Source organism: Mustela erminea, chromosome 9, assembly GCF_009829155.1.
Source record: "Mustela erminea isolate mMusErm1 chromosome 9, mMusErm1.Pri, whole genome shotgun sequence".
Classification (NCBI taxonomy): domain Eukaryota; kingdom Metazoa; phylum Chordata; class Mammalia; order Carnivora; family Mustelidae; genus Mustela; species Mustela erminea.
Window position 1 is genome coordinate 37379429 of NC_045622.1, and position 144179 is coordinate 37523607.

Here is a 144179-nt window from a genome sequence, read left to right on the forward strand (position 1 = left end):
GACCCCATCTGCCTCCATTTCATCCCAGAAGCAACCACTTTCACCCCAAGAGGGTGAAATTTACAACCATGTAATGAAATGTTTACTTTGATGTTTTATGTTTTTCAGTCTTAGGTATCATATGTTGACTTCCTGCTTTGAAAGAAAAAGATTTAGTGCTCCTTCATTATCCTCACCTCACGTGTACTTACTGCCCCTCTCAAACTCCTAATATAATATAAATATTACTACCACTATGTGAAGTCTAGTCATAGCGGAGCTATGTAATATCCTATGGTCACTTTTCCTGTCTGCATAACCTTTTAACTTTCTGGAGTTAATAACTGTCTGGGTTTTTAATATGCATGTCTTTTAATGTTCTTATCACTAATGAATTCCCGAACGCTTCCTTCTTGCTTATATGTCTCTCTTCCTTATATTCCTGTCTTATATGTCTATTAATACATTAAAAATGGGAGGAATTCTGCCAATTTTATTTTTTTTTAGAAAGTCCTGGGCTGGCGTGCTTGGGTGGCTCAGTTCTGTTGGTTAAGCTTGAGTCTCCTGGTTTCAGCTCATGTCATGATCTCAGGATGGTGAGAATGAGTCCCCCAAGGGGCTCTGCTCATGGCGGAGTCTACTTCAGATTCTCTCTCCCTTTGTCCCTCCAGCTTGTGCATTCTCTCACATGTGCTCTCTCTTAAATAAATTTAAAAAACAAAACAAAACAAAACAAACAAACAACTTGCTGGGCTGGTCGCTCTCTAGACCTGTGATTGTACAGCTGTTGTCTAGTATTATTTCCCTCTGCAACCATGGCTCTCTCATGCATGGGATCCCTAGATTTGTGTATCCATTTTTTTCTCTTTCTTGGTCTACTTACATTTTTGGTGAAGTCTAGCCCCATTGACAAATGATATATGGGAGTGTCTTTATTTTACTCTCTACTAATGTGGAAGTTGGGCTGGGTAAACAATTTTAGATTGGAAATGATTTTTCCTCAGAATTTTAAGATCATTGTACCACTGTCTTTGGGCATCCCGTGTTACCCTAGAGAATTCTGCTGCCATTCTAGTCCTTGCCCCTGGTTCAGGCCTCTTTTTCTTTTTTCCTTTCTAGAAAGGTGGAGGATCATCTCTTTGTCCTTATTGTTCTCAAATTTCCTGAGGATACATCTCAATATGCATAAGTTTTTCATCTATTTTGCTGAACACTCAACAGATCATTTCAATCGAGAATTCATGTCCTTTGGTTTAGAGAACGTGCCTTGAATTATTTTATTGTAATTTCTTTGTTTTCTCTGTTCTTTCTGGAACTCCTGTTATTTGTATGTTAGAGTTTTGATTTGTCCTATAATATTCTGACTTATTTTTCTTATCTTATGTCTATTTTGACACTGTTTTCTAGGAGAATTCCTCAATATTATTTTCTAAATTCTATTTTTCACTTCTGTCACATTTTTAATTTCTCAAAGTTCTCTGAATATTCCTTTCTATAAAACATGTTGGCCTTATATCATGGGTACAATATCTTATGTCCCTGAAGATATTAATGATGTATTTCATTTCCAGCATTCTTTTCTCCTTGTACAACTGCTGCTTCTGCCAAATTACCTATTCCTATTTGTTTTGGTCTCAGTAGCTTTCTTCAATCTTCAGGAGCTCCTTGACAGTCTTGCCTTATGTAGCATGGAAAATATGAATCTGTCCTAGAAATAAAAAAAAAAAAAAAAAAAAAAAAAAAAAAAAAAAACCCTAGAAATAAAAAAAAAAAAAAAAAAAAAGAAAATATGAATCTGTGTATATGGTAGGGGTTATTAACTGGGGGTTTTGCTGATGGGTGATCTGCCATATATTCAGTTATGGAATCCCTGATGTCAGTATTATAAGTTCTTATCTCTTCAACTGCTCTGATTCTCCATGGAGTGAATCTTCTAGTCTCCCTGCTGGAGAGTGTCAGTCTGGTGTCAGTGCCCTGGGAAGTGAGTGGGAGAGGTCAACTCAGGGTTCAACATGGGATGTTGATATTCATGAAATCGGGATGTAAATATTCATGAAATCCCCCTGTTCAGTATGGTGATCCTGCCCTCAGCTGTGCTTTGTACCTTCTGGTCTAGAGGACCTCTTTTTGGCTTCCTCCTAGAGAATTAATCCCAATCTTCCACTGGGGTGGGATTCCGTCATCTAGCTGCTCAGAATGGGGAAATTGGGGGTCTAATTGCTTTTTTAAATTTGTGGTGAAATACACATAAAATTTATCCATTTATAAGCATACAATTCAATGGCATTAAGTATACTCACAGTGCTATACGGCCATTACCACTCTCCATTTCTAGAACGTTTTCATTATCCCAAATAGAAAATCTGTACCCATTAAACAATAATTCCCCATTTCCCCCTCTCCTAATCCCTGATAATAACCTCTATTCTACTTCCTGTCTCTATGAATTTGACTGCTTTAGGTTCCCCATATAAGTGGAATCATATGGTATTTTATGTTTTGTGTCTGGCTTATTTCACTTAGCATAATTTTTTAGGACTTATTTATTTATTTGAGAAAGAGAGAGTGAGTGGGGAAGGGGCAGAGGGAGAGAATCTTTCAAGCAGACTCCCCCCTGAGCACAAAGCTGAACATGGAGCTCGATCTGACAACCCATGAGATCATGATCTGAGCCAAAATCAAGAGCTGATGCCTAACAGACGGAGCCACCCAGGCACTCCATTTAGCACAATGTTTTTAAAGTTCGGCTATGTTATAGCATATAAGAACTGCATTCTTTTTTAAGGTTGAATAGTATTCCATTGTATGGATATACCAAATTTTCTTATTCATCTATTGATGGATGTTTGGGCTGTTTCCACCTTTGCCAGGTTCCAATAATGCCACAATGAGCACTGACATACAAGTTATCTATTTGTGTTTCTGCTTTCAATTCTTTTGAGTTCATATTTTAAAATGGAATTGCTGGATCATATGCCAATTCCATGTTTAACTTCTTAAGGAACCATCAAACTTTTTCAAGTTGTTACACCATTTTATATTCCCAACAGCAATGTACAAGGGTTCCAGTTTCTCTAAATTCCTACCAACACTGGTTACTTTCCTTTTTTAAAAAAAATTAATAATAATTGCCAGCTATCCTAGTTAGTGTGAAGTGGGTGTCTCTTTGTGGTTCTGATTTGCATTTCTCCAATGACCAGTGATGTTGATCATCTTTCCATATGTTTATAAGACATCTGTATATCTTCTTTGAAGAGATATCTATTCAAGATATCTATTCAAGAATGCTTTTTGGGTTCTTTGTTGTTGTTGAGTTGTAGGAGTTCTTTATATATTTTGAATATTAATATCTTATCAGTTGTATGACTTGTAAATATTTTCTCCTATTCCATGGGCTGCCTTTTCATTTTATTGATAATGTCCTTTGATTTTAAAAAGGTTTAATTTTGACATAGTCTCATTTATCTGTTTTTTCATTTAATGCATACCTTTGGTATCACATCCAAGAAACCATTGCCAAATCCAACATTATGAAGATCCCCCCCATATACTACCTTCTTCTTCTAAGAGTTTTATAGTTTTACTCTTATATTTAAGTCTTTGACCATTTTGAGTTTATTTTGAATTAACATTACAGTGTGATGTATGAGTCCAACTTTATTCTTTTGCATGTGGATATTCAGTTTTCCCAGCACCATTTGTTGAAAAGACTATATTTTCCTCCATTAAATTGGGTTGACACCCCTGTTCAGCGAGAAGCCTGCTTCTCCATCTCCCACTTCCCCTGCTCGTGTTCTCTCTCTCACTGTGTCTCTCTCTGTCAAATAAATCTTTTTTTAAAAAGAAATATAATTGATTTCTTGTATATTGATTTTATATCCTGGAGTGTTGCTGAACTCATAAGTCTTAATAGTTTTTTCAGTGAATTCCTTATGATTTTCTATATATAAGAGCATATTGTCTGCATATAGTGATACTTTTAATTATTTTCCAATCTGGATGCCTTTTGTTTTATTTTCTTGCCTATTTGCCCTGGCTAGATCCTCCAGTACAATGTTTAATAGAAGCAGTGAGAACAAACTTATCTTTTTTTTTTTTCTTTTTTAAAGATTTTATTTATTTATTTGACACAGAGAGATCACAAGTAGGCAGAGAGGCAGGCAGAGAGAGAGAGAGGAGGAAGCAGGCTCCCTGCTGAGCACAGAGCCCAATGCGGGACTCGATCCCAGGACCCTGAGATCATGACCTGAGCCGAAGGCAGCAGCTTAACCCACTGAGCCACCCAGGTGCCCCGAGAACAAACTTATCTTAACTTGATCTTAGATGGAAACCATTCAGTCTTCCACCACTATGTATGATGTTAGTTTTGGGGTTTTATAGATGTCATTTATCAGGTTGAAAAAGTTCTCTTCTATTCCTAAACTGTTGAGTGTTTTTATCATGAAGGTTAGCAATAATTCTTTTTTTAAAATTATTTTAGTTGTTGCTTTAGTGTTTACAGTATGTGTCTTCAACTTTTCATGCACTACCTTCAAGAGATATAGCTTAAAAAACATATAGTTTGAGAAACTTCCATTTCTCCCCTCTCAGCCATTATATAATTGTCGACATATATTTTACTTTTAGATGTCATAAATTCTGTAAAAGTTGTTAACATTGTTATTTAAATAGTCAATTATCTTTATTTTAAAATATTTTATTTACTTAATAATTGGAGAGAGACTATGAGTGGGGAGAGGAGCAGAGGGAGAGGAAGAGAGAGAGTCCTAAACAGACTCCCCACTGAGTGCTGAGCCCGTAGCAGGGCTCAGTTGCAGAGCCTGAGATCGTAACCTGAGCAAATCAAGAGTCAGAAACTTAACCAAATAGTCAAGTATCTTTTTTAAATGTTTATTTTATAAATTTGTATTGTAACATTTACTTGTAAAACCAATCTATGAGACCATGTAGGGCATTTGGACAATCACAAACATTTGTAATTTACCACCTTAACCATTTTTCAGTATCTTTACATTGCTATATAACAGATCTCTAGAACTTCTTCATTACACAAAACAGAAGGTCTACACCCATTAAATACCAACTTCCTATTTCTCTTTTCCCCCAGCCCCTGGCAAGAACTATTCTACTTTCTGTTTCTGTGAGTTTGAATACTTTAGATATCTTGTATGAATGGAGTCATATAGTATTGGTCTTTTTGTGACTGGCTCATTTCATTTAGCATAATGTCCTCAAGGTTCATCTCTATTGTAGCATGTGAAGGATTACCTTCTTTATAAAGACTTTGTAATATTATTTTTAAAAAAATATTTATTTATTTATTTGAGGAGGGGAGGTGCCGAGGGAGAGGGACAGAAATCTTGAAGTAGACTCCCTATTGAGTGCAGAATCTGACACGGGGTCTATCCCAGCACCCTGAGATCATGAACCTGCAATCACGACCTGAGCTGAAATCAAAAAGTTGGACATTTACCTGCCCCAGGCTTAATAATATTCTATTTCATGTATATGCTACATTTTACTTTTTAATGTATATACTATATTCATCCGTTGATGGACATTTGGGTTTCTTCTACCTTTTTGCTATTGTGATTATTGATGTGATGAATGTGGATGAGCAACTATCTCTATATATTCTGGATATTAATTCCTTATCAGATACATGATTTGCAAATATTTTGTCCCATTCTATAGGTTTCCCTTCTACTTGAAACTCCTTCGGATTTCTATTATCTATCTTCCGTCTACTGATTTAAATTATTTATTTATCCCTCTACCAGTTGTTCCATTTCTGTTCAAGAACACGTAAAATCCTTCCCTTGATCATACTAAATGTCCCAAGCTTCTATTTTTTTTTACTTCTTTTCCTTTGTGGCCTATTTTCTTGACAAGATAATTCATATCTGGTCTCCAATTGCTTACCTAGTTCACTTTTTTATCTCATATATTCTGTTCCCACTCTCACCACCATTGAATTTAGTCTCTTAAAGGTCACCAAGTACCTCTCCAAATCAAGCCATGCTTTCTCATGTCTCTTGACCTCTCTAATAGCATTTGACAATGTTTTATGGCCCCCCCCTTTTTTAAAGATTTTATTTATTTATTTGACAGAGAGAGATCACAAGTAGGCAGAGAGGCAGGCAGAGAGAGAGGAAGGAAAGCAGGCTCCCACTGAGCAGAGAGACTGATGCGGGGCTCGATCCCAGGAACCTGGGATCACAACCTGACCTGAAGGCAGAGGCTTTAACCCACTGAGCCACCCAGGTGCCCCTTGTGCCCCATTTTTATTGAAAGTCTCCTCTTGATTTCCCAAACTGTCCATTTTCCTGGTTTTCTGGCTACTTCTTTCTCGGGGTCATGTCCCCATTGCTGTTCACCATTCCAACTTCATCAATGCAGACATTCCTTCAAGTTCTCTCTTTGCTCTTTTCTCTCTTTTTGCTATTTTGTTCAATTCCAACACTTTAATTATCACCTTAAAATGCAGGTCCTTTTAAATATCTCCAGATTCAATCTTTATCCTGACTCTAATCCTGCATTTCTTTTTTAAAAAAAAAAGATTTTATTTATTATTTATTTGACAGAGAGAGAGAGAGAGATCACAAGTAGGCAGAGAGGCAGGCAGAGAGGGAGGGGGAAGAAGGCTCCCTGCTGAGCAGAGAGCCGGATGTGGGGCTCCATGCCAGGACCCTGGGATCATGACCTGGGCCAAAGGCAGAGGCTTAACCCACTGAACCATCCAGGTGCCCTGAATCCTGCATTTCTAACTGCTGGTTGAACATCACAGTCATAAAACTTTGGAGCAGTAAGAAGCGTAGAGATCATCTAGTTCAATAGTCTTACACTATTTCACAGGACCCAAGGGATTTCCTGCAAACAGAGCAGGTGCTCCCGTATCTCAGGCAGTTCCACTTCTTTCTGCATTGTTCTTTCACTTCATACATGTTTACTGAATGATTCCTTAACGTCTTGTAGACATTAAAAAAATAGAAGATATTATGAATAATTTGATGCTAGCAAATTTGACAACTTAGATGAAGGAGACAAATTATTTCCAAAACACAACTTGCCAAAACATGCCCAAGAAGAAATATAACCTTTATGTAGAAGTAATTATAGAAACAGAACTATTAAAGATCTTGATCTCAAATTGAAACCAGTCCTACAAAGAAAACATAAAGTCTCCCTATGGAATTCTTCCAAATTTTTAAGAAAGCTTTAACATCAATCCTATCCAACTCTTCCAGGAGTTAGAAAAAAAAATAACAAAATCTGAAAGAACATTATCCAAAAAAGCAAAAATATCAGTCAATCTACCTCATGGAGATTGATTCAAATACTAAATTATATATTAGCAAAGCCACCAACATGTTAACAGAAAAAGGTCAGCACATCATAATAAAGCGATTGTACTAGGAATGCAAGGCTGGTTTAACATTGGAAAATCAAGCAACATAATTTACTGCATTAAGAAAATAAAAGAAAGAAAAAAGAAGAAATTACACTGTTATTTTCTGTCAACATGAGTCACATACAGAAAATTCAAATGAGGGGTGCCTGGGTGGCTCAGCGGGTTAAGCCACTGCCTTCAGCTCAGGTCATGATCTCAGGGTCCTGGGATCGAGTCCCGCATGGGGCTCTCTGCTCAGCAGGGAGCCTGCTTCCTTCTCTCTCTCTCTGCCTGCCTCTCCAACTACTTGTGATTTCTCTCTGTCAAATAAATAAATAAAGTCTTAAAAAAAAAAAAAGAAAATTCAAATGAATGTATAGATATACCATTAAAATTAATAATTCTGTTAAGGTAATTGGACACACAGTCAATAAAGAGAAGTAAATTTAAAAAATAAATTTATATACAGCAACAAATCAATATGCTAAGCAAAATAAGTCAGTCAGAGAAAAAAAAACAAATATGGTTTCACTCATATGTAGAATTTAAGAAACAAAACAGATGAATGTAGGGGAAGGGAAGGATAAATAAATAAATACCAAAAACAGAGAGGGAGGCAAGCTGTAAGAGACTCTTAAAAATACAGAACAAACTGAGACTTGCTGGAGGCGGGGGGGAGGGGGGGATGGGCTCAATGGGAGATGGGCATTAAGGAGAGCACTGGTTAGATGAGCACTGGGTGTTATGTGTAAGTGAGCATCCACTAAATTCTACTCCTGAAACCAATACTACACTATGTATTAACTAATTTGAATTTAAAAATGAGTAAATAAATAAATTATATTCAAGAATTGTATGGGGGGGTTGGCTGAAATACATGGTGGGGATTAAAGAGTACACTTATCATGATGAGCACTGAGTAATACATAGAGTTCTTGAATCACTATATTGTTATACCTGAAACTAACATAATAGTGTGTATTAACTATAGTGGAATTAAAATATTTTTAAAAACTTGATAAAAATAAAAAGACTTATAATACAATATTATAATCATGTTAATTCTCCTCAAACTGATCTATAATATAACTCTAATCTAAATCTCAATTGTGGGACGCCTGGGTGGCTCTGTTGGTTAAGCAGCTGCCTTCGGCTCAGGTTATGATCCCAGCGTACTGGGATCGAGTCCCACATCGGGCTCCTTGCTCGGCAGGGAGCCTGCTTCTCCCTCTGCCTCTGCCTGCCATTCTGTCTGCCTGTGCTCGCTCTCTCCCGCCACCCTGATAAATAAATAAAATCTTAAAATAAATAAATAAATAAATCTCAATTGTTTTAAAATAGAAACTTACAAAGACATTCTCATATTGAAGTGTAGGTGCAAAAGGCCTAGAGGGACAAAAACAACCTTGAAAAAGAAAAACAAAGTTGGAACATTTACACTAACAGGGAGCAAGGCTTACTTTCAAGCTATAGCATTAGAACTGTGGTCCTGAAGGACAGATAGATCAAATGAACAAAATAGAGTCTAGAAACATCTCCAATCATATATGGCCCCCAGATATATGACAAAATACATACAGCTATTTCAACAACAAACAAGGTGACAGTAATAAAGATGGGGAGGATCCGGAGCAACTGGAGCTCGAATTCCTTGCTGCTCAGAGTGTAAATTGGAATTCTTTGGGAGAGAGTTTGGAAAATTGAACTCTTTGGAAAAGAGCTTCGGTACTTTTTATTAAAGCTGAAGATAAGTATACCCCATTGCCTGGCAGTCCTAATTCTGGGATACAACTATACAAAAGCGTATACTGTGTACACCCAAACCATATCCTAGAATGTTTATGCCAGCCCCATTCATAAAAGCTCCAAACCAGAAACAGTTCAAAGACGCTTCAAAAGACAACAATAAATACAATATTTTGTGTTCATATAAATACTCCACAGCAGTGAAAAGGGACAAACCCTTGCTGCATACAAAAATGTGAATTAATCTCGCAGATGTAATGTGGAGTGCATGAAGCAAACACAAAAATATATACAATAAATAATTCTGTTTCCATAGGCAAAATGAAATGACGGTGATGGAAGTTAGGGTGGTGGTTACCTTTGGAGGAGCTCTGAAAGGGAGCACAAAGTGGACTTTGGGGGTGTTGGTGACGTGGGTTTGTTCACTTTGTAGCATTCACCAAGATTTCTGAACTTTCCTCTATTTTCTATCCTGCTACAGAGCTATACAAAAAGGAAGCATATTTTAGGAAAAAAATTAGTCTGGAAATATTTTTATTCTTAAAGGACAATGTAGTGCACTTTGATCACATAATAACAAAGTATGCAATTATTGGTTTCTTTTCTTTTTTTGTTTCCAAATATAAAAAACCTTGGGGATAACTGTCAGTTGTAGTGACCATATTAATTTAGCTGGTTTATTTCTGTCTTCCTCCTAAACGGCTTTTAATTTCATATTTCTTCTTATTATATGTGTGTTTTCAATTATGTGCCGCCTCAGATCTTCTCAGGAATCAATTTCTGATGAAAATGTATGATACATACCATTTTACCTAGGAATTATGGTTACCATTTTGCTTTACTTCCTTTAACTCCAAAAAACTAAAAATGAGCAACCAAACCAGGATGCTTCCACTTTTTTCAATTAAATGTAAAAGACCAAGATGTCCACTAGATGGAGGCAAATCCCAAGGCTAAATTTTTCTTGTAAAAAGTTAAATATATTTAACATAAAAACATACAGTCTATAGTAAAGAAACAAAAACTTAATATATTACCAGAGTTAATATATTGCTTTTTATTACTTAATGGTATATTAGTAAAAACTAGATGGATTAAGTTTCACATTCTGTGTTTAATTTCACAGACTTTAAATATATCTCCAGAAGTCACCTCAGTCTGTCCTCTGCGTGGAACAGGGCAATTGAATAAAGCAATGGGGGGCGCCTGGGTAACTCAGTGGTTTACTCATCTGCCTTTGCCTCAGGTCATGATCCCAGGGTCCTTGGATTGAGTCCTGCACTGGGCTCTTTGCTGTCTAGGGAGCCTGCTTCTCCCTCTGCCTGCCACTCGCCCTGCTTGGGTACTCTCTTGCTCTCTCTCTCTCTGAAAAATAAGATCTTTTAAATAAATGAACAGAACAATGGATGTTTCATGCCATTGTTTTTTTCTTCAGAGAAGCGTATGCTTTAACCATTTTGGTTTCCTATTCTAGATTCTAACAGTCCTCATCTAAATTTTTTAAAAACCCAGTATAGGGACGCCTGGGTGGCTCAGTTGGTTGGACGGCTGCCTTCGGCTCAGGTCATGATCCCGGAGTCCCAGGATCGAGTCCCGCATCGGGCTCCCAGCTCCATGGGGAGTCTGCTTCTCCCTCTGACCTTCTCCTCGCTCATGCTCTCTCTCACTGTCTCTCTCTCTCAAATAAATAAATAAAATCTTTAAAAAAAAAAAAACAGTATTGTCCTGCTTTTAACAACTAAGCCATCTTTTCAAATTTGTTGAGTGCTTTCAAATGGACTAATTTTTTTAGAGAAATTATTTTGTTTCCTACTCTCATTTAATGGAAAAAAATATTCCTTCCTGTTATAAAGGGCTTTTTGTTTGGGATTGCAAAATTCCAATGAATTGATGAAATCTTCTTCTTCTACTTCTTTTGTTGGTGGTGGTGTTAATAACTCACAGGACTCTGCAGTGCCCAGAAAGTTATACCCTCTATTAGAATTCAGCGAAGAGAGTCTCATATGCCCCTGCTTGCTATGGAAAATAACACAGTGATGAAACTAGTCATCCCTGGCTACCCTACTTTAAAAAATCAACTTATTGAAGTATAACTTCTGTACAAAAACCTGCAACCCATTTAAGAATACAACTCAATGACTCGGGCAGTGGTATACAGCTGCAAAACTACCACTACAAACATGATATAGAACATTTCCATCTCTTCCAAAAGATTCTTCCTGCCCTTTTGCAACCCAACTTCTGTCCCTGTTGCCAGGCAACCACTGCCCTGCTGTCTACAAATGAGTTAATTTTCCCCCTAAATGGATATTCAGTTGGAACACAGTACTGTGTCTTTAAGAGAATTCCTATTGCAATCCTTGGCACCTTTGTCAAAAATTAATTGACCATTTCTATCTGGATCAGTTCCTAGAGTCTCTTTTTTTTCCTATCGATCTACATGTCTATCCAATACCACACTGTCATTACACTGCCATTTCATAGTTAGTTTTGAAATCAGGTTGTATAAATCCCTCAGCTTTGTTGTTCTTTTTAAAAATTGCTTTGGCTCTTATGACCTAGGAATTGCTGATTATTTTATGCCATAAAATGCAATCTGCTCCTAATAAGGGTAATTTTCATGTCTCCAAACACTACTGTAAATAAATAATTTGAAAGAAAATGGAATTTTTGTTGTAATTATTTGATAGACTAATTGGTGGTACATGGATATTAAGATTCAAGGACACCGCAGATGAAAAGCTGTATTTGAATGTGAGCTTTCTGAAATGTAGTTCAGTGGGTGGGGTGACAATGGGTCATCTTCTTAACCTCTGTAAACCCTAACAGAGACTTGTACGATGACATCTCAAAAGGTTTTCATGGGGCTCACATGAGAAAATGTTAGTGAGCGCCCACAGAAGAGATGGCACACAGGGATCCCTCAGTTGTTATTAATATTATCATAGTGGTCTGGTGTCAGGTGTTGGCTTTTCTCATCCCCTCTAGGAGTAAAAAGCCTGTGTATTAACGTAAGAGCATTTTATCTAGCAATACAATGAAAAATTTACAGTTGCAATGGTGCAACCTATTAAAAACTCAGGATTTGATTATTATACCCATTAATACCCAGAAGTTAGAATTTCCCTAAAAACAATCTCATCTGGACTAAGGGGTAAGTTTTCTAGAAGCCAAAGCTGGGAGAAGTAAGTAGGCTGTTCTTAAGAATGATACTTGGTATTGAAGAGTTTTCTTTTTCTTGTTGTATGTTTTATCTTAATTTTTTAATGTGTTCGAAGAATCTCATTAATATACTAAAAATTCAAAATAGAATCAATGATGATCTAATTTTTGAATGTATACTGGTGTGGAGCTCCATCCCAGGATTTCATGACCTGAGCCAAAGGCAGACATTTAACTGAGACACCCAGGTGCCCCTTGTTTTTTGATTCCTAAAAATTATCTGTTTGAAAACAATTATCTGTTTGAAATTATCTATCTGAAAACAACTCCAGTGACTGCTTAGGAGACAGTACTACTTATCAACTCAAATTAACTCTCCAGTGAAGTTTGCCTAATCTTTAAAGACTGTACATCTAGTAGAGATGAAAAGCTGAACATATTGTTATGCCCCAATAACGGGTCCGTGATTAAAGGAGCGAGACTGATATAAAGCAAAGGTCAGGGCGCCTGGGTGGCTCAGTGGGTTGGGCCGCTGCCTTCAGCTCAGGTCATGATCTCAGGGTCCTGGGATCGAGTCCCGCATCGGGCTCTCTGCTCAGCAGGGAGCCTGCTTCCTCCTCTCTCTCTCTCTCTCTGCCTCTCTGCCTACTTGTGATCTCTGTCTGTCAAATAAATAAATAAAACCTTTAAAAAAAAAAAGACAGAAGTGTAATGCCTGCAGTGACTGGAGTACAGACTGGTCAGTCATTTCTGCTACAGCAACCTCTTGTAATTGGGGGCAGCGGGTGGGGGGGGGGTCTCCCGAACATGGTTTCAAATGGGGTCACCTTTCAAATGGGGTCGCCCTGAGGAGGGCGAAGGGAAGGAGATCTACCCTCCCACCGCCAGTCTCCAGAATTAACTTTGTCAAGGTCTCTTTAAGAGTCCGGTTCATTCTCTACTTGCCTGGAGCTCCAGGGCCAGTAGGCACATTGTAGTTTCCAATTAGTGCCCACGGCCTTGGCCAATGCCTGTGAGACTGAACTCACAGATGCAGGGCCGTTGTCTGACCCGATCTCGAGAGGCAGCCCAAACCTAGGAATTCTTTCTTCCAGTAGCTTTTTGGCTACCAATCCTGCCATCTCATGTTTGGCGGAAAAAGCTTCCACCCAGCCTGAAAAGGTATCTACAAAAACTAACATATACTTGTGCCCATATTTTCCCGGTTTCATCTCTGTAAAATCTATTTCCCAATAAATTCCTGGTTCTTTACCTCTTTCTCTTTTCCCTCTTCCCATTCTAGTTCCTCCCGCATTGACTGCCTGGCATTGAGCACATCTATCAACCACATCCTGAGCCATACGCCCTAATTAAGAAATCTGGAACCGCTTGCCCATAAGCTCCTTAAGCTTGCTTGTCCCCAGATGAGTGCCCTGATGTATTTGGCTTACTAATTTTCTTCCTAGTCTTCAAGGAAGAATTAACTTTCCTGTTCTAGTCTTAGCTCAATCCCCTTCATAGTCTAATTTAGTCCACTTCTGTAAATATTTTAAATCTTCCTCTGAATAGTTTGGTTTTTCTGGTAGGGCTGGAGCTGGGAGTGTAACCAGCTCTTGTGCTGTTCTTTGAGCTGCTTGCTTCACGGCCCGATCTGCTAATTGGTTTCCTTTTGAAATCAGATCAGTCCCCTTTTGGGCAATGCATAAGGGCCACCTCTCTTGGGTCCTAAATAGCGTGGAGGAGAGCCAATATCTCTCCTCTATTTTTAATTTCTTTTTCTTCTACCGTTAATAGACCCCTTTCTTTATAAATAGCCCCATGTATATGGAGAGTAGCAAAGGCATACCTGCTGTCCATATAGATGCTGGCGGTTTTACCCTTGGCCATCTGCAGTGCCTTGGTGAGTGCAATCATCTCTGCTTTCTGCGCTGTGGTTCCATCTGGCAAGGTTGTTGCCCAGAGTTCCTGCTCAGGGGAAACCACCGCAGCTCCCACGTACCTCTTTCCATCAACCAAGTAACTACTCCCATCCGTGAACAGTCATCTCTGCACTGGGAAGGGCAATGTCTCTGAGGTCCAGCCTTATTCATTCCTGTGACTTGTGTTAGGACCTCCCCGCAGTCGTGTGGGTGGACAGCCAGCTCCTCTGGCAGCAGCGTGGCTGGATTTAGCACTGCCGGGAGCCGGAGGGTCACTTTTGGTTTGTTGAGGAGGAGGGCCTGATATCCTGTCACTCGGGCATTTGTTATTCAGCGGTCTGGTGGGGTCCGGAGAAGGCCGTTGATAGCGTGGTGGTCAGGATGAGATTTTGACCCAGAGTCAATTTACTTGCATCCTTGACCAGGAGGGCTGTGGCAGCAATTATGCGGAGGCAAGGGGGGAAGCCGGCCGCTATTGGATCTTGCTAAGATAGGCTACTGGCCTTTTCCAGGGCCCTAGAGTCTGAGTCAAAACTCCTTTGGCCACCCCTGCCTTTTCATCCACATACAAGGGGAAGGGCTTGGTAACATCTGGGATAGCCAGTGCTGGTGCACTCAGTAAGGCTATTTGTAATTCCTGAAATGCTCTTTCTGCCTCAGCTGTCCGTTCTATCCTGGTGAGCCCTCCCTTAGTCAGTTCGTAGAGAAGTTGGGCAATCTCCGCAAATTGCAGTATCTACAGTTTACGGTAGCCCACCGTCCCAAGAAACTCCCTCACTTGTCGGGGCGTGGTGGGGCGGAGGTATCGGGTGATCACCTGTTTCCTGGACTCAGCGAACACACTCCGTCGTGGAGATCAAAGCCTAAGTAAGTGGCACGGCTCTGACAGAGCTGTGCTTTCTTCACTGACACCCTTTTTTTTCCTGCAGAGTTCGTAAGAGAGCTCTTGTCCCCGGCAAGCATGACTCCTAGTCCTCAGCGGCTATCACCAAATCATAACCTACTGTAACAGAGTGACTCCTGGGTTGGAGGTTCTGTACTCACGCAAATCCTCATGTAGGGCCTCATTGCAGATGATAGGTGAGTTCTTGAATCCTTGGGGAAGTCTTGTCCAGGTGAGCTGGACTTGGAATCCCTCCTGTGGGTTGGACCACTCAAAAGCAAAAAGAGGCTGAGATTCCCTCGCTAAAAGTATGCTGAAAAATGCATCCTTGAGATCTAAAACGGTATAGACCGTTCTTCTGGGGCCCAGAAGGGAGAGTAGGGTATAGGGGTTAGGTCCTGTAGGGTGGATATCTTCAACCCGTTTATTAACTTCCCGCAAGTCCTGAACGGGTCGGTATTCCCCAGTCTCGTCCTTTTTGAGGGGCAGCAAAGGAGTGTTCCATGGAGACTTGCAAGGAACTAGGATCCCGCCTCCCCGGAGGTGGTTAATGTGCTTCCTGGTCCCTTCCTTTGCTTCCCAGGGGAGGGAGTACTGCCAGACTCGAACAGCCGTGGCCATCGCTTTTAACTGTACCACCACTAGAGGCCGCTCCTTGGCTAAGCCAGGGGGTTCCCTTCTGCCCAGACTTGGGGAAACTCAGCCTGTAGAGTTTGGAGAAGGGTCCCCCCGCCCCCGCCCTTCCTCCTCTGGTTTCGAGACAGGCTCATAAAGGAGGTATTCATCTACTGCTGCCATGAACATCTGCACCATGGGATGTCCCAAAGTTACGGTCAGATCTCCTTCGGAGAACTGAATGCCAGCTCGTAATTTGTGGAGGAGATCCCTTCCCATTAAGTTATAAGAGGCATTAGGGAAGACCAAGAATCGATGTTTGACTACTTCTGAGGCCAAATTTAAAGTCCTTTCTGTTGTCCATTTATGTTTTTCCATGCCGTTTGCCCCTTGCACCCAGACTTCCTCTCCAGATAGTTTCCCCATGGGTTTAAGTAAAATTGGGCTCCCGTGTCCACAAAAAAAAAAAAAAAAAAAAAATCAATTGATTTTCCCTCCACTTCAATTTTTACCCTAGGTTCGGGGAGGGGCTCCGAACCACGGCCCCTTCAGTCTCTAGTGGCCAGCATTGCTGTCTTCTTTTTGGGGCACTCCCTGGCCCAATGTCCTTTTTCTTTACAGTAAGCGCACTGATCTGAATCTAAGTCTTCCTGCCTGCTTTCTCTGTGCTTAGACTTTTGCCTCCATTGGCTATCCCCTACCTGCCTTCTCCCTTTCCATTGACCTTTTTTCCCCCCCTGTTTCTTCCCCGCTTCATGCAGTGCCAAAACCTTACCCAGCTTTTTTGTCTGCCTTTCCTCTTCCTGTGCATCCCTGTTGCTAAACACCTTTTCTGCTATTCCCACTAACTCAGTCAGATTCTTTCCTTCAAATCCCTCAATTTTCTGAAGTTTCCTCCTTATATCTGGGGCTGACTGACTAGCAAAAGCAAGATTCACTGCCCTCTGATTTTCGGGCGCCTCAGGGTCGATCGGGCTATACATTTTATAGGCTTCAATAAGCCTTTCTAGGAAAGCTCCCGGAGACTCATTCTTACCTTGAGTCACCGCACTAATTTTAGATAAATGTATGGGTCTCCTTGCAGCTGCACGGAGGCCTCCCAGCAGAGCCTGGCGGTAGAAGCGTAGGCTCTCCTTACCTTCATTGGAGTTTGGATCCCAGTCGGGGGGTTCCCTTGGGCAGTAGTCCTCCATTTGCCGGGGATCAAGGTCCCTGCCAAGTCTCTCATTTATCATCTTACGGGTTTCTCGCACAATGCGATCCCTCTCTTCCGCGCTGAAGAGGGCCATAAGGAGTTGTTGACTATCCATCCAGGTGGTTTGGTGAGTAAGAAAGGCAGTCTCCAAAAGACTGGTTAAATCCTGAGGGTGGACAGAAAAGGATTTATGTTGGGCCTTCCAGTTACAGATGTCAGAAGAGGAGAAAGGGATATAGGTTAGGTGGGGGCGCCCTCTTCCGACCGGTGGAGCAACCTCATGGAGAGGCAGCATGGGAGCTGCCGATGGAGCCGGTGAGGTGAAGGGAGTTAAAGGGGGATAGAGGAAAGGGGGAGATTCAGGGCAGTCTTCCTGCTTGGTGGTCCCAAAAGTGGACCCTGACCGCATATGAGGTGGGCTGGTAAGGGCGTCCTGGGACGGAAAGTCAGGTTTAGGGGTCAGATAAAAGGGGGGAAATTCCACATTCTCCACATCCGACGGAGGTAGGATGGTCTTCTTCCCGGATTCCCCCTCCTCTTTTTGTTCCGGTTTTGGTGATCCAACCTGCCTTAGGGGGAGAGAGATGGTTTGGTTAGTGGGGAGAAGGTGAGACTTGAGCCATGACGGTGGCTCTTCTACCAGATATCGCCAGGCCACGATGTACGGTATTTGGTCTTGATGGAGATTGAAGACCTTGCTCTGAGTAGAGTAGATTTGAGCCAAGACAAACATTCCTTCCGGCGGCCACCCTGTGGAGGAAGCGGGCCACTCTAAGTGGCAGAGTGTTTTTAGTTTTCCCGGATAAACCTTGTCACCTGACTGGATGGCTTTACTTTGAAAATCCTTAAAATGCTGGAGAACAAGACTTAAGGGTGTCATAGGTTCCTTACTCCCCACTTGCCTCATTTCTCCAAACATAATTAACAACACAACAGACAACAAAAAGACAAGACAAATACAACTGCAGGCCCAGCTGTCCTCACCCAGATCTTGCTGCTGGTGGGAATTTTCTCCATCCCCTGCAAACAGAATGAACAACAGAACAGACAACGAAAAGACAAAACAAAGACAACCGCAGGCCCAGCTTTTCAGAATCTGAGGAGACCTCCTAGGGGGACTCGAACCCCCTGACTGTCTAGGGGGACTCGAATCCCCTGGCGATCTACCAGCGGAGGGAAGGGGCGTCCCGGCATCCTCTCCAGCCCTGGGGAGCATGGCCGCGTCCGGTTTCACACCCCGGTGGGCTATACCTGGAGCTCCACCCAGACAGACAGATCTCACAGAGCACCTGGGGATCAGCGGATCCCACAGAATAAAATCTGTGAGATTTTACCTCGAGGCTTTTCCCAGAAATTCTGATGCTGGCTCAGTTCTCGCCGTTTAATCCCGGGCAAAGCCCCCAAATGTTATGCCCCAATAATGGGTGTGTGATTAAAGGAGCGAGACTGATAGAAAGTGAAGGTCAAGCAAAGCTTTATTTCGCGCCAGGCATCAAGAATCTAACCGAACGTTCGGGGCCGCACCTCTTACAAGAGAGGGCAGCCCTTCTCTGTTTCACAGACTAGCTTTTAAGAGCAAAGGCCAAGCGGTCAGGCCTGGCCTCGCACAGGTGGCCAATGAGATTGTAACACACACAGGAAACTCCACAGTGATGCTAGGTGACCAATTGAGTTACAATTTACCCTAGACATTTGAACCAGCCTATTACACCTTGATTGAGATTGGTGCCACAAAGGCTCCCAAAGGGCGGGGCCCAAACTCCTTGGTAACCAGGGAGACAGTATGCATTCCCCCCACCCCCCAACTGATCAGTGTCTCCACCTGACCCACCTTTGTGTCTGGGCTTTGTTACCTGAAGCTGGTTTCCAGGGCTTGTCCCCAAGTAAATCCCCTGGGGGAAGGGGAGCAGGGACAGTTTAATTTTAATGAAAGCCTCTTGCTAAATAAGTCCTTACAATATGAGATAAAGAAAAAAAAAACCAAATTGGGTAGCAGTTTGCTTTTAGAATTTATTATTTCATTAAGCAGATTTTCTAGCCTATAAAGACTGCTTCTCTGAGATCCACTGGCAAATGTGACCATGTCATTAAATTCATAATGATGGCTATTAGACGTACCTGAGCATTGACTGGGTAATCAGTGATGAACCAAATATGAGAGTTTTTGTGTTTTTATTCCACTTGGTCAACATTAATAAGACTCATCCTGAAAGCGGTGAAATTAGGTATGAATTTAAAGAGGAACTCAGGTAATAGGCATTGAGGAGCTGTATAAAGAACAAAAAATAAGCCACTCTCAGCTTCTCAGCCCTGGGTACAGAAAACCCATTTTCTTTCAGAAACTAATTTCCTCTCAGTCCTTTTAATTATTTGCTAACCTCCTTTTGCTTTACCCCAACCTCTTCAGATTTTCCCCTTGGTTGGAGACCTCTGATGCCTGAAAGGGATCTTTGAAAATGGGATATAGTGTTTCCACGAATGGAGGCATTTGGATTTTTGTCATAATAGATGCCAATGAAGAGAAATAAATGAATGCATCCATAGAATAAAGTCTACATCCCATCACCATGGTAGATAGTGGGTCAGAGAGCTCCCTGGAGGAGCATATTTAAGATTTAGAAGAACAGGGATGCCTGGGTGGCTCAGTTGGTTAAGCAGCTGCCTTCGGCTCGGGTCATGATCCCAGCGTCCTGGGATCGAGTCCCACATCGGGCTCCTTGCTCCGCAGGGAGCCTGCTTCTCCCTCTGACTCTGCCTTCTACTCTGTCTGCCTGTGCTCGCTCTCACTCACTCTCTCTCTGACAAATAAATAAATAAAGTCTTTAAAAAAAAAAAAGAAAAAAAGATTTAGAAGAGCAAAGCCAGCTCATTTCATTTGTCAGCCTGTGAATTATGATGTACTCCTTGAACAATGACAGTCACCTTTCCTCAAGCATATAAGCTAAAGCCAGTTATGAAAAACAGTCTTTGGATAAACTCTCCCAGATTAGAGAAAATTTTCTTTGCAAACCGAGTTTTTTTTTTTTTTTTTTTTTTTTTAAGGCTTCTTAAAGCAAAGTGGAAGATACAGGTAAGTAAAAGAGTCAAAAGCATGATTAGTGAATGCCTTCTGTGGATAGGAAACACTTTCCTAAGGAAAAGTATGAAGGAAGCAAACACCACAAATTCTGTGCTCAGAGACGGAAAGGATTTCTTTTATGTGGAGTTTGCTCCTCAGCACTGGTTGAATGTTGAGGCCTGAAACCAAGGGAGTAGTGAGTCACATCTCAGCTCCTTATTGTAAGTAAGGAGGTCTTTTTGGCCCCAGACTTAAGTGGAGAGCTTATGTAAAATCATGGATGCAACTTATTTCCAAAGTAAGAAAGGAGTCACAGACTCTTTCAGGTGAGCAGGTAGCTTGTTTAGCAGTCTGCTAGGGTAGAAGGGGTCCTATTCTATTGTCACTGCCTGTCAGCTGTACCTGTCATCTGGTATCCTCAAATTGGGCCACTTTTTTTTTGAGAGAGTTTGTGCCTATACAGGGACGGGAAAAGGCAGAGGGAGAGGGAGAGAATCTTAAGCAGGCTCCATACCCAGCACAGAGCCCAACACAGGGCTCAATCTCACCTCTCTGAGATTATGACCTGAGCCAAAATCAAGAGTCAGATGCTTCAATGACTCTGCCACCCAGGCACCCTGGGCCCAGTACATTTCATAGACATTGGTACTCTGAAACTGAGGCATCTCCTAGCCAGAGACCACAGAATAATTAAAGCTATCCTAATTCTTGAATGCTGTTTGTCATGATGATTCAGTTGGTAATTAACTTTTCTGAGATGATTCAATTTTTTTTAACCCCAAAACCACCAAACATATTTGATTAAGTAACATTATTAGTCCATAGTGATTGGCTCACATGGACTGGCTCAAAGAGACAAACTTTGGTGAATAAACAACTGAAGAAAAGGCTCATTGGTTTAGTTTCCTTCCCATTAGCATGTCAGTTCTGGTGTTAAGAAGTTAAGAGACAACCCTTCAGGAACAGTCACAGAAAGGGTAGGCGGTCAGTGGGAAACTCCTGCTAGAGAGACTGAGACGGTAGTTAATCAATATATGTTCAATGAATACATAGGTTATGGATCCAAGGAAGATCTGTGCTGATCAAAAAAAAAGAGAGAGAGAGAGAGAGAGAGAGAATTGGCATCATTTTTGTTGTTCAAAACTTTTATTTTTTTCTGAATATTTCTATTTATGCTTGTGTCACTATCCACACTGTGGCTTTTTTAAAACCTGAGCCACTTATAATCTAGCCCCAATATAATCATCATCCTTTCACTCTTCGAATTCCTTTTCCCTCATTTCTTTGCCTTTGTAGGATTCATATAAAAGGAGGACCTTGGAAAACCAAGATTTCCTGTGAACTAGAGAGACCATCTGAGCAGTGCCCCCAAACAACAGGATTAGGCAGGTAAAACCAGTTGGTGAGCACATATAGTACGATCACTTGGACCAAGGTAGAGTAGTGCGCATGTCTGAAAGGTCACACCTACTCAACCAATGGAAGAAGGATCGTGTGGGTTGACCAGGGTGAGGTAGGGCCGTCCACAGGATTGTGTGAACTGTGGTTGTGGAGGCAGTTATGTAACATTCACGGGCTAAACACTTTAGTTAACTACTTTGCTGAAAATGGTCTACACTCTAAAAGATAAAGATCTAAGCTTCTTTAATGTTTTTTTAAACTTGTGACCATTCAAGTCACTAATAAGTGAGTTCTTACCATTTAAAATGAAAGCAAATGGCTATCGTGATGTGGAGAAGATGGCTGAACTGCACCAGTATACTTGAGATTTTTCAATTAAATTCTGAGTTACCTCACCTTATAAAAATACATGTCAATATACTAAATACTGCATGAAGACCCAGGATGGGGCAGGGGGTTGTATTTAAAAATACACTTCTCTTGGATCAGCACCAAAAATATCATTAGTTTTTCTGTGCAACCTGTTACAAGTTGTTAAGTAGAAGCGTGTTAAAATTATTTCTGATAAAAATTACAAAGTCCACATAGATCAGTAAAGGTATATCCAAACAACTTTCAAATACATTTTGACATCAAGGTTAGGCATTTCACTGGGAAGGGCATTCGAATGTGTACCACTGAATTTCTGTCGCAAAACTTTTGATGTCAACTTTGTATCATGGGCATATGTCCTATCTCACACAAAGGAGGCACTGGTACTTGGAAACTTCAGAGGATTATTAGAACTGTTATGGCTGAGGTGAAGAATTTGTGCAGCCTTCCACAATTTCAAAGAGGTAGTGATAGACACTTGTCCGCCTGGCAATATCAAGGGCCGTTTCTTCCAAGTTGTTCTTCAGACCCGGTTTGATGTAGCGGTTCATGAGGAGGAGCTCCAGGGTATCTTTGCTGTCTCTGTTCCCAGCAGCAAGGTGTAAGGGGGTCAGGAGGCCTTTTGTTTGGGCGTTGATATCTGCATCATGCTGGAGTAAGAAAGAAGCGACTCTGGTGTTATTCCACTTACAAGCACTGTGCAGCGGTGTCCAGCCATCCACAGTCACCGCGTGGACATCTGCCCCTTGTGCAATCAGCTCGCGTACCACATCTAAGTGTCCACTGTAGGCTGCTCGATGGAGAGGGGTATATTCGTCTTCGTCTCTAGTGTTGACATGGGTGGCCTTTTCAGACAGTAGTCTCCGCACTGTAGTAAGCTGAGAAGGAAAAGGATCTTTTCAAAACCCAGCGTGACCAAAACAGTACATGAAGCAAACTAAACTGCCCAGTGGTGTTAAATTTATTTGAGCTCCACAAAAACTTGTTAGCAGAGGACTTTTAAGATAAAAATGATTTAAGATTTATTTTGGGGACAGAGGGCTACAGATTTAAGAATGAACACGTTAGTGTTAACCACACTCTTGCTTCTAAGAATGTGACTCTCTCTGAAAACCAAGTATCAGTATCAGATGTATGACAATCACACATTTACTCCTGGTCCAGTTAAGGCCCACTGCATCTAGGCTTTAGTCCTAGAGAAGTAACACAGACCATAATTGTATTCGGTATTTTACACTTCATTAGTGAAAACATTAATAACTGATTTTTCTACAGTAGGATTATGGTACCAATATGCATAGTGCATAAAGCTTTGAAAAATAAACTTATCAGAAGAATACAATGGTAACAAGGAAATCTAGAGATTAAGGAGCTCAATTCCTTCCTACTAAAACAACCTTGGAAACATGTTTTCAGTAAGTTGATTTTCAGTTTGGTCTTGGATCTCTGGTGGATGCAGTGTGCTCCTGGATGAAAAAGTTATCCAAAAATGCAATACTTTTTAGTTATTAATTTGCTACCACCAACATGGAAGAACTTAGTAAAACGAAGAAGTGGCTGAGCAGGAAGAATCCATTTGATGATACTACTTACATAATATCGGGCAAATTAATATTCCTGAATCCCATTTTCTTAAACTGTAAAAGGGAAGAATATTACTTATCTTGTGGGGATAGATGAGGATTAAGTCAAATAATATAATAAAGTACATGGTATAGTTGGTATTCAAAACATGTTAATTCCCATCCTCCCTCTTCTAAATGATAGTTGTCTCTAGGAAGATCTTAACGACTTAATATAAATGTTTTTAAAAATATAGGTGATTTTGGGGCGCCTGGGTGGCTCAGTGGGTTAAGCCGCTGCCTTGGGCTCAGGTCGTGATCTCAGGGTCCTGGGATTGAGTCCTGCATCGCGCTCTCTGCTCAGCAGGGAGCCTGCTTCCCTCTCTCTCGCTCTCTGCCTACTTGTGATCTCCCTCTGTCAAATAAATAAATAAAATCTTCAAAAAAAAATATAGGTGATTTCTTGCTAACTATATAATTATCCCTTAAACTCCCAAATAATACCCAATAGGACGCTTTGTGACTATCTATGTCCTTTCATGGACATTGCCTCATTTGATCCTCAAATCCTGTATAAAAGATAAAGGTATTATCATGGCCATTTTTATAGGTAAGAAAATAGAGGTTCAGGAATGGTAGGATTTGCCCAAAGTCACAAACCAAATAGAGGTTCAGGGACAGGTCTTCTGGCTCTGAATCCAGTACTTCTCTTATTATATTATGGTTTCCTCTTTAATTGTTGTTTGTTTTTTTTACCCGATTTTTTTCTGCGGCCCAAAGAAGCAATTTGCTTGGATCTTTTTCCATCTTTTTTTCTTGCAATTGATACCACTCTTCAGTTTTTTCATCTTGTTCCTCGTCTTCATCAGAATTCCCTACCCAGAGACTTTGGGTACCAGTGGGAATAAGGTGCCCATGTGTTTCCAACAATTCAAGCTGGTTAAAGTGTTCAGAAAAGTCCAGGGAATTTTCTGGGTCTGGTTTTCCATCACTATTTACTTTCCCTTTTTCCATTTTTCCTATGACACTAAATATAAAACATTTCAAATGCCAGGGTATAAATAATCTTTCTAGAGATGAATTATGTCTGCTTTATTTTATCCACCAAGATCTGGAAACACAAACACAAAAATTATTAGCAAAACAGTAATTGTTTGTCAAAAGCATAGATAAGTCTTGCAAACATACACAATAAACCCATCTAGACTTTTTGGTTTTACTGGTAGTCTTTACATTCTCTAAATACCAGTGCTGAAATTTGTTATCTATACTTTTAATGGTTAAAACTTTATTTTTGTTGTTGTTGTTTTCTTCTACTAAGCCAATGGTTATATTATTCTGAATCTATTGGTTTCGATGCTATGGTATTATATGAAGAGTGATAAATGCTTAAGGCTTTTAAATCATAATTTAAAAGACCAACACATTCATGATTTTTATAAACTAGACACATAGATGATATAAAGCAGAAATAAAAACTTTTAGTTTCTAATAAATTACTTCAAAGAATTAGACATTCTTAGGGATGGAATAGCCCCAAGGATACCTGTATAAATCTCTCATGAGTGCAGATATCTTTATTAACACATCTATAATAATTATCCTATTTCTACTTTAATAATTTCGGGGTTGGGAAAATACACTGCTTTAAAAAGGAGTCCCATTCCTTGAAAGACACTATAATTTTTAGTTGGCTTCTTGTCTGGAACTAAATTTCGGCTGTCATTCACTCCCTTCAACAAATATGAATAGAATGCCTGGTCTGTGCCAGTCTTCGGGTATTGGGATTCAATAATGAACGAGATTCATGTCTTAACCTCAGAAAGGTTATTGTCTATTGGAGGTGACTAGAAACAACAGCACGATGTGTGCTATGACAGGACTCCGTCCAGAAACAATGATATACAAGAGGGTTAATCCAATCCTAAAGGATTAGAGAAGGCTTCTTGAAGGAAGGGACATTTATTTAGTGAAGCTGCCACATTAATTTATAAACCAGTTATCAGTTTTAAGAGTTGCACAGCTTTGGGGCGCCTGGGTGGCTCAGTGGGTTAAGCCGCTGCCTTCGGCTCAGGTCATGATCTCAGGGTCCTGGGATTGAGCCCTGCATCAAGTCCTGCATCAGGCTCTCTACTCAGCAGGGAGCCTGCTTCCTCCTCTCTCTCTCTGCCTGCCTCTCTGCCTACTTGTGATCTCTATGTCAAATAAGTAAATAAAATCTTTAAAAAAAAAAAGTTGCACAGCTTATTAAATCTTAACCAATTTTTAAAAACGCAAATAACTAGTAAGTATCTTTTAAAAATACCATTTCTCAGGCTCCCAGTTATATTTGTTGAAATCTTATCAGTCTTTCAAGGCTCTTCTCAGATGTCATCTCTTTCATTAGTCTTTCTTGAACTTCCAAATTAGATTTCTCTCTAGTTGCTTTTTTGGTTCTACCTATTGTCTTATTTCAGCACTAATTATTTCCTTAGAGAATTATAAGCTTAAGGATAGAGTCTGTATTTAACTTAAATTTCTGTCCTAATCAATATTTGTAGAATGAAATTTAATTAAAGTCCTTCACTTGATTTTGTCTGGAATGTATTCTGAGAAGTTCCAGAATTAGTCTTCCCTTAAGATACTAATTTCTTTCTAATTTCACAAGCTTAACAGTATTCAATCCTAATGCAGCATTAGATTTTATCATTAGTGCCAAAAGTACTACCCTTATGTTTAAATTTATCACTTGTGACTAATAATGTCTCTGGGCCTGTTACTTCGCTGTAAAATGTAATGATTGTACGAACTGATTTCCAAGTCGTGCCTGGTTTTTCAGAGTCTATTGATACCCCATCAGAATTACTTTACTTTTTATTAGTTCTCTTGGAATTCTCACTTTTTACTATTGAAGTATTGTTGATACAGTGTTATATTAGTTTCATGTGTACGAACACAATGATTCCACAATTCTGTACATGACTCGACCCTCACCACACTATATTACTGACTACACTTACTGTATTGTTGGCTATATTCTCTATGCTGTACTTTTCATCTCTGTGACTTACTCATTTTATAAATGGAAGTTTGTACCTCCTCAAACCTTTCACTCATTTTGTCTATCTTCCCACCCCTCTTCCCTCTGGTAACCACCAGTTTTTTTTCTCTGTATTTATGATTTTTATGATTTCCTGTAGGTAGGAACTCCCATTGGGACTCTCATTTTTTACTTCACTATCAAACTATTCCCTAAACGTTGCAAAACAAAAATGATCATATATCAGTTCATTAAACACTCTGAACAGATACTGATAAAGTTCATTTAACTAAATCAAAAATAGAAGTAATAAGGCACATTTATCCTCCCCTTTCCTTTCTGTACCCCCCTCCCCAGTTTTTAAAAATAAATTCTGAATTTACTGCTCCAGATACAGTAACTCATACATAAAATTTCTTTTTTAATTTAGGTAGATTTAATTTAAAGAGTCAAACCTAGGTGCATCTCCTTGACTCCGGATTTTTAAAAAATCGATTAAGATTCTGACTTGATGATACTCCACCAGGAAGAAATAGGATATGTTTCTTAAAAGAACACATTTCGACAGAGCTCTAAACTGTCAACGCCTCGGAAATAGCTCAGTGACAGATGCGGGCATAAACCCCGTTTTCCAGGTGAAGGCGCCGAACTTCGTACAGATTAAAACAACCTGCCCTAGATTAGGGACGCTTCAATGGAACTAAAAGGTCAGATTTTTTCATTGAAAAGTTTCATATTTTTTAACTGTACTGTATTTTACTGCTATCAGCACAAAGCAATACAGACGTGCTGAACCCGGGATCCAGGGGTGAAAAGAAGGGGAAGCTGGGAGTAAAAGGGTCCGAATGCTCTAACTCTGGGGAGTGGGAGTGAGGGAGAAAGCCCCTAGTCCCGGCCCTCTGGCACCGATTGGTCATTTCCCAGGCCCGGAGTCGCGCCTGCGGCCTTCCAAACAGCCAAGCGTGGAGAAGCTGCTCCAGCCCCACCCCGGACCCGCGACGCGGCTAGAACAACAGGGCTCAGCCGGGGTCGACAGGTGACCCGCTCCCAAGGGCCCAGGAGTTTTTAGGTGGCGCGAAGGGACCAAGGAGCGCGGTCCGGGACAAGCAAGAGCTACCCACCTTAAAGAAGGGAAACATCGCTGTCGCGAACCTCGCTTCCGGGGTCGTCCCTCGGCTTCTCAGGATTGGCTCCTGCTTAGGGGCGGGGCGTCACCGCCGCTTTCCCGGCTCCCTGACTGCATTCGGCAGCCAATGAGAACCGAAGAAGACCTGAACTCTACGGCATCAATAAGGTATCGCGAGAGAAAGAGTCTCTTTTTTATTTTTTTATTTTTTCTCCCCTCTCCCGCCGAATTCAGGTTTTTGACCCGGCGGCTCCCTGCGTGCAGGCTCAGGAAGTGCTGTTGCTTTACTTCTCACGAATCCCGCTCCTTCTTCCCGGGTAAAAGACAGCCTGGGGGTCCGGTGCGGGGGCTTTGGAGAGTGTAGGTGTGGGGTAATTTAAGGAATTACCGTCTCCTATTTTGTGGGATCCCGGGCGGACGTCCTGAGTGGATTGACTTTCTGGAAAGAGTGGGACGAGTCGGTTAAGGCCTGGAGGTTCTGGTTCTGGCTTCAAAGAGTCCAGTGGCGGCGGGGGCGGGGGGCAGGGTGTGTTGAGGCTCAGCATCTGGAAGGAACCAGGAGTCGGGACGTAGGAGGGGTGGTTTCGCTGTGGCAGCGGCTCTTCCCCAAATGTGTTGCCCTTTCCTGTTGCCTTGCAGGCGTTTCTCCGCGGAGCACGTGTTTCTGTTTACTTACCCTAGTTTTAAAGGTGGGGCCTTCTCTTTTCCTAAACTGGACCATTCCTTTAAACAGTCCTGTGGTTGAGCTTGGGATACGCGATTTTCTCCATGCCCCAGGGTAGCCTGTGCACATCCAGAGTTGTTTTGTGTGCTAAACCAGAATTACTGTCTGTGATCCTTTCTGTCCATTTATCTAATAAACACTAGTTTCTGGTAGTTTGATCAGAGTGGTGAAACTAAAATGGTAAAACTAAACTGGAGATGTGCTGTTTTCTGTTGTTAGCTCTTAAAAAGTAAAAATATAGCCGGCGCTTAGATGAAAATGAGATTCCTAAAATCGGTAGTTTTTAAAATAATGTATTTGACAATAATGTAATTTTGTTTTTAGAATCTGCTAGAATTTGGAATCGAGTCAGTTTCCTGACAGCTTTGATCACAGGACCCAGGAGTACTTGGAGAGAAAACTAGTTGGAGAGGAGCTGGACTGACCATACATCGAAATGAGTCCTGCAGATGCCCTGTAAGAACTTGTCTTCTGGAATCTTTTTTGCTTTGAATTTCTTGAAGCCCATCAACTATAATCACCATGAATAAAAACTTATTTAAAAAATTAGCAGTGGGCGCCTGGGTGGCTCAGTGGGTTAAGCCGCTGCCTTCAGCTCAGGTCATGATCTCAGGGTCATGGGATCAAGTCCCGCATCGGGCTCTCTGCTCGACAGGGAGCCTGCTTCCCTCTCTCTCTGCCTGCCTCTCTGTCTACTTGTGATTTCTCTGTCAAATAAATAAATAAAATCTTTAAAAAAAAATTAGCAGTAAATAACTTGCCTATAAACAGAAATGTCACCAAAAAGAATACATTGTTAAAAAAAATTAGTATAATTTTTTATAATTATAAAAGATTGTACAGCTATAGATTGAGGCCTTGCAATAATTTGATATTTTACTATAGTATATACGTTTATATTCTTAGGTTTTCTCTTAAAATATTGAAGCTATCAATATTCTTGAACTTTTGTGAGGAAGTCTTATTGGCCAATGCAAGCCTATTTAAGCAGAGTTTTAGAGTAGTAAATTGTTCTAGCATTGAATAGATTGGAAATAAATTTGGGTGAAATGAAAATCGGTGAAAGAATCAGAAGACGCTGATTTCAGTTCCTTGGTTATTACTGTATGACCTTGGGGAAGTTAGCAATTCTCTGAACCTTGCCTACATTTCTTCATTATATATATATAATTGGAACAGAATTGCCTTTCTCAGATTAATTTAGATGTTTCAATGAGAGAATTCGTTTGAAGATATTTTGTAAGTTGATATGGAAGCTTAGGGTAATGTGATTTTTTTTTTAAGATTTTATTTATTTGAGGGACAGAGATAACAAGTAGGCAGAGAGGCAGGCAGAGAGAGGAGGAAGCAGGCTCCCCGCTGAGCAGAGAGCTCCTTGTGGAGCTCAATCCCAGGACCCTGAGATCATGACCCAAGTGGAAGCAGAGGCCTTAATCCACTGAGCCACCCAGGCGCCCCATGGGTAATAATATGATCTTGAAAGTATTCTGATCAACTGGTGTATATGTAGCAATTGGAACTATGTGCATATCTCATCTTTGAAGTTTTTGAAGAGAAATCTCTTCTAGAACAATCTCATATGTAAAGATTTTAATTTGGAGATATATGTGAGAGTTTTTTATTTTTTTTATTTATTTTTTTTTTTTTAAGATTTTATTTATTCATTTGACACAGAGAGATCACAAGTAGGCAGAGAGGCAGGCAGAGAGAGAGAGGAGGAAGCAGGCTCCCCGCGGAGCAGAGAACCCGATGCGGGACTCGATCCCAGGACCCTGAGATCATGACCTGAGCCGAAGGCAGCGGCCTAACCCACTGAGCCACCCAGGCGCCCTATGTGAGAGTTTTTTAAATTTCATTATGGTTTAGTGAAAATAGACCGAGTGGTTAAATCCTGTTTCTTCTACATAGTTGTGCGATAACTCATTTAATTTCTCTATAAACAGTTTTCTAATTTTTTAGAGACAGTAATACCTATTTCTTTACATGTGGAAGTTGAGGTGAGATCATAGATACATAAGCATTTTAAAGAAAGTAGTTTTTTTTTTTTTTTTAAGAGTTTATTACTTATTTGAGAAAGAGAGCTTGAGTCTGGGGGAGGGACAGAGGGAGAAGCTGGCTTCGCAGTAACCAGGGATCCCAGGGGCTCAATCCTGATCCTGAGATCATGACCTGAGGGGAAGGCATACACTTAACCAATTGAGCACCCAGGCTCCCTTAGTATTTTAAAGAAGTTAGAAGTTACATTAAAGAAGCTATTAACAACTACTACATTGCTGCTTTACATGAGAGTACCTTTGAATACAACCAAATTCAAATGGAATTGTAAATCTGTTTTGTTACTTGACCATATTCGTTAATGAAACTCTTAACTTTGTGTAGGGACTAGAATCATGCAAGTGTCCTTCAGGGGCTTGAATATAAGTTAATAGTTTATTCGGATAAAATCTACTTATAAAGTAAGAGGGAGGGCTTTTTAAATTAACAGTCGACTCTGATTTTTCTGAACGAGTGCAAAATAGATAAAAAGCAAGTTTAGATATGGGGTCAAATCCTCTTAGGATTTTGGGATGGAACAGAATTGGAAAACAATGACGCTTTTAGGTCCAGGATCCAAAAGAATGTATAAAACTGGAGTTGTAATAAGGGTATACTTTTGGGGCACTTGGGTGGCTCGGTGAGTTAAGCCTCTGCCTTTGGCTTAGGTCGTGATTTCAGGTCCTGGAATCCAGCCCCACTTGGGACTCTCTGCTCAGAGGGGAGCCTGCTCCCCTCCATCCCCACTACCACCTGCCTCTCTGCCTACTTGTGATCTCTGTCTATCAAATAAATAAATAAAATCTTTTAAAAAAAAACAAGGTTATAGTTTTTTGAAAGGAGTCAGAGAACCTTTTAAAGTTTATGTGTGTGTGTTTTGTTTTGAATTAGGTGTAGGCAGACAAACTGAAGAACTGTCAATTGCTTCAAAATTTCAGACTATTTTAAAGCTAGAAAAGTGATTTTACTGTATAACTACTATTATTTATCTTCTAAATTTAGGTTTTAATCTGCTTGAGCATCTTTTAATGAATTATCTTAAAACGTTTTTTCTTTTTTCATATAGTGATGATGAAAATACATTTAAAATCTTAGTTGCAACAGATATTCATCTGGGATTTATGGAGAAAGATGCAGTCAGAGGAAATGATACATTTGTAACACTGGATGAGATTTTAAGACTTGCCCAGGAAAATGAAGTGAGTTTGGTTTACATTTTTTCAGTTTCTGCTATGCTCCCTTAGTCTGTAGTAGACTCTTTTCCTTTCTTAAAGTTGGAGGTTTGTTTTACAGGTTCATATGCTCACATTGCCTGCTTAAATATCAATATACTATAAACACAAAGCAGATTTTAAGTGCTTTGTGACCTCAATTCAGTAGGAGTTGGTTTTGTTAGAAGTTTGTGAAAGTTTACACATATTTATGGGGTGTTTACTGAGTACAGGATCCTGTTGCAGTTTCTGTTTGAAATGGAAAGATGACTCATAGTTTCTGTTTTCCAAGAATATACAGGATATCAGTATGTGAGATAAGACAGATGTCCGTAATGCTCAGATGTAAGTCTTATGTGTTAAGAACCAGAAGAAAGGGGCGTCTGGGTGGCTCAGTGGGTTAAGCCTCTGCCTTCAGCTCAGGTCATGATCTCAGGGTCCTGGGATCGAGCCCCACATCGGGCTCTCTGCTCAGCAGGGAGCCTGCTTCCCCCTCTCTCTCTGCCTCTCTGCCTACTTGTGGTCTCTGTCTGTCAAATAAATAAATAAAATCCTTTTTTTTTTTTTTTTTTTTTTAAATCTTTTTTCTTATTTATTTATTTATTTGACAGAGAGAGATCACAAGTAGGCAAAGGCAGGCAGAGAGAGAGAGAGGAGGAAGCAGGCTCCCTGCTGAGCAGAGAGCCCGATGCGGGACTCGATCCCAGGACCCTGAGATCATGACCTGAGCCGAAGGCAGCGGCTTAACCCACTGAGCCACCCAGGCGCCCAAATAAATAAAATCTTTAAAAAAAAAAAAAAAAAAAAAGAACCAGAAGAAAATCATAAACAGCCTTTCCAGTAGTTTAGAGGTAGAAGAGATCCCATACAAAGATCTCTACTTTATAGAGCCTAGCAACATCAGTTTAAAAGAATGGGGTGGCATTTAACTTAAGCTTTGAAGAACAGGTAGGCTTTTGATGGGTAAAGAGCATAGAAAATGTACATTTCACAGGAAGCAGGAAGAAGGGCACAGAGGTGAGACAGTATGAGGTATGTTAGGGATGCAACAGGTCAGTTTGGCTTATTAGTAGGCCATATGTTAGAAAATGTGCTTAAAAGAATAAAAACACTGTTTGAGCTGTATTAAGGAGGGCTTCAAATGCCAGATTGAGGAGTTTGTACCCGGTTCAGTGGAAAATCTCCTGGTGACAGGATACTGCACAAATTGGTGACCAGACTACTATTTTTAAGTAGTGGCATGGGTTGGAAAAGGGGAAGTGAATGCAAGAAGTATATGGATTTGCATACGTGAGGGATGGAGTTGAGGGAAGGGGAGAGGACACAGTCTGGTGTATGTTTAAGTTTGGGCAAAATGTGATACCAATAATAGAAATAGCTTCTAAATAAGGAAGAGGTACTTTATGTGGGAAGGTGGTGAATTCTGATTTAGACCATTTGAGTTGGAGATTCCAGTATGCCATTCAGTCAACATTCTAGCAAGCCAAAGAAATGTCCTGTTGGACATTTCAGGAGAGAGCTGGGGAGTAAACATATATGCTTGTGACTTACAAATTAGTATCTTCAACCTTGACTTTTCCTCAGAGTTTTGTTCCATTTTTCCGCAAGTCCTTTGGTTTTTCCTTGTAAACATATATGGAAACTCTGTTTTTGTGCCTATATGTTTAGCCTAAAACTTTTATCCTATTTTGCTGGACTACAGTAGCTCCCCATTGGTCTTTCTATTTGCTTTCTTTCCCCTACATTTATTCAGTATAGCGCCAAAGTGAACTTCTAAAATCATAAATCAGATCATATCTCTCTACTGCTTGCAGTCTTCAAGAAGCCTTTCATTGACGCTAAAGTAAAATTCAAACTCCAACGCTCAACTCGATCTGACCTCTGCCAAGAGACTTCTGCAACTCTCTGCATTGTTCATTGTGCTCCATCCACCCTGGCATGTTTTATTCTGGGACCTTTGTACGTCTGGTTCACATTGGAGCACATTGTATTTACCGTTTTCAAGAGGTCTTCCTGGATATCTCCAGACATTTCAGTTACTATGTTTATTTTTTTCATAACACCCTCTGAAATAATATATTGAATTCCCTACTTGTTAACTATTGATCTTTTCCACTAGAAGGTCAACAGGAGAGTGAAAAATCTTTTCTGCTTGTTTACACTGTATCTTAAAATCTAGAAAGGCTCTAGCAAGCAGTAGGGAACTCTTAAAAAAATTTGTTAATGAATAGGGACTATCTAGTACTTTTGCCTTTTTAGAGGGTTTCCTCTTTCCCTGAGGGCAGAGAACTTGGAGCTGAAGGAGGTGTGTTTCCTAATAGAGAAACTTGTGTTCTCTTTTCTCTTTGGTACTAAAATACTGCTTTTCCCGAGCGTAAGCTTCTTTCTTCTGCTCCGTCCTTTGCTTCCCTTCTGTTTCCTTGTTTCCCTTCCTGTGTTCCTTAATTTTAATACTCCCCTCCCCCACAGCCCCATGCTGGTACTTCCAGGTGCATATTTACTGTTTACACTTAATTTTTTTTTTTTTAAAGATTTTATTTATTTATGTGACAGGCAGAGATCACAAGGAGGCTGAGAGGCAGGCAGAGAGAGAGAGGGAAGCAGGCTCCCTGCTGAGCAGAGAACCTGATGTAGGACTCGATCCCAGGACCCTGAGATCATGACCTGAGCCGAAGGCAGAGGCTTAACCCACTGAGCCACCCAGGCGCCCCTACACTTAATTTTTATTTAGTATTTCTTATTACTAAAATCTAAATTTCTCGACTTTAAGTCCCCTATTTTGTTTGTCTGTGCCACTAACTAGCCTTATTTCTACTCCTTGATTTCTTGGGAGTCTTTTGTTTTTTTAACTTTTAATTTTGAAGCAATATCAGTCTCAGAAATGTTGCAGGAATAGTACAAAGAATTCCCTCTCTTTACCCTTCACCCAGATTTTCCTACATTTTACCACTTACCATATTTGTTTTATTCTCTCTCATTACATATACACATGTACACTTTTTTCTGAACCATTTTTTTTTTTTTTAAAGATTTTGTTTATTTATTTGACAGACAGAGATTACAAGTAGTCAGAGAGGCAGGCAGAGAGAGAGGAAGGGAAGCAGGCTCCCCGCTGAGCAGGGAGCCCGATGCGGGGCTCGATCCCAGCACCCTGAGATCATGACCTGAGCCGAAGGCAGAGGCTTAACCCACTGAGCCACCCAGGTGCCCCTGAACCATTTTTTTTTTTAAGATTTTATTTATTTGAGAGCGAGAGAGCGTGAGCTGGGGGAGATTTTCTGAACCATTTGAGAGTACATTGCCTGTATAGCACTGTGCAATTATCAAAACCAGGAAACTAATGTTGATTCAGTACTGTTACATAATTTAAAGATGCTGCTAATTGTCTCAGTAATGGCTGTACTGCAATTTGGGGGCAGGTTGGTAAGAGTCTAGGTCCTAAAGTAGGATTACATTTTGTGTGAAATTGTCATGCCCCCTTAGTTTCTTGTAATCTGCTTTCCTTCGGGCTGCCTTTGTCTTTTTTTTTTTTTTTTTTTTTAAAGATTTTATTTATTTATTTGACAGAGAGATCACAAGTAGACGGAGAGGCAGGTAGAGAGAGAGAGAGAGAGAGGGAAGCAGGCTTCCCGCTGAGCAGAGAGCCCGATGCAGGACTCGATCCCATGACCCTGAGATCATGACCTGAGCCGAAGGCAGCTGCTCAACCCACTGAGCCATCCAGGCGCCGTGCCTTTGTCTTTTTAAGACCCTAGCATTTTTGAAGAGTTCAGGTTCATCATTTTGTAGAATATTCTTCAGTTGGATTTGTCTGGTATTTCCTCATGATTAGATGAATTTTTGCATGAATACCATGGAAGCAAGTTATGTCCTTTTCAATGTTCCCTGGAGTCACAAATTAGCTTCTAAAAATTAAAAAAAAAATTAATGTTTGGTAAAATACAATAAGAAAATTTACCATCTTAACATTTTTAAGTGTACACTTCATCAGCAGTAAGCACATTCACACTGCTGCATAGCCAACCTCCAGAACGCTTCATCTTGCAGAAGTGAAACTATATCATTTTGATTGCTGCTGCTTCTTCCCCTTGAAATGTTTTATTTTCTTTGATGGTTTTTTTCCTGTGCTTTTGTATCATTTTCTTCCTTAAATCTTGTTCATTTTTGAAGACCTAGCTTAAGTCCTACACTTTTATTAAAGCTTCTCTGACTATTGTAGGATGGAGAACTTTTCCCTTCTTTCTTTTAGGTTATTGGGCTGATCTAATAATTAAATCGACATAAGACATGAACAGGAGCAAAACAAATTTTGTATGTACAGGAGCCTCATAGAAATATTAGACTCCCTGACAGGTAATTGAGGCTTATATTGCCATCCTGAGCTAAGGAGAAAGGGGGTAGAGGTCTAGGGCTTCAAAGGGGAAGGAAGATAATTTATAGGAAGATGGGAAGAGCAAATGTTTGCCATGCCATGTAGAGACATATCTTTGTCATAAAAGTTATCTCTGATAATAGCTCTTCCTGGTATAGATCCTCTGTCTAAATTCTTTCAGGCAGTTAAGGGGGGATTAAAAAAAAAAAAAAAAGCTTTTCCTGAGTCTGCCAAGTCTTAACTGCCTTTAGCTCAAAACAATCCATGTGCCAAAGTGACACTTTTGGGAGTGCTGCGTTCCACTCCCCCTCACTTCTGTAGCTCAAGTCATCTGGACTGCTGGGTTCCTTTTTGTAATTAAGAATTTAATCTAGTTTCTTTAAGTAGATTATACACTTCTTGAAAACGTGTTGGACTCTTTTTTTTCTGTATAATTTCTTGCTTCTCTCTTGTTTTTAGAATGCTCTTCCCTAAAGTCTCATTTGTTCTTCGTAGTGCAACTCATATGCCATCGTGTTTACATACTCTTCTGGACTCCTTGTCCTCAGATGAGTTTCTTCCCTTCAGTTAGAATTGATTGTGATGGGGCACCTGAGTGGCTCAGTGGTTTAAAGCCCCTGCCTTCGGCTCAGGTCATGATCCCAGGGACCGGGGATTGAGTCCCGCATCCAGCTCTCTGCTGAGCAGAGAGCCTGCTTCCTCCTCTCTCTCTCTCTGCCTGCCTCTCTGCCTACTTGTGATCTCTGTCTGTCAAATAAATAAATAAATAATCTTAAAAAAAAAAAAAAGAATTGATTGTGATGTTATTGCTGCTCCTGGTTTATTTACATATCCATTGTAGTGCATGTCTGAGTTTGAGTTCTGTTCAGATGTGTAACACTTTGTCTCTTCCATTAGACTCTGAACCATTTAGGGAAGAGATTGTATTTTATCCATCACTTGTATCTGGAGTGCCTGGTACAGGGATTTGCATGTTGTCAGTGTTCAGTGAGTGCATGGCCATCATCTGTTTTGTAGATAGCTATTTCCTTAGGTTTCTGTGCCTGTTGGAGCCCTAAATAATGATTGAATAAATTGAAATCATGACCTGAATTGAACTGGCTATCTTGTCCAGAGGTGCGTTAAAGTGCTAAGTTTATGTTTGATTTGAATAACAACAACAAAAATAATGATCACTTTGGGTAGCATGAGTTAGGGGTTTGGTATAATAATTTGAAGGTGGCTTTTTGAAAGGTAGCCTAGGAACCTGAGTTGGAGTCAAATTAATCAACAGACTGGGAGGCCCCTTGGATAAAAATAAAATATAAATCTTTAAATCTCCATACACAGTAGTATCTTTATGGGTTTTTTCCTACCTCTTTATAGTTTTAACATTCTTACCCACAAAACATACTAATTTTCACACTATTTTCTGTTGATTAGGTGGATTTTATTTTGTTAGGTGGTGATCTTTTTCATGAAAATAAGCCCTCAAGGAAAACATTACATACCTGTCTCGAGTTACTGAGAAAATATTGCATGGGTGACCGTCCTGTATCATTTGAAATTCTCAGCGATCAGTCAGTCAACTTTGGTTTTAGTAAGTAAGTATATTTAAATGCTTAAGTGAATGTTTCCTTGTGTATAGTATTTTTTGTAAAAGACAAACACCTTAACAATTAGTGATTTCACTTTCACTAAAAGCTGTTTTCATAGTGAGTGTAATTCTTTGAATTTTCTGTATATTATGTTAATTTGTATTTCCCTAATTATTTATATCTCTGTGTATCTTCTCAAATTTTTATTGTACATCTTGGTATCTTCTCCTATTCATCTCGTTTGCCCATCTTAAAAATTGGGATTTTTGTCTTTTCCTGTTGAATTCATAGAGGTTGTTTATATATTCTAGAAACTAAATATTTGTTAGGCATGTATTTTTTTTTTCCAGTTAGTGGATTATCTTTTGACTTTTTTTATGGATACTTTTGTTGACAGATTCTTATTTAGTGAGATATATCATTTTTTCCTCCTTAAGATTTGTGCTTGGGGGGCGCCTGGGTGGCTCAGTGGGTTGGGCTGCTGCCTTCGGGTCGTGATCCCAGGGTCCTGGGATCGAGTCCCGCATTGGGCTCTCTGCTCAGCGGGGAGCCTGCTTCCTCCTCTCTCTCTCTGCCTGCCTCTCTGCCTACTTGTAATCTCTCTCTGTCAAATAAATAAATAAAATCTTAAAAAAAAAAAAAAGATTTGTGCTTGGGACTGACTGTTGATATCCTCCTAGAACGCCATGTTGTAAAGATAGTCTCATCTGTTTGTACAGGATACCACATTGCACATAGTTGAAATGTTCTCTCAGACTCCTCAGACTATGCTAGTTTCTCTGTCTTTTCTTATCTTTCATCTAGTCAGCTATTTCATAAACTGTCCCTCAGTTTGGGTTTTTCTCATGATTACACCAGGATTGTGGGTTTTCAGGAAAGAATATTCCAAAGGTGAAGTGCCCTTCTCGTAGCATATCCAGAGTGCAAGCTGTCAACATGGCTTATTACTGGTGAGGATAACCTTGATCTCTTGGTTAAGGTGGTGTCTGCCAGGGTTCCCTGCTGTTAAGTTAGGATTTTTCCCTTTTCATATGCCGTTCATTAGAAGTGATTTGCTAAGTCCAGCCCACACTCAGAGGGATTTAAGTTCCACCTCCTAGAGAGAGGAAGGAGTGTCACAGGATATGGGCGTATTGAAGCTGTCGTAGTCAATAAAAATTTTGAGGGAGTTATTTTGAGTCTCTGCACCTATTCTGTATTTCCTTAAAGTTTGTCCACTAATTTTAGCATTCATCAGTGGTTCTTGCCTGTAGCAGTTATAACTGTGGTGTTTTAATGGTGATTTTCTATTTCCATATTTTTCTACATTTATTAATAAAATTCTTCTGTAAGGAAGATATGTCCATCGTCCCGCATTTGTTAACTTACTTACTCAGCTGTCTATCAGTAGGAACTTATTTGCTTGTTTATATCAGTTGAACCCATTTTTTTCCTTTGGATTATAATTTAATACTATTATAATCTACTTTGTGGCTCAAATGATTTGTTCTAGGGTTAGTCATTGGGTGCTTTTTCAGATTGGTTCCTATCTGCTTTTGACATACCCTTATCCTCCTCCTACCCCCTTACTTTTTGGTGCTAGAAGATGCTCCAAGCTGATTTTTTATTTTCCCTTCCTTAGCTTTAGACTCATCCATTTCTTCAAAGAGCCCTGGTTACTTTGGTGAATGGTATTTGAAAGCCCAAATCTAGATGCTGGACTTGCGCATTGCTATTATCTTTTGCCAGCTTCTAGGCTGTCTGTGCTCACAGCTATGAAATACATGTATATGTACTACCCATGAAAACAGACCTATTTGTATTTATTTCTTATTTATTTATTTATCTATATATATATATTTTAAAGATTTTATTTATTTGACAGACAGAGATCACAAGTAGGCAGAGAGGCAGGCAGAGAGAGAGAGAGGAGGAAGCAGGCTCTCCGCGGAGCAGACAGCCCGATGCGGGGCTCGATCCCAGGACCCTGGGATCATGACCTGAGCCGAAGGCAGAGGCTTTAACCCACTGAGCCACCCAGGCGCCCCTATTTATCTATATTTTTAAAATAAGTTCATGTTGGGAGGTAAATTTTTAGATTTTTGTATGTAAGAAATGGTTGTATTTAACTTTACTCTGGATTGATAATTTGGCTAAGTATAGAATTGGATTTTAAACGATTCCTATAATTTTTAACATATAGCCTTGTTTTCAGGAATTCTGATCAGTATCTTTACCTGTATTCTATTCAGCTCTAGAACTTTAGTGTTTTCTTCTTTCTTTCATCTTCTTTTTAAACTGCTCCACCCACCTTTGCAAACCTGTTCACATATTTCTTTGCTCACTATTGTTGCTTCTTGTATTTCATTTTTTTCTCTGGATTCTGTTTTCTTTCTAAAGTACAGTTTTCAGTAGTTTTTTCATTGAGTGTCAGTTGAGTGGTAAACTCTCATCTTTTGTTGCTGTTGAGAAGTCTGCTATCATGTTAGTTGCTGGAAGAGCAGTATAACATTGTGATTAAAAGCGTGGATTCTGGGGGCGCCTGGGTGGCTCAGTGGGTTAAGCCTCTGCCTTCAGCTCAGGTCATGATCTTGAGGTCCTGGGATCGAGCCCCGCATCGCATTGGGCTCTCTGCTCAGCGGGGAGCCTACTTTCCCTCTCTGCCCGCTTCTCTGACTACTTGTGATCTCTGTCAAATAAATAAATAAGATCTTTAAAAAAAAAAAAAAAGGCGTGGATTCTGGTATAAGACTATCCGATTTCTTGTCCTGGCTTTGCTCTACCTTACTTTTATAATTATAAAATGAAAAAACAATAGTGGTGATCTTACAGAGTTGTTGTGAGAAGTAGTTGAATTAATAAAATTGCTTAGAATAGTAACGACAGAAAGAAAACACTCAGGTAACTATTATGCTTTTCTCATTGTTCTTAGCATTTTGCAGTCTTACTATGACATACTTAGCTGTGGATTTAGTTCTAATTGTTCTGCTTGCGTATCATGCATTTCAGTCTGACGATTTTTTTTTTTCCTCAGCAACTTATCCATTACTTTTTCAAATGTTTCGTATTCTTTCTCTTTTTGAATATTATGTCTCTTAATCTTTTTGTTATATTGTTATTACTTACTTTATCTCTTTGTGCTGTATTCTGAATAATTTTCCTTTCTTGTTTACTAGTTCATGTAGGAAAAACAGAGAAAACAAAAAATAGAGAAACTGACAGAAAAGACTGCTAAATAAAGATTAGCCCCATTAGATGTGAAAGTATATTATACCACATTAACAAAACAAAGGATAAAAATTATACCAATCATCTCTAGATGTAGAAAAAGCATTTGACAAAATTCAACATCCTTTTATAATAAAAACTTCCCCAATAAATTGGGCATAGAAGGAACATACCTCAACATAATAAAAGCCATGCATGACAAGCCCACAGCTGACCTCATACCCAGTGGTGAATTTTCTTCTAAGATTGGGAAGAGAACAAGATTCCTACTCTCCCCCCTCCTATTCAACATCATATTAGAAGTCTTAGCCTGAGTCATTAGACAACAAAAAGAAATAAAAGGCATCCAGATCGGAAAGGAAGAAGTAAAATTGTCTCTATTTGTGGATGACAATATTATATTTAGAAAACCTGGGAGAATTCATCAAAAAACTGTTAGAACTAATAAATGAATTCAGTAAAGCTGCAGGATACAAAATCAGTACACAAAAACCAATTGCATTTTTATATACTAACAGTGAATGAGCAGAAAGAGAAATTAAGGAAAAAATAGAATAAAAAAAGAATAAAATACTTAAGAATACACTTAATCAAGGAGGTGAAAGATCTGTATACTGAAGCTATGACATTGGTGAAATAAAGTGAAGACAAAAAGTGGAAAGATGGTTGTGCTTACACACTGGAAGAATTAATATTGTTAACCTATCCTTTTTACCCAAAGTGATCTACAGATTCAGTGCAATCTCTATCAAAATTGTAGTGGTATTTTTCATAGTAAGAGAACAAACAATCCTAAAATTTGTGTGGAACCACAAAAGGCCCCAAATAGCCAAAGCAGTCTTAAGAAAGATAAATGTGGAGACATTAGCCTTGCTAATTTCAAGCTGTATTACAAAGATATAGTAATCAAAACAGTGTGGTATTGGCATAAAAACAGACATATAGGTCATGACAACAGATTAGAGCACAGAAATAAACCCATGCTTATTTGGTCAATTAATTGATGACAGAGGAGCCAAGACTAGACAATGAAGAAAGAACAGTCTCTTCAATAAGGTACTGGGAGCATTGGACAGCCACATACAGAAGAGTGAGGCTGCCCCCTCTTTTACACCATATACGAAAATCAACTCAAAATGGATTAGAGTCTTGAATGTTAGACCTGAAACCATAAAACTCCTAGGAGAAAGCATGGGAAGTAAACTTCTTGACATCATTCTTGGCAGTGATTCTTTTGGATTTGACACCAAAAGCAAAAATAAACAAGTGGGACTACCTCGGATTTAAAAGCTGCTGCGCAGTAAAGGAAATCATCAACAGAATAAAAAAGCAACCTATGGAGTAGAAGAAAATACAGTCATCTATCTGATAAGGGGTTAACACTCAAAATATGTAAAGAACTTACATAACTCAATAGTGTGTCCCCCCCCCCCCCCCCCCCGCCAAAAGAGCAAAATCCAATCTAATTAAAAATGAGCAAAGGAACTGCATAGACTTTTTTTTAAAGAAGATCTACAAATGACCAACAGGTATATGAAAAGGTACACAAAATCACTAGTTATCAGAGAAATGCAAATCAAAACCACAATGAAATATCACCTCACACCTGTTAGAATGGCTATCATCAAAAAGATAAGAGAACCAATGTACAAAAGGATGTGGAGAAAAGGGAACTCTTATGTACTGTTGGTGGGAATGTAAATTGACTAAGCTACAATGGAAAGCAGTATAGTGGCTCCTTCAAAAATAAAAATAGAACTACCGTATGATCAAGCAGTCCTCTTCTGGGTATGTATCCAAAAGAAAATGCCAACAGGGTCTTGAGGAGATCATCTGCATTTCTGTGTTCATTGTAGCATTATCCATTGTATCCAGATATGGAAAGAACATAAGGGCCTGTCAGTTGGATGAATGGATAAAGATGGATTAAGATGATGTGCCATGTATATATGAACATGAAATATTAATTCAGCTCTGAGAAAGAAGGACATCTTGCCATTTGTAACATGGATGGACCTTGAGGGCATTACACTGTGAAATAAGTCAGACAAAGAAAAATACTGTGTCGATTCCTTAGCATATGGAATCTGATAAAGCTGAACTCAAACAGACTAGAATGGTGCTTAACCAGGGCCAGGACTTGAGGGAAAAGGGAAGATGTTGGTCAAAGAGTATAAACTTCAAGTTATAAAGTGAGTAAGTTCTGAGACTCCAATGTGCAACATAGTGATGGTAGTTGGTAATATTTTATACTTGAAAGTTGCTAAGAGTAGATTTCAGATGTTCTTGTCACAAAAAAATGTGAGATGATGCAAGTGTTAGCTGTAGTGGTGATTTTGGAGTATATGTGTTTTAAACAATATATTGTACTCCTTAAAGTTATACATTGTTATATGTCAATTATTTCATGATAAAACTGGAAAAAGTACAGTGCTTCAGTAATTAAAAATGTGATATGCCTCATGACTTGATAGGCAGATAAGTGAAAGAGTGTAGAGCTCCATAAGTAGCCTCAGTACATGTAGGAATTTTGTATTTGGTGAAGGGGGTATCTTGTATCTGTAGGAAAAATATGGATTATTCAACAAAAGTATTAGAAGAAACTATTGGACGTTGTTTTAAAATTTAGATTCAGAAAAGGGTTTTCTGTGTACAATACAAACTGAGAAGCCATAAAAGTGAAATTGATGTTTGTCTTTGTAAAAGTAAATTTGTGCAGGACAGAAACTTTCTGAGACAAAATGAAAAGTCAAGAGTTCAACTACGAAGAATTTTTGCAGCTCATTGCAAATTAAGGTCTCATTTCCCCAGTAGGTAAATAGCTATTTCAAATCGATTTAAAAAATTCAAGAGTTGATAAAAACATAGGTAAAGAATACAGATTGAGTTCACAAAAGAGGTGGCATTTAAACATAAGAATATGAAAAATACAAAATGGAATTCATTCATAATAAAGATATAAAATTAAGCTCTACTGAGATGTTTTTCTCCTGTCAGTATGGCATAGATCAGTGATTTTGCAGTTCTGGGTGTACATTGTAGTTGCATAGAAATATTAAAAAAGATACTGATGACAGTCTCCAGGTCAATTACTGTCTGAATGTGTCATCAGCATTGTTAGATCTTAAAAGATTCCTAGGTGATTGTAACATGCCGCTAGGGTTTAGAATCATGGTCATCCATTTAAAAGCTGATAGAATAAAGGGAAAAATTTGTCTCTCATGCATCGCTGTTATACTATGTGTAAATTTGTGCAACTTCTATGGAGGGAAATTGGCAGAATTTCCAAATGTACAAATGCTTGCTCATCCTTTGACCTAACTCCTTTCTAGATGTTTTCTTATACTTGCACAAGGGCAACTTTGTACAAGATTACCCAGTATAGTATTATTTGTAAAGTAAAAAAAATGGAAATACTCTAAATGTCCATTGGTTAAGTAACTACTTAAACACATTATGATAGCCCATTCAATTGAAGTACTGTCCCCCCAAAGAAAGCACAAGGAAGCTCTTTATGTACTAATACAGAATGGTTTCTAAAACATTAAATGAAAAAGCAGGGTACAGAAACCTATATTGTGCTACCATTTGTGTAAGAAGAAGTACATTTATTTGCTAATGAAGATGTAAGATACTATAGCATAGATACACTAGAAGTTGTTAATTGTATTTGCCTCTGAGAAGAGGAGCTGGATGACTGGGCAGAAGTGGGTGGGAGGTTTGTAAATTGCACAGATAGTAAGTGGGATAGGCCTGGAGTTTTATTTTATTTTATTTTTTTAAAGATTTTATTTATTTATTTTACAGATAGAGGTCACAAGTAGGCAGAGAGAGAGAGAGGAGTTAGCAGGCTCCCCACAGAGCAGAGAGCCCCATGCGGGGCTCGATCCCAGGACCCTGGGATCATGACCTGAGCCAAAGGCAGAGGCTTTAACCCACTGAACCACCCAGGCACTCCAGGCCTGGAGTTTTAAATCTTGGTTTCCGAAGTGCATGTGTTTCCTTTCCTCCCCCTTCCACAAATAACCTACAAAGGCTTTCAAAATTCTTCAGGTCTCTTCACTTTCCAGTAGTTAGGTATACCTGCCTATCTTTCATATAACTCACAAATACCATATATTGCAGTGTTTTCTTTATAGTGTAGTACTTTGAGCTCTCTGCTCAGCGAGAAGCCTGCTTCCTTCCTCTCTCTCTCTGCCTGCCTCTCTGCCTACTTGTGATCTGTCTGTCAAATAAATAAATAAAACTTTTTTTTTAAAAAAAGTGTAGTACTTTGAGATGCTTCAAACTTGAATTGACATGAATTCTTGCCTGTCATTTTATTTCTTTAAAGTGCCAAACCAGTGGCACTTATATGGCCAACTTCTATCATCCAATTTGCCCATAATTACATTAATTTTTTAGAGGGGAAAATAGCTTTTGTGTTCATAGAAACATTAACTTTTCTTTTTTTTAAAGGTTTCCATGGGTGAACTACCAAGATGACAATCTCAACATTTCGATTCCAGTGTTTAGTATTCATGGCAATCATGATGATCCCACAGGGGTAATTATTGGGTTCTTAGAATTTGTCACTTTAGTTTGTGGAAAGCATTCTTGTCCTTCCCAGAAATTTTTAGTCAAATTGGGTCAGAAAGTCAAATTGACTTTGTATCATTCATATAAGCTTTTATACTGCTTTTTAGATAATTTTTTAAGATCTGGAGTAATAATTGGTGTGTGTGGTATGCTTTTATTTCATTAGTGCTGAGGTTGACAATAAGTAACCAGGAGCAGGAATAAATACCTAACATTTGTATAAAGCTTCATAGTTTACCTGGTGTTTTTATGTCCCTTATCTCAAAATCTTACCTGTAGGAAATGAGTTCTCAACAGTTTTAAATCTAAATTAGTTCATTTTATTGTCTGTTTGATAGGGAAGCAGTAATAGAGGTCCTACACTAAAAATATTTTTGTTTCATCTGATCATTAATATCATAGATTATTAGTTAATCTAGTTTTTTCCTCCATTGCTTAAGAGGTCTGCTTTTATTATAAAATGCTTATTTCAGGGCTGGCTTTTATTAATTGATTTATTTTTTAATGAGGGACTTGAACTCAGCCTCTGAGATCGAGACCTGAGCTGAGATCAAGAGTGGAACATTTAACCAGCTGAGCTACCCAGGCGCCCCTGGTTTTTATTTTTGGTGGCCAAGACATCCTAAGTTTTTTTTTTTTTTCCTTAAGATTTTATTTATTTATTTATTTGAGAGAGAGCAAGTGAGCAGGAACAGGAGGAGGGGCAGAGGGAGAAGCAGACTGCCCGCTGGGCAGGGAGCCTGATGTGGGGCTCCATCCCCGGACACTGGAATCATGACCTGAGCTAAAGACAGATACTTCACTGACTGAGCCACCCAGGTGCCCCACATCATAAGTTGTTTCCCCACCCCCCATATCATAAGTTTTGATGAAATGCTAACTTTGTATTTAGCATGTGGTTCCAGTCACAGTAGGTCATTTGTAAATGAAGAAAGGTAGTAAATACTTCTACTGTTATAATTTTGTTTTGGCACTATCCTAATCTATGTTTTAGTTAGTATATGGAATGTACTTTAATAGGTAATAATATGATTTGTAGATTATTTGTTTTTGGATACACATTCATATTCTTTGAAAATATTTTGCATAGGCAGATGCACTCTGCGCCCTGGATATTTTAAGTTGTGCTGGATTTGTAAATCACTTTGGACGTTCAGTGTCTGTGGAGAAGATTGACATTAGTCCAGTTTTGCTCCAAAAAGGAAGCACAAAAATTGCTCTTTATGGCTTAGGTAAGATGGTTTTATTTTATCATTTATGTCAATAAATAGTTACTTAAACAGCAACTGAAATCAAATTCTGGAATTAACTTTATTGCTGTTTGGGAAAAAAAGTAAGGCAGATCTATTCCTGATGAGTGACTATAAAAAATGATAGAAGGTTTTGGTTGAAATTTTTTAGTATTTAATAAGGACCATTAGCCCTTGATAATACTTCTAAGAGCCGTTTTGGCAAAAAAAAAAAAAAAAAAAAATTCCTTTAATTTCTGTTGATTTTTTTCCTTTCTTTTAGACTCAGATATAGAATCCTGAATGTTAGACTTACACAGTAATTAGAAACACTGCATTTTGGTATCTTGGACTTCTTTGAAATGTCTAAAGCTTCACTGTCTAGTATAGTAACTACCAGCCTCATGTAGATATTGAGCACTTGAAATGCAGCTGGTCTGAATAGAGTTATGCTGTAAATATAAAATCACAGCTGATTTCAAAGATGTGGAAAAAAACGTAAAATGCCTTATTAATCTCTTGGATTAAGTAAAATAAATTAAAATTCATTTCACCTGTTTCATTTTATTTGTTTTAATGTAGTTAGTAGAAAATTTAGAATTACATAATTGGCCTGTGTTAGTGGCTAGTGTGTTATATTTTTGTTACAACATTGCTAGTCCAGAGCTATCATCTGTAATGCTGAATATGTGCTTTTATCAGCTTGGCTATCTTCAATTTATTTAGTGTCCAGTAGGTAAAAATCTATTTGCTAGGCTTGATTCCATATGAACAAAGAAATCGAATATTTTTAGAGTACATTCCAAGTCTATTTGTTGAGTCCTCCTTGGACTAAGTTCAGCTTGATACTTGATAATGTAATAGCTTTACTATTTTTATTGTATATAATTTTAAAAATTACATTCCATGTTAAATCAACTGTAAAGTACCCTGAGAGAAATTAGGAAAAAATTTCACACTGTAGCCCTAACATAGTCTTTTTTTTTTTTTAAAGATTTTATTTATTTATTTGACAGACGGAGATCACAGGTAGGCAGAGAGGCAGGCAGAGAGGCAGGGGGAAAGCAGGATCCCTGCCAAGCAGAGAGCCCGACGTGGGGCTCGATCCCAGGACCCTGGGATCATGACCCGAGCTGAAGGCAGAGGCTTTCCCACTGAGCCATCCAGGCACCCAGTCTTTTTTTTTTTTAAAGAGATTTTATTTATATTTTTGACAGAGAACATACAAGCAGGGGAGCAGTAGAGGGAAAGGGAGAAATAGGCTCTCTGAAAAGCAGGGAGCCCATATGGGGCTGGATCCCAGCAGCCTGGGATCACAACCCGAGCTGAAAGCAAAAGCTTAACCAACTAAGCCACCCAGGTACCCCCTTAACATAGTTTTTTTATCTTTGAGTGATTTTAGTATAATAGCCTTAGAAGACCTTATTTACTTCATTCAAGTCTCTTTATGTGCATATATATCTATATCTATAGATATAGATGTATATCTTTTAAGATTTTATTTGACAGAGAGAGAACACAGCCAGGGGGAGCAGGAGAGGAAGAAGCAGGCTCCCCACTGAGCAGGGAGCCCAACACAGGGCTCCATCCCAGGACCCTGGGATCATGACCTGAGGTGAAGGCAGATGCTTAACCCACTGAGCCACCCAGGTGTCCCTCTTTCTATGTTTTTTTTTTTTTTTTTAAGATTTTTATTTATTTATTTGACAGACAGAGATCACAAGTAGGCAGAGATACAGGCAGAGAGTGAGGAGGAAGCTGGCTCCCTGCTGAGCCGAGAGCCCAATGTGGGGCTCAATCCCAGGACCCTGGGATCATGACCTGAGGCGAAGGCAGAGGCTTTATTTAACCCACTGAGCCACCCAGGCGTCCCCCTTCTTTGTATGTTTTTAAAAGAATAATTACAATGGGGGTTTATTTAAATTCTTACCCTAGGGAGTCTACAATCTTTGTCCAGTTTTCATAATTTCTAAAAAGTAGAAAAATACCACGGTTATCTATATTTTAGAGATAAGGAAAATGAGATCAAAGTCTGATTTCCTAAGTGGTAGAGCAAGGAGTGAAATACACGTTTTTTTTTTGTTTTGTTTTGTTTTGTTTTAGATTTTTTCTTTATTTATCTGACAGAGATCACAAGTAGGCAGAGAGGCAGGCAGAGAGAGAGGAGGAAGCAGGCTCCCTTCAGCGCAGAGAGCCCGATGTGGGGCTCGATCCCAGGACCCCGGGATCATGACCTGAGCCGAAGGCAGAGGCTTAACCCACTGAGCCACCCAGGTGCCCCTGAAATACACGTTTTAAAATGATGCTAAGAGAGGGTGGCGGAGTTATGGACATTTAGGAGGGTATGTGATTTGGTGAGTGCTGTGAAGTGTGTAAACCTGTACCCCTGGGGCTAATAATACATTATATGTTTATAAAAAATTTTAAAAATTAAAAAAAAATGATGCTAACAGGTATTTTAATCACTGCAGTGCTAGGGATTGTATCTGCAGAAAATGGGTGATACTCCCACATTCAGACTGAGACGGATCCCATTATGCCTCAGGACCACCTGTTGCATTGCTCAGGTCATCCATTTTTTCCCAGACTCTCATTTCATCCTGTTCTGTTTTCCTTAACTGGACTCTGTCCCTATGCCACTTTCTCACCCTAGCCCTTCTCTCTACAGTTAATGAAGTCCCTCATATCATGTTTCTTCTCTGCATGGTATCTCTACTTCCCAACCTGCAGGGAAACTGGTCCCTAAGGTTCTGTGTCCCCCATGCTTCTCTTTCTCTCTCAGTTTTCTTACAGAGTTTAGGGCAGGAGCAGTGGGGAATGGGTGGGGTGGGAATTCCCCTTCTCCCTGCTTGCCCTGTCCTTTACTGTCTGCAAACATCTTGCCCCCTTAAGGCTAATTGGCTAACCTGCCTGGCGCTTCCTTCTCAAATTTTTCACCTACCTATCTTCAAGTTTTATCAGCATTCTCAAGACTTTAACACCTAAGTAGATAACCTAATGCCCTGGACTTTGTATGCCTTGACTTTTTTGTTTCCAGTTTATATGTTCTGTATTCCAGTATCCATTTCATTGGTCACACTCTAGAAAATTTCTTTTAAAGAAGTTAGATATTTTCAGGTTCTTAGCTTCTGTGTTATTGGCTTTTTTCCCCCCAAGGCCTTCCCTAATGAGTGCACAAAGTAGCAACTGTCCCCTCACTGATATTTGCCCTCTTAGTATCCTTTTTCCCTTTTATAATATTTAAAAGTATAATTTGTTTGTTTAGTTGTTTTTGTTGGCCTTCTCCACTAGTCTAAGGTGATCCTTTGGGGTATAGGAAGAATTATTTAAAAGTCATTATGTTATTAAAAAGCAGAGTATCTTTATTTAAAAACAATATATAAGAATATTATTTTGGGGGCACCTGGGTGGCTCAGTGGGTTAAAGCCTCTTCCTTCGGCTCAGGTCATGATCTCAAGGTCCTGGGATCGAGCCCCACATCAGGCGCTCTGCTCAGCAGGGAGCCTGCTTCCTCTTCTCTCTCTTCTCTCTCTCTATCTGCCTACTTCTCTGCCCTCTTGTGATATTGGTCAAATAAATAAAATCTTAAAAAAAATATATTTTTTTAGGTACATTTATTTTTTTACCTCGTCCTTTTTAACATATCTATTACAATGTGTATACTAGAGGGAAAGTATGTATAATAAAGGGGTAGTGAAAAACAACATTATTGGAAATTTTAATAAGAATCTAAGAAAACTTGGGGCGCCTGGGTGGCTCAGTGGTTAAGGCCTCTGCTTTCAGCTCAGGTCATGATCTCTGGGTCCTGGGATTGAGCCCCACATTGTGCTCTCTGCTTAGCGGGGAGCCTGCTTCCTCCTCTTTCTCTGCCTACTTGTGATCTCTGTCTGTCAAATAAATAAAATCTTAAAAAAAAAAAAAAAGAATTTAAGAAAACTTCAAATAGAAATAGTTTTCATAGAAAATTTCAGATTTTCATTCCATGTTTTCCAGATTTTGAAGGTATGTATGCCTGACTTGGAAAACATTTTTAAAATGCAAGTATCTTCTCAACAGCTGTCATGCAAGAACCCAGAACCTACTCGTGTGTAAATGATTCCAGATTTCAAATATATCTCTGATAAGAAAATGAAATACTTAGAGAAGCACATAAGTTAGAAGCAAAACATTCATTTTTCAACCAAGTAAAAAACCGGTTTTAAAATAATGTCTGTTTCAGGGTCCATTCCAGATGAAAGACTCTATCGAATGTTCGTCAATAAAAAAGTAACAATGTTGAGACCAAAAGAAGATGAAAACTCTTGGTTTAACTTATTTGTGATTCATCAGAACAGGTGAAAGTATTCGTTTTTTGTTTTTTTGTTTTTTAATTTTTGAGTCCAGTATTGAGATTCCTCAAATCTCTATTTCCAGGCTTTCATGTTTCTGTAAAATGTTCCTTATTCTTTGAAAGTTGACAGTGCAGGATCATGCAAAACTTACATGTGCTTTGTGTGACTGCATTTTGAAATTGTTTCCAATACATTCTTATCTGTAAAGAATGTTTATGACATATGAATAAGGTGCAGGAATAACTATAAAATTGGATACTTTTGAATTCAGCAGAGAAGTAGAGCATTCACAATGTGTTATCCCATGCACTTCCCTAACCCCTTCTTTCTGCTTACCCCAGAGGGAAGCACTGTTTTTAATTTCTGTTTAATCAGTCTGTTGCTTTTCTTTATTAATCACATAATTATCTGTCAAGAGTATTTTATTTAGTTTTGATACAACTGGAACAACTGGAACCCTTCTGTGTATTTTGTGTAGCTGGCTTATTATGTTCCACATTACATTACTAAGATTCATACATTCTGTTGCTTAAAAGCATAATTAATTTCCACTTATCTGTACAGTTATAGTTTTTCTTGTGTTGGTAAATGTTTTATATTATTTCCAGAGTCTTGCTTTTTTCAGCCTTTTTGTTATGAATACTCTTACATGCATCTCCTGGTACATATAGGCAGGTATTTTTCTAGAATACATTAGATATAGCTAGAGCGGTTGTCTTTTGTTAGTATTTTTGAAGATGTTCGATCTGTTGTTAGGGTTCAGGATCAACTGAAAGGAAGACTTGATGCAAGATGTACCGTGATAACCGTAGTTAAAATGTGAAATGATGGCATTGAAAGTGATGTGGAAAGGACAGACCTGAGAAGTTACCTGATTTGGGATTTGGGCCCGTTATATAATTTATTACTTATTGAACAGACACTTACTGAATATAAAATACTGGTACTTAAACCCACTAAGCACTCAGTGAAAGGAAGGCCTGAGAAGGCAGCCTTCTGTTTTATATATTCTCTCAAACAGTGAGTTTTGAAGGAGGAGCAGGCCAGAGTTTTAATAAGTGCAGTCTCCCTATAATTTTGCACCACTGGGAGTTTGTTCTTTCTCTTGCTTCGGGCTTCCCAATTCTGCTACCCTTTCTACTTTCCCCAAGTAGGGAAAAGTCAGAAGGAAAAATCGTAAGTGATTCCAGGAACTTCATTCAGAATGAGAGGTGGAATGGCAGCATCAGGAATGGGAATGGGTGAGATGATGACAATGGCTAGTTGCTGGTGATGTTAACACTCATAGTTTGATGAAGGTGGTGTGTGCTAAGTTGCACCAGGGTCAAGGTCCCATTTTCCCATTTTGTAATTAATATTTTGGGAAATATTTGGTGGGGGATCTCATTTCCAGCAATGAACACTATGGTGTTGCAGTTGTTATTTTTTTATTTCCCCTCATTCTTTCTGCATTTATTAATTGAAATTCTTCTATAAGGAAGATTTGTCCCTTCTCTCTCATTTATTTATTCATTTATTTATGTTGGTATGGACTTAAGGATATTTATTTTATCTTTTGAGTTATAATCCAAAACTATCAGGGTTTTTTTTTGGTTGTTGTTGCTCAAATTATTCCAGTTTTGACCACTGAGAGTTCTTTTATTTTAGCTTCTTTGTCCTCTCAGCATGCCCTCTTCCATTTTATTTATTTTTGATCATGTCCTTCACTTTTCTGGTACCACAAGGTGCACCAGGCACATATTGTATTTTTGGCTCTAGTCCTGGAATCAACCACTTTGCCAAGGATCCCTGATTGTCTTTATTGGAGAACAGTGTTTAGAGACCTAGGTGTGCTTATTGCTGCTGGGACTCTCTTAGCCCTCAGTGATCAGAGTGTAGAGGATATGTGTATGTATATCCTAACCCATGTATATACATCTGTAGCTATTAAAAACACACACAAAAGCAAGAGTTTGTACTTACTCTAATCCAGCCCTATCGGGTTTATTTTTGTCTTCTCCCTTTTCTTATTTGGGAGTTCTTTCTCTAACAGTTAGAAACTTGGATCATAATATCTGTAATATATTTAATTTTTTCAGTCTTGGTTGACATATAAGGTGATTTCAAAATTGCTGACCTCTACCCATGAGAAACAAATTTGTCAATGAGTGTATAGTGTTTATGTAAGTTATTTTAGTTAGCCTTACTATATGTAGTCAAAACACCATTTGTGTTTTGACCACAAAAGGCCACGAAAGGCCAGCTCCTTTTCCCCCAGCCCCTTCAACGTGATTATGCAGTTCTTCTGTAACACTGTTGGACTCATTTGTCACCCTCTGCATTCTTACGTACTTTTTTATTGCTTCAATGGACTTACAAAAAACAGGGTTTGTCCTAGTGAGTGGCTTCTCATGAGCCTTTTACATTTTGCTTTATTTGCCGGTTTCTTTCTGTGGCTGAAAAAGAAAGTAGACTCCAAAGCAGAAGAGGACCTTGTCATACAAAATACTTCCATCAGAATGTTTTGGTCAACTTTTTGTTTGTTTGGTTTGGTTTGGTTTGTTTTGGTCAACTTTTAAGTCACAAATCAGAGTCAGTCCACCAGTATAATGTTCCCTCTTCTGTGAAGGAGTCAGTGTTCTGTGAAAGCACAGTTACATCATATAGTATTCGAGTTATCTGTTTCTTCAGTAACTGTGATTATGTCATGCCCTAGATAAGTGTTTTTTTATTATTTTTTTTAAGATTTTATTTGTTTATTTGACAGACAGAGATCACAGTAGACAGAGAGGCAGGCAGAGAGAGAGAGAGAGAGGGAAGCAGGCTCCCCGCTGAGCAGAGAGCCCGATGCGGGACTCGATCCCAGGACCCTGAGATCATGACCCGAGCCGAAGGCAGTGGCTTAACCCACTGACCACCCAGGCGCCCTGATAAGTGTTTTTTTTTTAATATAAAGACATCCTTAGCTACAGGAGCCTGCAGCTTGTCTGATCACTTTCAGCTTTTCCTTGCATTCCTTCTGCTCTGCCATGCTCCTCTCCTTGCAGTCCTTGAACTCGCTGAATACATTCCTGCTTCACCACCTCTGCCACCCATCTGCTCTAGGACTCTGCCGAGGACTTAGCCCTCTTTCTAGAACTTTCTTCCCTTGTGTGCTCGATCCCTTGTTGCGGTTCTCTGCTTATGTGTCACCTGACAGAGCAGCCTATCCTAACTACCATAGTAGCTTAGTAGCATTCCCATTCTGTGTCACTTCTCCCTCTATCTCTCTTTACAGCACCCACCACCACCTGACAGGGTAATGCACACACATGTACATATTGTATTACCGCATGTTCCCACACTAGCAAGGACTTTGTTCCGTGCTATGTCTTTGGTATCTAGAAGAGGCCTGGGACACCTGGCATAGAGTGGACCCACAGGAAATATTTGTTGAGTGAATGAATGTTGATTTGCCTTAAGTGAATGCTAGGTTGAGGTATTTGGACCCTTACTAAATTCCCAGTTATAAAGTCAGTGTTAGGGAAAACTTCTTGCCTTTCCTCACTTTGGGTTTTCACGTATCTTTTAATAATAGCAGCTGATCTAGGTATAAAACCAGAGTTTGCAAATCTTCACAAAATATTTTATTTAATATTGAAAACTCATCTCTCAGGTAAGACTGAAATTCTTACTCCCATTCTTCTCAGTAATCATGTTAAAAAATGGCTGGGCATGTTTAGAGATTTGTTTTTATTCTACAAAGTTTAGACTTCACTCACTTTCATTTTCTGCCTCTATGAATAATCAAATCAATTTCTCTGTTTCCACTGTTGATAGAGCTCATGCTGCTGCTTTTCTGATTTCACTTCCAGCTCTTCCCTGCATTTGTTCTGCTCAGCCACACTAGATGAAGCTCATGCTTTTCTGACTTGCCCTCTGTAAAGCCTTTTGCAATTTGCCTCTCAGTGTGGAACTGACCAGTTTCTCTTTTGTGGCTCCTACCTATCTGTGTCCTGCAAATTTGTAAACCTGTTGAGGGCAGGAATTAGGTATTATCTTTGCACCCCTAATCCCGTGAATAGTTTCTGGCACAAATAAAGTTGTAATAAGGCTTTAATGGATGGAGAAAGAAAGATCTGTATATCTTTTCTTAAAATGAAGTGTTCCTATAGCTTTGGATGTTTATATTTATTTTTTAAAATCTTTGTATAGGAGTAAACACGGAAATACTAACTTCATTCCAGAGCAATTTTTGGATGACTTCATTGATCTTGTTATCTGGGGCCATGAACATGAGTGTAAAATAGCTCCAACCAAAAATGAACAGCAACTCTTTTATGTATCACAACCTGGAAGTTCAGTGGTTACTTCTCTTTCCCCAGGAGAAACTGTAAAGAAGTAAGTAATTATTATATTTGGCAAATCAATTAGAATAAACAAATCTCTTGCTATAATCATCCTACAGGTTCAAAGTACTGATGGTTTTTTATATAATAGATTTCTTTAGGAAGATTGATTATTTGATGTAGTCTTACTAGTTTCCCAGATCTTAAGCCATTTCAAAAGTGTTAATTAGTGTTAATTATTTTGCTGCTTATTAGGCATATTCAGGGCTAACACTTTTACTAATTGAATTTCAATTTAGAATGCTGTGGATGATGATTACCAATTTCTCAAAGTCCATTTATAAACAAATTCACTCTATGCCACTTAATTGAGATTTTTCTGGTTATAAATGCAACGTTACAGAATATCTCGTTTATTTTAATTCTTTAGGGGAATTATATGATAAAGTAGTTAACAGTGAATAAGCCCAATTTGTATAATGGATTTTACCTTTTGAATCCACTCAGATTTTGATTGTTATGATGATAATAACCGGTTTAAAGAATATGGTAATAGGATGTAAATTTGGCTTTTTCTTCAGAGTTCTGCTAATTGATTTTATGTGTGTATGTACTTATATACTCACACATAATCCATATATGTGGCATAATCTGTCTGTTGTCATGGTCTGGTAATGTCGTGTCCTACCTACTGTTGTCTTTCCTCACTAGAGTGTATATTTGTTCAGGCAGGGAGGTATGAGTGGATTTTATTCTGTGGATGAATGTTAACATTTTTTTTCTGATGATACAGTGTTAGGTTGCTAAAAGATTTTTTTAAGACTATGCTTTTATGGAGAAATATTCTTTAGGAACTTAGAGATACAGTAGTTTTGGTGTGTACATTTTCCTGAGAAAATTTACAGTCTGACTCCTTTCATTTCCCTCGTTTCAGACATGTCGGTTTGCTGCGAGTAAAAGGAAGAAAGATGAATATGCAGAAAATTCCTCTTCACACAGTGCGGCAGTTTTTCATGGAGGATATTGTTCTGGCTGATCATCCAGACATTTTTAACCCAGATAATCCTAAAGTAACTCAGACCATACAGAGCTTCTGCTTGGAGAAGGTAAGCCTCTAGATAAAGGTCGATGAGATCTGCGTTAGCTGAGAGGTGATTGACATTGAATTAAATACTTCCTTAGAGTAGGAGAAGTCTTTGTCCTTGTTCCAGTCTCATGAAGCCCACAAGGAAGCACTGTTGTTCCATAAATGAGTTCAGTTGTATCAAAGACCTTTTTCCTAGTCTTGGAGATGGAAGAACATTAAACATAGAAGAAACTTTAATTAAGCCCCCTCCCAGTTCCAGTCCTCTTCCTCAAAAATCTACACATAATCTTTTCTTTGTTTTTATTCTGATTTGGTAATTTTTTTCATTTTATTTCTGAAAGCAAGCAGTGGCTTTTGTTGGTGAATGGGAGATACAGTGGAGGATGAGGAAGGGCTTAGCATTTCTAATAATCTCTGTTAAGCATCCCTTTCACCTTGAAAGCTGCCTCCAGTGAGATCTTCAAATGTGCCTGCTATGTGCCTTATAGCTTTGGCATAGGTACCATACCTCACCTTCCATGCAGGTTCCCCCCTCCCCAACCTCCGAGAGATTCTAGAGCTGCTGCTTATGTTGTGCGAATGCACTTAATAGTATGTAAATGGACAGCTTAATACCATTAATTGCTGACAGTCACTGTAATTCTTGCAGTTATCACTGACATTCATCAATTGTGTATATATCCTGGGCACTGTTGACAGCATTTTGCATTTAATCCAATCAACAATGCTGTCGGTAGGTAGTGTCCAAATTTTATGGAAAGAAGAACTGAACCTGAGATGAAATCACTTACCCAGTGTCACAGCCTTCCCAGGGCATGTAACTCACATAGCTGAGTATTCTGGTTTCAAGAGGATTAGACCCAAAAACCCACATTAAGACTGCGGTTTCTGTGTCTATTTCTGTGTTTAGCCCCCTGTAGGTAGCTGTCTGAAGCTTCACCCTGAGGAGGGTATGTCCCCAGGGTTGCACCCAGACTCAACAATGTCCTTAGAGCTGAGGGAGCCTGTTTTCTGAGTTGTTGCAAATCAACTCCTAGGGGTTCTGTTTGACTGAGGTCCTATATGTGTCCTTGGGAGGTAGAAAATGGCTTGGTTGTTCAGGCCTATGTCAGGTCTCTTAACCTTGACACAACTGACCTTTTAGCCCAGGTAGTACCTTGTTGTGGGAGGTTGCATTGTAGGAGTTCAATCCTACAATGACCTCTCTAACCTCTAACCCCCTAGATGCCAGTAGTATCCTTCCCCCAAGTCATGACAATATTTTTATTTTGAGATTAAAGAAATGCTTGAAAACGCTGAGCGAGAACGTCTGGGAAATCCTGGACAGCCAGAGAAGCCTATTATCCGACTGCGAGTAAGTTCTGTGTAGAGAAATTAAACTTTATTGATTTTCAGAGGACGGTACGTACATGGTTTCCATACATTTTTTTGTTTTATAAGTTAGTAAGGAAAGTAAATACATTAATAAGAGCAATCACCATCTGGCACCAGAAATAATAAAGCTGTCAGGATTTGAGTTAATCGTAGTTTGATTCTGATAAGTTTAATTTTTTTTTCTTATTTTTTTCATTTTCTGAATAGTCCGTTGTTCTGCTTAATAAGTTGGCAGGATCTGACTCCATCTTTTACTGCCTCTCCCTTCACTCCCTACGGCGTCCTGCAGTTGTCCTCTCACACGCTCCCCTCCTTCGTGTCTGCTTGGTCAGGCCCCCCTAATGAGATGGCACCCCCACATCTTCTCACCGGCGCTCCTGATTTCACTTACCCTCCCTTTCTTTGTTCTGCACAACGTTTCCTCATAACCTACTATATGCAATGTATTTATTTTGGTTATTGTGTGTCCTCAACTACAAAACAGTGAGCTCCGTGAGAGCATGGAACTTTGTGAATGTTGTTGACTCATGTACCCAGAGATCTCAGAACAGTTCTGGCATATAGCAAGTGCTTGAGAAATATGTTGAATTAAGTATTTGAGAATATTAAAAAATTTAAAGAAATTGAAGCACTTCCTTTGCCTGTAAACCTACTTACTCATTTCCATCATCATATAAAAAAAGTAACAGACCTTTTTTTTCCCCCCCCATGCCTTTCCCTTCAACTAATTCTGCCCTTGTTTTTTTCTTCCAAACTCAAAATACATAGTCCTTAATTGCTCATTTAACATTCTGTTCCTCAATCCACTATAACCAAGGCTCTGACAACCATCCTCTCAGGTGGAAAAGATGGCATTCAGTTGTCAAAGGCAGTAGCTTGTTTTCATCTGGCTGAATCAGTCTTTGGCATTCTTTTCTTCCAGTTACATTTGACTGAACCTCTCTCTTAGCCTTCTTTTCAGCCTAGGCATATGACTTTAAGGACCACCTATAGAGTGATGATGCCCACATCTTTACCTCCAGCTTAGACCTCCTTGTTGAGGTCCAAGAGCCCCCTCCCCCCGCCCCACAACCACCAAGCCTGATACTTAAGAAGTAATCAAAGCAGCAGCACTGACATCACCTGAGAAACTCCTTCCTTCCTTCCTTCCTTCCTTCCTTTCTTTCTTTCTTTCTTTCTTTTTTTTTCTTTCTTTCTTTCCTTCCTTCTAACAGTTACTGCTTTATTTATGTATTTATTTACTTACTTATAGAGAGGGGAGGGAGAGAAAGAAGCAGAGGGCAGGGGGCAAGGGAGAATCCCAGGCAGACTCCATGTCTACAGGCAGCCAGAGGTGGGATTTGATCTCAGATCCTGAGATCATGACCTGAGCCAAAATCCCAAGTCAGAGCCCAACTGACTGAGCCACCCAGGTGCCCCTCCTGTGGGGAATTTTTTAAAATGCAGAATCTCAGGCGCTACATCACACCCGCTGTACTGCGTTTTAGTAAGATCCCTAAGAGAGTGTATGCATGTTAAAATTTGAGATACTCTGGGATATATAGTGTGAAGATAAAGAGTACAGTCTAGAGCCTGAATGCCTGGGTTGCTATATGACCTCGAGCAGTTGGATCTTTTGTCCCTTGGTTTATACCTCATACAGTTAGAGGATCAAAGTGAATTAAATATCACCTGTTGTACAGTAAGTAATCTGGTCCTTTCTGTACCCATTGCCATTGCTGAAGTTGAACCTTGATTTCTCTTGTCTGGCCAATAAATGCAGCTTCTTTCCTGACTCTGCCTTTAGTTTCTCCCTTCCCACACCCCAGCCTATTCACACTAATGCCAAAGTCATCTTGGTAAAACATAATCTTACATGTCTTTCCTGCTAAAAATTACTTAATGATCCCCTCATGCTAATAGGAACAAGTCTTGCATGGCATTCAAGGGTTTCATGACCTGGTCAAAACTGACCTACTTTTTCTTCTAGAGCCTTCTAAGTTCCAGCTATATTAGGCTAAAAGTTACTGCTCCCTGGGTCCAGTGGAGTTTATTCTACTCTTCCATACCTTCACTCATGTTGACCCTGCTGTGTGCAATGTGCTTCTCTCCTTCCATAGCACTTCCTTCAGTATCCACTTAAAGCTTTCCCCTTTTCCAAGAACCTGTCTGGACCTCCCTTCAGGATCAGCACTTCTACCTTTGTGCCCTCGGTCTGCTTTGTATGTACTTGTTAAGCACCAACCTCATTCTGCTTGTACTTAGTTATTTACATGTTTATCCTCTCAGTCAGCCTGTGAATTTCTTGACAAGCAAGATTAAACTTTTTTATAGCTATATCCCTGGGCCTTAGCAGAGTGCCCAGCACATTGTGGACTCCTCAGTAAAGTTTGCTTAGTGAATGAGTTTTTGGACTCTTAGGAGAAGAAAATTACAATCAACCTAAGCTGGAGTACCACTGATAAAATGTATGAAGAGTTTGGGGGAGACCCAATAGACTGAGCATTTAGCATTTTCTTTTTTATATCATGGCTGCTGGAGAGATGTAATGCGTAGTTGCTCAGAGAGAACCACGTAGTTCTCTTTATCGAGGCAGAAGATGCCATGTTTCCCATCTATGTCCGCCTTATACCATTAGAAGCCAGCACAGTTAAATAGAGAATTGGCATTCCTTTTCCTAAACATAATGAATTATTAAATCATTCATGAAATGAAAGGACAGATATTTTCATTAATATAGTCCAAGAGTACATTGTATCAACTAAGGGACCCTCATTAATTTTATGATTCAATAAACAAATACTTTCTGAGTACATTAGTAAACAAATACTTTCTGAGTACATTTTGTTCTGCATGCTGGGGGACACAGGGACAACAAAACAGAGTGGGTTTTGAATATATCTGTCTTAGGGGAGTGGAGGTGCGAGGAGAGATATAAAAAATAAATAGCAAATAAATGAGCAAAATGCCAGCCAGTGCTAAGTGTGATGAACGGTGTAAACTGGGTGGAGGGTAAGGAGGTTTCGATAGGCGAGTGATGTGGTACAATGCCTGTTCCCAGAGCCTGTTTTTAGAACAGCTAGTTTAGAGAAATGATTATATCTCTTGGGGGAAAAATGTAGTATGCATTTCTCTTTGGAAAGGTCTCTGTGTGGCTGTAAACTTCTTTACTTAGAAAGAGCCTGCCTGACTGTGACTTTTAAATAGATACGGTGCTTTAAGGTAATCATTTCTCAAAGCTAACAGGTTGGATTTTTTTCCTGTGTGGATTTTCCCAGCATTTCTTTTTTACTCCTAAGTTAGTGAAAGTATACCCCTAAGATGATAGATTAATGAATTAATGCATGTAGGGCTGGCATTTTACTTAAGTGGAGAATTTTCTTTCTGTTTTAAAAGTTTAAACATTTACGTTTAGAAATTTCACCTCCTTTCTAGGTGGTACTCCCAGTGCCTAGGCTCTTAGTGTTATCATAGGGAAATGTTATCATTCATACCTTGTGGGAATACTTGCTGTACTTCAGGTCTGTCAAGCAAAATGTCTTGTGTAAATTCAGAAACCTTTGAAGCTTTGTTTTCTCAGTAGAATAAAATATATTAACACCATCATGATCTTTAACATGAATTATGGAACATCTATTAACTTTAAAGTATTGAGCATAAATGTAAATAATGAAATTGGTAAACTGTTGTATCTGGCCTTCATAGCTTGTTTTGTATTTCCAGGTGGACTATAGTGGAGGTTTTGAGCCTTTCAGTGTTCTTCGCTTTAGCCAGAAATTTGTGGATCGGGTAGCTAATCCAAAAGATGTTATCCATTTTTTTAGGCGTAGAGAGCAAAAGGAAAACACAGGTAAGCTAGTTATTTTCACAAATTAAAAAACGCTTTTTGCAGGGTTTACAAAATTCAGTCTTAAGTAAAAGAAGTGAAAATAATGAAAATATTTTTATATGACTATTTCTAATATCTTAAACTGGCAGTTGGAATAATTAAATCTTTTGTCTTCTAAAAATTCGATAGCAATTGTTTCAAACCTGAAGATAACAGTAAAGAAAGGGAAGACTTTCTGTGCAGATAAAGTTTTTAGAAACAGTTCTGCCTGCTGAGTAACAGTGCATACAGACTTTAAAAATTTATTGCTTGGGCTGCCTGGGTGGCTCAGTGGGTTAAAGCCTCTGCCTTCAGCTCAGGTCATGATCTCAGGGTTCTGGGATCAAGCCCCACATCGGGCTCTCTGCTCAGTGGGGAGCCTGCTTCTCCCTCTCTCACTGCCTGCCTCTGCCTACTTGTGATCTCTCTGTTAAATAAATAAATAAAAATCTTTAAAGATTTATTGCTCAAAGTATATATTATTGACAGTACATTATTAGTGTTCAGAGAATATATTCAAATTTTGCCTCAAGTATTTCAGCTTTTGAGTATACAAGATTTAGGAAGACTCCAGTCTTTTGGAATAAGAAGTAGCTTATAGTTTAGTGTTTCTAATGATCAGATAATTAATTTCTAATTAAATTTCATAAAAATGAATTGCCCTTATTTTAAATGCATTTATAAAAATAGGCCATCCAGTGAAATAGTGCTTTTTTGTAAGAAATATAATCTTAAAGCTATTGAGTCAGAGAATTTTTATAGAAAAATATGGCCCTTGTTTTATAGGTAAAGCTGTTTAGGTTTTTTTATTAATAAGCTTCAATTTTCAGTGTCAAGTTGTGACCAGATTCTTTGCGTGTTAAACAACCTGAAACATTCATTCAGATACTTAAATGGAACTCATAAAATACTGTTTTAGGAAAAAATCCTTATTAGGTAATTATTTTCTTATGCTGTGGGTTTCATCTAGTTATTTGTTCATAGTGGTTTACTTTAATTGTCCATCCTTATCAATACCTTGAGATTTTATGGGTGGAGCATTCGTCATAATACGGATTATAGAACTAGTACATTGTTACTTGAATTTCATACATAGTTTTATTCTAATTGTTCCTTTTTGGTTTAAACATAAATTGCTAAACAGAAACAACAACCCTTTCACATGTTTCATTGAAAGCATTTTTTGTTACTTCAGCTCTACTTCAGCTCTACTTCTCAAGTACCTGTGTGATATTGTACAAATTACATAAGCTCTCTGATGTTTGATCTTGTCTGTGAAATCAGGATAATGACTGAGCCTGCCTCATAGAGTCATGGTGAGGATTAGATGATACGATATGTGTAAATAGTCTAAACATAGTGTCCAGCATTGTAAAATGTAGTGATCATACTTAGGAAGCTGTGTTAATTTATACTGTCTTTGAGGTTTGTTTGTTTTTTTTGTTAACCATCTTGAGATTTGAAAAAGATTTCTGCTCACTAGCCTTCAGGCACTTTGCAAGAAGCACACTGAACATCGTGCCTCCTTACCCTCCAGGCCACATATTTTTCCCTCTGCCTCAAGTACTTTTTTCTTTTCCCTGTGTTGCTTAGTGAATCTTATTTATTCTGCAGTTTTAATTCAAATGATAGCTGCATCTGAAACGTGCACATTATTTTCAGTCTTCTCTGAGAAGAACCAGGGTATTTTTTCTTCGTGTGTTTCTCTGTTTTTACCTCTCGGAGCATTTCCCACCTTTATTTTCATAACATGCCCTTACCAGCAGGGATCCTGTCCTTTTTTCACTATTTGTGTTTTCATGACCAACATCTGCTAGATGGTTATTACTTGTTTTCCTGACAAAGGCTATCAGCAGAGTGAGTCCTGGACCCTCTGCTTCTTGGCTTCCTACCAGTACTCTTTGGATTCTTTACCTGCTATTTTTAAGGCAGCTCTCCTGCTTAGGAATGCAGCAGAAGTGCTGTAAGCAGACGTCCCATTTGTCTCACAGAATATTAAAAAGGAACATATTTAAGGGCTGAGATTTAATTAAATGAATAATTTCTGCAGTTTCATTAAGGACATTCTTAAGTGAAACTGGCTTTCTTTCTTTTGCTTGGAGCCGTGTGGATGTGGTGGTCAGTGTTGTACGATTCCAGGCCACTGCCTTGACTTGCAATAAGGAACCCACAGTTATTTTTTTTTTTTATCATCAGGGCAAATGGCAACATAGCGGAACAGGTAAATAGCATCTTGGTGTCATTACAAACGGAGTTTTGTCTCTGGACATCCCCTGAAATGGTCTCGGATATCAAGTCTAAAGATCACCCTTTGAGAATAGCTATAGGAGACATAAGACTTGCAGATAGGTAGAGAAATACACATTTTGAGGAAGACTGCAGCTGCTGGCAGTAATGCCATGTTTTTGCCTCAAAATTTACCATGTTGAGCAAGCTGATCCTTAACCAAGTCTGGCCTTAACTCCTGTACTGAGCCAAACTTGCCATGAATTTGGGCACTTTCACACTGTCCCAGAAGCTACTGTTTCTCCATGGGATTTTTTTTTTCTAGGAGAAGAGATCAACTTTGGGAATCTCAATACAAAACCTTCAGAAGGAACAACCCTAAGAGTAGAAGACCTTGTCAGACAGTATTTTCAGACTGCAGAGAAGGTAATTTCTTTATTACAGCCTACATGTTAAAGAATGGCTCTCTGAGGATAACCGACTTTAATTTGGGATATGTATAATGGATACTTGCAACAAAAGGGATCTTCACAATGGGTCCATGAACTAAGTGGGAAAACAATGAATTACATTCACTTCTAGTTACTCTTCATCAAGAAGAATCAGTGCTTAATTATGGTATTATTTTGGCTATTATTTTTGTTGTTGTTTGTTTTGCTTTTCCTTTTTATCTCTGCTGCATGTTTCTGAATCCAGGATTTATTTCTCTTGCGTCTAGATGTAATTTCAGAACTAAAGACAGCACAGGATGGTGAAGCTACTTGCATTGTCAAGAGTTTATGCACCTTTAAGATCTGTTTCTATTAATTGCCTGTCGCTGCTGAAACAAATTTCCTTCCACAAACGTAATTATTGAAAATAAAACACATTTGTTATCTTACAGTTCTGTAGGTCGGAAATTTGACTCCAGTCTCACTGGCCTAAAATCCAAGTTTCAGCAGGGTTGTGTTCCTTTCTGGAGACTCGAGGGACAAATCCACTACCTGTCTTTTCTAGTTTCTAGAGGTGTCCATGTTTCTTGGCCGACAGCCTCCTCCTTCCACCTCCAAAGCGAGCAATGTTACATTTCTCTGGCCATTTTCCCCCAGTCAGATCTCCCTCTAACTTCCTCGTTCAGCCTCCCTCTTCCATTTTTAAGGGTGCTCGTGATTATGCTGGGTTCACCTGCCTAGTCCCTGGTAATCTGCTGATTGTACAGCCAGCTGATTAGCAACCTTAATTCCATCTGTTACCAACCATAGTTTTCCTTTGCTGTGACATATTCACAGCCCAGACATTAGGATGTGGATGTCTTTAAGGGGCCGTTACTCCTCCCACTACACTGATGGAGCTAATCTCTTAATCATCAGCTACCGTTTCAGGACTCTACATCCCAACCACTCAGGCCTCTGCTTTCCCACCTGTCTTATTAAACACTACTCTTGTTTCTTATTTGTACTTGGCTTTTTCTGGCCGGGAAATTTATCAGTAGGCTTACTTATTGTCCATTGTTTTGTTTTTTGATTTGTTTTCCTTTCAGCAGCTAGGTAACTTCTTCATCTTTTTCCCCTGGTCACATTATACTCTAATTTTCCTAGCTTGTATAGAATTATTTGATAAGGAATAGATACTGATTTCTGCATCCATTGATTTGTACCTCTTTTACAGAATGTGCAGCTCTCACTTCTAACAGAAAGGGGAATGGGTGAAGCAGTACAGGAATTTGTGGACAAGGAAGAAAAAGATGCCATAGAGGAATTAGTGAAATACCAGTTGGAAAAAACACAACGATTTCTTAAAGAGCGTCATATTGATGCCCTAGAAGATAAAATCGATGAAGAGGTAACAATTTGGGGTGGAGAAATCTAATTAGACACTCTCTCGTTAAGAGTAGCCCTGACTTTTCTTTCTATTAAACCACCATTTAGCCTCTTTGATTTGTTTCGTTTCCTTGTCTATAAAACTGAGCTTGTGAAATGAGGATTAAAGTGGGAAAGGTCTAGAACAGAATCATGGTTGAAATCCATTAAATGTTAGGTTTGTTCTCCATAGATAGTGTCTTCTCCTGAAGATCATGAAAATGCTTTAAAATAAACTTTACAGGTTCAGGATGAAAACTTCTGTTCTTTTCAATTTTTTAGTAAGTTTTGTTTGAGATTTGGTATTTCATCTAGAAATTCAGATTCATGTCTGAGCATAAAAGCAGTGGAAAGATCAGAGGAGAAGCTCTTTAACTTCAACTTTAACTTTCTTTAACTGCACAGAAATTGTAAATGCTTGCATGTCACATTATCAAAAAACAAAATGTATTATCATGGGAAAAATACTTGTATGTGGGCAGAAGAAAGGTTGATAGTCACAATATTAAAGTACCTTCGTAAATGTTAAGAAAAGTAGTAAACATTTCAGTAGAAACAATGAACAAAGACATGAATAAGTGGTTCACAAAAGAAATAAAAGTGGTAATAAGCATGTGAAAATGATATTCAAAGGAACCGAGATGTACTTTTTATTTGTCAGAGTGACAGCAGTTTGAGAAAAGTATTTAGTATGCTGCTGGTGGGAGTATCAAATTTGAGCTGCTGCATTGAAAGGCAGTTTGTCAGGGCATATCAAAAGGCTTAAGATTTGTTGTTTAACTCAGCCCTTTCCCAAGGCAACAGTGAGGTAGAAATTTGTGTATGCAGTAATTTATCTAAGTGTGGTCTGCAGTGGGAAAATTTGAAAATTTTTGATGAAGTAAATGTGGGTACATAAATACTAGATGCTATGCAGCCATTAAAAATTACACTTTTGGGGACGCCTGAGTGGCTCAGTTGGTTAAGCGGCTGCCTTCGGCTTGGGTCATGATCCCAGGATCCTGGGATCGAGTCCCACATCGGGCTCCTTGCTCAGTGGGGAGCCTGCTTCTCCCTCTGCCTCTGCCCGCCTCTCTGTCTGCCTGTGCTCACTCTCTCTGACAAATAAATAAAATCTTAAAAAAAAAAAAAATTACACTTTTGAAGAAACATAGATTTAAAACTATATACGCTGTGATTCCAGTGATTTTTATTTTATATGCAAGTATGTGTGTATGTATGAAGAATGAAAGAAAATATTCCAAACATTATCATTGGTTATATTCAGGTAATGAGAGTATAGGGGATCATTTTCTGTGTCCTCTGGATTCCCTCTAAGCAGAATGAAACATTATTTTTGAAACTTATTCCCTTTGACTTTGATTTTAGGGCTTTTAATTAGTCAACGTGGTTCTCTTAAAGCCTCGAGATGTTGTGTAACTAATAATATTCCATGCCAAATATCCTGGGTATATGGGGTTCATAAATTTTTGGCAGGGATGTATTTCTCCACTAAATACAGATATAAAATATGACATCCCACTCAAATGTAAATAAAAAACTATGGAACTCCTAGGGGATAACATAGGAGAAAATCTAGATGACCTTACATGGCAGTGACTTTTTAGATGCAATACCAAAGGTATGGTTTTTCAAAGAAGGAATTGATAAGCTGGAATTTATCAAAATGAGAAACTGCTCGGTGAAAGACAATGTCAGAAGAATGAGAAGACAAGCAACAGACTTGAAGGAAAAATATTTGTAAAAGACACATCTGGTAAAGGACTGTTACCCAAAAAATATAAAGAACTCTTAAAACTCAGCAATAAGAGGCATTTGGGTGGCTCTGTTGGTTTGTGTCCAATGGTTGGTTTCCACTTAAACTCTGTGTCAGGCTCCACGCTCAGTGCACAGTTGGCTTGTCCTTCTCCCTCTCCTCCTCCTTCCTTTATCTCTCTCAAATAAAAAAAAATCTTTTAAAACAAAACAAAACGAAATTCAGCGATAAGAAAACAGGCAACCTGATGTAAAAACATTCTAAACACCTCAACAGACATCTCACCAAAGATGTACAAATGGCAAGTAAGCATATGAAAACACGCTCTATATCATATCTCATCAGCAGATTAACAGTGGAATATACCACTATGAACCTATTAGAATGGCCAAAATCTAGAACACCGACAACACCAAATGCTGGTGAGGATGTGGACAGCAGGAACACTCATCATTGTTGGTGGAAATGCAGAATGGTATGGTCACTTCGGAAGACAGTTTGGCAGCTTTCTAAACAACTTAATATACTCTTACCATATGATCCAGCAGTCGTGCTACTTGGTATCTCCCTAAAGATGTTGAAAGCTTATATTCACATAAAAACCTGCACACAGGTATATATAGCAACTTTATTCATAATTGCTAAAACTTGAAAGCAACCAAGATGTCCTTCAGTAGGTGATTGGGTAAGTAAATTGTGAAACACCCAGACAAGGGAACATTATTTAGGCCAAAAGAAAGGAACTGTCAATCCATGGAGTCACGGAAGAAGCTTAAATGCATTTTACTAAGTGGAAAAAGCCAGTCTGCAGAGGATTGTATGATTTCAACCATACAACATCATCAAGTATACAGTCGTACAAACTACAGGATTTCAACTATATGACATTCTGAAAAAACAAGCCAAACTGTAGAGACAAGAAGATCAGAGGCCACAGGGTTGAGTGAGGAGCAAGGGAAGGGATGAGTAGGTGGTGCAGAAGAGTTTTAGGGCAGTGAAACTGCTCCGTAAGATACTCTAATTTAGGTGGATACAGGTCATTCTTTTTCCAGACTCTTAGCACACCAAGAGTGAACCAGAATGTAAACTAGATTTTGGGGGAGCTTGGCTGGCCCCATCGGTGGAGTATGCAACTCTTGATCTTGGGGTTGTAAGTTTGAACCCCATGCTGGGTGTAGAGATTACTTAAAAATAAAATCTTAAAGCAACAACAACAAACGTTGGACTTTGGATGGTTATGATGATGTGGCAGTATAGGTTCATCAGTTATAACAAATATGCCAATTCTGGTGGAGGGAGGTTGATAATAGGGGAATCTATGTATGTGTGGCACTGGGGGGCTGTATGGGAAATCTCAGTACCTCCTTAGTTTTTTGTGAACCTAAAATTCTTAAAAAACAAAACCAAACAAAAAAACCGACAGACAAACACAAAAGCAAGTAACTTGAGAATGCCTATCTGGAGAGCTATCACGACTCCTGAGAGGGTCCGGGAGGGATGGGGGGTTGTAACTAAGAGCGTGGACTCTGGACCAAATTTCCTGTGTCCAAAATCAAAACTCTTACTACCCGTGTAATTATCAGTGAGCGTTTTAGCCTCTCTACCTCTGTTTCCTCATCTATAAAATGGGGATAATAATAATAAAAAAATTCCTTCAAGATTGTTGTGAGGATCCAAAGAACACATGTAAAGTCCCAGGACACTACCAGCACATGGTACCTACTTGGTGTTTTCACTCTGACTCCTTTCTGTGAGTGACTTAGCACTTTTGGTATGCTATTTACTGCCTAGAGCACAATTAACATACTATGCCACTTTTAAAAATAATTTTTATCCCCTCTACCAAATCATAACAAACGTACTGTCATTTCTCCTTAGACAACAAAAAAGCCCTCTTTACTCCCATTTCCCTTTAGCTACTATTCATTTTCTTTGTCTTTTACAGCAGAATTGCTTCAGAGTTCTGTGTATTTGCGCCCTGATTTTTCTCTCTCCTTTTTCCCTTACACCCATCATCCGGGTTTTGACCCATCATTCCCGTGAAGCTGCTCACATCGAAGTCACCAGTGACCTCCATTGCTAAATCCACTATCAGTTCATCTTAAATCTCCCTTGAACTCTTCTTGGAATGTTTCTTTCTTTGGCTTTACAACCACACACTCTTCTGCTTTTCTTTCTCTTCACGGTGCATATTCTGTTTCTCTTGTTTTCTCACATCTCTCCTGCCTCTGAAATTGGGAGTCCCCAGAATTCAGTCCTTGGAGCCTTTCTTCAGCTCCATATTCCCTTTGTAATCTCATCCAGCTGCCTGGACTTAAATTCTGTCTGTTTGGTGGTGATTTTCAAAAGTCCTAGCCCAGATGTCTTCTCAGATCAAGATTTCTGCAGTCAGCGGCCTGTTAGACATTTCTACTTGGATGTTTAATAGACGCCTCAAACCAGTAATATTCCCAGTCTGAATTGCTGATTTTCAGCCTTGCTCTCTGTGTAGATACTCTTTATGCCACCTGTATCCTGACTTGAAGTCCTTTTGGCATTACTCAGAATACATACAGATTCTGACTACTCACGTCTTCATCACTACCAGTGGTCCGTCACGTTGCCATTTCTCACTTAGATTATTCTTAAAAATTTTTTTTTTTAATTTATTTGACAGAGAAAGAGATCATAAGTAGGCAGAGAGGCAGGCAGAGAGAGGGGGGGAGAAGCAGGCTCCCTGCCGAGCAGAGAGCCCAATGTGGGGCTCGATCCAAGGACCCTGGGATCATGACCTGAGCCAAAGGCAGAGGCTTTAACCCACTGAGCCACCCAGGCGCCCCTCATTTAGATTATTCTGATAGCTTCCAAACTCCTCTCCCTTTTTCTAACTGTGTCCCTCTTCCACCCCCCCATTCTGTCCTCAATTCAGCTGTCAGTGATACTAACATATTTCAGATCAACTCCTGCCTTTAAAAAAATTCTTTATAGGTTTTTTTTTTTTTAACAAGACCCTGTTCAGTCTGGCTTTCTGTTCCTTTTTGAACCTTCATAGCCACAGCAACCTCTTTGCTATTTCTTAAACATACTATGCATTCTGCCCCAGTGCCTTTTTTAAAAAAGATTTTGTTCATTTATTTAGGGCATCGTGAGGCAGAAGGTGAAGGAAAGAATCTCAAGCAGGTTCCGAGCTGAACACGGAGCCCAGTGTGGGGCTCGATCTCACCACCCTGAGATCATGACCTGAGCCGAAATCAAGAGTCAGAAATTTAATTGGCTGAGCCACACAAGCACCCCTCCCTTAGTGCCCTTATGCACAATTTTTCCTTTGATTAGAATATTCTTTCCTAGTTACGCAAGATTGATTACCTTTGCTCATAAATTGCCTTCTCAGTGAGACCTTGCATGATCATTCTATTCAGATGTGACTTCTCGTTGGTATTCCTCACCCTCTTCCTGGTTTATTTTTCCCTGCATACTTACTGTCTTTTTTTTTTTAATTGTACTTTTTTTTTTTTTTAAGGTTTTATTTATTTGACAGAGCAGGAACGGGGAGGAGAGGGAGAAGCAGGCTCCCCACTGAGCAGGGATCCCCAGATGGGGCTTGATCCCAGGACCCTGAGATCATGACCTGAGCTGAAGGCAGATGCTTAACCAACTGAGCCACCCAGGCACCCTGTATACTTACTGACTTTTGCAAAGTGTTCACAAGTTCGAATATTTGAAGAACTCAAGACTCCACTGAGCATACTTCATGAGATTTTCATTTAAAGGCAAAATATATGATGCATCAAGAAAAAAAGCTGGGTGGCTCAGTGGGTTAAGCCACTGCCTTTGGCTCAGGTCATGATCTCAGGGTCCTGGGATCAAGGCCCGAATAGGGCTCTCTGCTCAGCAGGGAGCCTGCTTCCCTCTCTCTCTCTCTCTGCCTGCCTCTCTGCCTACTTGTGATCTCTCTCTGTCAAATAAATAAATAAAATCTTAAAAAAAAAAAAAGAGAAAGAAAAAGAGTATGGGCAGGCATTAGAGACCTATGAGAAGCCAGGCATAAGCTCTCATGTCCTCATTTGCACACACGGGTCCCTGGATTGAACACACCAAGATTTGTGCAGAAATTCCCAGGGGATCTTTTATGCCCTTCTGGTCTCCTAATCAAGCCGTGCTTCTAACTGGTTATGCAGGTTGAAAACCATCAGAAATAAACATCAGTAAATAAGGGCTCCCCAGAGATGACAGTGCTTTCTTAGTCTAGCTGTAAATTAACTCAGTCTGACCTGCCATCTAAAACACAATATAACTTCTTATTTTGTTTTTTGTTTATTGGCTGCATACGCAGACACACAATCCTAAACTCCATGGGGGCAGAATTTGTAACTATTTTGTTCATTGTTGGATTCTCAGTTCCTACAGTAGTGTTTGGCATTAAAGTGTTTGTACAGTAGTGTTTGCTCAGTAAAGAGGTGCTACGTATATTATTAAATAAATAGAACTTTTCCCTAATTATATTACTATAAGAGCCTGTAGGGCAGGAATTAAAAAAAAAAAAAAAAAGAATCTTTCTAGTTTCCCTTTTGGCTCCAGGACCATTATCAGCAAACAGTAAACAAGTTGACTTGATAAAATGATTTTCAGAGGCCCGCCCACTTCAGATACTATTTTTTAAAAGGTTTATTTATTTTCATGCACATAGGAGTCGGGGAGAGGCAGAGAAAGGGAGAAAGAGAATCTCCAGCAGATTCCCCTCTGAGTGCAGAGCCCTATGTGGGCTCTATCTCATGACCCTGAGAATGAAATCTTATCATTCACAACAACATGGTTGGAGCTAGAATATATTATACTAAGCGAAATAAGAGAAAAACAAATACTGTTGACTTCATGCATGGAATTAAACAAAACAGATGAGCATATGGGAAGAAAAAAAAAGAGGGAAGCAAGCCATAAGAGACTCTGAACTATAGAGAACAAACTGAAGCATGATGGGGAGGTGGTTGGGGATTGGGCTAGATGTTGATGGGAATTAAGGAGGACGCTTGCTATGATGAGAACTCTTGGTATTATATGTAAGTGATGAATCACTAAATTTTACTGAGACCAAGATTACACTATATGTTAACTAGCTAGAATTTAAATGAAAATTTGAAACAAAAAATTCCCGTTTTTAGGTCTGGTGGAAAGCATTTCTAAATCAATCGTAGCCCATTGTTTTCTATTTCCATGATAGGACTAAACAACATTTTTGATTTACTTTTAACACAGGTACGCCGTTTCAGAGAAAGCAGACAAGAAAACACTAATGAAGAAGATGAAGTTCGAGAGGTAATTTCTTATATAAATTGCTGTACTTCTGTGCTGGTTTGTTAAGCTAGAGTGCCTGGTAGATTTATGTAGAATAGTCCATGGGACCTTGCTTTGGTAGATAGGCCTGAGCAGGGATTGGCTGAGGATAGCTGCCTGTGATTTATACCAGTGTAGCCTACCGGTATTCAGCTTCCCCATATTCCCATTCTATCCTTTTGCTCTTGTCTAAGACTTACTTAATTGTGTGTTTTGGGGGTGGGTAGGGAGGATGAGCACAAATGACAAGAGTCCTTAGTAATCAAAATAATACATAATGGCTTTCAGAGCATCTTACTAGCATAAGAGGAAATCTTGCCCTACTAAGCTGATATTATTTTGGGCAAAAAGGAAGAAACGTGTTTTGCTAGCAATATTACCATAGATAAATATACAGCATCCACTGGGCTTTCAAAATTGTTGTAGTGGGCTTGATCACCATCAATGCTGGTCTTTCTCAACTTCTCTGCAGTTTAGGAACTTTTTTTTTTTTTAAAGATTTTTAAAAATTTATTTATGAGAGAGAGAGAGAGCATGAGAAAAGGAAGGGTCAGAGGCACCTGGGTGGCTCAGTGAGTTAAAGCTTTTTTTTTTTAAGATTATATTTATTGATTTGACAGACAGAGATCACAAGTAGGCAGAGAGGCAGGCAGAGAGAGAGGAAGGGAAGCAGGCTCCCCGCTGAGCAGAGAGCCAGATGCAGGGCTCGATCCCAGGACCCTGGGATCATGACCTGAGCCGAAGGCAGAGGCTTTAACCCACTGAGCCACCCAGGCACCCCAATAAATAAATAAAATATTAAAAAAAAAAAAAAAAAAAGAAAGAAAAGAAAAAGGAAAGGAAGGGTCAGAGGGAGAAGAAGCAGACTCTCTGTTGAGCAGGGAGCCCAATGCAAGACTCGATCCTGGGACTCCAGGATCATGACCCGAGCCCAGTTTAGGAACTTCTGGCTAGCCACCATTTTTGCTGAACCTTCAGGCCTGTGTCTGGTACTTGGTGAATTCATGGTTGAAATACATTTTTCTATTTTCTGATTATTTTTAGTATTTTATGATTGCTATCTAGTATTTAAAGGTTATCTCATAACTAATTACTGTTGGGATTTTTGTCTTCACTGCTTTCATTTGTATCTGTTATAGCCTAGCTGTTCTACTTGGCATTAGCAATACAGATATGGAAAACGTGTGGTTCGTGTCCACTAGAGACTCTTGGTTTAGTAGGTGAGGCAGACATATAAAAAAATGCGAAACCCTAGCATAACCTAAAGGGTCACCCTTGCTGAGTTAATACAGCAGTCCTGCTAGTCCATTGTCATTTTCCTAAGGATTTCAGAACTGCCCCTGACAGGTGGTGAATTACAAAGAGCCGAAGCACTTGACACATCCCTCAAATTAACTTTTATAACCTCCACTCTTTTCTCTGCTGTGAGCAAAAAAGAGTAAGACACCCTTCTCCCTCCCCACGGACCACCACTCTGTAAATATTTTTTACTTTATTTTAAACATACTTTTTAGGTAAAAGTCAATACCTGGGATACTAAAACAGAAAAGAACCCTGCCTACGGAGAACGGGACTCTCAATTTACTCCTTTTTCCTCTGAACTCTCTTCCAAAGGAATCTGTTCAGTAGTTCATCTACTAATGACCACCAGGTAATACCACAGCCTTTAATGTGAGGCAGTTTTAGATCCTGACAGAGGAAAAATCACGTACCAAATAATTCAGTACCATCTCTAAAGGCCGTGAGACAGACTTTTTTTCTCTTTTTTAAGTAAAATTTCCAAATCTGTATGTGATTTACTTCATCGTCTATGATACCATACAGACTATTTAGGATTTTAGCCTGATCTAGTAATGCACCTTATCTGGAATGTTAAGGATTAGGAACGGCATTTTGGGTATTCTTTTTCTTTTCTCTGTCTTATTACAAAAGTTTGGTGCCGTGTACTTACTGTGGGGGAAGTAACCCCCCCCCAATAATTATGTCCCAGTTTGTTAGAATATTTAGAAATTAACTCAGTTAATAACCTTCTTTATAGAGGATATGGGAGGATAATCTTAGTGTCTAGTTTTGTGCCAGGTTTCTTCCCTTTGTACAATTTACACTGTTCATCATGTAATATGGGGAATTTTGCAACATTAACTAACATTACTAACAGTAGTGCCAGTATTGGCTACAGTTTACTTCCTAGCTCCTTCTTCCCTTTCATTAATAGCCTTCAGTACTTAATAGTAGAACTAAAAGCTCTCACCATCCACAGAATTTCACACTCAGCATTCCCGATGTCAGACTCATTCCCCTACATCGATGTCATGGAAAAAGCAGAGCACATTACGTACTTGGTTTTACTCATTACTGTGTTTTGTTTTTTTTTTTTAAAGATTTTATTTATTTATTTGGCAGAGAGAAACCACAAGTAGGTGGAGAGGCAGGCAGAGAGAGAGAGAGAGGGAAGCAGGCTCCCTGCTGAGCAGAGAGCCCGATGCAGGACTCGATCCCAGGACCCTGAGATCATGACCTGAGCCGAAGGCAGCGGCTCAACCCAATGAGCCACCCAGGCGCCCCACTCATTACTGTTTTAAAGGGGAAAGGGCAAATGGTATTCATTAAATTTTCATTTATTGAATTTTTTCTAGATGTGTCATGTGCACAAATGACACTGAGAGCACATATGCGTTGGGGTGGAATTGGAACCTATTTCTACCTTCAAGTCTAGGCTTTTCTACCATACCATGTCCTATCAAAACTTTATATTATAACAACATTCATACAGTGCATAGCCAATGAGTGGCTAAAAATGTGAAATTTCTGACAGTTTTTGATAGGCAGAACATCAAAAATTACTGTCCCTCAGAAGTGTAGATGCAACTGCTATACCATTTACAAGATGGTTTGGGGGAGCTAAGAGGAGGAAGCTAGAGATTAGGGATCCCTTACCACATTTATGTTTGTATTCGTCTTACCAGGCATCCTTCAAGTAGAAAAGAGTTTGCCAAATAGCAAGAATGAATACTAGAAGAAAGAAATGACTCCTGGTCCTTGGATCATTCAAACTTAACTCACCATTTCAATTTAATAAATTACGGAAATACTTCTTTGCATGGCCTTTGTGTTTGGGGTCCCTAAGCCGTTTTTCATTAGTCTTTTAAAGAATTTGGTGAATATTTTATAAAAGGAAGGTAGTAGAGGACATGACAAACTGCATTTGGGAGTTTTTCAGAAGAAAGCACTTTTAGGTTTAGATTTTTCAGCTACATTTTAAGGCGTTAGCAGGTAATTGGGGTTTCCTAGGTAATTTGTCAGCTTGCCATAGGATGTTATAAATGGTCTTTATTCTTAGCATACTATTTAGGACTTGTAATGGAATTTGAGACTTTCCCAATCTATAACTCCAAGCCATGTAGAATCATTTAGCTTAGAACATGAATCCTAGTACTAGGTTTAAATTATTTAAACAAACAGACAAAAGCATTAGTCCTTCCAAGAGGCTTTAAAGTCTATTGTTCACATTGAAAAGCTCTAAGTAGTTTCTTTAACTGTAAGGTCACGTTTAAATAAAAGGCCAAGCAGTAGATATTTGGGGCTTTGCGGGCCATATGTGGTCTTTGTCACGTTTCTTGTCTGTGTATATGGTTGGTTGTTTTTTCTTTGTTGTTTTTTTGTTTTTGTTTTTAAACAATCCTTTAAAAATGTGAAATCTGTTCTTGGTCTGACCCATAGTCCATAGTTTACCCAGCCTCTGGTTTCCTGTGTTCTACCTGAATTTGAGGCAGGTATTCTACCTGAATTTCAAACTATAACACCAAGCACTGTCAACAAAGCGAAAAGGCACACCCAGGAATGGGAGAAAATACTTGCAAATCATGTATTTGGTAAATGATTAATATTTAGAACATTAAAAAAATTCCTAAAATTCAGTCACAGCAAAAGTGGATGACGGACTTGAACAGACATTTCTGCAGAGAAGATAAACAGGTGACCAATAAGCACATGAGAGGATGCTCAGCGTCACTAGTGAAATGGAAGTCTAAACCAGAGCTGCTTCACATTTATTAAGATGACAGTTACAAAACAGAAAATAGTGTTGCCAAGAATATGGAGAAATTGCAAGCTTTGTGCATTGCTGGTGGGAATAATAAAAGAATCTGTGGAAAATAGTAGGATGATTCCTCCATAAATTAAAAAGAGAATTATATGACCTAGCAGTTACACTTTTAGGTATTTACCTGAAGGAATTGAAAGCAAGGACCAGGTGTTTGTACACCCATGCGCATAGCATTCACAATAGCCAAAATGTGATAGCAATTAAAATGGCCATCAAAAGGTGTGCAGATATACAGAAGGTTGTGTATATGTGTGATGATGGACTTTTGCTTAGCCTTAAAAGGAATGAAGTTCTGATAACGCTGCAGTATGGACAGACCTTGAAAACATTATGCTAAGCGAAGTAAGACAGGTGCAAGGATGAGTATTATACAATTCCACTTAAATGAGATCCCTAGAGTAGTCAGTTGTATGAACAAAATATAGAATAGTGGTAATGAGGGGAAGGGAGGGATTAGGGAACAGGAAGTTATTTTTTAACAGGTATGGATTGTCAATTTTAGTTTGAAATGACGAGAAAGATCGTGAGGGGGATGATGGTGATGTTGCACAACGGGGTAAATGTGCTTAATCCCGCTGAACTGTACACTTCAGAATGGTTAAGGTGCTCAGTTTTATGGTATGTATATTTTGTCACAATTAAAACAAAACAAAATAGAGGTATACTACCAGGAAAGGAGTTTTTGAATCTCACAAAAAAGCATATGGAATCATTGTCCTACCAGTGGCTCTAGATCTGCACTTACAATGGCTCTGAACCTACACTCCTGAGGTCAGTTAGAATTCCACTGCTAATTCTTGGAGGTAACATACTTAATATTTATCCGTAAACTCCAGAATCTGTTGCACAGAAAAGTGGAGTTAAAATATTTGAATGTAATGTTAAATGATAAAATGAAGGTATGGTATTTAGACAGAGGAAAGGTAAAAATTTGGAAATTTTTAATAAAATTTGGAAATGAGGGTGGGTAATTAATTCCAAAAAATAATCACAGAAGGACACAGGCATCTTACATTTTTGTTAGATACTGCCATGTCCCTCCGGAGATGTGTCACTCAGTTTGCATTCTACCCAGTATTTGGGAGTGCTTGTTTCCCCACATCCTTGTCATCGTGATGTATCATGACATCTTTTGATCTTTATAAATCCAGAGGGTGGGGGCGCCTCGGTGGCTCAGTGGGTTAAAGCCTCTACCTTCTGCTCAGGTCATGATCCCAAGGTCCTGGGATTGAGCCCTAGAGACTACATTGGGCTCTGCTCAGCGGGAAGCCTGCTTTCCCCTCTCTTCTCTCTCTGCCTACTTGTGATCTCTGTCTGTCAAATGAATTAAAAAAAAAAAACAAAAACCTTAAAAAAAAAATCCAGAGGGTGAGGAAATTGCTTCTGACTATTGTTTTTAACCCCTGCTACATTTGTTACTAGTAACTCAGTGATTTTTATGTTTCTAAACCATTTATATTTACATGAAACACCTGGTCATGTTCTTTGCCCAGAAATTTTTGTTGGGTTTGGGTTTTGTGCCGAGGACAGTGGTCTCTCTGGAAGAGTGCTCACAGCAAAGTGCACGGACTCTGTGGGGGGGGGAGGGGTAGCATATTTTAGGGTATTTGTTGTGTAAAAGAAGGATTTTGGGGTTTGTTCACATCCAGAAAGGGTCTTTTTGACATCTGTGGAGATAAGCCTGTGGGATCTTTTCCTCCTCCTTTCTATTAGTTTGGTGAGTTATATTAAAACATACTCTTAGTGCCCCATTCTTGTTACCACTTTGTGAACCTTCTGGTAACAGGTATCCTGGTTTTTCCATATGTTCCTGTATTCCCTTTGCTTTAATATTCATAAGTAAGATCCTGTAATCATCTTTTTGGGCCTGCAGCCTTTTGTCAGTTTTTCAGTACTCTGTTATGCTGGCTTTGTACAAAGAAATTGGGAGCTTGCTTTCTTTATGCTCTGGTACTATGGAAATAGCAGTGGCATTATCTGTTCTTTGAAGATTTGATAAAATACCTGTGAAACTTGCTGGTTGTGGTTCCTTTTCCGGGGGTGGTGTTCCTTTAACAATTTTCTTACATATTCTTTGATATTATTATTAGTCTGTTGAGACTGTGTGTCTATTGTTGGATATGTTTAGGTCATTTATTATCCATATTACTTAGATTGAAGAGTATTTTGTCAAGATTCTTCTAATTTTCCCTCAATCTTTTTTCTCCTCGATTCTGATTTTTAATAGTGTATATTTGTCTTTCTTTCCCTTTTTATTAAGTTAGTGATTTTTATCAATGTGGCTTTGTCCCAGAGGATCAGTTTTTAAATTTGCTAATTTAAATGGATTTTTAGTTAAGATTTGTTTATTTATGATTGTATCTTTATTAATTTCTCATAATTTCCTTTGGATGAGCTTTATTTGTCCTAACTTTTGAATATCAAATCTACTTATTTTCATTCATTCTTTTTTAATAGGCTGTAGGCTTTCTTTATAAACACAGCTTTATTTCATATATTCCAGTCTACAGTATTTTTATTATTTTCTAGGTTTTCTAGTATTTTATTATTTTCCAGATTCCTCAATTTTAATTTTATGATTTGGAAGCAGGTGTTTTTGTTTTATTATCTTTAGTTTCTGATTTGATTCATGGCAATTAGACTATATAATACCCTTACTATTTAGAACTTAGTTGATATTTTTGTTAGTACCCCATGATACATGAAACATTTCATGAGGTCTTGGAAAGAAGTCTATATTTTCAGAATAGAGAGTTCAACATACATCAGTTAGATCTGTCTTATTAATCATATAATTTGGGTCTCCTTTTTCTCTTTAAATATAGTTTTAAAAAAGTACAGCTGGTTCTTGTTATTTCTTTATGTTCTGTGTTACTGCAAACACTAACCTAGTGAACACTAACCCATATTGCTCCTAGGGGAAATAGAGGAATGGGTTCCTGCCAACTACTGGTTACAGCATTTTTATCCGCTGATCAGTACATAACCTTTTTCTTGTTTCTTTCTGTTTTAATGTATATTGTTGAGTCATTAACATTGAACTGAGAGCCAGCAACCCTGTAATCATACCTGAATGAAGCTTATCTCACACATGTATTTCATCTGTAAGGCACATCACAGCCTTCTTGCACTTGAGAGTACTGGACAGCACTTTAGCAACACTGAATCACCAACCAAAAGCGCAGAAATGTGAAAACCTTGACACTTAATATGCCACAGAAAGGACGCTTGTTTATTTATTTATTTATTTATTTGACAGACAGAGATCACAAGTAGGCAGAGGCACAGGCAGAGAGAGAGGAGGAAGCAGGCTCCCCGCTGAGCAGAGAGATCCATGCTGGATCTCAGGACCCTGGGATAATGACCTGAGCTGAAGGCAGAGGCTTTAACCCACTGAGCCACCCAGGCGCCCCAGGACGCTTGTTTAAAGTATCAGCTGAAACAAGGCTGAGTGTTCAGTGTTCTTCATCCGGGAACTTGTGTGTCAGGAGACTCAGAATTTTCTCCACTCTACACAGGTACACAGATGACTACAAAAGTATCAGGAGTATTGTTCTAGGGGTTACAAATAAGTTTCGGCAAGTAGATGATTTACAAATACAGAATCTGGGAATAATGAGGATTGACCATCCTTCATCTGGGACAAGAAAAATGAGTTGAAATCTTTTTCTGTCATTTTTTTCTTTGTGTTTTTTGTTATGTTCCCTGAAGTTTTTTTCTTTTTACACGGTAGTGCCCTACAGAGCTCTTCCTGCTGTGATTTAGCTGTTATTTCCTTTAAGCTGAGATCATCATGATGCAGCTGGATTATCTCCCACCTCCCTCTTTCCTCCTCTTTCTACCCTATGTGTTTTGTTCTCATCTCCTGATTTAGCCCTGCCTCTCTTCAATTCATGGTATCACAGAGAGCTCAGAAATGCTCTCCCCACCTGTTCTTAGACCCAGAATTTTTTATTCAAGCAAGAGAGACTATAGTTATGGTCCCTTAGAATATATAGATCAATTTTAGACAGCTTTATACTGCCTAAGACTCTTCTCTACCTTGTTCCTTAGGTCAGATCTTCATTATATTCATTAACTCTTCAGAGATTTTGTATTTTGAAGTTGGAGCTATTTTCTGATTTTATTGAGAATGTATTACAACTCATTTCTGTTCTCCTTACAACATTTTGGTTTAAGGAAGGACCTCAGGGAAACATTACTTTTATTTTATTTTTAATCAGAAAATCTGTACTCATTTCAGAGTTAAAATATTTCATTAAATCTCAACTTGTCTTTTCTGGGCAGTTTCTTATCAAATTAAAATTTGTGGCATATTCTTGGTCTTAAGCTTTTATTCTTTTCCAGGCCTTCAGTTGTTATACTCTACTTAATTCTATTTATCTTGGTTTTTTTTTTTTTTTAAGATTTTATTTATCCATTTGACAGAGAGAGATCACAAGTAGGCAGAGAGGCAGGCAGAGAGACAGAGGAGGAAGCAGGCTCCCTGCTGAGCAGAGAGCCCGATGCGGGACTCGATCCCAGGACCCTGAGATCATGACCTGAGCTGAAGGCAGCGGCTTAACCCACTGAGCCACCCAGGCAGCCCTTTGTTTTGTTTTTTTTTAAAGATTTTATATAGTTACTTATCTGAGAGTGTGAGGTTACGGGAAGGAGCAGAAAGAAAGGGACAAGCAAACTCCAAACCGAGTGCGGAGCCTTGTGCGGGGGCTTGATCTCACTACTCTGAGATCACGACCTGAGCTGAAATCGAGAGTCAGAAGTTTAACCAACTGAGTCACCCAGGATCCCCTCTTTTTTTACATTTTTATTTATTTTTTTTTTAAGATTTTTTTAATTTATTTTGACAGAGAGAGAGAGAGCGAGAGCGAGCACAGGCAGACAGAGTGGCAGGCAGAGTCAGAGGGAGAAGCAGGCTCCTCGTAGAGCAAGGAGCCCGATGTGGGACTCGATCCCAGGACGCTGGGATCATGACCTGAGCCGAAGGCAGCTGCTTAACCAACTGAGCCACCCAGGCGTCCCTACATTTTTATTCTTAATTCTACTTAATTTTTGTGAGAGATTATTGCTCATAATTTTCTGATTCCAAAGTAATATTTTGAAAATCTATATTGTAGAGAATTTATGATTTGTGAATTAAGAAGAAAGCAAGAGCACTGTAAAATTTTGTCCCCCAGAGATAATAGCCATTTTTTATAAGAATTTTTCTTGTTATTTATTAAAAGCCCATTGTACAGAGTAGCTCAGGTGATGACAGTCTCTTACAAATGGTGATGTTGAATTAGGGGCAATTGCCAATATTCTAACCAGTTCTAAAAGTTTTGAGTCTGTGAAATTTTATCATTTTCAGTATACCTTTTCAAAAGGTCTCATTTTACAAATAAGTATGGCACATTGATCTGACAAATCGTAGGAATTGAATTTGATAGCTGGGGAAGGAGAGTTCTCCTGCTTGGCATTTTTATAGCATGATTAGTGAGAAATAATAGTGCTGATAGTTTGACAATATTAAATGTTATCTGAGTAACCAGATTAATGACTTAGGATGCTGCATTTTCTACTAATGTATATTTTCTTCTCTTTCCCTCTCAGGCTATGACAAGGGCCAGAGCCCTCAGATCTCAGTCTGAGGACGCTGCTTCTGCCTTTAGTGCTGAGGACCTTATGAGTATAGATTTGGCAGAACAGATGGCTGATGACTCTGATGAGGACGTCACAGCAGCAGCCAGTAGAGGAAGAGGCCGAGGAAGAGGCCGACGAGGAGGAAGAGGGCAGAATTCAGTCTTGAGAGGAGGGTCTCAGAGAGGAAGAGGTTAGCACTGAGTACTGGCTTGCCCACGCATTCACACTGGGCAGTTGAATGGGACGCACATGATTGTATTCTTGTCATCATAATTAAGTTACGCAATCTTTTAAAAGTTTTGTTTATAATGCATAAAGTCAGTCTTTAATATAGTTCTGACATACATGTTTACTTAAATAAATTTTAATGGTCACGTGCACATAATGTTTTAATGTCTCTTAACATTTTTTTAAGAACTTCACTACATTCCTCACACAGTACTTTTTGGGTACTGTCACAGGTGTAAAATAATAGGCAAATATGAGCTGCTAAGGAAAATGGCTGCTTAATGACCATTGGCAGCAGGAAGAAACTCCAGGTCATAAACATTATTATTTTTGTTACTATCATGAGATACAAATGTCCACATTTTTATAAAGTGACTTCATAAAATATGTTCAAAAAGAAAACTACCCTAAAACAATATATCTTCAAGCAGTCATTAACATTAATTGTCATCATTGTATTTAACGTGGGACTGTTGTCCTTGGATAATCCAAATAATAGAAAATTGGTCATCCAGTGACTTCCTGGTATATTGTATACATTTGTTTCTAGGAGTATTTTCAGTTGTTTTTATTAAATATTTATCCATAGGAATTTTAAGCTGGTCAAATAGTACTTAAAAGTTAAAAATTTTCAGAGAAAGAGATCCTCATCCTCTAGTTATAGTTCGTTTTCATTATCCTTAAGTTTACAAAATGTTTCCTTATATTTTGATTGGAAGAGTAGTTTTTGAAAATTGAGTAGACTGCGTTTTTTGTTATATGTCTTTGACTTTTTATATAAGCTATGTTTTGACGTAACTTTTTGTACATTTCATTTGGCACTATCTTAAAACTTGATTCCTGGTAGAATGGTATAGTGACTGCTTATTAATTCTAACACTAGGCACTGGTCTAGAGACTTCTACTCGAAGCAGAAGTTCAAAGACGACTACGTCAACATCTAGAAATATGTCTATTGTAGATGGTGAGTATGGATTGCAAATGATTATCTAGTAGTTATTTATAAATTCCAAATAGGAAGGCCTAGCAAATCTTCATTGGGAAATCTCATTGGTTTCTGTTGCCATTGTTGTAGAGTCAAAAGGGTTATTAGGATTACGAGATAAATCATTCCTTAAAAGGTCTTTGCCATTCATCAGAGCTATTGAAGAGGGTGAGCCTTTAAAACTCTTTTTTGGGGGCGCCTGGGTGGCTCAGTGGGTTGGGCCTCTGCCTTCGGCTCAGGTCATGATCTCTCAGAGTACTGGGATCGAGCCCCGCATCGGGCTCTCTGCTCAGCAGGGAGCCTGCTTCCTCCTTTCTCTCTCTGCCTGCCTCTCTGCCTGCTTGTCATCTCGGTCAAATAAATAAATAAAATCTTTAAAAAAAAACACAACTCTTTTTGTAGTCCCTTACTTTAGACAAATTTGTTTATTTCCTTTCTTATAGAGGGATCATGTAGATAGAAAAGTGAGTCAGTTGGTCAGTATGTCACCAGTGATCAAGAGAGAAAGTGTTTACTTTCTTACACTCAAGCCCCATGCTGGGCTCCACACTGGGCATGAAGCCTACTTGAAAAAAAATAATAATAGTTTTTACTCTGATTATTTAGTACTTGAGGAGAGCCAGCTGAGATTCTTTTTTTTTTTTTTTTTTAGATTTTATTTATTTATTTGACAGACAGAGATCACAAGTAGGCAGAGAGGCAGGCAGAGAGAGAGGGGAGGCTGGCTCCCTACTGAGCAGAGAGCCTGATGCTGGGCTTGACCTGAGTGGAAGGCAGAGGCTTTAACCCACTGAGCCACCCAGGTGCCCCTGAGATTCTTTTTTTGTTTGTTTGTTTAAAGATTTTATTTATTTATTGAACAGAGAGGCAGGCAGAGAGAGAGGGGGAAGCAGGCTCCCCGCTGAGCAGAGAGCCCGATGCGGGGCTCGATCCCAGCACCCTGGGATCATGACCCAAGCCAAAGACAGAGGCTTAACCAACACTGAGCCACCCAGGTGCCCCTGCCCCTGAGATTCTTATTTTGATTTCAAAAGCATGTCTTCTAGGGAAAGGCATCTGAAGAGGTACTCTTCCGTTCTTGGCAGGAGTAAGGTAAAAGCAGAGAAGGGGGAAAAGAGGCAGCATGGAAATGATCTAGGCAGAGTTCAACATGGAAAAGCCTTGTGACTTTGGCTACGTCACTCAGACTCCTAAGTTTATTTCCCTTATAGACTCTACATAGTAGGTTATTCTAAAGGTGAAAGGCAGAGTCCGGTTCACAGTAGACCTGTATAAAATGTTCATTTTAAAAAAAGAAGAAACAGGGAGATAGAAATACGAAGTGAAAATAATGCGTACACTTCCAAGTTAAGTCACCAGAAGTTGGTTAGCATGTGACACTAAGGCATACCCACCTTGACCTTTAACCCAAACTGCCTTTTTTTGTCCTGGCTGAACTGTTTTATGTGAAGCTTTCCTTGGCACCAGTGGACAGAATTAATCACTGAGAGTGAATCTTTGGACTTCAGTTTTGTTGTTGAGAAATGAGCTATTAGTTAAGCTTGCCTTTTTTTTTTTTTTTTCCCCCTTGGAAGTAGTCTTTTTTTCTTCCAGCTGGCTGTTTTTGGTGTTCTATAGTTTCACTGATGAATCTAGATAGGACATTCTTTTTTGTAGGGCTTCATGAAGCTGTGAATTGGTGTCTTTCATGACTCCTAGAAAATCCTTTCCCTTTAGATAATACCTCTGCGCTCTTTTTCTCCTCCCTTCAGAGTCTTCAGAAGTTAAATAAATCTAAGGATCACTCTGTCCTCCCACGACTATTAATCTCTTGTATTTTCCCTTGCTTTATCTTCCTGCACTATATTGATCTTCCAGTTCACCCATCTGTTGTTTTTGTTTTTGTTTTCAAAGTAAACTCGGACCCCAATGTGGGGTCCAAACCCCTGACCTGAGGATAAGAAGTTGCTTGTTCTGTAGATTGAGCCAAGCAACTCCCATGCCCATCTATTCTTCAAACTGTCCTTTGAATTTTTTATTTCGTTGTTTTTGATGTGGGTAGAAATTCTACTTAGTTCTTTTGAAATACACTGTGTGATTTAAAAAATTCCCTGCAGATGTTTTTAAGCCTGTCTATAATTTTTTGTGCACATTATAGTAAAGATATTTGTTCTGTATTCTGTGTCTAATAACCCAGTGTCTGAATGCCTTTGGCTTCTTTTTATTGTCCATTTCTGATTTCTGTTTATGCTTGTTCTCATTTGCGGTGACTTGTTTCCTTGTATGTTTTGTTATCTGTTGTCCCTAAGAAATGATCATCAGGAATAATTTGAGATCAGAGATGAAGTTAAGTTCCCCCAGAGTTGATTCATATCTGTTTCTCCAGGCTTCTAGAGACACCACAAGTCTTAGGCCACATTAAACTACATTTCACGTTGTGACTTGAGGTTCAACCAGCTAATAATGTAATGTACAAGCTAATGTACTTGCAAAATCCTGTTTTTACATATGCTTCTCTTCTTAACCATTGTGGTCCCAGCTTAAGGTAGGGAGGACATGCATCAGGCCCCCTCCCCTCACCAATCTTGATCAGGCCTTGACAGTTCTCTCTACAGAACTGTCAAAACCAGTGTGAACATTTGTTCAGATCAGCAGGTCCCCAGAGAAAAGGATTCTGCTTGCCTCTTTGAGTTGGAGCTTTTCTTCTGTTTTGGCCTGTTAATTCTTTATGTGATCAGCAACTCGGTGCCATTAGAAATTTTTTATATGTTTGATGAAGCAATTTGTGTTGCTTTGAGCAGCAGTGTTTGTCTGAAAACCTAGCCCACATAAACAAATACAGAGGTTTTTATCTTTATTTTCTTTCTTCAAAACTCATATGTGGCTGCCTCCTTTGCATCTAGAACTTTATATCTCAGGGTTTTTGTGAACATTTTTTTTTCAGTTTCTACCCTTGGCTCCTTTCACTATGCCTGTGAGACTCTTAGCAGATACTCTTTCATGAGCTCTGCTCTGTTACCCATTGATAATGTGGAAGAAAGCTTCTGTTTGTATAGAGAAGACAGAAGACGAGTGCTTTAAAACGTTCACAAATAATCTTTTTTTTTTTTTTAAGATTTTATTTATTTATTTGAGAGGAAAAGAGAGAATGAGAGGAGAGATGTCAGAGGGAGAAGCAGACTCCCTGCTGAGCAGAGAGCGCAGCGTGGGACTCGATCCCAGAACTCCAGGATCATGACCTGAGCCGAAGGCAGTCGCTCAACCAATTGAGCCACCCAGGCACCCCCACAAATAATCCTTTTTTTTTAAGTAATAATACTCATTTGTAAAAAGTAAGCAAAATTAATATGAAACTTAAGATTTCCTGAATTAGGGGCGCCTGGGTGGCTCAGTGGGTTAAGCTGCGCTGCCTTCGGCTCAGGTCATGATCTCAGGGTCCTGGGATCGAGACCCGCATTGGGCTCTCTGCCCAGCAGGGAGCTTGCTTCCCTCTCTCTCTCTCTGCCTGCCTCTCTGTCTACTTGTGATCTCTGTCTGTCAAATAAATAAATAAAATCTTAAAAAAAAAAAAAAGATTTCCTGAATTATGTTTAGGAAAATCTATTTGTTATGCCTTTTGCAGCAGATGGTATGGTTAAGAACCTGGGCTTTGGAGTCAGACCTGGTGTGAGTGGGCCAGCAATTTACCCACTGGCTCCATGCCCATAAACCAGGAGCATCGGCAGAATGTCAGAGTCATTCTTTTTCATGGTGTCCATAGTGCCTGGCTGGCATAGATGCTCATTAAATGACTGAATAAAAGTTACTTAGAGATTGGATAGCATAAAGGTTAAAAGCATGGTTCTAAAGTCAGCCATTGGCTTGACTTGACTCCTTGATTTACTAGCTATGTGTCCTTTTAGGCTTTTCATCTTCAGTGTCCTTGTCTGTAAGTGGGCTGATGATTGCATTTATCCCATTGGGGTTTTTTTGAGGATTAATGAGAAAATACATGTGGACTATTTGGCATAGTATATATACATGTTAAGCCCCCAGGAGGCGTAAACTGCTTCTTTCTATTCTATAAGCTTCAAATCCTTAGCTATAAAATTGGCAGCACAGTACTGACTCTACAGAGTCATAGCAAGTATCAGTTGAACTCATGGGTATATGTTACTTAGCACAGGATTTAGTAAGAATTCAAAAAATGACTGCTATTAGTATTAGTGGCAGTGGTGCCTGGGTGGCTCAGGGTCCTGGGATCGAGCCCCGCATAGGGCTCTCTGCTCATCATGGAGCCTGCTTCCCCCTCCCCCACGCCGGCCTCTCTGCCTACTTGTGATCTCTCTCTCTCTCTGTCAAATAAATAAATAAATAAAAATCTTTAAAAACAGAAACTTCCAAATACCTGTTATAAATGGAGGCATGAGGAGAGCTGTAACAGTACGATTCTATTATTAACAAGCCCTGTGGAGTGTAGAGATTTATTATTGTACTGGAATTTTATTGGAAACGGTAGATATTACACTTCGGCCAGCAGCAGTTGTAAATAAAGAGTTGACAGCCCCAGTTTCCCTTGAAGTTTTTCTGCAGAGGGTGGTGACCCAGTGAGTGGTGGCTCTGGAGGCTCTGTGACTCCATGTAGTTTACCATCATGGCAGCCGCTAGCTATGTTATCAGAGTACCTGCTCTTTCTAGTCTCTTGGCAGAACTATTTTCATTAATCACCTCTTCTTATCTTTGCAACGATTTTCTGCATGAATTTTGATTAACACTATTTTATGATGTAAGAAAGACGTTAGGGTTCAAAGCTGACGGCCAAGAAGAAATTCTTGAGACATTTTTGGTGCAAAAAGATGGTTTGTTTTTTGTTTTTTGTTTTTTTTAAGCACAGGGACAGGACTTGGGCAGAAAGAGCTGTGCTGCGTTCTTGAGGAGTGGCCTATTTTATAGTTTCAGGTTGGGAGGGGGTTGGGGATAGTGTAAGCCTCCCAGGTATTTTGGAAACAAGGTTTCCAGGATCCTGAGGGAGTTAACTATTGTTAGGAAAGGTAATTTTTTTATTGTTTAGTAAAAACTCTGTCATGAGATCCTTCAAATATATATGGGTGGGTCCTGTACTAAAGGGATGATTGCCAACATGTATTTTGGGGATAGAGATAAAGCAAGTTTCCAAAGGAATTTTTATGTGTTAAAGTAGACTTAGGGGGTCCTGGAGTTGGGCTAAGATTACCCTTTGCCCTGAGCAAAGTATCAACTTCAAGGTAGTTGAGTCCCTAGAGGAATGTCACTCTTCTGTTTCAAGGACTTGCCAGTGGGCTGTAGGTGGTAAGGAAATTCAGTAATTTTTCTTCTGCCTTTATTTCCCACATCACTTTATAAGTGGGGAAATTGAGACTTAAGGAAGCCAAGGAGCTTGGCTCTGGTCACCCAGCTAGTCAGTCAAAATGAGTTTAACTCTACAACCACCATACTGTATTGCCTTCCTCACTGAACTCGGTGCTTATTTTTCTGATAAGGTTAATTTATCTCACATTTGTTGGGGATGCAAAGAAAGGAGGGCCATTTATTTATTTATTTTTAAGGTGGGCTCTTCAGGATCTGAGAGTCTGAGGATTCAATTAGTCAGTAATTATTGAGTAGAAATATTCTTTTAAGAGTCATGATGGCTGACTTTTTTCATTCAGTTGCCCTCTTTAGCCTTTCGAGTAGAGTTAGGATGTAAGGCCCTAGTAATTGAGTAGGGTGGATAAGAACTTTGCTTTTGCCCTTAATTTCTCCTCTCAGATAGACATCACAAGACTGGGGATAGAACCTGGAATAGGAAAAATAAACAAATCATAAATTTAGGCTAGATAGAACAATTTCTGAGTTTTCAGACTACAAGAATTTTGGACTTTGTTGGTTTCTCTGAGCTTTTGACTTTTTCAGGGCCTCTTTCTTTTTTTCTCCTCTTACCCTGTTTAATTTGGGGGTTGTCTTGGGGAAAACATTGTTTTGTATTAAGAAATTGGTAAGGCTTAGGAGGAAATAAAACTCTAATTGGCAGTTTGAAATTTATTCTAGGTTTTAAATATTCTGTACCCAATTCATTGTAGTGGGAGTGGGGCAAGGGAGGGGGTGCGGGGCCTCACACCACTAAGCAATTCTTAGCCATCAGCTGGGTTTCCTACAAATTCACTCAATTCTGACACTGTCTACCCAGATGTAGCATCAGATTCCATAGGGTAAGGGCTGAGTTCCACAACACTGCCTCCCTCCACTTCAGAGGCTAATCAGAAATCTAGCTGTGCTTTCGACTGGCTATCCGTCTTTTTCCCCTAATTTCCTCTTAGGGTTTAATTAATTTCCTGGGGCGGCTCACAGAACTCAGGGAACTAGGTAATTCACTAACTTACTGGTTTATTACAAAGGATACAAATCAGCAGCCGGATTAAGAAATACAAAAGATGGGGCGCCTGGGTGGCTCAGTGGGTTAAAGCCTCTGCCTTCAGCTCAGGTCATGATCCCAGGGTCCAGGAATCAAGCAAGCATTGAGCCCATATTGGGCTGTCTGCTCAGCAGGGAGCCTGCTTCCTCCTCTCTCTCTCTGCCTGCCTCTCTGCCTACTTGTGATCTCTGTCTGTCAAATAAATAAATAAAATCTTAAAAAAAAAAAAAAAAAAGAAAGAAATACAAAAGGTAAGGTTGCAAACAAAGGATTTGTATCCTCAGAGTTTGGGGGCCAGCAGCCTGGCAAGTGGGAGCATTCTAGTTTACCACCTCTAAGCTTGCTGAACCCCTCCTTTGGGTTTCTGTGGCAGCTTCATTACCATTAATTGATTAAATCATTGGCTATTGGTGATTGATTCAACCTCCAGGCCGCCTGTCTCCTTGGAAATCTTGGGGTGGGACTAAGTTCCAGCCTTCATTTCCTGATTTCCCTGTTGGTTCCCTGGCAACCAGTCCCCAGATTTAGGTTTGGTTTGAAAGTCACTTCATTAACATGACAAAAGACACTTTCCTGGCTCTTAGTATTTAGGAATTTCCCGGTACTAGGAGCTCTGCCAGAAATGGGGACTGAGATTAAACTCGTATTTCTTATTATAAAATCGTAGTATCATGATTTTGATCTTGGAAAATATAAAGGGTTAGCTAAACTTCATGTTTCTAAGTTTTTAAAGCTAAAATGTGAGGATTTAAAGGGAAGTTTTATCATAGCGTAAAAGGTAACACTGTTTTCTAGGATTTCCTCTGGACTCTTTCTTAGATACTGAATAGGCTAACAAAGTAGAGGAGAATAAGAAAGCTCTTACTGGAACCACATGGTTCCTGATCTAGCCACAGGAAAAGGTACTGCCAACTGTAAGGGAAAGAAGACATGAGGAGGGTTACCTTTGATACATTTGGAGTTTAATCCATTTGATGATCAGATTTTATCCTTCATATAGTTCCTATACAATATTGTTAGTGTAGGTGTATTTATGAACATCACCTGTTATTTTATTTGAATAAGCCATGAAATCAGGAGACTGGCAGTTAGGCATTGATTTATTTGAACATATAATTCCGCCTCCCTTTAAAAAATATAAAATGTTTTTAAATATATATAAATGTTTTATAATTGGCTATCATGGATTTTTGTAGATTGAGTTTACAAAGTCTTCAGCTAAAGATAGGTACAATTTTTTCTCAGTTATTTTAAGAATAACATAGTGGATGTTTATTCTTTCACATTATAGCCTTTAAATCTGCAAGACAGCAGCCATCCCGAAATGTTGCTACTAAGAATTATTCAGAGGTAAGATGAAAAGTTTTATGGTTGTGTGTTAATAATTTATGCTTCCTGTGTTTTGAATTGTCAATTCTTTGATCTACAAAGTAAATGAAGAAAAAGTGGAAAACATTAAAGCTGGACAGCATATTATAGGTTATCCAGACTAAGGGTTTCTAGGATTTTTTTTTTTTCTTTAAATACTGGATCTCAGGGGCACCTGAGTGGCTCAGTCATTAGGCCTCTGCCTTCGGCTCAGGTCGTGATCCCAGGGTCCTGGGATCAGGCCCGGCATTGGGCTCCCTGCTCAGTGGGAAGCCTCCTTCTCCCTTTCCCTCTCTCCCTTTTTGTGTCCCCTTTCTTGCTGTGTCTCTCTCTGCCAAATAAATAAAAATATTAAAAAAAAAATACTGTATCTCATGACTAGGAACCCATAAATGTGTGTTAACAGTAGTATTTTCGAGGATAACATTGTTGAGCCAAAAAGGTCCATGCATGGAATATTAATATTGAAGATTGGAGTTCAGTGCATGTAGAAGTCTTATTTAAATCTGGCTTCCTTTTGTTACTTATCCTCTCATGATACCATGGTTTGTTTGCTGATGGCTGGGAGCTAGACTCAAGACAAATTAAGCAGTCAGAATGTAAGGACCTCTGTCTTAAGCTCTAGATACAGTAACATAGGCCCTCTGCACTTCCTTTGGATTACAAGATTTTATATGTGTTTGATGTGTCTATTACCTTACTTTCAAGACCCACATGTCTTTATGCCTAAGGTGGTGCTCTTGCTTCTGTGTCAGGGTTTCTCCATAGCAGCACTATTGATCAGATAAGTCTTGAACCAGGTAAGTCTTACTGGGAGGGACTGTCTTCTGCCTTGTGGGGATTTTAGCAGCATCTTACCCTCTATCCTCTAGATGCTAGTAGCAACTCCCCCTAATTATGACAGTCAAAAATGTCAGAGACATGTCCATAAGTTTCCAGAATAATAGCCATTATCACCTGCAGTTGAGAATTTGTGTTCTGTATCATACCTGCCCTAGCAGCATTCTCTCAAATTTCGTTCTTTAACTCTTGAATATGTGACAAAAGTTACCCACCCTTCTTTTCCAGGAAACTTCTCTGCTCTGATTTCATTTTGTCCTTTTATATCCCTTAACCTCATCTTTTTCTCCCTTTCTTCCTGTTGTTGCTGATGTGTGGGTGCCAGTGCTAATAACTATTATCCTGAGCTCCATTTTTTTTTTTTAAGATTTTATTTATTTATCAGAGAGAGAGGGGGGGAGAGAGCGAGCACAGGCAGACAGAATGGCAGGCAGAGGCAGAGGGAGAAGCAGGTTCCGCGCTGAGCAAGGAGCCCAATGTGGGACTCGATTCCAGGATGCTGGGATCATGACCTGAGCTGAAGGCAGCTGCTTAACCAACTGAGCCACCCAGGCGTCCCCTGAGCTCCATTTTATTATTTGCTTTCAACTATTGCCTGCTGTCACTTGCAGATCATCTAAAAGCAAAATTAGCACACCCACAAAGTAGCTTCTTTTCTGGATTTTTTCTCTTGTAAGTCAGGAACGTGAGTTCAAAAGCAATAAGTTGTGCTAAAATAGCTTTTTTTCATTCATTCATTGTGGTTACACAGTGGTAGATTAGAGGAGCGTTGAATACCTTTCATTCCTTCAAGGCACATAAGACAGTCTTCTGGTGGTTTTATGACAAAATGCAGGAACACTGGCCGGATTCATAGTTTCTTGGACAACTACGTTTAACAATTTTTTATTAATAGTTTTAGGTCACCCTGGAGGGGGAGCTCTCAGGTACTGTTTTTTCACTGTTTCATCCTTGGCTTTATTCCTTAGCTGAAGGTGTAGCAAATGTGTTATTAAGTGTCAAGATAATACAAAATGTAGAGGGATAAGTAAGCAGTATTTTTTTAAAAAATATATTTATTTATTTATTTGACAGACAGAGATCACAAGTAGGCAGAGAGGCAGGCAGAGAGAGAGGAAGGGAAGCAGGCTCCCTGCTGAGCAGAGAGCCCATGTGGGCTCAAAGCTGGCTTGATTCCTGGACCCTAGGATCATGACCTGAGCTGAAGGCAGAGGCTTTAACCCACTGAGCCACCCAGGTGCCCCAGTAGGTAGTATTTTAGATGATAGAATCAAGAATAACAAATATCTTGGGGTGCCTGGGTGGCTCAGTCAGTCAAGTACCTGCCTTCGGCTCAGGTCATGATCCCAGGGTCTTAAAATCGAGCCCTGCATTGGGGCTCCCTGCTCAGCAGAGAGCCTGATTCTCCCTCTCCATCTCCCTCTGCTGTTCTCCCTTCTTGTGCTCTCTTGCTCACTCTTTCAAATTAATAAATGTTCCTCTAGGTACCCCTGCTGCCATGGTGTTTAGGGGAAGAATGAGCTCAGACATGTATAGAATACCATTTGTGATTGAAGAGTGACATTAGAGGGAAGTCAGGTTAAGCTTCAGGTTTTGGTTGTTGTGGTTTTTGTTTTGTTTTAAGATTTTATGTATTTGAGACAGAGAGCATGCATGGGGGATCCTGGGAGGAGGAGAAAGGAGCAGAGGGAGGAGAAGCAGACTCCCCACTGAGCAAGGAGCCTGCTGTTGGGCTCCATCCCAGGACCCCAGGATGACCTGAACTGAAAGCAGTCCAGTCGCTCAACCAACTGAGCCACCCAGGTGCCCCAAACTTAAGTTTTAACAATTGATTTCTGTCCCCTTTTTTCCGACTTTTTTTTCTAATCTATTAAAAAAATTTTTTTTGAGATACAACTATTTATTTTTATTCAGATAAATTCCCATAAAATCTGTTCACTGTTTTGTTTTTCCCCTTAGGTGATTGAGGTGGATGAGTCAGATATGGAAGAAGACATTTTTCCTACGACTTCCAAAACAGAACAAAGGTAGGTGCAGTGATTTCCTGCAAGAAGAAACACCCGAAAAATTTTAAATCATCCAAAATTCTACCTATACATTTTTCTGTGTCATAGAAGTTTAACAGATTTGTGCTCAACTGGCCAAGTAAATAGAGAAGTGAAAAATAGGGCAAAGCCGGGTTCATAGAGATGACGCAGCATTACTGCAGGTACTTTTCAGTGAACTTAACCTCTAATTTGTTTCCTTTTGCCTTTATTATTCAGGGATTTTCCTGATGGAGTTCTGTGTTCTCTCTAATGAACTGAGTATTGTATTTTTTTTTATTGTATTTTTCTAAATATTTGATTTCAGCTTCTCTTTCATATCACATTTTTACATACTGCGTTTCACAGGGTGCTGTGCCAGACACTAAAAAGAGCATCACGTGGGCTTTTCCTGTGTTTGGAGCGCTCGTTTGCTTCTACCTGTCCCTTTTGGTTTTTGCCATTTTTGCCATTACTTGGCTTGATGCACTGTTAGCATTTCTCTGTGTTAGGGCTTTAGGTGGACACTGCTTAACTGAAGCTCAGTTAATGAAAATTTCTACTTAAGAAAATAATCAAGAGCTTTTTTTTAACTCTGATTTTCTGTGTGAGCATTATATGAGGTCTGATGGGGGACAGAATAAATGTTTTCACATGGTTACTGCCTTTAGGCAATGCAAGTTATAGTGGAAAAGAGAGATGAACACATTTCAGTCCATTAAAGGATGATGAGTCAGTACATAATTATGTGTGAAATTTTATGATACAGATTAGGTGTGAGTGCTCATAGGCTCTTGGAAAACGGAGCAAGAATTACGGGCTATGAAGGAAGGAAGCGTTTTCTAAGGGAGTAACATTTAGCTGAGGTTTTGAGATAGGAATCTGGAGCAGCGGGGTGGAGAAGGGCGGCTGAGAGTAATGGCCTGAGCAGGAGTCGTTAGCAAGAAGGAAGAGAATGAGGAAAAAAACGCCGCCTCAGTGTTTCACACTGGTTTCATGATCTCAACCTTGTTTTCATTACCTAAGGATAAAAATTAAATTTGATTTAAATTAAAAGAACAAGAGAAATTAAATACTAAAGAATGAAATTTTGCTGGGTAGGATTGAGCTTGGGAACGGCCAAAACCATTGTAGTATCTCAGATTTTTCACCTACCTCATCTTTTAGAACCAATTTTCATTCCTTGTGCGTGATATTGACCCTACAGAGAATATATGCTTTATGTGAATTAAGGATCTGTGTTGGGAAAATTGGTATATGTAGTTCCGCATCCATATATTTATTCAGTCTCCTTCCTTCGAGGATTTCCACTTTAGCAGTATGCTAATTGCAAGGCACTAATAATCCAACAAGGTAAATGTTTTATTCAAGTGTAATGAAATCTGAGGGAAGTGACACTGTCTTCTAGAATAGGTCATCGAAGGCTTTACAAAGAAAGTAGGTAACGTTTGGGTTGATGATCAATAGGTGTGTAAAAATGTTTAAAAGAAATTGTCAGAGAGGAAGAATTTCTTCTCCCCTCCAAGGTCTTTCTGGCTGAGCTAAGAACCACATTAACATGAGACAGATTAATAGGAGGAAATCAAGTTTAATTTCATACATAGGGGGAATCCACACAAATGTGGAAATTCCAAAGACAGACAAAATGAGATATGTATGTCATTCTGAAATAAGGGAGTAGGGATCTTGGACATCAGTGGGAAAGAAAGCAATTCGCAGGAAGGGGAAAGACCGTAAGTGCTTGGTAAACAAATGTTTGCCGGACCACTCAGAATCAGTAGGACAGAGAGGATTTTGATCAAACAAAATCTTTGCTGGGTTCCTCCCTGTCTACCATACCTAGTTCATACCGTAATATGGTTACCTACCTATGGTGATAGCTCTCTTTCTGGAGTAGGTCCAATACCTAAGTCCTTTTTAGGCATTTGGGGGAAGGTCCTGAATCTGCTGAGTTTTGATTGCTTTTTAACTCAAAATAATCCTCATGTCAAAGTAACTGATGTTGGGATGACCTACTGTTGGCCCCTACAAAATTATCAGGGTGCAGCAGTAAAGAGTAATGTCACAGGCCATAAACATCTGCTTGAAAGAGAGATCAGGGAAGGCCTCTGAGGAGATCACCTTTAAGGTAAACTCTTCAGGTGCCTGGGTGGCTCAATCGGTTAAGTGTCTTGTCTATCTTTTGCTCGGGTCATGATCCCAGGGTTCTGGGATTGAACTGCACATTGGTCTCCCTGCATGGTAGGGAGCCTGCTTCTCCCTCTCCCTCTACTGCTATCTCTGGTTTTTCTCCCTCTTTCTCTGTCAAATAAATAAATAAATAATATATATTTTTTTAATTAACTGGAATCTTGCTGAGAGACGTGGCCTTGCAAAAAGCAGAAGGAAGACCACATACAGAGTGCCTCTCTTTTGTTTGTTTGTTTTTCTTTTTAATTTAAATTCATTAATTAATATATAATGTATTCCTGGTTTCAGAGGTACAGGTCTGTGATTTATCAGTCTAATATAACACCCAGAGCTTATTACCTCCTGTGCCCTCCTTAATGTCCATCCGCCGGTTACCCCATCCTCCCCACCTCAGCAACCCTCAGTTTGTTTCCTATGGTTGAAAGGCTCTTACGGTTTGTCTCCCTCTCTGGTTTCATCTTGTTTTATTTTTTCCTCTCATCCCCTATGATCCTCTTTTTTTTTTTAAAATTCTACATATGAGTGAGATCATATGATAATTGTCTTTCTCTGATTGACTTACTTCACTCAGCATAATACCCTCTAGTTCTGTCCATGTCATTGCAAATGGCAAGATTTCATTTTTCCCCTGATGGTTGAGTAGCAGTCCATTGATGGCTATCTGGGCTGTTTCCATAGTTTGGCTATTGTGGACATTGCTGCTGTAAACATGGGGGTGCAGGTGCCCCTTCAGTCACTACATGTATACACTATATACATGTATACAAATATATTTCTTCCCCGCAGAGAGACAAACCGTGTGTGTATATGCGTGTTTATGTAAATACCTAGTAGTGCAACTGCTGGGTCATAGTGTAGTTCTTTTTTTAACCTCTTGAGGAACCTCCATACTGTTTTCCAGAGTGTCTGCACCAGCTTGCATTCCCACCAACAGTATAAGAGGGTCAGCATCTGTCATTTCCTCATCTGTTAATTTTAGAATTCTAGCCATTCTGATTGGTGTGAGGTGGTATCTCATTGTTGTTTTGTATTTTCCTGATGCTGAGTGATGTTGAGCATTTTTTTCATTGGTCTGTTGGCCATTCTTATATCTTCTTTGGAGAAATGTCTGTTCACATCTTCTGCCCATTTCTTGACTAGATTTTTTGGGTTTTTTTGGGATGAGTGATAAGTTCTTTATAGATTTTGGATACTAGCCCTTTATCTGATAGGTCATTTACAAATATCTTCTCCCATTCTGTAGGTTACCTTTTAGTTTTGTTGACTGTTTCCTTTGCTGTGCAGAAGCTTTTTATCCTGATGGAAGTCCCAATAGTTCATTTTTGCCTTTGTTTCCTTTGCCTCTGGAGACGTGTCTAGCAAGAATTTGCTAGATGTCACAGAGGTTGCTGCCTGCGTTCTTCTCTAGGATTTTGATGGATTCCTGTCTCACATTGAGGTCTTTCATTCATTTCGAGTCAATTTTTGTGTGTGGTGTAAGTAAGTGGTCCAATTTCATTCTTCGGCATGTGGCTGTCCCATTTTCCCAACACCATTTGTTGAAGAGACAGTCTTTTTTTCATTGGATATTCTTTCCTGCTTTGTTGAAGATTCGTTGACCATAGCGTTGAGGGTTCATTTCTGGAGTCTCTACTCTGTTCCATTTATCTAATGTGTCTGTTTTTGTGCCAGTACCATACTCTCTTGATGATTACAGATTTGTAATAGAGCTTGAAGTCTGGAATTGTGATGCCACCAGTTTGGGTTTTCTTTTTCAACATTCCTTTGACTATTCGGGGTCCTTTCGGTTTCCATACAAATTTTAGGATTAATTTTTCCAACTCTGTGAAAAAAGTTGATGGTATTTGATAGGGATTACATTAAATGTATAGATTGCTCTGGGTAGCATTGACATTTTAACAATATTTGTTCTTCTAATCCATGAGCATGGAACATTTTTCCATTTCTTTGTGTCTTCCTCAGTTTTTCTCATGAGTGTTCTCCCCCTCGCCAAGATTTTATTTATTTATCTGACAGAGAGAGAGAGAGGGATATCACAAGTAGGCAGAGAGGCAGGTGGAGACAGAGAGGGAAGCAGACTCCCTGCTGAGCACAGAGCCTGCTGGGGGGCCTGATCCCAGGACCCTAAGATCATGACCTGAGCCGAAGGCAGAGGCTTTAACCCACTGAGCCACCCAGGTGCCCCTCATGAGTGTCCTATAGTTTTCTGAGCACAGATCCTTAGCCTCTTGAAAAAGAAAGAAGCTTGACTGTAGGTTAGGAGCCAGTGACCAATCCATGGAAAAGAAGGGGTTTGAGATAAGAATAAGAAAAGCAGGAATACATCATGAAGCAGTAACAGTTGAGCAGGGTAAGGTATTTGGACTTTATTATAAATGCAGGGAAATCCATGGAAGGATTTTGAGAGAGTAGTGGCACCATCTGATTTACATTTATGAAGGATCCGTGTGGTACAGGAGGCAAAGTACAAGCAGGCTGACCTGAAAGGAGTGTGTATAGTCCCCAGAAGAGAGATGACAGAGGCTTGTACAAGAGTGGTAGCAAGGGAAAGGGAAGGAATAGACGGTTTCAGGGCATATTGGGAGGTAGATGTGACAGAAGTTGGGGATGTATTGACTATCTGGAGTGAGGGAGAATGAGGTGTCATGGTTGGTTTCCAGGTTTTCTACTTGAACTCTTAATGCCATACACTGAGAGTCATCAAAGAAGAGAAATAGATTTTGGTAAGGGATGATGGGCAGAAAATCAAATAATTCTGCTTTGGATGTAGAAAGTTTGAGATGCCTGTGAAATTTATATGAAGGGGGTGGTGGTAGGCAATTGGATATATGAGTCCGTAGTTCAGATACAAGGTTTGAATGATACCTAAATGTCCTTCTCAACAGCATATAACAGATACACAGATACTGAACTTGAAGCTGTTAGAATGGATTGATCACCTTACAAGAGAAGGTAGAGAGGAGAGGGCTTTGTGTTCTAGTCCTGGGTTTTAACCTTTAGAATTTAGGAAAAGTAGGAGCAATGAGAAAGACCCAGAAGAGTATGGCGTTGCCAAAGCCAGTGCCGGCCTTGGTAGAACGAGTGCAAAATACCAAGACAGGCTGAGGTGCAAGTCAGGTTGTGTATTTGTGATCTATAGTTGAGGATAATTGGGGTAGTATTTCTTAGTCTTGAGTTACTGTCTTAAACTTGAGTCTTATGTTAGTCAGGACACCTTAGGTTCTTTGGTCCAGTAAAAACCTAACTCAAATTTGCTTAGGGAAGAGGAGATTTATTGAAAGAATATCTGAATAAGTCAGTCCATCAAAGGAAGAGTCCCTTTCAGTACTTGCTTGATCATTCTTATCTTTGTTAATTAAAACACACACAAACAAAAACAAGTGTAGCTTTCTGAGGTTTTTGTTTTTTTTTTTCCCCTAGTAGTGCATCAGTAGTCAAGAGGAAATAAGAAGTTTAGGTTGCATGAGGTCCTTATTTTTCATTATTAGAACCAACGGAAATACCATTGTAGTATGTTTGACATAGATTTTAAGGGTATTAAAGAAAAATACCTTGAGCCTTTACATGTGAATTAGCTTGTGTGGTGCTCACATGCACCCCAGGAGGCAGATGAAGCTGAACTATCCCATCGTCTCTTGGAAGAAAGGGAGGCACAGTAGGTTACTGGCTTACTTACTTACAGTGGCCCAGCTAGTTACAACAGCCAGGGGTTCTGCTGCAGACCTGTTTCTGCTGCCGCTTCACTTCACTTGAGATTCACCTCTCAAACCACTCTGCAGGCAGTAGGAATCATTTAAGTGATGAGAGGCAACTTAGAAATTAATGTTTTTGGCAGCAGATCAGAAATCAGCCATGGCAAATTTGTGTTTCTGATGAAGCAACGACTGACAAAATTTTGGTGGGTTTTGAAGACTTATTTACTAATGGCAAGGTTTGTATGGTTATTTTGATTATTTACAGTATTTAAGCTCTAAAACTTAACAAGGTATGGGCCTTGTACAAGTTGTTTTACTTCTCTGTGCCTCAGTATCCTCATTTATAAAATGAATTTAATAGTATTTACCCCATATCATTATGAGATTTAAGTGGGTTAATACTTATAAAGTGCTAAGTACAATGCCTGACACATAGTAACACAGTGACAGCTCTATAAGTGTTCATTAAATAAATTAAATAACAGGCTAGGGAAAATAGAACAAGAGTAACAGGAGGAAAGGTAAGCAATAAAAGCTCCATAATGCCCAGCAGTTAATTTGGAGAAGGAAATAACTTAAGGGCTGTAAAACTGCCTCCTGCCAGATGGGTAACAGAGAGCCTACTTTTCTTTGGGAAGGTTGTTCCAAACTTTGTCCTTGTGCTGGCAATAAGAGGGCCATTCAGGTTTGGTAGAGGTACCAGATAAACCGAGGACCCTCCTTCAAAACATGAATAAGAGGGGTAGAGTGAGGGGTGGTGGGGAGGGGCAGACAGTGAGTGGTGGGAAGCTTGCATTTTTGTGGCACCTGTGATGTGCCAGGCACAGTATTAGGCCAGTTTTAACATGTCACCTTGTGCTTACAACTGACTTCTTGGCTGAATATCTCTAGGCTGAACGCTCTGATTTATGGCCCTAGGTGGTATTTGAACAAAAAGGGGAAACAAGCTTACAGCTCCTCGCGCTCAATTTGATACACCCTCTCTTTTTATTGAAGATAAATTTTTATTGATTTGAAGCAAATCAAATTAAACCTTTTCTCATATTCAGGATAAGGCCCATTTATTCGACCCAGCAATCAAAAGAGTATAACCATTTCTTTCCCTCCCTACTGTTGATTTCTAGGGCTGGGGGTCCTTCACAAATGAGATCTGTAAGTCTCTGGAGCCCCCTGATGCAGAACTTAGGACTCTTGCTGTGATCAGATGAGCCACTGTCCGTCATAGATGACTGGCTCGTTTCTGGGTCCCATTGGTTATTTGGGGAGACATCAGAAGCCAAGTCAGGTGTCAGTGGGTTTTTTTTCCATAAACCATCCCCCTTTCCCCAGCCCCCAGGAAGAATGGGTTCACCTAACTTCCGCCTCCTTGGCACTGTGGCTGTATGCTCTTGATGACCCGCTTCCTGTCACAGATGGAAACAAGTCAGCAAATGATCAGTTCCCGCTTAGGCCAAGTATAGAGAGATGGGTATGTCCCAGATGGATCGCTTGATAAATTTCCTTGGTCTCTACTTCTAAAGCTGTGTTGCGCTTCAGGTTTGCTTCATAGATCCTCCTGTCCTTTACTTTTATGTAGAAGAACCTGTGGGTTTTTTCTTTCCTTCTGACACATGCCCTCTTGATTCTCAACCCACTTGTCCAGACAAGATCTTCAGATATACTTCAGACGTACTTTTGCTGTAACATCCCAATGCATGGTAATAAATCAGTAGCTAAAAGTTTACAAATGCTGCTTTCATTTAAGTCTGGAGTTGGCAAACTTTCTTAAAAGGCCAGATAGTAAATATTTTAGGCTTTGTAGTCCAAGAGGCAAAGCAGAGGCGATTATGTAGATATTTGTAAAACCATTTAAATGTACCCCATTTCAAAACGGGAAAACCATTCTTAGTTCATAGGCAGTTAAAAAACAGGCTGGATAGACTGCAGTGACCTGATCTTAGAGGATTTAGAATTCCTACTGGTAAAAAGACATACAAATTTGAGTTCCTTTACCACAAGTTAAGCTTCATAAGGAGGGGAATCATGATCTTGTTTGCTGATATTTCCCAGGGCCTATCAGAGTACCTGGAAAAGCAAAAGCTCTCAGTGTATATTTGCTGTTTGATTTGGATCGAACATGAATAAGACGAGCAGTGAGCAGTGAGCCCTAGAAAATCGTGAGCCTCCCCTGAAATCCCTTTATCTTGTGACAGAAACATAGCTGGTGTTTGCATACAAATATTTCCACATTCCATTTTCAGGAGTGGGGGACGATAGTAGGTGCATGTTAACACATGCTCAGCATTATAATAAGCAAGGGTCGGTGTAGTGTTTAATAGATGTCAGGCAACTGATCTAAGTTTTTTAGCATATTAACACAGTAATTCTCTAAAAACTGATTACTGTCCTCGTTTTATGGATGAGAAAATTGAGGCAGAGAGGCTAAGTAACTTGCTTGAAGCCACATAGCTAGTAAATGACAAAATTGGAATTCAGACCCGAGCTCCTGAGTCCTTTTCCTCACCATTACAGTTTTAGTGTCTCTAATGCAGATTGAGGGAAGGGATTAGCTGTTTCTACTCATGGCTGCTACTAGAATGAAAAACCGCACTTAAAAGGGCTCATGAATTCTCTCGTTCATTTTCTGTGTTTTTCCCATGTTTCTGCCTCAGGTGGTCAAGCGCATCATCATCAAGCAAGTGCATGTCTCAGAACCAAATAGCTAAAGGAGTTGATTTTGAATCAGATGAGGTAATAAAGTAATATTGTTAAATCTTCATCAGTTTTCAGCTATTTATAAAATTTAAGTAAGGACTGCTAAGCTAGTTGCTGGAAATGATTTTTTAAAATACGTGCATTGATAACCTTCCTTTGAACTGTACTTAATGTTAAGAATCAACAAGTAGGGGCACCTGGGTGGCTCAATGGGTTGCCTCTGCCTTCAACTCAGGTCATGATCCTGGGGTCCTGGGATTGAGCCCCGCATCGGGCTCTCTGCTCAGCAGGGAGCCTGCTTTCCCCTTTCTCTCTCTCTGCCTGCCTCTGTGCCTACTTGTGATCTCTGTCTGTCAAATAAAGAAATAAAATCTTTTTAAAAAAAAAAAGAATCAACAAGTAATGTTTGTTGGATACCCGTAAATCTAAATACTCAGCTATAAAAGACCCGCCCATTTAAAAAATATGATATCCTGAATTCTTAATTAATTTGCCCTGTTAATCATGGATCAGAATAGTTTTCCTCCGTTTCTGTCATTTATATTTGGAGAAGTGATGATGATATTCTAGAAGTTTTTAATGTTACTTTAATAAAATATTTATTGAGTACTTGCTACATGCTTTACACATTTCATATATAAAAGGGTACAGGGTGGTGATTTTCATTTACGGAGGGGTTCAGATATTGACTAAAGTGCCACATGGCAGCACGTGTGAAAGAAACTCCAATTTATGTCCGGGCCATAAAACTACCAAGTCTCTTCTAAGCTGGGGGAGAAGGAATAGAGAGGCAGACTCAAGACTAGCCTCTCGGCTTCACTCATCCGTTCATTCAGCTGTGTTAAAGCCTGGCGTTTCCCGTTCCTCCACGGCAGCCCGTTGACGGGCCTTTGCTAGTTTTTGTTGAATTGCTTTAATGTGTTTTTCTTAGCTCTGTAACCCTTTTCATTTCTTGACTTTTTTTTTTTAATTTTGAAAGATTTTATTTATTTGAGAGAGAGTGTGCAGGCACAGGGGAGGGGCACGGGAAGAGGGAGAAGCAGACTCCCGGCTGAGCAGGGAGCCACACCTAGGACCCTGAGATCATGACCCAGGCAGAAGCCAGACACCTAACTGACTTGAGCCACCAAGGCACCCCATTTCTTTATTTTTATTTAAAAAGTTTTTTTAATTGTGGTACGAACATACAGGGTAAAACTTGGCATCTTGGGGTGCCTGGGTTGCTCAGTCAGTTAAGCATCTGCCTTTGGTTCAGGTCATGATCCCAGGGTCTTGGGATCGAGCCCCATATTGGACTCTTTGCTCCACGGGGATGCTGCTTCTCCCTTCCTCTCCCTCTGCTCCTGTTCCTGCATGTTCTTTCTCTCTCGTACTCTCACACTGTCTCTCAAATAAATAAAAACTTTTTAAAAAAAGATTTCTTTCTTTCTTTCTTTGACAGAGATCACAAGTAGGCAGAGAGGCAGGTGGGGAGGGGGGTGGTGAGGGAGGGGGAGCAGGCTCCCTGCTGAGCAGAGAGCCTGAGGTGGTGCTCAAACCCAGGACCCTGAGATCATGACCTGAGCTGAAGGCAGAGGCTTATTAACCCACTGAGTCACCCAGGCACCCCAAAATAAAATCTTTAAAAAAAAAATTTTAAAAACTTGCCATCTTAAACATTTTTCAGTGTGCAGTGCACTAGTGTGAAGTATATTCATTTTGTAGTGCAGTAGATCTCCAGAATTTTTTCATCTGGAATTAAAAATCACCCACCGAGCAACTCCTCATTTCCCTTTCCTCACAACCTGAGTAATCACCATTCTACTTTTCGTTTCTATGAGTTGGACTGCTTTAGATACATGCTATAAGTGTAGTCACAGTGTTTATCTTTTGGTGACTGACTTATGTCACTTGGCATGCCCTGCAGGTTCATCCCTGCTGTAGCCCTTGGCTCACACCTTTCGTTTTGAGCTTCCGCTCTTGCTGTCATGTTCCTGTATCCCAGCTGGGGTTTTGAACCAGCTTGAGGAGAGGACTCACCAGCAGTTCAGGCTGCAGAGAACAATGGCAGCATGAGCTCAAGCTCCCTGTGAAATAGTACCATGTTGCCTCCAGGAGGGAAGCAAGCAGTTGTGGTCATTTGTTCATTCCAGTCATGTAGATAGACATGTTAAATGTAGTTCATGTTAACTGCAAAGAAAAGCAATTAGCAGGTTATTATGCCTCAAGTTGGATTTATCTCTGATTTTTAATAAGTTCTGCCTTTGTTAATAGCAGAAAATGAATCAGTTATGTGAGTCAATTTGTATTTTTCAAGGCATTCATTTCTCACTAGAGATAGGTAACGTAGGTAACAAAGGGTAGCTTACTTAGCCTAACACCAAATAATTATCCCTTTTTATTAATGTCTTAAAAGAAACAAATCAGGGGCACCTGGGTTGCTCAGTCAGTTAAACATCAGCCTTTGTCGATCCCAGGGTTCTGAATTGGATTCCATACTGGGCTCCCTGTTCAGCCAGGAGTCTGCTTCTCCCTCTCCCTCTGCCACTTCCACCTGCTCGTGCTCTCTTGCTCTCTCTCCCTCTCTTAATTAATTTAAAAAGAAAGAAAATTTACAGGCAAATTTGCTTTCTCCTGGATATTTAGCTAGAATCAATTTTAGATTATCCTCATCAAATTTGATAATTTGGACTTATCTGAGGTTTGTTAGTTTTCCTGCTCTTACTGTGCATATAATCTTTGGTCTCATTCCAGCATGAGAACTCTTCCATACTGCTGTTTTTTCCAGAAAGATACTTTAAAGATTGATTTGCTGGGTCTCTTTTTGAAGCAGTCTAAGAGTAGCTGTCTACTGCTGGCATGAAATGGGTAACAGGAAATAAAAATTATAGCTATTTCTGAGTTAGGTCCTGTGCCTTCATATTTGGCCAGGGGGGCCAAATATGAAGGCACAGGACCTAACCACCAAGATGTGCCCAGAATATTAGGTAACATCAGTAATAAAATGTAATTGGGAAAAAAACTTCCAAAAAGCAAACAGAAATGACTTGAAGAGTATTAACTTTCCTGGCTTACCCATACTTTATTTGCCTTTTTTAAGGTTAATAATTGAGAGAAATGTATATGGTATATATTGTAGGGATACATACACACACACCCACCTATATCAGGATCAGTTATTTTCAGTGCTTGCTAAGAATTTAACTGACTGACTTACTTCCACGGTGAAAGAGCTACCAGGGAAGGGAGGAAAAGATAAATGAACAGACGGTTCATATCCATAAATCAAAGAGAACAACGAAAGGCACCTCACGTGAAAGGACGAAATGGCTTTTATTGGTATTGTTGTTTACCTGTGAGCATGTCTGTCTTGTCTGGGTGAAGCATGGAACAGTCACTCATGTAACATTTGTGTGTCATTTCAGGATGACGATGATGATCCTTTTATGAACATGAGTTCTTTAAGAAGAAACAGAAGATAATGTATTTAATATAACTTTGAAGTTTTCAAGGTTCAGGAAAAATCAAAATGTTGCAAGCTGAGAGTTTACGGTTGAAGATTTTTAAAGTACTGCGGTTAACTAAAGAATTTGAAAAAGATGTACTTAACGGGGAAATTTCATGTATAACAATTTATGTTTTGGGGTATCATTTCCTGAACATGACTCCTTTAATTGAGATGCTTCCCAGCTCAAGAACGTACAGAATAAGATTGGTTCTCCTTATTTTTTAAATCTAGTTGTTAACATTACCTGGGGCTGCTCTATAAAATCAGAATGTTATTTTCCTCACATGTGTTAGTGTACATCTTACTGAATGAGCGTTTTGCTTAAATACCATTCTTGAGAGTAAGGATTAAAAGAAATCTATCACTATATGTTTCTGCTTCATGGTCAAAGACTATTAGTATTTTAATGTAGTTACATTTAGCCAAAGTTGAGGAAAAGAGCTTATAAAATTTGACCCCTTTATAATTTTAATAAATTCTAGAGATTCTGGATTTCCTCAAGGTCAAACAATCTTTTTGAAACTGTACCTGAGCTCACTGTTCATTACTATATATTCTTCTTTTTCTAAAGCTTGTGATAGTGTCAGACACTGAGACTTTGAATGTTAGAGGTACCTTATGTTTTAAAAAATTAGATATATTTGTATTTAAAAAATAGAAAAATCTCAGAATTAAGTTTTTGATTTTAGTTGTAGCAAATATTTTTAAAAGATTGGGTTCCATTAGTCCTTTTCTTCATTCTTCATGGTTCTCTCTTCCCTTATTCTGGAGCTCTCTCATCTATTTCTACAAGGAAAAGTGTTAAAAAAAAAAACTTATTCTAACTGTATTATTTCAAAAATATTGAAGAACTTTTTTAGATAGAGTGATCAATTGAGCATTATATTAGATGGAAGTACTGAACTATAACTTCTGTGGACTATCGATGCCAAAATTTTATATTAATAATATTTTATCTTAGCATCAGACATGGCCAGTTCCAGACATTTTAGTGAAGCAGCCTTGTTAAAGCCACATTTTCTCCCATCCAAGTACTGGTCAACCCCAACTCTGCTTAGCTTCCATGATCAGGCACATTCAGTGGGTATGGCCGTGGGCAAGCTTGTATTTCTTTACTTGTGTTGCAGGGGGTGGGGGGAGGCAATAACAATTTGACCTTTTCAGATTTAAGCTCAATAATTCCATCCCCATCTTAAAACTGTGAAAACATCCCCTGGAGTATTTCTTGTTTTGCATCTCTGATGTAGCTGTATTTAAAGACTTCCTAGGGAAGTCACAGATCTTGGTGGTACAACAGCCTGACATTTCTTCACTTATATATAGAATTAAACACTCGACTGAGCAATATTCATGATTACTGGCATGGTCACACCTGAACTATGTCAAATTATAAAAGAAAATTTGCAAAGTGGCTTTCTCCATATTATAGCCCTTTGACATGGCTTCGGTCAGAACTGGGATATAACATTCTGTGGGATGAACTGGGATAAAAAATCTGTTTTAAATATTTTTAAAAAATATATTCTGTATCAACTTGAGCATAAAGATTAGGTGAGTTGACAGCATTAACCCAGCGAAAAGCATTATCCTGTGAAATATTGTCAGGACCATGTCACGACATCTTGACTGTTCCCAGCATCAGCGAAGCCGGGAATGAGAGTTGCTTCCTGTGTAGAATGGAAGCTGGTTTGGATGGTGGTGTCCAGGCAATGTAGGCCCCACTTGGGGCAGGGTCAGCTGATGACTCTTCTCTCCTGCCACCAAGATGTGCCCATGTGGGGATCATCGCGAAGGACACAGTCACAAAAGCATGCTGACAGCTTATGAAAAAAGAAGACTTTTTCTCCAAAAATTGCTCCATGGTATGACAAAGGTACTAAATGTCATGCCGATAGCTCCCAGGAAAGGTGATTCCATGGCAGTTAGAGAAGTGAAAATCTCAGCGAATCCAAGTCACTTTAACAGCTTGTATCACATATGGTAAAACGTGAGAGAAAATCCTTTCTGATTGAATATTGTTAACATAGTTAAATATGCCATATAGCCTTGCTATTCTCTATCAAGGCCATAAAATCTAAGGTCTTTTGGTTTTCAGAGATGTTAGTACAGGTGTGTAGAGGTGATTCCAACCTGCAGTTGCTTTCTGGAGGCCGAGAGAGCAGTGCTAAAAACGTTCTGAGGGGAAAGATCTTCCATCATTTACCAAAGAATAGACCTCTTTCTGGTGTTTTGTTCCTGTTGTAAAAATAGAGCAGCACGTTTACAAGGTTAAGAATGCACTGTAGTTCTAGGAAATTCTAGGAAGTATGACTGGTGCTTAGAAAGTTCAAGCATGTAGGCATAGGACTTAATTTGGGTACATAGAAACCCTTTCTTCCCTGTAAGCTTTTAAAATTACAGAGTACAAAACAGAAAAGTCATGTGGCTTAATAAGGAATTATAAAGTGAGCACTCATAACATTTCTGTGCCGGTCAAGAAATAGACCATCACTTGTGCCCCGGAAGCCCACTGAGTGTTCTGACGTCTCCTCCAGCTAACCAGTCCTGACTTCTGTCATTAAGAAGCTCTTCTTTTTGCCACAAGGTGGTGCTTCCGCCATTGGATGGCAGATAGGATGATGCAACAGCAAATCTGAAAGGAAGTATAGTTTTGCAGTAAATTTGTAACCTATGCAATAATACTAAGCCTATGCAGTAATACCAAATTAGCCTTCTAATCTTAGATGTAAATTGCTTTACATATTTCACCTGGCTCTGCCTGTGACTGAGGAAGTTGCCAGTTCGATAAATTTTACAAATACCGGTTCAAGAAGAAACTGTTTTATGTTTTAATAAACAAAGAGAAAAACCTTTATTAGAAAAAATAAAGACTCGCATTGTAAAATTTGTCTTTTGAAACGTACTATATTTAAAAATAACTTTCCCCCAATGTAATCTGACTTTTTAAATCTATCATGCATTTAATTCATGGTGTTCTGTAGCTTTTTAAAGGCTTATTTCCATTAAAATTATTGTAAAAGTTTTGTAGAATAAAGGTTTGTGTTTTAAGTCCGAAGAACTTCCATATTCTTGAATGAAAAATGTCTGCATTTTAAGTCCGAAGAACTTCCATATTCTTGAATGAAAAATTGTCTGCATTTTGTTACTTGCTTATCCCTTTTAATACTTTTTTTTAACTCCTTGTTTATTATTTATTAGCTAGGTCTGAAGACACTAGAATGTTAGTTTGAGCTCTGTAAAGCCAGTTAACATAGCTTGCCTTTGCCGGCACATTGGTGTATCTTGACTGTGTCTATTCACTAGAGCTGGTTTTAGCTGGTTTTACTGGTTTTAAATTATAAAGGCAGTGAATATTTAAAATTCAAACAGAGCATATATTAAAAATATGTATATTTCCCTGTGATCCTCTCCAGACTTAACTCCCAACGATTGGGTACACATTTCTCCGATTACTTTAGCATGATCACTGACCAAAATTGAATTAGAACCCCCAGTTACGTAGTCACATTTTGAGTCCCTACATCGAGGTGTATTTTCAGTTTGGTACTTGACGTCCTGATGTTTCCATAGCCGCTTTATCAGAACATTGTCTGTTCTGAGGGATAACTACTGCTTTTCAGTTCATCATTGAAAGGTTACCACTCCCTTTGAGTCAGATGCAGGAATGTTTCATCTGTGTGCCTCGCCATCAAAAGCAGTAAAGTGATTTTCAAAGGCCTCTTCGCCAGTGATGGCACATGATAGTGGGTTAATTTAAGAAACAGGCGCAGCAGGTGTCAGGCTGGTTGAGCTAGGCCACGTTCTGCTGCTTCATGCCCCTCTGCGTCCAGTGCTTCACGTGGAGCTACCAGAGCTACCGCAGTAAGTACCCTTGATCACGGCTCCTGTTTGGTTCCAGAGGTTCCATGTTTATTGTATTTAAAAATCAGTGTTTGCTCAACTGCAAGTTACAAATTTAACTCCAGTCTACCTATTCGTGCATTCAAATCGATTACATTGATGTATCTGGACTTGGAGCAAATTGCCAAAGGCAAAAAGCTGTTGCTTAATAGGGTGGGAGGCACAACTGCATTTCTTTTGGTCCTTTGACAGACTGTAAATAGGATGCACTAAATGAAGTTACCCATTTTACATTATTAAAATGTCTTTCTATAAATACTGAACTCAGTCAATGCATCTATCCATCCATTGTAGACAGAAGCCCCGGGGGTTTATCACCCCAATCTCAATACAGAGGTTTTTTAGTAGTGGTTTAAAGCTAGACCATGTTTTGTTTTGTTTTTTGATTTTTTAAAACATTTTTTTGTATTAGAGCACAAGCAGGGCGGAGGAGAAGCAGAGGGAGAGGGAGAAGCAGACTCCCTGCTGAGCAGGACCCTGAGATCATGACCTGAACCGAAGGCAGACACAACTACCTAAGCCACCCACGGACCCCAGATCATTTTTTTTTTTTTTTTAAGATTTTATTTATTTGACAGAGAGAGATCACAAGTAGGCAGAGAGGCAGGCAGAGAGAGAGAGAGAGGAGGAAGCAGGCTCCCTGCTAAGCAGAGAGCCCGATGTGGGACTCGATCCCAGGACCCTGAGATCATGACCTGAGCCGAAGGCAGCGGCTTAACCCACTGAGCCACCCAGGCGCCCCCCCAGATCATTTTTTTTTAATTTTTTATTTTGAAATAATACTGAATTTTGTGGAAGATCTGCTAGAATAATGGAGAAGTTATTTTGATCTTTTACTCAGATATACTAATTTTTAAGCTTTTGTCATTTAAAACATGTATATGTATATTACATACATATTCATACACACTTGTGAATGTGTACCCATATATAAAAATTTTTTTTCAGTCTTTTGAGAGGTTTCAAGGAGTAATGCTCCTTTACCCTTAATACTTACTGTATATACCCTAGGAATAAGGGTATTGTCTTTAATGACATCAGTAGTTAGTTAGGCTTTTATAAAATTTAAAATTTATTCAATAATTTTTAAAATTCTTATTTTTTAATACTTTATAGTCCATATTTCAATGTTGTCAGCCCCAATAATTTTCCTTACATAGCATGTTTTTCCCTCTAGTCCAGGATTTAGTTTTTTTTTTAATATATAAAACATGTACATGCTTCCAGAAGTCTAACCATTTGAAATGTGTACTCAAATCTTTCTCCCTTCCCTATCCCTTTCACTCCTTTCTGCTCTACCAACTGTAGGTAAACAATTCCATTCTTGTTTAACCTTTCTGCATTTCTTTTTTCTAAAAAAGCAGTTTTGTGTATTTTTTTCATTTTCCCTTATTTCTTACACAAAAAGTGTGTGTGTGCGTGTGTGTGCATTACCCCCCCCAACCCCCAAATAATCTATGCTGGAAATCACACCATGTCATTTTACAAAGATCCTCTTTTTCATAGCTACATAGTATTCCATTGAGTTTAAATACCATAGGTTACACTATCATTCTCTCATATTTGGCTATTTAAGTAGCTACAATGTTTACAATTACATGAATAATGCAGTAATGCTCATCTTGCATGTTAGTGTTTGGACATTTTTAGACATATATCTTCAAGAGTAAATTCCTAGATGTTGGAGTTACTGGGAGTAAGTGTATATATAGTTCTACTAAACATGGCCAAATTCTCTACCACAGAGGTTGTACCATCTTGCATTTCTGCCAGCAATGTGTACAGTCATCTTCCTCACACAATTTAAATCAGATTTTATTACTGGTAAGCCATTAATTTCTGGTTGGCCGAGATCTGACTTTTACATTTAGCTCCAAATTGTTTACTTGACCGTATATAATTCTTCCCCAGAGAAATAATGATCATCATACCTCAAACACCAAAGACCTCCTTGATTCCACCACCTGCAAGTAATTGCTAGAATTTGTCTTTATTGTTGTGCTAACTTTGTAAAATAGAAATGAGCACAAAATTAATATAAGAAAAGAACTTTTTTTCTGGTGCTCAAAACTAATGACCTCAAGTGACCAAAAAAAAAAAAAAAAAAAGTATTAAAGCACTTTCAGGAGTGTAAGACCAATGACAGGTGTTGCTTACATCCTCTGAAAGTGAGTTGCAGATCCAGTGATGCCTTCTAGAAATACAATTTCTACTTGGTATTATTTTTTTAAAAACAAACAAACAAACAAACAAAAACAAAAAAAACCAGGAAACATCCTTCTTTCCTCTATAAGACGCAGTATTAATCAAATGGTTTAGATACCATGCTTAATTTTCTTTCACTCTCTAAGGATCCAACTGAAACAAAGCACACAACAGAAATAAAAGAGAAGTAGAAAAAATAGCTCAATAGCAATTAAGAGCAGAGAATTAGAGCTTGTGCTAGGAAATATGACTCAACCTGTAGGGTAACAGAAAACCTTGAAATATGAACTCCACGGCTACACCTGTTAGAAGAATCCTATCTTCTCTTTGCCCCCTCAGAGATCTAATGAAGATTCCTCATTTTAAGTCGTTAACTAGCAATAGAATCAGGAGATATTTCCACTTAATACTTACTGTATATACCCTAGGAATAAGGGTATTGTCTTATTTAGGATAAATATTTTATAAATAAATATTTAGGATGGTTTTACATTGAGTTTAGAAGATGAAGGTTTATATAATTTTCTGTAATGAGAACTTAGATATGCCCCCAGAATCCTACTAGATAGCAAAAGGAGTACCAAGAAAAGTTTAAGACTTGCTTCCTGGGTCATCTGACTCCAAGTCCAGTGTCTACCACAATAGACACTACTATTTCTCCTGTCTGGGCACTGTGCAAGGCTCTATGACATGACGTGCGGAATAACACCATCCTGGCCTGCAAGAGTGGACAGGTAAGTCACAAACAGTACCACAAGGGAACTGCACATCCGAGAATGGATCTCATGTTACAGGAGCACTTTTAACTGAATAGATAAGGCAACACAGCTTGTTCTTGGGTTGTGGAAATCAAGGAAGTCAGTGAGTCTTCACAGGAGAGAGAAGACTTCGGCTAGGTCTTCCAAGAGGAGGAGTTTTTCTGGCCCTGGGATCAGAGGGAGGATAATTCGAGACAGAAACAGCATCTTCGAATGCAATAGCATCATGAAGTGGGGGTGGGCTGTGAGGCGACTGCAAGACTCTAACCATGGTGAACAAGCGAACAAGAAAAGGAGCAAGTGTAAGAAAGTAAGGGAAGGAGGGGATACAATGAGTTTAGTTTGGAGGATGTTGAATTGTAAGTGTGTGTGTGTGTGTGGGGGGGTGTTCCAAGTGGGAATGTCCAGGCAACAGCCAAATGTGTCATAACAACTGGGAGCTTTCAAGAGGATTGGTAAGTAGAGATACAGATCTCGGAGTCACTTGTGAGTGATGGTTCAACCGATGGAGATGGTTGAGATCACCCTGGGGGAGATTTAGTTTAAGAGGACCAGATGCTGGAGGATGGCACTCTGAATCGCCAAGAGTTGCTAGGAGTTCTGTGGTAGCACCACTAAGGCTACCAGTAGTCTACTGGAGGGATTAAATGGGCTGCTATGAGTTGGCCCAATACCCGCTCCATCATTTATAAAACTTCCTATTTAAAAGTGTGGAGTAAGTTCAAACAACTTACAGAAGTATTTGGACCACAAACTGTATGTTGGAATTTGGGTGTACTTCTTTTATTTATCCTAAATATATCATTTTTTGGAAGACTTTATTTACTTGTCAGAGAGAGAGCACAAGCATGGGGAGCGGCAGGCAGAGGGGGAGGGAGAAGAAGCAGACTCCCCGATGAGCAAGGATCCTGATGCAGGGCTGGAATTCAGGACCCTGGGATCATGACCCCAGCCGAAGGCAGATGCTTAACCCATGGAGCCACCCAGGTGCCCCTAAATATATCATTTTAGTCTACAGCTCCAGGGTACTGGAATATTTCCGGAATACTTGGAAACTGATTCCAGGGGTAACATGCCCACACATACGGTGTTTTTATTGTGTTGGGATTATCGTAAGCCATACTTTCTATTTCAGGTCTACCTGATTCACTTAGTAACTAAGGTATGATGCCATCCCACCTCTGCCATTAAAACAGATCAACTTTGAGTGACAGTCATGCGCCTGACATGATGCTGATCTTTCTTCCCCTCAGCTGATGATTGGCACGAGAGAAGAATTGTGGGTTGGTGCATTTTTAACTCAAGTAGGACCTTTTCAGGAAATAATCCTGGCGTTAGAGGAGCAACCACTCGCAGTGCTGGGAATGTTGATGAAGTGGGGCTCTCAAACACTTCTTTCTGGGGCCTCTGTGTGATATTACCATTCTGTAATTCTTGGTCTTGTGAATGCTAGTGAGGTGATTTACTATTTTTCTTGTTCCAAGTCCATTTGAAAGAGTTAAATTCTCTACTCTTTGGTATGTTTAATACGTGTGACTATTATTAGAGACAGAAATATAATTACTATCTGCACAGCCTGACTCTACACAGCGTCCTCAGTTTTATTCAGAACGCACAAAGGAAGGAGCTGTCTCATTCTGTAAGAGCAGCTCTGTGTCTTCCCAAATCATCTTCATAATAGCAAATGATAATGTTACAGAACCATTAAGGTCTCTGAGGAAGGGACTTCTTTTTAAAAACTTAGCCTTGACGTGGGATGGGTGGGGGGATGTTCTTCTTCCATCAAGCACTAGGCTGTTGCTACAGTTGAGAGTAAATTCAAGCCAGGAGAGTTGGGCGCTGGGAACTTGGGAGACTGATTGGAGAGCCATGCTCACGGAAGAGCACATCCGTCCAAATTCCAACCAGAACCAATATTTACTTGTTTCTTTGACAGCTGGAAGTGCAAGAGAATTATCACACCCCTGGGAGCAGCCTTCGACCAGTGATTGACAGGAGTTGGGTGGGTAGCTATCCAGCTCTTGTCTACTGGTTTGGATAGCTGATGTGTCTGCTTTGCAATGGCTTTCCCAAAAGGAAGGGGCTCCAGTCACTCACAGTGGTAGCTGGCCTACCAATAGACTACTGGCCCCTTCCCCACCTTGTCTCGCTTTTCCATTCCCCTACTGGTGTTTGCCTTCATTTCTCAAATAAACCCTTCCTCTAGAATCTTTGTCTCAGGATTTTCTTCTGTGGAAAGCTAAGAGCTAAAATATGTCATCTTGTCTTCCGATGGAGGGGAGGTTTCAGACATCTGGCATAAATGCCCTCAAATCGCCAAGGGGGATGTGGGGAGAAATGTTATCAAAGTGAAGGCATTAATTAGGAGCAGATGAGTGCACCTGTCACAGAGCACCAAGCAGGGTATATGGGGGACAGTGCTTGGAAGGACACTGCCTATCTTTGATTCCTTTCTGTGCATTCCAGGCTGACTAACCTTAGTCTGCCCATTCATTCTTTCTCAACAATTTGATTAAGTAGGATTTTGTTCTCTAAATTACCAGCACATTGGGTGCCTGGGTGGCTCAGTGGGTTAAGCCACTGCCTTCGGCTCGGGCCGTGATCTCAGGGTCCTGGGATCGAATCCCGCATCGGGCTCTCTGCTCAGCAGGGAGCCCGCTTCCTTCTCTCTCTGCCTACCTCTCTGCCTCCTTGTGATCTCTCTCTGTCAAATAAATAAATAAATAAAATCTTAAAAAAAAAATTACCAACATATTCCAGCCTTGCCTCCCTGAGATGGTACCAAGTCACCTTAGTAGACCATTAAGTCAACCCAGGCTCTTGAATTACATGCTTACAGGCAGTCTCTTGGTTTCTTTTATAGAACTGAATACCTATTACTTGATCTGCCTGGCACTCCTGTCCCTTCTCCTAGGACCAGTCACATAATCCCCTGTTCTGACCACCTAATCCTCTGGGACCCACCAGGTCCATCAGCAGAATTGAAGGACATTTGCTCACCATCCTCTCCCCTACATGGAGTTGCCTGAAGAGTAAATGTGAAGGAAAAACTGGAAACAAGAATGGACCCCTTTGAATTTGCAGGTAAAATAATGGAGAGAGGTAAGTGAGGTCAGAGGAGGATCCTTTTTGTGTTTTTTTTTTTTGTGGGTGTTTGACTTCAAACTGAAAACGAGGCAATCCACGTGTCCTCCTTCCCATCTCTGTCACCCTTGCTCTTCCCCTTGCCAGGACCTTGATTCAGGTCCCACCTCTGATCCTGGATCACTTGACCAGCCATCAAACCTCCTGCCTCCGGCTGCAGCCCTTTCCCCAGGAAGTCACTAGAGGGTTCTTTCTAAAACGCAGACCTGATCTTGTCAGTTTTGTACTTACCACCCTTTGGTGAATGCCAAGAGCCTTCGGGAATGCGTTCATATCACTCTTACAGCCAGTGAATGTGCCGCGAGCGTACTCACCTCTATGTTTTTTTGTACCATGGTTCCTTCCTTCTGGAATACTCCATCTTCTTCCCTCTGCCTCCTCTGTGACCTGTTTCTTCCTGGTCCCTTAGGACTGAACCAAAGTACCACCTTTACAGGAAAACTTCCCAGGCTCCCGCCCACCTGGGGAAGTGCACCTGTATTTTATTGTGATGACGCTTAAACCATTTCCTAGCCGCTTATCAGTAGGTGAGCTTGAACTGTATCCCTGAAGTTGGAAGAGCATACAGAAGCTGACATCTAACTTCCCCTGGAAAAGTTCCAAAGTGAGAGGTGCCTGGGGCCTCTCCTCCTGACCTCCTGAAAAAAGGAGGACTTTGGTGGGTGGGGCCCATTCTTCAGGGTGAAGGTGGGACAAAGGAGCAGGCTTTCTCCTGGGCCAAATGGAATTCTCAGAAGGAACCTGGACTTAAGTCTTTTGGTGGACTCCCAGCAGGCAGAGATAATGCTGTAGACAGTCTACCTGACCTTTACCATTTGAATGGGGGTGGGCCCCGCAGTTACAAATGCCAGTCCACAGATTACTGCATAGCTAGCACCACAGGGCAGGGTGGTGGGGACATTCAAGGGTCTCTGAAAACCCCACAAGTGGGAAAAGGAAAAAGCTTTTTTTTCTTTTAAAGATTTTATTTAATTTTTTGAGAGTGAGAGAGGGAGAGAGAGCAAGCACAAGCAGGGCTGGGGGTAGGGGACTGAGGGAGAAGCAGACTCCCCGCTGAGCAGTGAGCCTGAAGCCATTGCTGGGCTGGATCCCAGGACCCTGGGATCATGACCTGAGCTGAAGGCAGACACTTAATCGACAGAGCCACCCAGGCGCTCTAGAAAGCTTTTCACCAACAGCAGAAAAGTTAAATTTACTTGCCCAGGATCTCATAGCTAGGAAGTGACAAAGCTGTGATTTGATCCTGACTCCCCGGTATGGGGTCCGTGGGTGGGTGGCCGGGTTGTCATGACTGGGAGAGACTACTCAGTGGGAATGAAAACAGGTGAGCAAGGTACCAGGATTTCCTGTGGAGTAGGCAGAGAACAGAAACATGGGTAATACACCCCTTCCTCAAGCTTCAAAAGCTTCTCCGGCCACCCGGGGCACGCAGCTACTTATCTCCTTTGATTCTTTGATCCTGTCAGCAGATTGTTCCGCTTTGAAGAGTTTCCTTGGAGAAACCTACACACACACACACACACCCGCCACCACCCCCACTGTCTTAAGACCTGCAGGAAACAAAACCTAGGAAGCCCTCCAGCAAATCTGAAGTCTGGTGGGTGCAGGGGTTTGGAGAAGCCCTCCCCTCCATTGTCTTACTCGCCTTGTTCCTTAAAAACAGCCGGACCCAGGGATCCCCCGCAGTGTGGAAACCGTGCCCGGGTTGACGCTCTGAAGGCACAGGCGTTGCGCATCCCCGTCTCCGCACGGGGGGCCGCCCGGAGCCCGCACACCAGGCTTGACAGGCTGCGCGCCCCAAGGGCCAGGCATCCCCACGGGGGCGGCTGCCACCCGCCTGCCCGCTGGGGCGGGATGGCGGGGCGAGTGTGACTTAGGGACAGAGCCCCGGAAGCCGGGCGGAGTTGTACTCCCGGCGTGGGAGCCGGCGGAGCGCGGCGCGCCAAAAGCGAGCGGGCGAGCGCGCGCGGGGAGAAAGCCTTGGGAGCCCCGCGGGGTTGCATTCCCGAAGGGGCCGCCGGCCGGGCGGGCGGAGCGGGCGCGCGTCATCGCCGGAGCGGGAGCGGGAGCCGGGGCAGGAGCCGGAGCCCTGGCGCGGCGCTGCGCAGAGCCGGAGAAGTGCGGCGGGCGGTGGAGCGCAGCCGGCGCCCTCCCCTCCCGGCGGGCGTGGGCGCGGCGCGGGCTCCGGTGCCGGGGCTCCCGCAGGATGGGCGCGCGCGGGGTGCTGCTCTTCCTGCTCCCGCTGGTGCGAGCCGCCGAGCGCCCCGAGGGCCGGGCCGACGAGCCGGGCCTGGAGGCGGCCCTGGCGGTGCCCAACGCCTCGCACTTCTTCTGGGGCAACTACACCTTCTCCGACTGGCAGAACTTTGTGGGCCGGAGGCGTTACGGGGCCGAGTCCCAGAACCCCACGGTGAAAGCCCTGCTCATCGTGGCTTACTCCTTCATCATCGTCTTCTCGCTCTTCGGCAACGTCCTGGTCTGTCATGTCATCTTCAAGAACCAGCGAATGCACTCGGCCACCAGCCTCTTCATCGTCAACCTGGCGGTCGCCGACATCATGATCACGCTGCTCAACACGCCCTTCACCTTGGTGAGGCCCCGGCCCCCGCTTGGCCCCCGCCCGTCCCGCATGCCCGGCGCCCCTCTCCCCTCGGTCCTTCCAGTTTTCCTCCGGTTGCCCCGCGTCTGGCCCGAGGCGCCCTGGTGGGTGGGTGGGGGGGGGGCACGGGCTGCGCCTCTCCAGCTCCTTCCGTTTTGGCTTCCTCGCTGAAGTCTGAACTCAGTCCTGTCTCGCAGACTTTTGTCCCTGTGCTCTGACTCTTTGTGTCTTCATCTTTTTCCCTCCCGGTGGTGACGGTCTCGATCTTCCCTTTCCCACTCTTCCTGTCCTTCTCTGTGGCTTTGTTTTTCTGTCTTCCCTCCCGCTCTCTCTTCTGTCTGTCTCCTCACCTTCTGAGCTCGAGCTTCTGCAGCTGGGGGCACCGGGGTCAGTGACTGGAGTGTCTGCAGTCACCCCAGAGCGAATGACCACTTCCTGTTTAATAGCACTGGCCTTGGGCCTATTGGATATCAAGCGGTAAATCGAAGCTCCTGGAAGTGTTGGCAGAGATGGCTACGGTCCCCCCCCCCCCATCCCCAAAGTTCCAGCCCATTCAATGCCCCGCTGCCACCCTCGGGTGCTGCTTTGTGCCACAGCTGCAACAGCAAACAATTGCAAATTGTTAATGGACACTTAAGTGCATTTTCCTAGACCACTTATTTAAATTGCGTCTCTCTTTTGTGGTTTGACAATGAGGCTGTGTCAGAAGTGTGTTGGGGAAGAGATGAGAATGAGGTGGGCTTGGGTCCCAGGGCCGGGCTGGGGGTACTTGCACGTGGGTGGTAGATGAACACCCCCCCACCCTCCACCCCTACACTAAGGCACTGGCTGCTTGGCATGAACTGTGTTCTTCCCGTTTCTCCGGGACTTGGGACTCGGGAGTGTGGTGCTCCTGGATGGTTTGGGATTGTGAGGGCTAGGACCACGCAGTCTAATGACAGTTATCCCTTAGGTTTCTGCCGCATGAGTCACGTTTTTGTTTTTTGTTTTTTGCTTTTTTTTTTTTCCGCTTCATGGAATAACCTTGTTATTATTGGTATTTTGACCAAAGCAGACTCTCTGTCTCTCTCCCTCCCTGTCTCTTTCTCACACTCATACTCAACCAGAAATAATAGACAAGCCAAAGGAAGAGGGTGAACTCCCACCTGTGTGAACATCCTTCCAAACCTCACAGTTTTTTCCTTTTTTTTTTCTCTTAAAGATTTTATTTATTTATTTGACAGACAGAGATCACAAGTAGGCAGAGAGGCAGGCAGAGAGAGAGGAGGAAGCAGGCTCCCCGCTGAACAGAGAGCCCGATGTGGGGCTCGATCTCAGGACCCTGGGATCATGACCTGAGCCGAAGGCAGAGGCTTTAACCCACTGAGCCACCAGGGGCCCCCAAACCTCACATTTTAATACTATATTCTTTCTTTTGTCCTCACTTATGAGAAAATTGCGTTTTGCCGGTGAGGAAAGTTCAGTCCCTTGTCCAAGGTCACTTAGCTAGTTTTTGGCAAAAGGCATGATAAGAATTACTTTTCTGACTCAAGTCCAGAGGTCTGTCCACTAAGCCATTGAACCCGGGGGTGGCAGGTGAAGGGGTGGGGGTGTTCTTGGACTATGTTAAGCTTCCACTACTCCAAACCATGGACTTCTCCTGCTTGCTAGCCAGCTGATATCTAACTGATTCCTGGCTACTCGGAATCCTCTTGTCACCAGCCAAGGACAGAAGGGCTCCAAATACCACCCCCACCCCAATCCCGAATCCCCTGTTACCTTGAAGCACAAGAGTGTATGAAAGGGCTGGGGGGAGGGTCTTCTAAGGTAAGGCATCCTGTCTTCCAGCTAGTTGGTGACAACGTTCTTCGTCTCTGGTCTCTTTTCCTGTCCACTTGACACACGACAGTGAGCATGAAGTTTAGCTCTGGTCATCGAAAGAAAAGCAAACAGTTACTTACAATTCCGGTGGCAGAGGCATGCATAGAATGTGGTGGAGACTGGAGGAGAGAATCATTGGTTCTGTCCTGCCAGAGTCCCAGGAGAGGGTCACAGGAGACTGTACAAAGAATGTGACATTTCAAAGCGGCCTGGAAGGGCCGGAGTTTCCCAGGTCGAGGCGAAGGCTCCACGCAGACAGAGGGACCGGGAGACCAAAGGCGAAGTGTGTCAAAGCTCATTTTGTGTTGAGGGGATGTTGAGTGGCTCTTGATGGGGTGGGGGGGGGGGGGCAGCAGGACAGAGTGCCGTAGGGGGTGCGTGGGGAGCTAGAGACAAGCGGAGGTGGGCCAGGAAGGCTGGGACCAGCTTGTGAAGGGGCCTGGGTACTCCGGAGGCATCTGGCTCTGTCCTGAAGGCCAGGATGAGGCGAAGCGGGAAGGTGACAGTAATCGGATTTTTAGTTGGGAAAATACCATCAGCAGTGTGAAGCCTGAATCATGAGCAGCCAAAATCGGAGGACGGGGGAAGCCTTTAGGAGGCTGGAAACGGTCCAGGGGAGAAATGGTGGGGCACATCACGAGGACCACGGCCTTGGGACTGGAAAAGACGAGATGATCTGAAAGCCGAGCAAGGCAGCCCCAGTTCGCTCTGTAATGTCTTGAAGGTGGGAGGTGAGAAGCAGGAATCGCTGGCGATGTCTAGCCCCATGATGTTCACGGACGGCTCAAAAGCCTCATATGGCTGCTGGCTCCCAGCCCCACAGAGAGTAAATCTTCGGTCTGCTGTCCTAATGTCACGATCTGGCCATACGCGTGGTCCCTCGCGACTCTTCCACACACTCCTGCCAAACCATCCCACTGTTTATTCCTCAAACAGGGCCTGGGATTTCTGACTCAGGGCCAAGCCTTTGTCTTACTACTATAGAAACAAAGACTATTTATTCCTTTTTTCTTTTCTTTTTTTAAAGATTCCTTTTTTATGTATTGGACAGAGAGAGACACAGCAAGAGAGGGAACATAAGCAGGGGGAGTGGGAGAGGGAGAAGCAGGCTTTCCACCGAACAGGAACCCGGACACGGGGCTCAATCCCGGACCCTGGGATCATGAGCTGAGCCAAAGGCAGACGCTTAACCGACTGAGCCACCCAGGCGCCCAAGACTACTTACTCTTTAAAGGTCATCTCAAGTGTCTCATGTCATAACGGGAGTAGTTGCTGTGTTAAGTGCTTCCTCTGTACAAAGCACTGCTCTACCTATTCTCCACGTGTTCTTTCCTGTTCGATTTTCACAACAACTTTAGCCCATTTTACTGACGAGGACAGTAAAGCCCGTAGAGCCTAAGAGCTTTGCCCCAGGTGACAGTCGTAGAGGCAAATACTCTGCTGTAAATCACTGAATGGTATCCTTCCTGTCCAACTGACTTGCTCTGTTATTTACTCTATCGTGTTTCCCATCAGCCTCAGCCCCCTCCCACCCCGCCTTGTGGCCCTCTCTCCGGGCCTTCTCTGGCACTGAATACTTCCCTTCTTGCATCCTGAGATACTGGGTCCTCTCCCCAGACTTGTTCAGAATCAGTGCCTGAGCTTTCTCGGGCATCGGTCAGGAGCGGCTGGAGCACTGAGGGAGTGAGCCGGCAGCTGTGGGTGATGTGGGATGAGGCCTCGGTCTGCTCCTAGGGCTCCACACTGGCCTGGACCTTGTCTTCTCCCCAGCCTGCCTGCCGCTCTCCAGGCCCCTCAGTCCCCTTCCCAGATGGACTTGTAGGTTTGCTTAGTCAACATTAGAGAGCACAGTCCCCACGCTCTGTTGTGATTTTTCCTATGTGTGTCCCCCATTAAGTCTGAACTCACGCGGGCCAAGAATGGATTTTATTATTACCAGAAAAATAGCTACTGTTTCTTTCTAAAAATATCTTTCTACTGATCTGCCAGACACGGTGTTCCACCCTTTATAGACCTTCTGAAACCTTAATCCTTACAATAAGCCTACAAATAAGGAAACTGAGGTTCAGAGAGATTGTATCCCTCTGCCCAGGCCACACATCTAGAGACCAGTGGAGGCGGCAAGTCCAAGTCCAAAGCCCACGGATTCCCACCCTCTCCTGACACCTACCAGGGGGCGGCCCCAGCAACGTGATCAGGTTTCCCTGAATCGAATGATTGGAAATCAGTCCTGCCGGAGGAAATTGTGTGTGACCCACAGCTGAGGAGAGTGGAGTGGAAGAGACCTCCTGAGGGAAGCTCCTCAGAGGCCACAGGGGCTGGGTGTCAGGCTCAAGGCCTCTGACCTCTGTGGGCTGGTTTCCAGGTCCGCTTTGTGAACAGCACCTGGGTGTTCGGGAAAGGCATGTGCCACGTCAGCCGCTTCGCCCAGTACTGCTCCCTGCATGTCTCCGCACTGACGTTGACAGCCATCGCCGTCGACCGCCACCAGGTGAGGGCACCTACCCCTGACCCCCTGTCTGTCCCCATCAGGCTTCGCTTCTCAGGGAACTGCAGGGTCCAACACAGTGTTCTAGCACATGTTTCAGCATGCGGAGTTGTCTCATTGATCAGTTTGAGCACCCAGGCTAGGCATTTTAAAACACGTGTGCTAAGTGCTACGAGAAAATCATTACTCCCAGTTTGTTGTTCCAGCAAAGGCTTCCATGTTGTATCTTAGAAATTAATGAGCTTGTCTTGGGTGTAGAAAAGCCAACCTGAAAATCACACATGAAAAGACATTGGCAAATCACGGCAGGGCAGAGTCAAGGGAGATGGCTGTTTCTTGGCCCCCTTATCGAGGAGGAAGCTAGAGTATCCAGGTGGCAGGAGCGGGCCTCGGGGTAGGGCAGGAAGGCCCTGCTCGTTGTCCTGCCCCATCAGACGCACGTGGTGGATATGGCAAAGGAAACCAAAGAGGGCCTGGGGATGCCCATCCTGGAGGAGGACGCCTCCGTGGCAAGGACTTCCCACACGCTGATTCCGTCGGTCCATGTTGCATCATTAGGTCTGTGTGGAATCGAGGAGAAAGTGCGTGCCAAGCTTTCCCAAGATCACCTAACTGGTGACCGATGAAGCTAGAATTAGCACTGAGGTCTGTCTGGCTTCAAGCCTCTGCTCTGATCACTAGACCACCCTGCTCTGAGAAAGCCGAGGGGCACCTACAAGGCCTATACCATAAGGGCCACCGGACAGAGAGAGGGTAGAATTTATTGTGAGTAGCCCCAAGAGACGCAAACAAAGACCAAGGGAGAGGAGGCTTCAAAGACACAGATTCAAAGATACAGCTCAGTGTGAGAAAGAATTTTCTCATAGAACAGAGCTGCCTGGGAAGGTAATGAGTTTCATTTCACTGGCACTTTTAAACAAGGGCCGGATGACACTTGAAAGGGATGGTTTAGCAGACATTCATCATTGGGAGGGAACTGGGCCGGGCAAACAGATTTCTTCAGCCCTGCAAGTCCGTCATTTTGGCGTTTCTATTGCAGACGCTTTGGGCAATGTCTGAAAAGCTGGCATACAAATATTTTTCTGGCATACAAATATATTTGCCCTTCTTAACCTTCTCCCTGAATTCAACAAGAGGGATTCTGGGTCGCCCTTACCTGGCCTGTGCTTACCCCCATCTTAACATGGCTGAGTGACCCTTGGGCCAAAGATGGGTCAGTCTGAGGAGCACAGGGATAAGTCTTGCCCACATTGATCACGATGCTGTGTTATAAACCCCCAAAATGGGGACTCGTCCCAAAGCCAGTGAAATCTTCAAGTGATGTCCAGGGCCTCTGACCCAGGCTCTCACTTGTCTCAGCAACCTGAACAAGGAGGGAGCGTGAGGGGCGAAGAGGGCAGCCTCCAGAAGGGGGCTGTGCAGAGCCGCTTCTAAAGCCTGCGACTTCCTCCCATTAAACCTAGAAAAAAAAACTGGAGAAAAATTTGGGGAGACACAGCCAGAATGTCCACTGTGTCACTCTATATGACCTCTCCCCCCAACCCTGGATTCGCGTGTCTCAGGGTGCCTTTTGTAAGAAAGAGAATGCTCCTGCTCTTAGAAGACAAGGATGCCATGAAATTTCAAGTCTTGACCTAAAGGTTTAAGGAGAATGGATTGTCACGTTGTGGCAATTCCAGGATACTTTTCAGCCCAAAGTCTGCAATCCAGGCTTTACTATAGGCGTGGGAAAGCTGGACCCCACTGCAGCTTTAACAACAAATGCAATAATTTAAATAAATAAATTTTTTAAAAGATTTTATTTATTTATTTGACAGACAGAGATCACAAGCAGGCAGAGAGGCAGGCAGAGAGAGAGAGAGGGGGAAGCAGGCTCCTGCTGAGCAGAGAGCCTGATGCGGGGCTCCATCCCAGGACCCTGGGATCATGACTCAAGCTGAAGGCAGAGGCTTAACCCACTGAGCCACCCAGGCGCCCCAATAAACAAATAATTTCATCACCAGGGTTGTGAATGCCCAGATAAACATCCATGCAGCTTCCCATGAGGTCAGCGCCCTCCGTGACCTAAAGGGTCCTGGGGGAGGGGGGAGGGCACGATCCCAAGGCAGAGGCCGACCATGGCTTGTCCTTCTCCTGGTCTTGTGGGTGTCATGCAAGCAGACCTCCTACCCCACCCCTGCCCCGCCCCCTCCTTCTGCCACATACGATGGGAAGACGGCTCTGAGCTGCTTGGAGTCTCTGAGTCCAGACGACTCACTGGAGGGGGGCCATGGGGGTGGCATGGTCCAGGGGTGCTCCTTTATAAAATCGGACCTGCCTGCCTTAGAGAGACACGGCAGTTGCGTCGTCAGGATTGTGTCTGCTTCTGCATTTCTTCTGCTGGTGACACAATGCTTGTTTTCCAGGTCATCATGCATCCGTTGAAACCCCGGATCTCCATCACAAAAGGGGTCATCTACATCACGGTCATCTGGACCATGGCGACGTTCTTTTCACTCCCACACGCCATCTGCCAGAAATTATTTACCTTCAAGTACAGGTGAGTTGGCTAGTAAGGAGCAGCCCGTGGGCGCCGAGGACTTCGACAGGGAAATCTGAGCTTCCCCACTCCGGCCCTGACCTCAGTACCTGCTGCACCCAGCTCTTCCCTCTGTCTGTCTCCCATCCTCTTGCTTCTGAGTGGGGGTGGGGGGCCGATAACCACCACTCTCTGTGGCATCCCTTTCTCTCTTTCTCCTCTCTTCCTCTCAACCACTTCGGCTCCTCCTTGTTCTCCACCCAGTTTGTCTGCAAGGTCAAGGCAGTAGCGAACAGCTTCTGTCACTGGGAACGCTTACCCACACAATCACACAGACCAAGTTGCAAAATTCTAAATTGGCGGTGTTTGTTTATTTATTTATTTTTTAAGATTTTATTTATTTATTTGACAGAGTGACACAGCATGAGCGGGAACATAAGCTAGGGCAAGCGGGAGAGAGAGAAGCAGGCTCCCCCTGAGCAGGGAACCCAGCGCAGGGCTCGACCCAGGACCTTGGGACCATGACCTGAGCCGAAGGCAGATGCTTAATGACGGAGCCACCCAGGCACCCCTAAAATGGTGATGTTTAAATGCCCTCACCCGACCTGCAAACAGAACGTGCCTGTGTCCGTGTGTCTGAGGCAGGAAGCTCCACTTCCCTCTGCCTCCTTTTCAGGCTTCTTGGTCAGTCATATCCTCTCACAGAATGAGAATTTCTTTCAAAGCACTTCATTTTTTAAAAATTTAAACACTTGTGTGTGGTACTAGTTCACTGAAGGTGCTGCCCCCAGCTGGACTGTAAGGTTGGGGAGAGTTGGCCCCATTTTTGATTCTGCTACCTTGGTGTCCCCTAGCCCCTAATTTACTGTCTCCACGTAACAGGCTCTCAGTACGTAATCACTTACTTACTGAATAAATGAGTGAGTGAATGAATGAGCTTCAAGCGATTTTCATCAGTTCATAGTTGTTTTCGATGAGGTTCCTTAGAAACAGACCCTGTGATGATACAGATCGATTATAAGGAAGTGCTCCCAGGGGTCATGGTTGAGGGAGAGGGGACGCAGGATAACAAGTGGAGGGAGACCAAGGGAAGGTGCAGTTTGGGGGTGGAGGGTTGTTGGGGGTAGCTACAGCCAGCTGCACCGGATCTCTAGAGCAAAGATAACACAGAGTTTGTTCAGCCTTGAAGCAAGGGAGCTGGGCTTTCATATTCCAGGCTTTCCTGGGGAAAATGGAAACTTCCAGGCCCTTCTGGCTCTTAGGGGTCTGTAGGAAATGATTTCAGTGGCCCGAGGCTAGGCACCTACAAGATCACAGGGTTGTCTGGGGCTAGTGTCCTGGCACTGCAGACCTGTGCCTGGGATCTGAGAGGATCTAGGGGCGCAGTGCTAGTGTGTCCCACAGTCGCCACGCACTGCTCCTCCTGAGGTGTGCACTTAGAAACATACATTTCGGTGACACAGGCAGGGTCAAGAGACTAAGTCTGAAGGCTGGTTACAGCTACAGCGGACACTTGAGCAACACTTGTTCGAACGGTGTGGATCGACTTCTATGTGGATTTTTGCCACTGATAGATTCCAGCACTAGAAAGGTGTTTTTTTTCTTTCTCCTGATTTTAAATATTTTAATTCTAAATATTTTATTTACTTCTTTGTCATAGAGAGAACACAAGTGGGGGAGCTACAGAGGCAGAGGGAGAAGCAGGCTCCCCACTGAGCAGGGAGTCCAATGCGGGACTCGATCCCAGGACGCTGGGATCATGACCTGAGCTGAAGGCAGACGCTTTAACCCACTGAGCCACTCAGTTGGTTAAAATCCTTCTTGTTTTAATAACATTTTCTTTTCCTTACTTTATTGGAAGAATACAGTTAATACATACACAAAATAATGTGTTAATCAATTGTTTATGTTTTCAGTATGGCTTCCAGTCAATAGTAGGTGATTGGTAGTTAAATTTGGGGGAAGTCAAAAATCAGCCATGGATTTTCAGCTGTGCAGGGGTCAGTACCCCTAACCTCTCTGTTGCTCAAGGGTCAGCCGTAATTTATAAAGGCTCCCTCCCCAAATTCTATGATACTGAAATGAATCACATACCCAAATCCCCTAGCACTGGGACTCCCATCCGCCCTCACCCATGGGGACCTGGGTTTTTTTGTTTGTTTTTTTTCCCCTGCTAAAAGAAGCAAAGAGAATTCTCTGTCAGTAACGAGGGCCACCAGCACCTAGGACAAGAGCACTGAGCCACAGGATGGGAGGACAAAACAGCCATTTTGAGTTTAGACCTTTTGTAGTATGACAACTCCATTCACACCCACAATTGGGATGTTTAGATTAGGACACGGGGTTAGGGTTCCCACCACAAGTTCCTGCCTTATTTTTCCCGGGTCACCTTCTAAAGGGACCACTTCGAGTGAGCCCCGCCGCAGCCCCCTTCCTCACAAGAGGTGCTTGCGACCTGCTTTCTATCGCGTGCTTGCTGGTGACCCGGACAGAGGACTGCCCTTCCCCCAGCTCCCGGTGCCTCCGTCTGGGCTTGGTAAGCAACAGATCTCGTGGCGTGGCTTCCTACGTGTGAGCCTTCCGTCAAAACAGCCCCGCGGTTTTCGCTTCCCCGAGGCGGGAGTTCGGATGCCGAGGGAGGTACTTGCCGGCCCTGCGTGGGTGCCTCCCGCCTCCTCATTCAGCAGGTCAGAATCTGCGGAGCCCTAACACACGAGCTCTGGGGGTTCCTCAAGAGGACCGGGTGCATTCCATAGAAAAGAGATACTCATTATATGAACGGCTGAAGGTATGTTAGTTCGGGCTCTGCCACTCACGTTCTTAAGACCCATCATTTCTTTGCCCCCCTCCTTAATTCCCCTCTGGAATGGGAGTAGGTCATAAACTGGCTGGGGAATTCCAGGATTTCCTGAGCACGTTGTGCTCTCAGGGTGAGTTAGTTCTAAGACGAGGAACACCAGTGTTGTATCCATTCATTGAACAAATATTTACTGGGTCTCTGTTGCAGGCCTATTCAAGAGTAATACAAGGTTAAGAGGCACAGACAGAGCAGGTGTTCTCCTTATCCTTCTAGAACTCCCAGTCTAGTGGGAGAGCCAGAAATGTGCCAGATAATTATGCTGTAGCAAAAGCGCTCTAAGAGATGGGCTTGGAGCCCAGGGGAGGAAGGCCGGTGCTTCTTGGGATGAAGCCTTTCACGCTAATGGCGCACCCTCCTCTTCCTTTCTCCGTCTCTGCCTCTCCCTGTTTCTCTGTCTCTGTCTCTCCCTGTCCCCCCTGCCACCAGTGAGAACATCGTCCGCTCCCTGTGCCTGCCAGACTTCCCTGAGCCAGCTGACCTCTTCTGGAAGTACCTGGACTTGGCTACCTTCATCCTGCTGTACATCCTCCCCCTCCTCATCATCTCCGTGGCCTACGCCCGAGTGGCCAAGAAGCTGTGGTTGTGTAACACCATTGGGGATGTGACCACGGAGCAATACCTGGCCCTTCGGCGTAAGAAGAAGAAGACCATCAAGATGCTGATGCTGGTGGTGGTCCTCTTTGCTCTCTGCTGGTTCCCCCTCAACTGCTATGTCCTCCTCCTGTCCAGCAAGGTCATCCACACCAACAATGCCCTCTACTTCGCCTTCCACTGGTTTGCCATGAGCAGCACTTGCTACAATCCCTTCATCTACTGCTGGCTCAATGAGAACTTCAGGGTCGAGCTGAAGGCATTACTGAGCATGTGCCAAAGGCTGCCCAAGCCCCAGGAGGAGAGGCCACCCTCCCCAGTTGCTTCTTTCAGGGTGGCTTGGACAGAGAAGAGTGATGGCCGGAGGGCTCCACTGCCCAATAACTTCTTGCCCTCCTCCCAACTCCAGTCTGGGAAGACAGACCTGTCTGCTGTGGAGCCCATCGTGGCAGTGAGTTAGAGGGAGGTGGGAAGGGCAGGGAGAGGGCAAGCTGTCCCCAGCTGAGGTCGGCAAAGGGCCTGAGGATGGAGCCTGGAAAAATGCCTGTCCCCTCACACATGACCTTCACAATGCTAGAAACAAGGCCCCACAGAAGCCACGGGACCCTGGATTTCCTAGGAAATACTGTCTAGCCTTCTACCCCATTTGACGTAAAAACTAAAAGGCGACTACAAATCAGACATGTGTTTATGAATTCCTGTCTAAGAAATGCTGTGAGGCATATCACCTTGGTTCCTTGAGTCAGGGAACCCAGGACAGCTTCAGCCCACATGAGGGCTGAGTCAGTTGGCTGCCTAACAACCCTCTGACCGTGGAATGTTCATAAAGGACAGCTGAGTCATACTTGGGGCGTGGCTGGCCCAGATGCACAGAACTCTACTCAAACAACATTCATTGGCCATTGAAAGATGAGTGAGCCACAGCTGATGTGGAGGGTTTTTGGGCCTCACTTTCTGAAGTCCTGGGCCAGGATGAATCTCAGTAGTATAGTGGCTGGCTGGACAAATGACAAGAAAGGACCAATTAGGGCCCTTAAAGAGGAATTACTGAGTTTTCTTAAAGAAGGATTATTATTAAAACTTGGGAAAATTTAGAAGAGCACAAAGAATAAAACAAAAGTCACCCCTTTCTGCATTTTGTTAATATGCTATGGATTTATTTACAGCTTTTCCCTTTGCGTGTGTGTGTGCGCATGCCCTTCCTTCCATCCTGAATTACACTTTTCCACGTAGACACAAGCAAGCAACAGGGCATAACAGAGAACTTCCGAGCCTCTCTCCCAAGGGTAGTGTCCACAAGAAGAATTGGAAGAAGAGGTGGGAGAGGAACCCAAGAGTAAGGCTGTCATGGAGCCAACAGACTGCCGCCTTCTTGTAGTCAGTGGTGGGAAAGGTCTGGATGAAGTTCTCAGAAGGCGGCCATCATGATGAGCCGGGAAACAAAACTGATTGAGGAGGCATAATGCCTTCCATCTTGCACTCACATGGAACAAGAAGTGGTAAAACGTTGCCCTGATTTTACAGGAGATGATGGAGCAGTCTCTCTAACATGCCAGAAATAATTGCTCTTAGACACTTCAAATCCTCCCAAGCTGTCTAGACAGGCCACTTCTCTGTGTTGTCTGAATAATAAATACGGCTTCTTCATGCCAGTTCCCCCAAAACGACTCACTTGTCAACATCACCCTGGTGGCTCCCATGTCACCTTCAGAAACATGTGACATCGTGATAGTCCTTAATGACTCAACATGCCAGAGAAATCTCATTCCAGAGACTGAGTGTTTTCATCACGTTCAGTCTGGTCCTGAGTGACTCACTGTGTCACCAGGAGACACAGGCAGAATAGAACTTAATTCACCCACCCTAAACAATTGCCACTCTTACACTGGCTTTAGGTTTCTTCCTAGCACCAGATGGATCTTGAAAGCAAACACGGATATGGAGCTGAGTGGAGAAGTGAGGTTTGGGGAGAAGGACTTTGTCCAGGTTTCACTTCAATCTCTTGACTGTTCATTGAAACTGAACTTGGTCATATTATCTGCTTTCCTATAATTAGCCATGGGGGTTCATTATCCTATTCTCTCTATTTATGAGAATGTTTGAAATGTTTGACTTTCATGGGACAGATTGGCTTCTAAGCCCATAGGGTTCCCAAGATGGATTTTTCAGGCCAAATGGCTTCCAGGTCTGTGCCTACTGTCTCTGTGGTGTCAAGAAGTAGCCTATGGTTTCATCTTAATGCTGCCATGGAAATTCTTTGAACCAGAAAGAAAACAGAATTACACATAGTTTGTCCTGCGCTGGAATCATGGGGAAAGCATTACTTTTCCTCCTTGTGAAGGCATCTAGAAATACTGCCAAGTCAGAGGAGACCCTTCTCTGTGGGGGAAGACCCGCACATAGCCCACTAGGTCTGGGTCTCCAAGACAGTACCTTGTCTTCCCCATTCCCCTTGTTCTCTGTGTGCCTCAGAGCCAAAAGCAGTTTGTATTTGTGAATGTGAACGTTGTTAAACTTGAGTCTTTCTGATGTTTCATAATGTGTACTTTACTGTGGATGTTCCAGTCTCAATAAAATATATTTTGGATGCATGGACTATGCTTCTTGGACTTCTGATTAAACCACAGTTGGTAACCTTTAAAATGGAGGTTCATTGGATCACAAAGAGAGCATGAAGACCATCTGCCCACACCCCTGCATGCTATAACTGAGGAAGCACAGACATGTGTTGGCTAGGGTCAATAGCCAGCTGGAAACCTCTAAGCTCAGTCTAGTGCTTCTTCCATTGAACTGGCTGCCAAATCCCCTCTTCTGTGATTATGAAACTGTGCTGAGTACCCAGGACTCCACCCATGAGTCCTTAGTGGTTCAGGAAGAAGTAGAGCTGCCACTGAAGCCTTGGGATTGGTTCTCCCAAGAGTGTGCAGTGGATGCCACACTCCCATGTTGACCAGGATTTCTGCCCCACTGGGCCCAGGGTCCCTTGTCCTACCAGGTAAGCTGGGGAGGGGTCTTTGTAGTAGCCGTAGTTACTCTGATGCCACCCAGAGCCCAGGAAATCAGTGTCACATAATTTCATGGAAGGTTGCCTATAGGGATAATTTATGGAGCCAAGGGGAATACTTGAAAGAAAAATGAAAAGCATAGGAAAAGGAGAAGGGAAGTAAGATTTGCTGACACCAAATATGAAGATACCATGCTAAATGCTTCTCAGTTCATGATCTCATTCGCCCTCACAGCAGTCCTCCGGGTTGGGTGTTCTCATTTCTACATTGTGGTTGAGACTGAGGCTCAGCTATAGACCACAGAGCAAAATTGAGTAAATGCTACCTTCTTGGAAATTAGGTTTTGAGAAGGCAGGTACAAAAAGAATCTTGATTTGTTTTTAATCAACATTTGACAAATTTCTTCAATTGTGAGACACTTTTGGGGTAAAACCTGTTAACTATCCTAAAAGGAAGTGCTTGAGTTACTTGCTTGGGAAATGCTTAAGTGGACCCCAGAGCCCTCACAGCTCCATGGCCAATGAGTCCATTGCTCTAGTACAGTAGAACTCAATTCTGGTTAGAAACATCTTTCAAATAGACCATAAGTGACTTTCAGATTGCTGGTGCCCTGCTTAACTGACCATGGTGGGTTGCCAAGGCAAACAGTTGTCTTTTAGGCAGCCTGGGCGTTGGGGTCCTCAGAGGGCACAGGCAGAGCTCAACTCAACCTCACTGCTCCAGACTGGTGTGACATGCATGCCTCCAGGGCCCTCTGTGCTGCTGTCCAAGGTACAGGCTCTAGGATAATAGGAGGCAACACGAGAGTGTCTGGGGCCAGGGGCAAATCTGGAAGACGTCGGGACACATCAACTGGGGAAGCAAGCCTGTCTTGGAGTGTTGCCTGCAGGTGGTAGAAGATGCTCGCAGTGCTGAGATCAGCCCATTAGCATCTTGCTTTGGCATCTCTGTGTACCGCCCCCTCCATTCTCTTTCATTTAAAGGAGTAGCTAAAGAGGGAACAAATAAGGTACGTGCAATGCTAGATGGCACTTAAATAATATTCTAATAGTATCTAGTGTGAGAAAGCCCTGCAGTTCACTCTCCTTTCTGAGACTTTGTAGTCTCTCTTGCTGAGAATAAATATTTGCTGCTTTATGGGTACAGAGTGGTTGATGTTAATAGTCCCTTCTATCCTCCTGTTTCTAGCCTAGGAGGAACCTTATCCTCAGAGTGGTCATGAATTTAAAGTGCCCAGATTAAATGTGAGGAAAGCAAAGGAATCATGAACACAACATTTAGGATATTGGTTACTTGAGATGGAGGAGAAGTTATATGGGTTTGCACGTAGGGTGATGGGGTTATAAATAGTTGTCAAGGTTCTAGCTTTTCTTTGGGGCAACGTTAAGAGTGAGCCATAAACCAAGGATTATGATTAACTCAATTCTGTGCCTCTGTAGTCTATAAACAAACAGTAAACCAATAAAAATGGAGATCTAGAGGTCCAAGACTTTATTTTTCTTCCCTGTATCTTTCTAATCAAGTTACTTCTATGTCTGTGTTATTAAAACACGCAAATAGAGTTCACTTCCAAGACAAATAGGGTATGACAATTATGTTTCCTTTTTACAAACAACCTTGCTCTTCTGGAGTTAAAACTCCCTCTTTGTTTAGTTTTTTATGTCACGATCACTAATTCCTTCTCAGTTTTTCAGAAGAGTTAAAACCCCTTTGTGACCGACCACACACACGGAGTGTCTGCCATCGCTCCTCCCTCACACCTCCTAGGCTGTCAGCTGCTTCTCCCTGGGCTCACGGAGGTTTCTGCTTGCAGAGCACCTGCTTTCCCAGGATCCTTCTCCTCTACCCAGTGGCTAGGTCTTGGAGTTTCCTAGATCCCTGTCTTCCTCTTTTTAAAAAAATTTACTCCTTTATTTTGGAAGTCCACATTCTCTAGCAGTTGCTCAAGAAAAGGTACATGTAAACTAACTGAATTTTGAAGACATTTCTATTAGTTTTCTATGGCTGCCGTAACAAATTACCACAGTCTTAGTGGCTTAAGCAACACAAATTTATTACCTTACACTTCTGTAGATGGGTCAGAATCTGACACATTTCTCCTGGGGCTAAAGTTAAGGTGTCTTCAGGGTTGCATTCCTTTCTGTAGGCTCTGGGTTGGCTCCACTCCCATGTCTTTTCCAGCTTATAGAGACCACCGACATTCTTTAGATCATGGACTGCTTTGTCCATGTTAAAAGCCAGCAACATGGGTGACATCACTCTGACTTCTGAAGTCACATATCCTTCTCTGTTCTTCTGCCCATATCCCCCCTTTTTAAAAGATTTTATTTATTTATTTACGAGAGAGAGAGACCCTGAGAGGGGAGAGGTCAGAGAGAGAGAGACAGACTCCCCGCTGAGCAGGGAGCCCGATGTGGGACTCAATCCTGGGACTCCAGGATCACGACCTGAGTAGAAGGCAGCTGCCCAACCAACTGAACGACCCAGGAGTCCCAATCCCCTCCACTTTTCAAAGGTGATTACAAGGATGTAATTTGTAAACCTTTGTGATTACATTGTATCCACCTGAATAATCCAGGATAATCTTCCTATTTTAAAAATGGTGACTAGCAACCATAATTCCATCTGCAACCTTAATTCTCCTTTGCCTGAGTGTGTTCATAGGTTCTGGGGGTCAGGACGTGGGAGGCCATTATTCTGCCTACAAGCACTGTGCATCTATTTTCTAGCACTTCTTCTGAGAAATTGAATGCTTTTCTGATTGCTAGTCCAGTGTATGTGACCTGAAGATCTATTTTAGGTAGAGGTTAAGCAGGTGAGTTGAATGGCTAGAATAAAAATCATTACCTCTGCACCTATGAATTATGTAATATTGGCACCTACCTCAGTGATTCCTTCAGGGAGATGATGTTGCTTTTGGCTTGTATTTTCACTGGGAGGAAGTGCTTCCAGGGGCTTCCATTAATACCACCATAACGGAGCTCCTGTGTAGATTCTGTCGGTTGCTAAGTATTCCAACTCTATATTTAGGAACTCAGGAATTAGCCACAGAATAGACCCATGGACCCCAGATGAGTGAGACACAAGTCAAGATTCCATTTATCTCTTGACCTCTAAAAGTTCTCGCTGTCACCTATGGGCCACAGTGGCTTTTTCCATCTCTAAGAACTGGTGTGAACTAAAAGCCAGTCCAGTCATTCCCAAATTGGTCATTCCATAAGCCCCTTTGGAGAAGTTGATTGGGAGAACTATAGCACTTACAGTGATATTGTTACAGTCTTTTCTTTATTCAAGAGATTCATGATCTGTACAGTAACTCAGGTATGGAAATTAAATGAGGGGCTCTGGATTTCAGACGTGGTGGCTAAAGTTAGGTTTCCATTTGCCAGACCTACAGCTGTTTTTTGTTTTGTTATACAAATCGAGTAGTACCTTAGTAGAGTGGCCTTCTACTTATTCCAGGTCCCTGTGATAATTTAGTCACTGTGAAGTTCCTGTGGGCCACATCACTGACGAATGAGCTGACCCTGCTGGTTGCCATAGTAACCCTACCCTCTGTGCCATTAGAGGTGAGTACTACTACTTGGCTTCTGCCCCCCTCAGAATCCAGGCCCATCAACCTTACTCACACTAGGAAGTCCATTTCAAAGACAGTATCCTCACATTCATTTTTGATGCATGGAAAAGATCCACTCAAACACTTACCCATATGTCTGCATTTCTCTCACTAGTGTGTGTCTTTATGCCCTGGAAAGGTCTGGGCTCTCTGAGGGGATATATTTAAGGGTGAATGCATGGGTCATACCTGATAAATCCACTGCATTATTCCTATTTCTTTTTATTTACATTGCTTATTTTATTTTATTTTATATATATTTTATTTTATAATATTTTATATTTCATATATAATAGCATAGACCAGTATTGAGCCCAGAAGCAAAAGAAACCTAGCAGATCATTAAATTAGAAAATTATTATTCCTTATTAAACTAGTTAAAACCATTCTTAAGACCCCAAATAGCTAAAATAATCTTGAAAAAAAGAAGAACAAAGTTGGAGGTTTTACATTTCCTGATTTCAAAACTTATTATAAACCTATGGTGATCAAAACAGCGTGATACTGGCAAATAGACAACCATAAAGACCAATGGAATAGAAGAGAAAGCCCAGAAATAAACCCTCCCATATATGGCCAGATGATTTACAACCAGGGTGTAGAGACCAATGGGGAAAAGGAGACTTTTTAATAAATGATGGTAGGTAAATTGGATATCCATAGGCAAAGAATGAAGTTGGACCCTTACCTCACACTGTATATAAAAATGAATGCAAAATGAATAAAAAACCTAAATATAAGAGCAAAACCCATAAAACTCTTAGAAAAAATGCTGCGGCCACTGAAGCTTTGCTTTCAATATGCTTTTTTATTCCTAGTGACCTTGGTGGATCATTTAAGAGACTGCTCAACCAAAACAGGCCATAGAACATCTGTGCCTCCTCCTGTAATGCTAACCCAATCCCCACTGCCTTCAAACCCTATGAAAAAAGATAACTTATTCCAGATCCCCATTTCTTTGAAAGTCTATAGCCTGCCACCAGTTCTGGAGCAATGTCTTTACTAATGAATGTCCTTTGTAGAGAAAACAGAACCCACTCTAGCTAGCTTAAGTGCAATTTTCACAGCATATCACAGAGATAAGATCTTCAGGAACACTAGGGAATCTGGTTGGGATGTTTTAAAAGTGGAAGCGCAGCAGCCAAGAGACATGCTCGATTACTCCATGGGACAATGCTAGAAGAAACCCACTGATGCAACTGACCATAATTCACCATCCAGCATTGTAGAATCTCTGCTACAACTGCCACAAATCAACAAAATGCCTCAAGCTCAGTGTTCCTGAGAGGAACCCTTTGACATTCACCCAGCTTACTGGTCTACCCAAGTCTACTGACGTCGACTTCACACAGCTCACTTCTATGACAGTGTCTGCCAGAATCTTGGCCACATAAAGATTGCTAGTTGCAAGTCATGGAACATGCAAAATTCTAAAGCATTCCAGGCATGGAATTTAAGGCATGACAGGGCCCTTGGGAAGTCACTGCAGAGCCGTTGAAAGAGTACAGGTAGTCAACCCAGACATAGTCACTTCAAAGGAAGGGTTACCTAGCTCTGTGCCTCAGAAATGCTGTTTACATTTTTAGACCTTATCCACTCAAAGCAATTTTACAGCAAGAGGCCTGATTTTCCTTCTGGGGGAAGCTGGAACCTCTTCTTTCTCTTGTTATACAAAGTTTTGCTGAAGTGCTTTTCCCACCTAATTTTATGTTTTATTAAATGTCCCTACCTCTGCCGGGTCCTAAGGCATTTGTTAGACCATCACTTCTGGAATTGTCATTCCTCTCTGTTGATCCAAGATGTAGAAAATGTTTCTTTTTATATCAAACTCTTACCCTGCAGCCATACTAAATCAGTAATTCGTTCTAGTAGACTTTTTTCATAGATTTTTTAGGATCGTCTATGTATATGATCATGACATTGACAAATAAAGACATTATTTACATGACTCATCATTTTCTCATCTTCTTATACTAACTAGATTTTCTTCCATCATAGTGAATAGATGTGTTGGGCATGGACTGTAGATATTATATTTTTCAGTTTAAAAATTTTTTTTTAAGATTTTATTTATTTTTTTGGCAGACAGAGATCACAAGTAAGCAGAGAGGCAGGCAGAGAGAGAGAGAGAGGAGGAAGCAGGCTCTCTGCGATGCAGGGCTCAATCCCAGGACCCTGAGACCATGACCTAAGCCGAAAGCAGAGGCTTTAACCCACTGAGCCACCCAGGTGCCCCCAGTTTTAAAATTTTTAATTTGTTCCAGATTAGGCCCTTCTAGTAGGTGTGTAGTGGTAACACATTTTTGTTTGACCTTGTATTCCCCTGTTGACAAATGAGGAGAAGCATCTTTTCATATGCTTATTTGCTACCTGTATATCTTCTTTGAGGAGGTATCTGTTGAGGTATTTGTCCCATTTTTCCATTGGGTTGTTTCTTTTCTTAGCATTACATTTTCAGAGTCTTTTTGTAACCAGATGTGTCTTTTTCAAATATTTTCTCCCAGTCTGTGGCTTGTCTTCTCATTCTCCTAACATTATCTTTCACAGAACAGAAATTATTTTAAATAATTTTGTCCCATTTTATAACTTTTATCTTCAAAAGCAATTGCCTAAACTTTTTATGCCACCATTACAGAAGACTTATCATTCCCCTATTTATTTTTTATAATTTTCATTTCTTTGCTGAGATTATCACTCTGTTCATTCATAATGAGTGTATTTTCCTGTAAAATATTTGAGTAGTTCCAACAGTGGCTGATTTAAATACATTTCTTGTCTGTTGAGTGCAACTTCTAGGTCATCTCAGAATTGGTTTCTATTGCCTGATTTTTCTTTAGAGAATGGGTCACATATTTCTGTTTGTTTGCATGTTTAGTGATTTTTTTTGATTGATTGATTGATGATTGATTGATGATTTGATTGATTGATGATGATTTTGATTGAATGATTGATGATGATTATTATGGTGTGTTGAACAGAGTCTGGATCTTATGTTTCCCTGAAGGGTTTTGTTTCTTTTATTTTGGTCTAGCAGGCAGTAGCCTTGATATCCCCTGTGGTGACCTGCAGAAAAAATCTCTTCTCAACCCTCTCAGTGTCCACCTGCTGCTTATCAGCTGGGCTTTGCTGGCCTTCCCCACCACATGCATGGTTTAGTGATCTACCAAGGATTTTGGCTCAGTTTACATTAAGGTTTTGTTTTTTTGTTTTGTTTGTTTGTTTTTAAATGCAATGCATTTTCTTTTTTCTTTTTTTTAAGATTTTATTTATTTATTTGACAGAGAGAGATCATAAGTAGGCAGAGAGGAGGAAGCAGGCTCCCTGCTGAGCAGAGAGCCCGATGCGGGACTCGATCCCAGGACCCTGAGATCATGACCTGAGCCACCCAGGCGCCCTACATTAAGGTTTTATGTTTCACTCCTTCTGTAGCTCCTTCTTCTCTTCAATTTCTACCCATAACCTTCCAGTCATTCTGCAAGTTCTGAACTTTGTCTTATGCTATCTCAAGGAGGAAGGTTCTGGCTTTCTGCTACCCTGAGCTTTGTGCTTATTGAGGAATTTCTACAGACAAAAAGCCTCTGACTCCCAAATCACACCAGTTGTCATTGTATTTCAAGGGTAGGCTCTTCCCCATTTCTACTTGCTTTTTGTCCCTCTCTGATGCCTTTGTACAATTGCTTTAGAAATATTTTTCCAGATTTTTAGCTATTAATACAAAAAGATTAATCTGGCTTAGATTTTCTGTTATTCCCACTCTGCATGGGTTTGTAAGGTTGTTTTCAGCTTAGGCTTTCCAAACTCCATGTGTGGTGTGAATTTGGCTCCACATCCAAGCATAGAGCTGGCTTAGATTTCCAATTTCTTCTGAGTAACTTTATTTTCCACCCTTAGCCCAGAATGAGTGGGAAGTTGCCTTTTCACTTCCCCTGGCCTCTCCATATCCTAGTTCTGTTTCCACTGTTTAGTCTGAGAGCACAGCACTCACAGGCTGCCAGCTTCAGGCAGGAAATTCTAGCCCCGACCCTAGTATAACCTCAGCATCTAAGATGTGTAGTTAATCCTGATATTTTCACGGGCAGTTCTGATACCAACTCCTACTCACCAGTTTAGCTTTCAGTTTAGTCCTCATTTATGGAATTTGGATTTTTCCATTTCTTCGTTTTGAACAATACTGCTAGGTGTTTGTAGTGGGTAGAGAGCACCCTACAGCTAGCAACCCAGGTGCACATTTTGAACAAAGAGTTCAATAATTCACTTTGCATGAGAATTTCTTAAAGTATGTTTTAAGTCCAGCTTCTAGTTATTATGCATTAGCTACCTAAGAGACGCAATTTAGTGTATGCAGTTTAGTCCACTGAAAGTTAAAAGCTTACATAAGAGTCACCATAAACGGAACATGATGTGCCCATTTCAGACATTATGGTAGTTCTTAGGGAAATTGTAAATGAAAAGGTTCAGGGGGTATACAAATATTTTTTGATTCAGGCATTCTAAGTGCTAGCAAACCAGTGATGAATACTCACTGCCAACAGTGCTAAGAAGTGTTACTATCTCTATTTTATAAGCAAGGAAACAGAAAAGTGAGACTGAAGTGATTTGTCCAATTTCACAGCTGGTAGAAAGTATGTAGTGGGTGTCAGACCCAAGTCTTTCTAATGCCACTGGTCATGCTTTGACCACTATTCTATGTGGTTGTGGGTCTTGCCAAGAATTATCTAGTGGCCATGACGAAGGCCTGGAGTAGATAGCTCAAGGAAGCTGGCTTCAGTATGTAGCTATGAGACTCTCAGAGATGCTAAATGAATTTGGAACCTTCCTGGGCTACCCCAAGAAACATCACACCAAGTAGATTCTTGGCAGTCCCTGTTTTAAATTTGTGGCTTCAACGATCACCCCCCATTTGACATGTAGTAATTTAGAAACCTGAGGCATGATTTCTTTTCATCCTTCAAAGCTTTCAAAATTTTAAAGTTTTCCAAGTTTTTGAACATGAAAAAGATCAAAATAGAAACAAAACTCTCTGACCACCTGCCCATGGTCTCACACTTTAGAAGACTTTTAACCATTCCGGTAACATAAGTAGGCAAGACCCATTCCTAAGCCCCTTCTTTCTTTTCACTAATGGTGACCATGTTACAGTTCTGGGCAAAAATATAAGCCAGTCTGCTGGTGCTATCCCTTCTCCCTCACTTCCTAATCCTGTCTGGAATGAGGTCTTAATGGCTGGAGCTGCAACATCCAGCTTGTGATCATGAAGAGAAGGCCAGGAGAATTGCAGTGATACTGGCCCTGACATTGGGCATTGGGAATATCTTTTTTTTTTTTTTTAAAGATTTTATTTATTTATTTGACAGAGAGACATCACAAGTAGGCAGAGAGGCAGGCAGAGAGAGAGAGGGGAGAAGTAGGCTTCCTGCTGAGCAGACAGCCCAATGCGGGGCTTGATCCCAGGACCCTGGGGTCATGACCTGAACTGAAGGCAGAGACTTTCACCAACTGAGCCATCCAGGCGCCCCTACTGGGGATTTTTTAACTGGGGATTTCTTAATGCCAGCAGCTACTTACCCCTGCACTGCTTGGTATGAGGTGTGGGGAGAAAAAAAACAATTATTTCTTCAATCCACAATATGCAGATTTTCTATTAACTGAAGTGGATGCATTCTTCAATGTTTCACCTCTGTCACTTTAAATAATGTATTCAGAAGTCCTCATTTTTTATTATCAATTTGCCCCAATATCTATTGATTCCCTGTCATAAGACACAAGTAATCAGCTCACTTACAATTCCACGCTTCCTCACTTCTCCTGGACTCTTTCCCTGACCCTCGCTGTTTCCTCCTTATGTTGCTTAAGTAATCATTTTAATTCCATTGAGTGGCATTTTATGAGTCTGCTGGGGCTGCCATAATAAAACACCACGGACTGGGTACATTAAACAGCAGAAGTTTATTTTCTGACAGTTCTGGAGGCTGCAAGTCCAGGGCCAAGGTGCCACCAAGGTTCTAGTGAGGCCTCCCTACCTGCCTTTCGGGTAGCCTCCCTCCCACTGTGACTTTCCATGGCCTTTCTTTCATATGCTCAAGCTGGGGGTAAGGGGAAGAGAGCTTTCTGGTGTCTCATCCTCTTATAAATATACCAGTCCTATTGGATTGGAGTTCCACCTTAATGACTCATTTAAGCTGAATTGCCTCCCCAAAGATCCTATCTCCTTCTAGTCGCAATGAAGATTAGGGCTTCAACATATGAATTTGGGAGAACACAATTCAGTCCATAAGTATTATTATGAATGATTTGGTCAAACATCCCTTTCTTGTTCTGTTACCATTTATTTTGATTACTTACCTGGAAAAATGACCAAACTAGCTTCTTACACTTACTTCCAAGAGAAGTAAGTAATTGTCCAGAGCTTAAAAGTTTAGGCTACTTAAAGGAGGGAATGCCTTAGGAAGGACTCAAGTGTTTAATGTGAACAGGACCTATCCAGCCAAAAAGGGTAAAGTGGGGACGCCTGGGTGGCTCAGTCGGTTAGGCATCCGACTCTTGATTTCAACTCAGGTCATGATCTCATGTTTGTGAGGTTAAGCCATGCATTGGACTCCATCCTGAGTGTGGGGTCAGCTTAGGATTCTCTCTTTTGGGGTGCCTGGGTGGCTCAGTGGGTTAAGCCTCTGCCGTTGGCTCAGGTCATGATCTCAGGATCCTGGGATCAAGTCCCGCATCGGGCTCTCTGCTCAGCGGGGAGTCTGCTTCCCCCGCCCCATCTCTCTCTGCCTGCCTCTCTGCCTACTTGTGATCTCTCTCTCTGTCAAATAAATTAAAAAAAAAAAAAAAGATTCTCTCTTTCCCCTCTCTCTCTCTGCTCCTCCCCTCTCCACTTGTGCACTCTCTATCTCTAAAAAAGAGGAGGGGGGCAAAGGTAAAGGAAAATCTATGACATTTTCAGTGAGTGTCCAGTCAGCCCTTATTGTTTATTAGGAGGAAAATAAAACTTGAATGAAAAAAAACTTAACTTAGATTGTATAGTTGTTTGTAGGAGACATGGGACTTTTGACTAAACTAATTTATTTATTTATTTATTTATTTTTAAAAGATTTTTTATTTTTATTTATTTGACAGAGAGAAATCACAAATAGGCAGAGAGGCAGACAGAGAAAGAGAGAGAGGAGGAAGCAGGCTCCCTGCTGAGCAGAGAGCCCGATGTGGGACTCGATCCTAGGACCCAAAGATCATGACCTGAGCTGAAGGTACAGGCTTAACCCACTGAGCCCCCAGGTGCCTTTGACTGAACTAATTTAAAGGGCAGTTAGGTGCTAGTCTAAAGATTCTCACAAAAGTCATTCCTAGGAGTTTGCCAAAGACTTGGGAACACTCCTTTGAAGATGTGAAGAATCTGCTGTCCTGTGAGAGGGAGACCTGAGCTGTTTGTTTTTCTCTTCATTTCAAAGTAAAATAATGAAAGCTCAGTATATGTCGTTTGGTGAATATGTGTCATTGGCACTGTATGGGGCTAGAAATAGACTAATCTGAGAGTATGTAGGATGTGAAGTTGTCCTCAAAACTCAGTGTGAGAAAAAAAAGCATAGCACTTATTAAAAAAAAAAAAAGTACAAAGAAAAAGAAACGAATAGGTTGGGCAGTATTCTAGATCTTTTTTTCTTTTCTTTTCTTTTCTCCCCCAAATTCTCTTCAAAGAAAAATGACTTTCAAGCCTCATTCCCTTGCCAATGAATAGTTTTTATTTTTGCTACCCCCATCTTCTACCAGTCTTCACCCCCCCAAAAAACATTTTATTTTTACTAGCTAGAGCATGATCTTGAAAGTAAGAAGTAAATCACTGTTGCCAAGAAGTCCAAAAAAAGATGGAGCTGTTTTTTTGTTTGTTTGTTTTGTTTTGTTTTTGATGAAGGAAGGAAACACAAGTATTTCAAAATAACACTTCAATTTCATTTTATCCTAAGCCTGACCAACTAAACTAAAGAAGCAATGAGTTGAAATTACAGCAAGAAGCCATTAGGTTCTGACAGAGGAGAGTTCTCTGAGCAGTGAATGTCAGGCTTTAGGACATGGGATCATTTTCTCAGCAAGGCTGAGAATTCTTTCTGCAGAGGTGCTTGTTTGGGAAGTAGGGGTCAGTGAAGAGTCTTCTGCTGGGGATTTGTCTTGTCCTGTGACTCTGAAGCCAGGAGGGACAGGAGGATGTAGTGGTTAATGTTAGGCTCTGCTAGAATTAGACAAACGGGCTTAAATCCATCTCACCCCTGCTTTTGGGCAACTCAATTAACTTCTCTGAGCCTTGATGTCATTATCTGTAAAATGGGTTGTGAGGATGAAATAAAGCATGTAAAGTGTTTATTCTTTTGTAAATTCGATAAATGTTCGATCAATGTTCCATAAATGGCAATTCTTGGTATCATCTTTTTTTTTCTTTTTAATGATTTTATTTATTTATTTGACAGGCAGAGATCATAAGTAGGCAGAGAGGCAGGCAGAGAGAGAGGAAGGGAAGCAGGCTCCCTGCCGAACAGAGAGCCCGATACAGGTCTCCGTCCCAGGACCCCAGGACGATGACCTGATCTGAAGGCAGAAGTTTTAACC

The 144179-nt window shown here is 40.9% G+C and overlaps 3 protein-coding genes across 6 annotated transcripts; 2 read left to right on the forward strand and 1 right to left on the reverse strand.

The window, feature by feature from the left end:
* Nucleotides 1-21053: 21053 nt before the first annotated feature.
* ANKRD49 (ankyrin repeat domain 49) lies at nt 21054-27493 on the reverse strand. The gene is made up of 3 exons (XM_032356778.1): nt 27402-27493; nt 24018-24372; nt 21054-22577 (listed from the first exon to the last, which is right to left on the reverse strand). The coding sequence occupies exons 2-3, from the start codon at nt 24273-24275 to the stop codon at nt 22116-22118; spliced, it is 720 nt and encodes a 239-aa protein (XP_032212669.1). The 5' UTR covers nt 24276-24372; nt 27402-27493; the 3' UTR covers nt 21054-22115.
* Nucleotides 27494-27495: 2 nt separating this feature from the next.
* Nucleotides 27496-106541, forward strand: MRE11 (MRE11 homolog, double strand break repair nuclease). 4 transcript variants are annotated; one of them, XM_032356775.1, is made up of 20 exons: nt 27496-27574; nt 28455-28586; nt 31231-31363; nt 37170-37330; nt 44990-45077; nt 46200-46341; nt 50558-50672; nt 54843-55028; nt 55911-56082; nt 57337-57417; nt 61140-61266; nt 63836-63936; nt 65158-65331; nt 72337-72396; nt 82112-82331; nt 83253-83333; nt 91034-91092; nt 93910-93977; nt 102511-102589; nt 105958-106541. In XM_032356775.1, exons 2-20 carry the CDS (start codon nt 28567-28569, stop codon nt 106012-106014), a joined length of 2124 nt encoding a protein of 707 aa, XP_032212666.1. In that variant the 5' UTR covers nt 27496-27574; nt 28455-28566; the 3' UTR covers nt 106015-106541. The 4 variants fall into 4 exon arrangements, with proteins under 4 accessions (XP_032212666.1, XP_032212665.1, XP_032212663.1 ...); XM_032356774.1 differs by lacking the exon at nt 27496-27574 and adding an exon at nt 27592-27766; XM_032356772.1 differs by lacking the exon at nt 27496-27574 and adding an exon at nt 27592-27723.
* An 11591-nt stretch (nt 106542-118132) lies between these two features.
* GPR83 (G protein-coupled receptor 83) lies at nt 118133-131558 on the forward strand. The gene is made up of 4 exons (XM_032356777.1): nt 118133-118637; nt 122872-122997; nt 125400-125533; nt 128799-131558. Exons 1-4 carry the CDS (start codon nt 118254-118256, stop codon nt 129421-129423), a joined length of 1269 nt encoding a protein of 422 aa, XP_032212668.1. The 5' UTR covers nt 118133-118253; the 3' UTR covers nt 129424-131558.
* Nucleotides 131559-144179: the final 12621 nt, after the last annotated feature.

Coding starts and splice junctions, on each gene's coding strand:
- ANKRD49 (XM_032356778.1), bottom strand. CDS start 24,275: ATGGAAAAAGGGAAAGTAAATAGTGATGGAAAACCAGACCCAGAAAAT. Junction 22,578..24,017: donor GGGCCGCAGAAAAAAATCGG/GTAAAAAAAACA, acceptor TTTCCTTCTCAG/CTTACTACAGTGCGGAGACT.
- MRE11 (XM_032356775.1), top strand. CDS start 28,567: ATGAGTCCTGCAGATGCCCT. Junction 50,673..54,842: donor TTTGTGATTCATCAGAACAG/GTGAAAGTATTC, acceptor ATCTTTGTATAG/GAGTAAACACGGAAATACTA. Junction 57,418..61,139: donor AGCCTATTATCCGACTGCGA/GTAAGTTCTGTG, acceptor TTGTATTTCCAG/GTGGACTATAGTGGAGGTTT.
- GPR83 (XM_032356777.1), top strand. CDS start 118,254: ATGGGCGCGCGCGGGGTGCTGCTCTTCCTGCTCCCGCTGGTGCGAGCC. Junction 118,638..122,871: donor TCAACACGCCCTTCACCTTG/GTGAGGCCCCGG, acceptor GCTGGTTTCCAG/GTCCGCTTTGTGAACAGCAC. Junction 122,998..125,399: donor TCGCCGTCGACCGCCACCAG/GTGAGGGCACCT, acceptor CTTGTTTTCCAG/GTCATCATGCATCCGTTGAA.